We start from the raw sequence: 134,930 nt of genomic DNA on the forward strand, positions 1-134,930 counted from the left end.
GACATGGGCAAGAATTTGGGAGAATTGCCAGCATAAGTTTGTACTGAGAGAAATGCTTAAACTGAATAAGAAAAATAGAGATAGAGATAAAGATGAGGAATGTGAGAGGCAAGTTAAATAAATGGATAAAAATTGAAACACTAAACAGGAGAAGAGATGATGGATAGAAAGAATTGCCTTTAAACATTAAGGGAGCTTGTAAACTGACAGAGGCAGAAATAAAATTAGATAGAGGAAATATTAGAATATATATTTTAATAGAATAAACAAAAATAATAGATAGAAAGATTAGATTTATCTATAACATCTATAAATCTTTATAAAGATTTGTAGATGTTAGGCATTTTTTTTGTTGTTTAAATAATATTATTAGGATCACCTAAGTTTGATAAATGTGACAAAGATTACTAATATTGTTATTGTAATTTGGATTAATATGAATGATGCCCAGAATCAACACTGTCCACATACAATATGGATATTTTTTTTAAAAAAAAATATTTAATAGAGAAGAAAATTGGAGTAACTGCCCTTTGTTTTTTCTAAGAATATCTTGTTTAGGAGTTCTCATGTCACCGCAGAAAAGACAAGGAAATGTAGGAATGTAATCCACTTTTTCTGTTTCTCCTCGTATAAGGTAAAACTTCTGCTTAAAGAGTTGCTTAGCAAATTATTGCACTATAAATCTAATAGCTTCTTCTTGGAGCTTCTTGTAATTTATATACAATCATTCTCATTTTTTTAAATCTGCATTGCTTCTTGTAACAGTTAAGATAAAAAAGAAAAATATGTGCTTCCTAATCTGACATCTACAGAAAAGCAAGGGAGTAGCAGTAGAGTAGAAATAATCTCTCACATGCAAATTGCTTTGGCAAGGGGGTAACTGTCAGTTTTTAAATTACTGACAAGCTATGTCAATAAAATATATTTATCTTTGTTTTAAAATATCCTGGCAGTGGTTCAATCAAATGATAGATAAGGAATGCCAAGATGTATCCTCAGATATTGTATTGCTTACATTCTCTGTAGAGTGAAAAAGTATTAAAATACCCCAAATCTTTGAATTTTGGGGTAGGCCTGAAGAAATAGGAAGCAAGTATTCATGCCAAAGATTCAGTAAAAAGATTCGAGATACAAAGATGGAGCAGGAAGTACCTTGCATTATTGTCATTAAGTTTTAGTCAAGTCACTGTATTAATGTAGACCCTCTAAGACCACCCCCACCAACAGTGACAGAGCAAGTCACTAGACTATACATTGAGAGCAAACCCCATTCCTTACTAGCACTGATGACATTACCTAGTTTGGGTAATGAAATGTCTTCAAGAAAACAATCACCTCAGCACCAAGGACTCCTCATTTCAACCCTGAGCTACAAATATTCTCCTTTATTGGTATCAATCTCTATACTACTTATCTAAATTTTGGGTGAATCTACCACACAGCTTAAAAAGGAAGGAGGCGATCTACTGATCATGGAAAGCTGAGTGGCTACTGGGTTTAGAATGAAAAACTAAGCAAAAAGGAAAAAAAACATTCATCCAAGTTCTGAACAGGGAGCACTCTACACTGCAATATTTGTTGTTTATTTATTTATTTATTTATTATTTATTATTTAGACTTATACGCTGCCCTATCTCCGAAAGGACTCAGGGCGGCTCACAACAATAAAACACACAAAGTTCAATTTTTAAAAAATACCCAATAAAACTATAAAAACCATTAAAATCCCCTCTAAAACCCCTTCAGTCCAAGCCGGCCAGGCGGAATAGCCATGTTTTAAGGCCACGGCGGAAAGAGCGAAGGTCAGGGGCCACCCGGAGCCCCAGGGGGAGCTGATTCCACAGGGTAGGTGGTGGTTGTTGTTGTTACAGTTCCTCCTTATTCTACTCAGAAAAGTAGCAAAATCACAGCCATGATTGGACTAGCTATTAAACTGCTTCTTCAAAGTCTAATCGCCTTTGATTCACTGCCTACAATTTATCTGTGGGTCAATGGCTACACAGTTAAAAAGCTGACCGTGGTCAAGTACTATAGATGGACAGCAATTTTTGATATTCAGCTAAAATACTCTCATATTTATGGCCTAAGCTACTAATAAAATACAGGGAGCAATCAAAAGAGCAAGGTCATAAGTAATCTAGCCTAATAACAGCCAGAAAAATAATAATGACTAACATGTCAGATCTGGACAGGAGCGGCAGAAGGTCTTAGGGATTTACATCCAAAGTCATGACATGCATACGAAAGACCGTGATTTCTATCAATATCTTGGTATTCTGCTGTCATTCTCTTTTGACTGTGATTTGTCAAAGAAGTCTCCCCAGTCCAGGCAATGCACCACGGGCCTTCATCCATGGCTGGTCCTCCACTGGTGATAAACCTGACACCGCCATTACTACTCTGATGCTTTTCTGATGCTACCTAATCGTGAGTGATGTACCGCAACACAAATCTTCAAGCCAATTCCCCCTACAGACTGATTAGCCATGCCTCTGGTGTTTCTGGCTTTTGGCATGCTTCTGGCACGCCTGCCAGCAAGAAATGCAGGGGGCATCAGAGAAGTTCTATATAACGTGAGTAACTGGAACATCCAATATCACTAAGACAAAGCAAAGCCAGGGCTGACCAACAGAGTCAAGAGTTTCCATTAGCAGCACTGTAGCAATGAAGTAGCCAAAGCTTCTGCTTTCAAACTGAGTTGTGCTGCATCTCTACTTACAGTATAACTATAAGATCTCTAATTCTGTAAAGCCTCTGCTCCCAGTGATTGTTGTACCTCATGCTCTGTATTTTTAAGACCCTTCTGGCTTGAAGACCCACTCTTGAAGAACTGTTGATCCTCAGTTTTGAGTATTTTATTTATTTATTTATTTATTTATTTATTTATTTATTTATTTATTTACTTATTTACTTATTTATTTATTTATTTATTTATTTTATTTTTATACCGCCCTTCTCCTGTGGGACTCAGGGCGGTGTGCAGCTGAGATAAAACATAGCATATAAAATTTAAAAACAGTTTAAAAACCAATTAAATAATTTCGGCCCAAAATTTAAAACAACCCAATTAAAACCGAATTCAATTAAAACTGAGAGGATGGGATCAAGCTAGCCCGGCTAGATGGAATAAGTGTGTTTTCAGGGCCCGACGAAAAGTCCGGAGGTCTGATATCATGCGTATCTCAGGGGGTAGGTCATTCCAGAGGGCAGGTCCTGCCAAAGAGAAGGCTCTCCCCCTGGGGGTCGCCAGCCAGCACTGTCTGGCTGACAGCACCCTGAGGAGGCCCTCTCTGTGTGAGCAAACCGGTCGGTGGGAGGCTATTGGCGGCAGAAGGCGGTCTCGCAGATACCTCGGCCCTAAGCCATGGAGCGCTTTAAAGGTAGTCACGAACACCTTGAAGCGTACCCGGAAGACCAAAGGAAGCCAGTGCAGCTCACGCAGGAGAGGTGTCATATGTGAGCGCCCCGTCACTCCCATAATCCCCCGCGCGGCCGCATTCTGGACTAACTGCAGCCTCTGGGTGCACCCCAAGGGGAGCCCCATGTAGAGAGCATTGCAGTAATCCAGGTGGGAAGTGACGAGTGCTTGAGTGACCGTGCGTAGGGAGTCCCGATCCAGAAAGGGGCGCAACTGGTGTATCAGGCGAACCTGATAAAAAGCCCCCCTGGCCACGGCCGTCATATGCTCTTCTAAAGACAGCCGTGCATCCAGGAGGATGCCTAAGTTGCAAGCCCTCTCCATGGGGGCCAGTGATTCACCCCCAATAGCCAGCGATGGCACCAGCTGGCTATATCGGGACGCCGGAAGCCACAGCCACTCGATCTTGGAAAGATTGAGTCGGAGCCTGTTTCTCCCCACCCAGGCCCGCACGGCCTCCAGGCACTGGGACATCACTTCAAGGGCATCATTGGGGTGGCCTGGGGTGGAGATGTACAGCTGAGTGTCGTCAGCGTACTGATGGAACTCCACCCCAAACTCCAGCGGTTTTATATAAATGTTGAACAGAAGGGGCGAGAGGACCGACCCTTGTGGCACCCCACAAGCAAGGTGCCTCAGGGTCGACCGCTGCCCCCTGTCAACACAGATTGCGACTGGTCAGAGAGGTAGGAGAAGAACCACCGCAAAATGGTGCCCCCCACCCCCAGCCCCTTCAACCGGTGCAACATGATACCATGGTCAATGGTATCAAAAGCCACTGAGAGATCTAACAGGACCAGGATAGAGGAACAACCCCTATCCCAAGCCCTCCAGAGATCATCCACCAACGCGACCAATACCGTTTCCGTGCTGTGCCCAGGCCGGAAGCTGGACTGGAGCGGGTCTAGATAGACAGCTTCATCCAGGTACCAGGGAAGCTGCCGTGCCACCACACTCTCAACAACCTTCGCAACGAAGCGAAGGTTGGAGACTGGATGATAGTTAGCCAAAACAGCTGGATCCAGAGAGGGCTTCTTGAGGAGGGGCCTCACCACGCTTCTTTCAAAGCAGCCAGTAGGACCCCCTCACTCAGAGAAGCATTAACAATCCTCTGGAGCCAGCCTCATGAAACCTCCTGGGAAGCCAGTACCAACCAGGAGAGACACGGGTCCAGTAAACATGTGGTCGTATTAAGCCCACCCAGGATCCTGTCCATGTCCTCGGGAGCCACAGGATCAAACTCCTCCCAGATAACACTCTCAAGACCTGCCTCAGTCATCCTATCCGGACTTACCCAGTCAGAGGCCAGGCCTTCCCGAATCTGAGCGATCTTGTCACACAGATACTGCACAAAATCCTCAGCTCAACCCTGCAAGGGATCATCCCGCGCTTCCAGATGGAGGAGGGAGCGGGTCACCCTAAACAGGGCGGCTGGGCAATTATCTGATGATGCGATAAGAGCGGCAAAATAGCTGGATTTCGCTGCTTTTATCGCCACTAGGTAGGTCTTAATATGAGACTTCACCAGTGTTCGGTTGGATTCGGAGCGGCTGGTCCTCCAACTACTCTCCAGGCATCTTTTCCGGCACTTCATCTCCCTCAGGTCCTCGGAGAAACAAGGAGCTAGGTGAGTTTGGTGCTGGGTCAGAGGCCGCAAAGGCAGGACATGGTCCAAAGCCCCAGTGGCCGCACTATCCCAGGCGGCCACCAGGTCTTCAGCCGAGTCATGAGCCAGCATCTCAGGAAATGGCCCAAGCTCCATCTGGAACCTATCAGGATCCATCAGGCGCCTGGGGCGGAACCACCTGGTCAGTCCCACCTCCCTGCAGCGGGGTGCAGCGGTTAGAAAGTCCAGTCGAAGGAGCGAGTAGTCAGACCATGACAGGGGTTCAATGACTATATCCCCTGTATCAAGGCCACTCGACCACTGACCAGAGACAAAAACTAAGTCCAGAGTGTGTCCACCCGTGTGAGTAGGGTCATGAATTAACTGAGTAAGGTCCATGGCTGTCATGGAAGCCATGAACTCTTGAGCCACCTCAGACATTTCACCGATAGATGGCAGGTTGAAATCCCCCATGACTAAAAGTCTGGGGGTATCAACCGCCACCTCGGCTATGATGTTGAGCAGCTCGGGCAGGGCTGTTGCCACGTGGCAGGGAGCCAGGTACGTGATCCACAAGCCCATCTGTACTCCACAGCCCCACTTCACAAAAAGGGACTCACATCCAGCTATCTGTGGAACAGTGGTCTCCCTTGGATCAAGACCTTCCTTTATAATAATCGCCACACACACCCCCGCCCCTGCCCTGAGCTCTCGGCTGATGGAATGCATGGAAGCCTGATGGGCACATATCTACGACGGTAACTCCTCCCTCCTGGCCCAACCAGGTCTCCATGATGCCTGCCAGGTCCGCTCCCCCCTCCTGAATAAGATCGCAAACGAGGGGGACTTTATTTACCACGGACCTGACATTGCACAACAGCAGCTGAAGGCTTGGGCCCTGAGAGTCTGAACAGCCTGGGGTGCGAGAAGGGCTTTGGGGACCGGGGCGCGCCACCGCTCGAAGATAGCGAGTGCGCACCCCCACCACATGATACAGCCCCCTGCTCCCACCATATCTGCCCCTCCCACTCAGCGCATTGATAGAAAAGCCCTCAACAGAATGGACTCTAATGTCCCCTTACCCCCGGAATCCACACCCTCCGTGGCCCTACTGACAGCTGGGCTGGACCCCTCCCCGTGTGGGTTAACCCCCAAACCCACACAACCCTCCCGCCCCTTAAAATCTCTTAAAAATCTATCAAAACGTTTCCCTAAAAAACCCCTCAATCCCCTTTTTGCGACATGCCACCTCTCGGGGTGCCAAAGCCCATCATAAAGGTAGGCCCGTGATAAAGTGGAGGGCCACACCTGCGAGAGGGGGGAGTCTCGCAGAATAAGAAGTTCTGTTGGCAAATACATCTAATCAACTAATTAATTAATTAATCAGGGGGAAATCCACGGCCTGGGGTAATCAAGATAGTCCAAAATCTGGAAAGGGATATTCAATCAATTCCAAGTCAATAAACTCCACTGCTCTCTCACAGCAGTGGATGGAGTCTTAAGCCGCTTCGAGGCCAGATGTTGACACCAGCTGCCCTCTCACGAAAGCTGGGAAGGGCCAGAAACCGCAGTCATCGTCCGGCTCCATGCAAGACTTGAAATCCGGAATATCTCCCTCTACAATTGGGGGGCATTGATGATGACCACCAATCTACAGGTCCGCGGACCAAGTGAAGACTCCGATGGCTCTGGCAGCTGCACCTTAGGCGAATCAGGAGGCAAATCAGGAGGCTATAGATATCCATGGGAGGCAGATATCACATCATATTGTTCAGAGGCACCTCCAGATGATAAGTGGCCTCACAGAGGCTAACAGACTACATGGGGCATAAAAGCCTGGCCCAAGGTCTTTTGCGACCATCAAGAACAGCAATGTTTCTAGCTCACCCCCATCCGCATAAGGGTGGGGAGCCTCTGGAAGGACCAGGGGTGGGCCCCCTCCAGGTGGGCCTCCCATCCATGGCTGTAACAGGCAGTTCCAAGGAACAAACATTGATAGTATAATTCATATCATGGTCAGAGTGCCCCTCGCTCTCCCTATACAGGCTCCTATCCCTTTTTGCCTTCTCTGGTGTCATCCCTCACAGCCGCTCATCCCAGTATTGAAGCGAGTGCCAACCCTGACGATGACAACTCTCCGAAAACACCTCCATCCATTGCTGGGTCTAACAGGAAGCCCCTGCCATCCTCTCGGAGTCCCTGGAGCTCCAGGGAGAGGCTGCATCGCTGACGCCACCACCGCCTGTTCCACCAGTCCGGCAGCCGTGGGGAGACACCGAGGCCGCTCTGCCCGCTCGTAAAGTCGCAGCGCAGCCGCCTCCATCTCCTTCCCGGCCATCGCGTCCTGGAGAGCTACCAGCTCTCAAAAAGATAACAAAGGATCGGTGAGAAGCTCCCCTCGCCAGACATGGGGCAAAATTAGCTGGTCCAGCCCCCGAAACCCCCAAAAAACTGGGGAATATCCCCCAGGTATCGCCACCACTCAGCTGGGAGCGGCCATCTTGGACATGCGCAGAGCCATTGATTTTCTATATCACTTGCTTTTTAGAAAATAGACTCTGCTTACAGTCCCTCCTTTACCTCAGAAAATAACTCCTCCTGAGCCCAAGCATCTTGTGAGCTGAAAAGTCAAACGAAATATGAAATGATTTTGGATTTATGGCATTTTTACATGTATTTATTGCAATCCTTCCTTTCAGGATATCTGTCGTCTCACTGCCTAGAAGGAATAAAAACAAATAATGAATACTGTATTTTTCGGACTATAAGATGCACCGTTGTATGAGACGCACCAAGATGCTTCATTGGGTGAGGGTGTCTTTCCCGCCACCCTGAAAGAGACGGTGGTAAGGCCTCTCCTCAAGAAGCCTTCCCTGGACCCGGCAGTATTGTCTAATTATCGTCCAGTCTCCAACCTTTGCTTCGTTGTGAAGGTTGTTGAGAGTGTGGTTGCGCGACAGCTACCCCAGTACCTGGATGAAGCGTCATATCTAGATCCGTTCCAGTCGGGCTTCAGGCCTGGGTACAGCACGGAAACGGCATTGGTCGCATTGGTTGATGATCTCTGGAGGGCTCGGGACAGGGTTTGTTCCTCTGTCCTGGTCCTGTTAGACCTCTCAGTGGCTTTTGATACCATCGACCATGGTATCATGCTGCACCGGCTGGAAGGGTTGGGGGTGGGAGGCACCGTTTTACGGTGGTTCTCCTCCTTTCTCTCTGACCGGTCGCAGTCGGTGTTGACAGGGGGGCAGAGATTGACCCCGAGGCCCCTTATATGTGGGGTGCTGCAGGGATTGGTTCTCTCGCCCCTTCTGTTCAACATTTATGTAAAGCCGCTGGGCGAGATCATCCGTGGTTTCGGGGTGAAGTACCATCTGTACGCTGACGACACCCAGCTGTATATCTCCACCACAGACCACCCCAACGATGCCCTTGAAGTGATGTCCCAGTGCCTGGAGGCCGTACGGATCTGGATGGGGAGAAACGGGCTCAGGCTCAACCCATCCAAGACTGAGTGGCTGTGGTTTCCGACGTCCCGATATAGTCAGCTGGCGCCATCGCTGGCTATTGGGGGCGAATCATTGGCCCCCATGGAAAGGACTCGTAACTTGGGCGTCCTCCTGGACTCACGGCTGTCTTTAGAAGAGCACTTGATGGCCGTGACCGGGAGGATTTTTCATCAGGTTCGCCTGATTCGCCAGTTGCGTCCCTTTCTAGATCGGGACTCGTTACGCACAGTCACTCATGCCCTCGTCATTTCTCGTCTGGACTATTGTAATGCTCTTTACATGGGGCTCCCCTTGAGGTGCACCCGGAGGCTCCAACTGGCGCAGAGTGCGGCCGCGCGGGTGGTTATGGGAGCAACATGGAGCTCCCATGTAACACCTCTCCTGCGCGAGCTGCACTGGCTCCCGGTGGTCTTCCGGGTGCGCTTCAAGGTTCTGGTTACCACCTTTAAAGCGCTCCATGGCTTAGGACCTGGTTACTTACGGGACCGCCTACTACCATCAACAGCCTCCCACCGACCAGTACGCTCCCACAGAGAGGGGCTCCTCCAGGTGCCGTCAGCCAAACAATGTCGGCTGTTGGCCCCTAGGGGGAGAGCCTTCTCTGTGGGGGCACCGACGATCTGGAATGAGCTCCCCCCAGAGATACGGAGGATTCCGGATCTGCGCACCTTCCACCGCGAGTTGAAGACGCTTTTATTTCATCAAGCTGGCCTCGCCTAAATCTTCTCCCTTTTAAGTGTAAATTTTTAATTTTTAATGTATTTTAAAATTATGGGTATTTTAAATTATGGGTATTAATTCAGCCAAATTTATTTAATTCATTTTATTCAATTTTAAATTTTGTATATCTATGTGTTTTATTTCATGGCTGTGCACCGCCCTGAGTCCTTCGGGAGTAGGGCGGTATAGAAATTCAATAAAATAAAATAAAATAAATAAAAGATTTTGAAGAGGTAAGCAAGAAAAAAGTTTTTACCCTCCATAGCCCCCAGGAGCACTCTGCAGGCCTCCTATAGTCTCTGCGTGCCCTGTTTTTGCGAAAAAGGGCCCCATTGGCAGGGCTTTGGGAGGGCTTTGGCTGTATTTGGTGTATAAGATGCACCCTCTTTTAGGGGGGAAAAAGTGCATCTTATTCTACGAAAAGTATGGTACTTGTTAAAAGGACAATAAATCTAAATAAACACTGAATATTCCAAATCAGGCAAAGCGATTTCTAAAACGATTCCTGCGGATGGCTGTTGTCTCCTCTCCTTTCTTCAGAGCAGCTGGTGGTGGACACTCGGAGGGGACTTATTTCATTAACTGGGACTAACTCACTCTGATACCAGTCTCGATCATTTTTTTCTATGCAGGAAATTCCATTCCATTCTTATATACCGTGCTATATTCTAAACAATCAGGCTTATGATTTGTGTGATAGTCTACAATCTTCTGCACATCCACAGGGAAGAGCAGCAGTCAACTGAACAAAGGAATGAATGGTTTTCTTCTCTGTCATTCACTCTGGGTTTCTATTTTAAATGGCACTTTAAAAGATAATTTCAAAACTTCAGCTTCCCAGGATGTGTAGTGTAGTGGTTTACAGGCTATTGTGCCAATCTTACAAGGTTATCAAAATGGTTTTATAGAGAAATAAAGTAGTACATTTATTTCATGGCATGTTCCCACATTCCCACAAATAAGGAATTCAAACCATAATACAATTCTTCATTGTTCTGATGAATTATCTGAAGTCAGAGCTATGTCATTTGAGATACTTGAGATTCGGACAAATTTCACATGGAAATTGAAAATAAAGAATGCCTGATTTTTCCTGCCTTACATAATCCTACCCACTACTTTTTGCCTACTTCTGGCAATAAAGGCAGCCATGAGAAGGACTGAAAATGAGCAGGCAGAATGAGCCACAGCTGCGTCCTCTATACCACAGGATTTGGAGATTCCAGTCTATGGGAAGGAGGGATGGAAAGCCAGGTACATTTTCTATGTGATTCCTTAAAGGTATCAAATTCTTTCCACTTAATTTCAAAGGAATTTAAGAAAGATTCTCATTGAATGAGAAATGAATTGAAATTTTAATTCTTTGGTTGCATTCAATCATTATTGAATTATTGATTTTTTAAAAATAAATCAATATTTAATTAACAATGAATTTCAAATTAAATATTCATAATACCCACTTATGAATAATTAAAAGACTACATGGAACATAATGGCAAAAATGTGTCCTTTCTCATTTCACATCAAAATATTGATTTCATGCACCCTTTAGCACCAGATGTTTTACCAGGGTAGACAGATCATGAAAGCAACAGCTTTCAGCTTTTCCAGCTTACACGGAATCCAAAAAAGGACATGAATGTTTTACTGAAAAAAAGAGAGAAGGTATCCTTGCACTAAGTCTGCAGTAATTCAACTGAATAGTCTGAAAAGCATGCACAGTTCTAATACTGTATATATTGTATTCATGTTTGAATGCAGCATCTGAAAAATCTTATCAGATAATCCCTCTCAAATTATTCAAACTATAAATATCTTCCTTCTTTTCTTCTTTATCTTTAAAGCTAAACTGTTATGTTCTGGTTTTGAGGGACTAGCCTTTCTAAAATATTTAGAGATAGAGTTGAAAGAGAGGAGGAGGAAAAAGGGAGGAGCCCTTTAAAATGGTTATAAAATATCTGTGCTTTTGATCCTGTCTAACTTGTGCTTTCCTTGCCACAGGCAATGTATAGATTTTCATTTGTCTTTTCTCACAGCACATAGCTTTGTCTGTATCCTATGGGTTGTCTTTAAGGCTACCGTTGCAATCTCCCCAAATGTCTTTCTCTGCTGATAAGACTACCTATCAGAGTTGAGAGGATAAAACTCAGAAAGTGTATCTATCAGAAGCAAGAGAACTTTCCAAGTGTTCTTCCCTGAAGCTTGACAGTGAAAAACAGATGCTGCCTTCTAGATAGTTTGCAAGAAGTTGTAATTCTTGACTGCAGAACTATTATGGAAATCAGCCTGTATCAGGGGTGGGATTCAGCCGGTTCGGACCGGTTCAGGCGAACCATATGTTAATTTTAATCTGGTTCACTGAACCGGTTGCTCCAAGGACTGGCTGACCCCGCCTGTTATGTATGTATCTATTTTGTGCGGGAAATTCAAATGCTCTGTGAATTGTGATTGGTTAACGGTTGCCCCTGAAAAGTATATAAAGAGGGCTGTTGCCTGTGTTCCTTTGCTGAAATCTCACCCTGAATTAAAGAGCTGTTGTCATTAGCCTGCTTGTGCCTCTCGTTATTCCCGCGCTACAACACTGCCCACCCCGCCCTGCCCTTCCAGGAATCTCCACACAGCCCATTTTGGATGCCAGGTAAGTGCAGGGCATGCACGTAGGCTCTGGGAGGGTGAAAAATGGGCCTACTGGAAGTCTGGAAACAGACCAGAGGGTCTCCGGTGCCCGGGGGAGGCCATTTTCGCCCTCCTGGAGGCTCCAGGAAAGTTTCCGAAGCCTGGGGAGGGTGAAAAATGGGCCTACTGGAAGTACTGGAAGTCCGGAAACCCATTTCCGGCCTCCGAAGGGCCTCTGGTGCCCAGGGGAGGCTGTTTCCGCCCTCCTGGAGGCTTGAGGAAAGCCTCTGGAGCCTGGGGAGGGCAAAAACGTCCCCCCCACCATGGTACAGGCTACCCCCACCCAGCAGCTGGGCAGCGAACCAATTACTGAAATTTTTTAATCCCACTCCTGGCCTGTATGTCAGTTTGCGCTAGTTGACATTACTTGCTTAAAGTATTGAAGTCACCTTCACAAGGGAGACTTACTGTTAAGTCTTTAACAGTAATTAAACCTAATATTTCTTTATCTGCAGGGACTTTTTCAGATCATCATGTCATGGAAATATCAATGAATATTGAGATACTGAAAACACTTGCAAGAATTAAAACTTGATATTTGTCCTCATTGTTGAATTATCTTTTTTGGACAATATCAGATATGTGTGTATATAATTTATGCAGTTGATTCTTTTCAACTATAGATGAGGAAGGTAAAAATTGGACTTTACTTGGTATTCCTTTAATCCATAGAGCAAATTAAAACTTGTACAGATAAGACAGTATTCAGTAGAAATAGTCTCTGGTCTAGCCTGCTAGTCTGATCTCACTTTGGTAGGAATTCTAAAGTTTGAGATTGTATGTCACTTATACTATTTAAAACAGGGATCTCCAACGTTAGCAACTTTAAGCCTGGCAGACTTCAACTCCCAGAATCCCAGGGATTCTGGGAGTTGAAGTCCGCCAGGCTTAAAGTTGCCAACATTGGAAACCCCTGATTTAAAAGCTTGTTTAAAAATGGCTCCTCATCCCCCATGCTTGATTTGGGGTGGATGACAAGCTTCTTACAGGTTTATTAGACAATTCTGATCCCTGTGGTCATCCTTTCATAGACATTTCCTTACCAGATTCCTCAATGCCTTTAACACTGGCAAAGCTTTGAATGCACTTGAAAAGTTCTTAAAAATCTATGGAGATATTCAGAAATCTGTCTTGGAAGTAACCCATGTTGAAATGTATAGCACAATCGCCAGCTGTTGACCATAGGAAATGTTTTATGACATTTTATATTATGTCATAAAATGCTATATAATAAAATGTTTCATAAAATTTGTCAAATTTTGGTTTTGCCCTATGATACCCTGCTTCGCTAATTTAATAATTGCAGACCTGAGAGTTTTAGTAGTATATAGATGAAGATAGAATTAGATGCTTTTGTCTTCTGGACATGCAATGTTGTTGTTTTCTTTTGTTATATAGTTTTTATTGCAACAAGATGTGTAGAGTTGTCATGGAATCAGGCAGCTTTACATATCTCATATAAATATATAAACTGCCATTGAAAAAAATCCTTCCTTGTGATCTTAGCCTAACACTCTTGATTTGAGCAGAAGTACCACTTCTGAATATATTAGAGCTTGGAAAAAGATATGCTTTTAAACAGAATAGCATCTTATCATACTGCTTCACACATTACATTTTAGAAACATACACATACACTTGTGTTGTGCCCAGTGAGCAGTTTTTGCAAGAGAGTTACATGATTCATACTATAACCAACTGTAGTAAGTGGTTTAACTAGCCTCCTTCGTAAAGGTGAAGCAATGGGACAGGGGATGGGATGGAGGATAATTTGGGATGGGGTGTGTGGACACAGAATCTTCAGGAATTGTTCAAGATCTCACACAAGAAAGAAAGAGAGAGGGAGGGAGGGAGGGAGGGAGTTTGGGGAAAACAAAATAGAAGGGAAAGAGGGAAAAAGAACATTTGGAGTGAGTGGATCAACATAAACATAAGTCATGAGCAAGAGCTGAAGGAGGGAAAATCTGAAGCCATGGGCAAGGAAGGTCAGAGAACAATTGGCAGTCAATTCAATGGGGTGTGAAGAGCTGAAAGTTCACCTGGAAGGAGATGCTGAGAAGCAATCTGAAGATGAGATCTCAGAATAGAAAGATGTTGGGGCCAGAGGGAGAAGAGGAAAGCGGAGTGAAAATTTATGGCAGCAGTTGTAGGAGGTGTTGGTACAGACAATAAGCTCATTGTAGAAGGGTGCAGAAGGAAAATTGTATTGCTACTTGAGTGTTCATTTATTAATGTAGCATAAAGTTCTTACTGTACCAGTAGATTTACTAAAAGCCGGTGTGATGTAATGTATGGATGACTTTGGGAAATGAACAGAAGAGATGCTGTCTAGGAAACAATCGGACAAAAGAGGACAAGTCCCCAGTGGCTTAACAGTCAGAGAAGGAAACTTACAAAAACCGGCTAAAATGGATGAAGTAGTTAAAAATGGCAGCAGGATGTTTGTACTTTCAGACTTGCAATATTCTGTAAATATAGCCTTACAATGAAGTAAAATTAGTTCATCTAGTTGCGTTTCCGGCCTAGTTTATCTGATTTAAAAAAATCATAATTAGAACTGAGATATTCTCTTTGTCTTACTACCTGGCTTGGTGGGAGAGAAACCTTTTAGGAGAGGGTGGAAGGCAGGCTTGACAAGGATAAATTCTTCAGATCAATGATAGAGATTATTCTTGACAAATCTTTGGAGGATTCATCTCTTGAGTCTAACACTGGTTCCAATGTTACAGCTGGAGCTATGACAACTCTGACTTGGATGGGGATAGGGGAGGAAAACAAGTTAGTGCAAAACAAGTTTGGGAGATTTAATTCAGAGATGAATGAATTCCCCCTTTAATTCCCCCGTCTGGTTAGTATTAGTTGGGTTTATGCAGTTGACTAACTGTTTATGTTCACATACCACATCAAGCACTAAAGTAACCACACTGACTGGGTTCTCACAACATATTGAGCTACAAAGTGTTGAATAGTGGGTGATTGAAGAGATAGATACTGATAGTATTTTGTTTCCCCGAAAATAAGACCCTGTCTTATATTTTTTTGAACCCTGAAATAAGTGCTTTGCCTTATTGCCATGCGCCAAAAGCCCGATTGGACTTATTATCAGGGGATGTCTTATTTTGGGGAAAACAAAATACTATCAGTAAAATGCAAAATCTATAGCTGAAGCAAAACAGTGTTCACAGAGCTTTGCATTGAGGGATAAAAAGTATATTTTTACTTTGAAATAGCACCCTGTGAGGGTAATGCATAAATGACCTAAATGGCCAGAACAAACATTTCCTAGCAGATCTCAACAGTGTTGTGATTCAGTTACAAGCAAATCATCTGTCAGAAGTATCTGAGATGTTACAGTATTTCACAGGAAAGGAGATACTTTGCTGTCACAATAAGCTCATTTTCTTCATGCTTATTTCTTTTGCATGCATCCAACAGGCTCTACATGAGGTGCCAAATAATAATGCTACTTTCAGATTGAATCAAGAAGGAAAACTCAGACTTTAGGAATCAAGTGTCAGAATGACTCAAGCATTCTGGAGGGTGGTCTGGAGATGGATGAAAATTTATTTTTATCTCAGTATGAAATCAAGCATTATTTCCTTCTAGTTTTCTACTTTAAATTCAGTCACCACTTGAGAATCTGTAATAAAATATTTATATAGAAATGGGATGGTTTTTATAGATGTTTTTTGAATGAATCTTCCTCAGTCTTGTCAGTGAACGTTAAATAATACATAACTTCTTCAATACTTACCCTCTGGATTACAAAACAAAGGAAGTGTTTGCCTAATGGAAAGACCACTCAGAGAATGGCTATCAAGACAGGTATATTTATGTAGAAGTTAAGTCTCCAAATTTCCTAAATCCAGTTTCTAATCCAGTAGTGGGTTGCCCCCGGTTCAGACCGGTTCTATAGAACCGGTAGTAAAACCAGCGGGAGGCTCCGCCCACTGACCCAGACATCATGAGAAGCGATCTGCGCATGCGCAGAAGCAAGGTGCCTGCATGAGCAAAGCGAGCACGCACGTGCAATCCCGTTGCGAACCAGTAGTAAAGGTAAGTAGAATCCACCCCTGTTCTAATCTATCCCTTTATATTTGTCCTAAAGCACCATAACTGGAAATTTCCAATGAATGAGACTTCTACCAAATCTTCCAGCCAAACAAGTCTTATTCAGGATTGGTGTTTGTCCAGAACCCCTCCACTTTTAATTGCCACTTTTAACAAAACCTTTTTAAAGATTCTGCAAGCACCAGACTATCAGAATTGAGGAAGCATTTTACATTTCATAAATGAGCTGAAGGTGGATCTGGATCACTCCCATTTGTCATGCTACTGAAAAACAGGCCTCAGGGATGGTTATTAGAAAACTTTTCTAAAGCTCTCTGTTGCTGGTTGGCTGCTGAGCTGGAGATAGACTGGTTAGTTTATGGTCTCTTGCTGTTAAAGAGTTTTAAATCCAGGTTCTGTCAGTGTCTAGGCCCACACAGTATCTTGGGCCATTAATACAATTTAATAGAACTCCATTCCTTGCTCCCTTGTGGAGCCCATTATCTAAAATGTTCCTGTCCCCAAGGAAAGATGTAAATGAATGCAAGACCGAAAACACACCCCAAACTAATCAAAAGGAGAGCAATAGGCATGGATGTCTGCAGGTTGTAGTGAAAGAAAATTAGAATGGTGGCAACAATAATGCAATTATGGTGACTGGCATTTTGAATTGTTTTCCTATACTCTGTGGGTATCCCTGGCTGTAGGAAAGAAAAGCACAAAAACTGAAACAAGGAAAAGGCCTTAGGAATCAGATAAATATACAGCTGCTTTTAGCATCCATTAATCCAACAATTATTAAGACAATGATAATGTGTTTATGTGTGTACGTCTAGTTCTCGGCCCCTATTCTTCAACTTAACAATCATCCTTGTATAATATCTCAGGTGTATCTGTCACTGTGATCTTGTCCAGTGAAATAATATTTTTGTTGCATGATTGTCACACACATATAAAAATATTAACAGTAAGAATAATTTATCACACAGATCTTCAGAGAGTTTCTTGGTTCCTGTAAATGTTAATTAAAATGCAGTTATCCTTGATATTCATCTCTAAAATAGAAGTACAGCATAGTCAACTTGTTTTGAGTTTAAATAATACTGTACTGATAATAGTTTTAAAAACTCAAGTATGAACAGATAAACAGCTTTAACCAGCCTATTCCAATGTAATCATTCATGCCATGTTTGTTTGCCAATTAAAAAGTTCAAAGTGACATAAAAGACTTAGAGGCTTGCATTTATTTATCATGTATTTATAAATGCATTCGTTCAGCAAAATACTATTTTATTTATTTATATTTTTTGAAAAAGTAAATGAAAAGAATACTTGTCCTATTCTCTGAGAAGGAGTTTGGACTAGGTAACCAGTATGGTTCTTTCCAACTCTAATAATTCTACAACGTTCTGAAATATTTAGTTCTAAGACTAAAGTTAAGATGGGAGATGGTCAAAAGTGGGTATTTTGTTATGCCTTTAGATTTTCATGCCCAGAATCTCCACTCTCAGAGTGATCTATTCTGACAAAGTACTGTATGTCCTCCTTTTTAGCAGGTTTCTTATGAATTGGCATGAGAGCACCAGCTATTTAAGTAGCAATTCTCCAATGCCCTCATTATATGCACTATTCTTTGCTTCCTCTTAACCATACAACTGTAAAAGCCACAGAAGCATTAATTTCTAAAATCATTAAATGTTGAAAAGAAAGATATTAGTTCCTAACACCCTGAAACATTTTGATATGCTCTCTTCTCCTTCTCTCTTTGTCTCTCGATTACTTCAGTACCTTCTGTTTGTACTGTTCCTCTGGCAGGAACAGTTTGTTGAGGTTCTGATGATGTCAAAACTCTGCACTTTCAAGCAGCTCTTAAGACATGACCCAGAGATCCAGCACAATGCATTAGGATTACACGTCTATGGCTGATTACTTGGAAGCAGCTGTGGTGGATGGCCTTTTTCATATAATTGTCCACAATGCCTCTGATATGCAGTAAAGCCTTGTAGTGGGAAATTTGGGTTGCTCTCTGCTACTGTAAAACCTATGGTCAGAAACCCACTGGCAGGCACCAAGTGAGTGTTAGAACCTTTTTTAAAAAAAAATATAGTGTTAGAATCTTTTATTTGAGCATTTACACTTTTATCAAGGCTCAGAAACCATGTCTCATTTTGTTTTACTTTGAGATTAGTTGAGTGTCTTAGACTTCATTGTTGCAAAGAACTTGAAAGAAGTTGCAGAAGAAGGTGATGGTGTTCGTATGACATGCTCAACCATGATTAACAAGGGTTTATGCAGTTAACAAAATACTCTGGGTTTGCATGAACCTTAAAATATACTGGCTAAATTTGTATAATAAATACAATTTGTCATGTATTGGTACCTAACTATTTTAGCATAATGTGGTGAGAAGAAGAGGAAGGGGAGGGGGAGGGGGAGGGAAAGGAAAGAAGGGAGGAAGGAAACTGTAAATTGGATGCTAGCTACTTCATATACACTTGGGTTCTTGCTGCTCTTTGAATTATTGTTTTCTTGCAGATACTTCATTATTGTATCAGATTTGGTAATATCATTAGTGAAGGAGGGGCTGCTGGTTTGCCCTGCCAGTCTTGGTAGTGGTACAACCTCCTCCTTGATAATTCCTTGATTAAAGTTTTGTTTCTTCCCTGGTTGTTGATCTGATGCTGTTTTCTACTTTGCTGAGGGTTGGCTGCTGCAGAGGTTGTGTTCTAGGTTGTTTCTTTCCTTTCTGGACTTTTGACTGTATTTTAAAATGGTATGTAAGTAGGATTTATTTCTACAGTGCAATGTTAGAAATGTGTTTTAGGATTAAACCCAAGTAGTTCAGTTGATAAAATATAACTGCAGACATTTGAAAAGGGACACTCTTTATTTTCCTTTCTTGATGTTCTCCTTATCTCTATAGGCTCATACTTTGGTTCATGACACTATTATGGTTCAAACCTCCCCCCCCATCAACTTTAATGATACTGTTAATAAGGACTTGAAAAGATAAAAATGAAAATGTCTTCACAGTAAATAAAAGCAGAGAAATGGAAGCTGCAATATAAGATTGAAAATTTATCTGCAGTAGCCTATGCAAGTGAAGAAAAACAAGAGAGAAAATTTAAACAAGAGGCTTATTGTACTTCCATGGATAAGTAAATTCCATGGAAGGGTTTATAATCCTGCTAAGCAAACCAATATGTTCCAAGGAACATAAACTATATGAGCGGCTGTCCCCTTAATAGCACAACTTTCTTTGTGAGCGGGAAATCTCTCTAAGGCTCGTGCTGAAGGACAAAAAGTCCACTCAACTGTGATTCAGAGTTGTGCAAGCCATAAACTGCTATTAATGTCAGAGGTATGTGATATATTGACATGGAAAATCGTGACCCTTGTGAAATCAGCACATTGTGACTTATGTCACGGCTAAATTGATGGCTGTCCCAGTGATAGAATGGTAAGGGAAATTAGATTATTAAAGGCTTATAGCTCAAATATTGGCAATTGCTTCGCATAAATCTCTGAGCTTAGCACATATATACAGGTATATATAGATATACAGAAAGCATTTCTGAGACTACGCAACCCTCTTTCAACAAGTTTGTATGCATGCTTACTTGGAAACAATACAACTGTGTTCCTTGGGTTTACTTCCATGAAGGCATTCAACCAGTTAATTCAAGAGACCTGAAGCTGAAAAGGATAGTTAAATAGCACTTCCATCTTGTTTCAGATACAGTAGACAACAAGAATGATGGTTAAATTTTCATTCAGCATTGGGCTAACATATTGGCCATATCTGAGGACAAAATAATGTAGGAGATATTAATAGATTAAGTTGCAACCAGGGCCTTTTTATTGCTTGATTTGCTGCCCCATTGTACTGTATCTGCATCCTGACACAAGCATCTCCCTCTGTGTGATGATCAGGCTAACCCTAAATTACTTTTGGGTTAGAATGAGATGTTTGAAACAGTAATAGCATCAGTTTAATTAGTTGAACTGTCTTTTGATTTTTCCCCTTAATAATATTGTCTTTTTGTTTTGTTATTTTCTACTAAACAGCTCCATCTTTATATAGAGGCACATGGAAGAAATTAAAGCAATTGGAAGAGGACTGGACTCATTTAGAAATGTTTGGTTACTACAATGTGCAAAGAAGAAAGGAAAGTGTTCTGGTTTCAATTATATTCACTCACACATAGAGTTGCTGTGGAAATTAGCAGTTTACTCAAGGCCAAGGAGATAACAGTAGACAAGGAATGTAAACCAAAACAGAATTCCAAAGAAGTTTGCTGGAATAATTTTGCTTTTAACAGGGCATGCAGATGAATAATCAAAATCCAGTCCAGAGTTCCAAGAGCCAGTTCAGGGTTCTCAGCCACTCCAGAGGTCAGAATTTTATAAGCAGAACGCATATGATTGTCACCCAAGAGCTGAACATCAGATGATTGTTTCTAAAATGTCAGAGCTACCTCTTAAATCAAGCTAGAGATAGTGTCTTTAATCAAAAATTTTACCCCCTTTTTTGAGAAGGAGCCCCATAGAATGTCTTTGCTCTGCTCCTCAATCTACTGGCTGAGTGTGGGGACCAGGGGCTGTATCATCTGTTCAGGTAGTGACAATGTTTTATCAGCCTCAGGTGATTTTTCTCAAGGCTAAATATCCACAAGTTATGGTGGAGCAGCGTCTTCAAATTCATACTCGGCATCTGAGTCTTGAGTCATAAAAGAAGGACTAAAGAAGATACAGATGTATGGCAAATAGCATAGACTTTTCTTTATTCCTTATTTTCAGCATAACAGGAATAGCCTGACAACTCTAATATCCCCTGTCTCAAGATATGGCCTTGTCATGTGTAGATTATGATTTACATAACTTTATCCCACTGTTTCTACACTGAAAAACAATGCCCAGCTGTGAAACAGAATAGTGTGAAAAAACAAGACAAGTCATCACTATGCTGGCAGTTGTTTTGGTTACTATAAGGGTTCTGTTCTGCTCAGGATTATTACTTAGGAAAGGATAAATAAAGCAGAGACCAGATCCTATTGTTGGGCTTCTGAAAAAACAGTGTGTGCAGGAAATGAAAAGCAGAGAGCAACCGGTGAACCGGTAGTGATGGCGGCGCAAGGCTCCGCCCACCCACCCGGTCGTCGTTACTTCCTGGTTTTAACCAGGAAGTAACCAGTTTTTTTACCCTCTGCGCATACGCAGAAGGGTTTGCGCATGTGACGTATGCGCAGAGTGTCCGTGGCACATACACTTCTGAACCAGTTGGGAAGGTAAGTAGATTTCACCCCTGGAATGATTGAAACTATAAGCAAGCCATTAAACCCAGTTTGGGCTAAATTAGTTTTCCCCTTGTGTTGCTTTATGGAATAAAATAAGGCAGTCTTGCAGTTCTCGTGATATTCTGCCTGATGAGGAGGAATATCCACTTATCTTTTTAATCACATGCAATTGACAATTGGAAGGAAATTGTCAGATACCACATTTGAATTCCTGGGATAAAGAAGTAAGCAGTTACACAATTATTCTGGTCAATATAAGATGGCAATGATTCTGAGATCTTCTGAGGTCTTGTAGGCTGATCCTCACTGATATCAATTATATGCTGAAAAAATGATGCTCACCTACTTGTAAAGCAATTCAAATACATTGTGTCAGTTTATTTACATTAATATGAATTTTATCAGCAGATATTTCTCCCCTTGATTTTTTTTTTATTTTAATATTTTGGAAAGAAATATCTAAGAAAGTATCTATTTTACTTTAAATTTAACTTAGCTGTGGAATCAAGGTTGCTTTTCCAGCTCCATTTACACTGGACAACAAAGATTTTGTTTCTTGAGCACTTTTGGTTACTAACTAACAATTTTGGCTACTAATCATGAAAATAACCTGTAATTTAACCTATCACATATCTTTTGATAGAAATCTTCTGTTTATACACAATGGCAATGTACATCTTTCAGTGCCTGTTGACTATGCTTTACACATTAAAAAAAACACATGAAAACATGGAGCTGTTGGTGAAGCACATCCAGTACATGAAGTAAAACTAGAATATTCGTGAAGCTTTAATAGTGGCTCTGCTCCTGGATATATCATGTACTGTTGTTGTATATCTGAATGGGACAGCTGTGCAAAAGAGTTGCATTACATTAAAAAGAAATGGCCAGTTCAAAAGAATTTGGTTCCAGGACAAGAAAAACATGACACATGAACCACATGTTGCCCTGACAGATATTTTTGCTTCCCTTTCACATAAAACCCGAAGTGATGAAAAATTTGTAAAAGCGATAAACAAGGAAAGTAAAGGTTTTTATTATTTGAGGCATTTTTATTGGTCCATAGATCAGATTAGTCATCAATGACATATTAATTTCATATTTCTCAAGATTCCTATGTGATATAGTCATTCCGAAATTATATTTATGTTCATTTTGAAGGGCTGTATCATAATTACCAAAAGTTATTCTGGAAGCAAACTTTTGAAAAAAAGTTGTTGTTCATTAAACAAGCTCCATAGTACTTCATTTTTCTGGAAAAGGAAATGGAGAAAATTATGTTGATCCTCCCATGATATCTATTATTTTAATTTATGAATTTTAAACCCCCTCCCAGTGGTGAAATCCAATTTTTTTTCCTACCGATTCTGTGGGCGTGGCTTGGTGAGCGTGGTGTAGCTTGGTGGGCGTGGCAGGGGAAGGATACTGCAAAATCTCCATTCCCATCCCACTCTGGGGCCAGCCAGAGGAGGCATTTGCCGGTTCTCCAAACTACTCAAAATTTCTGCTACCGGTTTTCCAGAACCTTCTGGATTTCACTCCTGCCGCCTCCCCACTTTAAACTTCTCACACACAAAGCCACACAATTTTAAAAAAATTTTTATAGAATTTTAACCATATGCTTTGAATGGCCAGCATTCAAATGCTGAAAACAGATGTCTGTTCAGTCTTTGCTTGAAGACATTCAAAAATTATTCTCTAGGGAATTGATTCCATTTCAAGCTTCTCTTCCTATTTTCTATAGGACTATTTTCTATAGTCTGGGAGGATAAGTCATTGCCCACTTCCCTCAAGTTATTTTCACATGACTCAATTCCTGGTCAGAACTATTGCCCTTCTTTAAATCAATTATTTCTCTGAATCCCTCTTACTGTAGTGTAATGCCCAGAATGGGACATCATCCTCAAGGAAGCATCTGACAGAATACAGTACAGTTCTCACATTTCGGTCAGTTCACTTTTCTTTGTGTATAGCCCAAATTTCCATTTGCCTTTTCATATCAGGATGCAGTGGCCAGTGGCTAAGATGCTGAGCTTGTCGATCAAAAGGTCAGCAGTTCAGTGGTTCGAATCCCTAGTGCCGCGTAAAGGGGTGAGCTTCCATTTCTTGTCCCAGCTTCTGCCAAACTAGCAATTCAAAAGCACATTAAAAATTCAAGTAGAAAAATAGGGACCACCTTTGGTGGGAAGACAACAGTGTTCCGTGCACCTTTGGCATTTAGTCATGCTGGCCACATGACCACAGAGACGTCTTCAGACAGTGCTGGGTCTTTGGCTTTGAAACGGAGATGAGCACCGCCCCCTAGAGTCAAGAACGACTAGCACATATGTGCGAGGGGAACCTTTACCTTTACCTTTTCATATCCACTTCATACTGCTAACATATTTAATTTGAAATCAACTATTCTAATAACGTTTTTTACAAGCCAGGAATCTCTCATCCTACATTTGACATCTTCTTCCTAAGTGAAGAGCTTTGCATTTGTCTCCATTACGTGTCGTTCCATTGTTCCTAATAGCTTACTAATCTATAGAACAACAGAACCGACAGAATGTATAAAAGTCAGAAGAGCAGGTTTTTAAAGGCATTTCTGCAGTAAAAGCATTGCCAAAGCAGGCATTAAAATGCAGCAAGAAAGCTTACTTGTTTTTTTCATCAAGCGAATGTAGAAAAGATTCTGTGCCCATCAAATGAATAACAGCCTTATTTAAAGTCTGAAATCAGTTCCTTGAGCACTGAGTGGGTCCAAACGGATGAAGATAGTCCTTTAGAAAACTGACTCCGGGCTTTAAATTACAACATAGGCTTTCTTGGAGCATGAAGTAGTTTGATAATCTTTGGTCCTCTGGCTACTAACATCTGCCTTCCAATTCGCTGGTGTATACTTTTGATTAAAGGAATCACCGGACAAAATCCAAGTAATCAGGGATATTCTTCTCCATGAGGCATTCGCTGTTTCCATTGCATGCAGTACTAACACTTCTACTACAGTTCTGCAATTGCGTTGTAATTCTCAGTATGTACTTCTCAGTGTGTAATTTTAGGATTTATGATCCTGAAAGTTTTTTCAGCTCCCTGGAAAGTTAAGAACTAAATGCCTCTGAGAGGGCATGCAAGATTTCTTTGAATTAGTAATACCCAAAGGACTGTTTATGACAGCTCTAATTAAGGGGCCGGAGGTCATATTTCTATATAATTAGGACAGAACTCCAAAATTACTTTTATTCCATGGAAATAGCTATGAGCTTAATTGAAAGAAATTATTTTTGAACATAAACATTCCAACCGTGTGATATTCAGCAATTCTGTAGCCTAGATGAAGGGTAATCATTCTCCAAATACATTAGCCTTGTAATTTACATATCCTTAAAGCCAAAACAGAGTTCTGTTTTACCTAATGTTCATTGACTCATCTTTCTTCATTGCAGAATGCTGCATTATTACAGCATTTCTTCATTAGGCAAATTCAAAGTCATAACAAGTACGCAACTTTCTGAACTCTTCAAAGCTCTTCATTAGAAGTCTAACTTCTGATTATCTTGCTGAATAGTAAATGTATTTTTATTTTTGATACTTAGCTATGCCTTTCAGTCTCTGAATCAGTTTATAACAAGAATTGAGTTAGCTGTTGCAATTGTTACTATGGACAGCGCTGGTTTTAGAAAGGAAATTGTATGTCATATTCTCACTTAAGTATGAAATTCTTCAGTTAACAAGAATGCAGATCAATAAAATCCTAGAACTTGAGTGCGATTGTGCAAGTTTTAGTCAAGTCTAAGGTGACCAGACGTCCCGCTTTTGGCGGGACAGTCCCGCTTTTGAGCAATTTGTCCCGCGTCCCGCGGCGTTTTAAAAAAGTCCCGATTTTTCATTCTGCCTCCTGAGTCCCGGCTGCCTCCTGAGTCCCCGCTGATGGCTAGAGGGAAAAAACCTGTTTAAACTCTTGCCGCGGGGCTTCAAAGGGCCGCCCTATGTTGATTAGCTCGGCTTTCCCCTCTCAGCTGATTTGCGCAGGGCTCTGCTCTTGCTAAATTGCTCAGCAGTTTTTTTTTTCTCTTTGTGCAAACCAAGCTCAAAACGAAACTGAAAGTAAAACAGGCTGTTGGCTTTGCTGTTTGCTTGCAACATTGGAAAATTAGACAGCAGATTTATTTTCCTTTTCCTCACCAAAAAAGGTAGGTCCAAACAATGGGAAATTATTTAGGGCAAAAGAGGAGAGTTCAAGATTTTAAAACACAAAAGAAAAAATAGCTCTTTTTAACTAGGGAATTGTAATAATTGAGATACTATTAATTGTATACTGTGTTGAAAGCAGAAATGGTTAAGTTGTGGTTTGAAGGAATATATGGGGGAAATTATTTGGTTTATTATTATTGGTAAATATAATTAATTGATTTGTAAGAAATTGGATTGCATGGAAATAATTGGAATATTCATGTTCATATTGATTAATATACAAAAAAGATAGTTATATAACTAATTGATTTATATTAAAATGTTGAATTTGTATTAAACAACTCATATTACATAATTAACCAATGTGAGGATGGATATAAAAATAGATGACAATGGGAAGGGGTATAATATAGAATAGAAGGGAAAAATTGAATTTGATTAAGATTAGAGATGAGGATGAAGGGTAATATTGTTTTTTTAAAAAAATAGATGAGGAATAAATATGGCAAAAAGGAAATATAGAAATTGTAAATTAAATTGAAATGACTAAACACTGTTTAAATTTGTGAACCAGCCAAATATTCTGTTCAAAGAAAATACATTGTATGTTTTTATGTGTGTTTCTAATTATTGCTATTTATTCATATTTGTTCTCTTTTATTCTTTAAAGTTTAACAATTCATTCTTTATCTTAATATCTTTATATTTGTTTGGGGTTGGCTTTCTTCCCTTTCATCTTTTTTATTGTACAGCAATCTTTCTCCTCAAACCTACCACCTCTCTTTTCTTTCCTTCTTACTTTCTCTTCCCCCCACCCTCTTCTTCTCCTCCCTATTTCCTCTTCCTTTCTCCTTCTCCTCTCTTCCTCCCTCTCTTACCGTCACTCCTACTCTAATTTCCCTTCCCTTCCTTCATCCCTCTCTATTACTGTATCCTTTTATGCATATGGACTACTCGGAGGGATGAAAAAGTTATTTTTGACTGGTCCTCGCACTTTTGACCAGTCCTCGAACTTACGACTGTCCTCACATTTTACGTTTTTGCTCTATCTTGTCACCATGGTGAAGAGAAGCAGTTGTGAAATGAGTGACATGGTTGTTAAGAATGCTGCACGGGCATAAATGTGAGGATGGTCATAAGTGTGAGGACCAGTCAAAAGTGTGAGGACCTGTCAGAAATGACTTTTCAGCCCTCTGAGTAGTCTCTATACACATAGCCATGGCCACCCGGTCACATGACCAGCTAGCCACGCCCACACAATAAGCCACGCCCACAATGGTGTCCTTCTTACCAATGTTAAAATCTGTTCACCTTACCCTATACACAGCTAGCCACGCCCACCCGGTCACATGACCAGCTAGCCACGTCCACAATGTCCCTCTTTACCAATGTTAAAATCTGGTCACCTTAGTCAACTCAGAACTGAGTTTGAAAAGGTGATATGTACATATTTCAGAGCTGTATAAATATATTTCCTCTCATTCTAATTTTTGTTATGAAATGTCATGGGAAGAAAATAGGGAAGAAAAAGAGAATATACAGGTTACTTTGAGCTATTTAAGAGAGTTGTGAGATTAGAATATATTTAATAAATGGTACTGCAGACTTGAAAGAAAGTTGAAAGTAAATAATATATAACACTGCATGTTTACTGTAAGGTCATCAAATAAGGTTGAATCATCTTAACATTGTTGACAGCTTGGGAATGTGTACTTCTTTGTTTCAATCACTTATGAAAATGCATAGAGGCATATATCATCTTAGATTGGCTGAGATGTATAGTATATTAAAATACCAGTCAATTGTGAGCACATTCACAAGCACACATAGAGATTCATCCACTGATTTGGAAAACCTTGAAAAGCATTTTTCACAAAGAACTTCAATCCCAGATCTGCCTGTCTTTATTATTTATTTATTTATGTATGTATTTAAAGTTATTAGCTGCCCAATTCTAGTGTACTCTGTAAACTACTTTTTTAAAAAAATCTAATACCAGTCATATGATGTGAGGGAAAATATTTGAAATTACTGAAATTACTCTCTTGGTCAAATTATAAACTGTCCTAGATCATGTTGGGTGGGACTGTTTTATTGTTGCTACAAAAATGGCCTCCTTGGTTCTGAACCCTTTGTAACTGTAGAGCTATTTGGTGTACCAAATAATGCTTCCAAGCATGCTTCCATTAATACCTTTATTTTGCCCTGTACTTTAAAAATTCCCTTATATCTGATTATTGACCCAGCTGTTATTTTCCTTTTTGGTGGCCTAATCACAAAGAGAATGTGCTGTATCATGATTCTAAGAGGTTTTACAAGAAACTGAGCTATCTGGATTCATTTAAATTAATGTTCAGCCCTTGATCTGGAATGAAATATCCATAGTCCCTCTGGTTAATGATCTGAATCAGGAATGTATCCTTGTCAATGATGGTGTACCTTTTGGTAGTTTTGAAGTTATCAAAATGTTAAAAGTTAATAAAACTTTATAAAACATTATCAAAACTATTTTTCTGATTCTTTGGGAGGAATAGATCTGGAGGGACCATCAGATCCTATTTAATATACAATATCATAAGGAGGTTCTGCATGATGCCTGTTCATTGACACACCACATACCATAATATTTTACTGTTATACCTTAGGTTTTTGTTTATTCTTTCTTTAACTTCATAGGGGTCTCTTGGGAGATGGGTGGGTCTTACCAGTTTGGAAATCACATTCAGGTTCATATCCTTGGACTATGGACTGACTGAAATGTTGCTGCTTCTGTGACTCAGGATGGAATTATACTCCCCTGAAGGACATTTTTAATACGTTTCTTGACCCAGTTCTCTTACCTGCTCTCAAGTGACTGCTGTAGCATGGGTAACATTTTTCGAGCAACAAATCATGAATATGGACTCCAGAGAAACACTGATGTACTTCAATTTTTTTCTCTCTCTTTCTCCCTTCTTCTCTATTCTTGGTCCTAGGAGCAATCAGTGGCCCTACCAAGGCTCCAGATGTCCCCCCAACTTTATCACCATGTGGTCCTCAAAGTCCTATCTGGTAAATTGTGGAGGAGAGAGGGACAGCGTAATCAAAGGAAGAGTGAGAAATTTGGTTTCATTTGTCCTATGATACTTTTGTTTGTTTTGTTTGACTGTCCAGGAGTCTGCTCCAATACCAAACTTCAAAAGTGCCAATACTTTCTCCTGCTACTTTGAAGCTGAACTTTTGCTATCATAGAAGGAAAGACCTTGTCTGAAGGAATATGATTTTTTATAGATTAAGGGTGCATTGTAGAACAGGTATATAAACAAGGAGCAAAACTCACACTTGCTTTCTCACATGATGTTAGTTGGGTAATGAAATGTCTGCAAGCAAACAACCAAGTTCAAAAAGCATCAAGGACTCCAGAGTTCATCCTTGAGCCACGGATATTCTCTTCTATTAGAACTATTTATACTGCAGTTTATTTTGCTTTTTTCATATAGATATAAATGGCTTGCCTTCCTAGCTGTAATAAGAGAAAATATTCTTTTCAACTCCATTCAAAAATAACCAGTTATTGAACATCATAAGTCACAATCTTTTTAAAAGTTGTATCTAATAACTTCCTCAGTAGTTTCAGCAGCCCTTGTAGTCCTTTTTTCCAAACAAACCCCCAAGTATTTTAAAAGAATTTTTGAACATTTTCTTGGGTGTATAATAGACCGATAAAATTAATTTTCATGAAGTTGATTGATAATTCTTTGCAAATAGTAGGCTGCTCTGTTTTGTTTAAAGATAATAGAAAAATAAAGTGCTAGCTCTTTTAAATTGACATAAAGCTTCAGAGAGGAAAAAATATCTTTTTTTGAATGCTTTGTCATTATTCTAAATCCTGCTGAGTGTAGTTCTTAACACGCTTCACTTACTTGCAGTCACACTGCAAGGTTTGGAGACTATATTTAGCTTGTTTCAATGATTTCAACAAAAATACTTCAGCTTACATTTTTACCTGTCATTTCTTATGCGTTTACTTTGCAGCCATATTTCTTTTTCTCTCTTGTCTAAGATTTTTAATAATATGGAAAGAAAAGCATATATATTTTTCAAATGTTCAAAGACAAATTTGGTATATATTCTTAGTTTGAACTTTTAATCAATTTATTTAAAGAGAAATATCTTTCAAATCTAATTGCTTTTTATCAGTCTTTAGTCTGGCCTAGCTATTTCAATGAGTTTCAAATTTGAGGCCAATAGAGACATGTGAAATATTAAGGAGGCAAAGACTTAGTTGGAAATACAAGTTATACTTGAGGGAATACTTACTATGTGGCATGTTAGTTTCTCTTCAGCTGCCTAGCTAAACTACAACAATCCAGATATCTACTAGATGCTGCAAAAAAAGTTTGGTAATTCTAAAATTCTCGGGGTTTTTTTTAATTAAGACAATATTTTTTAAAAGATAGAACAGAGCACTTCATAAACATGAAGAAATATGCTGATAGTCATATTGCTGCCTTTTCGGAATTCAGACATTAATGAGGACCATATAGAACAGTGTTGAGTTACCCTAAGATTTTTAAAATGTCTTTTCCATTTTTGATATGACAGTTAACAACCTCTGTTTCAAGAATGGAACATTATTTAATTTCTTTGATACTTTCTGATGTATCATGTTCATTCTGAGCTTAACAGTTCTTTCAGAAGCCCACCACTTAATTCTACTATACATGGTGAATTTCTGATAATTTTCTAAATTAATGCTTAATAAATAAATCTCAATAAATCTATGGAGAAAGGCCACTGCTTTTCCTTTTCTAACTTTATCCTCGATAGTGTGGGGCAGACAAAATTCAGTTAGCGTTTAGTTCCCCCCTTCCTTAGATTCTAGCTGCTTCACTTCTGTATGCCTCCTATTGCATTAATGTGTTCTTATTTATGAAAGATCCACCACAGTAGTCATTTTGCAGTTATATATTCACACAACCAAGACTGCTTGGATTTATGGTCAATTACCTTAGCTAGCAGAAAATAGAGTTGTTGATATAACCATCATTCACTTTTTGGAATCCATCTAGACTATAAATCCCTCTAGACTATATTAGTGCCAAGGTGCTTATATATCCTTTGTTTTGTAATGCATATTAAAAAGGAAGGAAGAAATAGCAAAACAAAAAAAGTCTTTTTATTATGTAAGGTATGCAGTACAGATATTTCTGAGTGAATATATTAGCAACAGATATGTAAACTACAAGCAAAATACATTCCACATCCTTCATTTATACAGAAACAGAAATTCTACATTGCCATCTACTGGTGATTAACTGGAACCAGTAGCATGATGAACTGCATAAATACACTCCTACCTACTCCTTTCTGAATAAAGCAAGCAAAAAAATGAATAAAGTAGGTGAAGATAAAATTTAGTATTACAGATAGTCCTTGACTTGTGACAATTGAGCCCAAAATTTCAGTTGCTAAGCAAGGCAGTTGTTAAGTGAGTTTTGCCCCATTTTATGATCTTTTTTGCCAGTTCTTAAATGAATCATTGCAGTTGTTAAATGCATCATGCAATCGTTAAATGAATATGACTTCCCTATTAACTTTGCTTGTCAGAAGCCGGGTAGGAAGGTTACCATGGTGATCACATGACCCCAGGACAGTTCAACTGTCATAAATACATGCCAGTTACCAAGCTGTAATGGTCATAAGTCGGAAAAAGGGTCATACATCACTTTTTTCAGTGATTTTGAACAATCTCTAAATGAATAGTTGTAGGTCGAGGACTACATGTATAGTATTTACACATATTTCTTCAATATGCAAAAGCAAGTTTGAAGCCTAAGGTTTTTTTTTCCCCCCAGATAAGCTACAGTATTTACTCCCATTATGGTATTTGAGGACCTAGTATGATTAGTCAGAGAATTCAGGACCAATGTTGACCAGTTGTCAATAGACATGCTGTATATTTAAAGCCTTCCAGATTTCAGAGGTAGGTAATTTCATACATTGGATTCCTCAACAATAAAATCTTCCTTCAAATCATTACTAAAATAAGATATATATGAAGAACAAGGTGGCTTGCACAAAACTGAAGGTAATGCCATATCTGAGGATGTTTCCTAAATAATCTGTTCCTTAGCATTTATTTTATTTTATTTTACTTCCAGGACTTATACGGCTGTCTATCTCATATAATAATTCTAGGCAGTTCACAACAGAAAAACATGGATAAAAACAAAAATGCTCTTCTCACCACCCTACCCCAGCCAGGCTCTAGACAAAACTGCCTCGCAGATCCACCCACCCGCACACATACACACACTTTAGTACAATGCTTGATGGAAGAGTAAGATCTTCATGGTCCTTTGGAAGGCTAAAACTGTAAGGATCCCTTTTAGGACTGGGGAGGTATGCCTCCAAAGTCAGGTGGCAACATTTAAGGGAGAGACGTTTGTGTGATTCCTCAGAACAAAACATGAAATTGCTAAAATGTTATTTATTCTGTTGAAGCAAAAACTGAAAATATTTTGGGTTCTGGTCAAAGAAAACAAGGTTATCCCAGGAGCAGTGGCCGATGCCTTGTTTTGCATCCCATGCTTGTAGAATTGATGAGATGGTGGTCCATACTGTTATCAAATATGGCGGCGATTTGGATTTTGTTACAAAATATCTGACTTATTGAAGTGCTCAGACCAATTGGAAGACTCAAGACAGTGCTTCTTGAAACACCAAGATTTTCCCCACATGACTGCAACAAAATTCTCAGTGTTTTGTTTTCACTATGGCTATTTTTCTCTCAGAAAGCTTTGAGGTTGAAATGTTTTGCACATCCCAAGTAAGAATGACTAGTCATCAATTCTTTATAAACTACAAACTTCCAAGATAACTCTGTACCTGAAGGGACCCCATTAACATGTCTTATTCCCACATACCACTGAGAACTGTGGCATTATTTTTGCTTTTTTCTATTATTTTTAAACCAATTTGCCCAATAATGCCTGCTCGGAATGGATACATTGCAGACTATTTCAAAATTGATTGCTTGTTCATTTAATACATAAATAATGTAGTTGTACAAGAGTCATGGCAACATATTAATAACATTCAAGATATAATAAGAGGCAAAATTCTCCCATAGTTTTCTTAAGGCCTATGAAAGTGCTCCATGATATCACTTCACAATAAATGACAAAGTATTAAAGCTGAATTTATTTTAATTGATCAAAACGAATAAAAACCCACAAGTTATTATTTTAAATTATTTTAACCTACATTTTCCACTGCAGAACAAAATACTACAATTTTTTGCATACCAGATATATTTATAGCTTGATTCCATTTACCACACTAAACTATATGGTTATTTTCTATTTGCTTGATGAAATGCTTCAGTAAACCACAATCATTTGCAAAACATGTTTTATGGTTTTATATTATGTTGATTAACAATATTGAAAATAAAACATGGCATAATAATAAAACATAATAATAAAATAATAATAAAACATGGGGCACAGATAAACCCCATGTTTTGGCCTCAAAAACTCTCAAATACAATCCTTCCCCCCATCCTCTCAGAACCTATCCTTCCATTTCCCCCTCCATCATCCAGTCACAACTGCTGATCCCTATTCTTCCATCCCCCCACCATCACAACTGATAAAGCTTCTTGGATGAAAAGCAAAAAGTCTTCTTCCTCCTCCTCAAGGAAAAAACAGTCCCATTGCCTTTTGAAAAAGCATCCTTGAGATGACATGCTGAATGAATATGCTTTCTATGTTCCCTTCACTGTAGAAACATTACAGCACTGTAATGTAGCAATGTACACTGTAGCACTGTTACAGCAATAACAACTAGAATGCCTAGAATCAGAATGTAAGAATGGGAGATCTTCTGGTCTAACTTTCTGACTAGTGAAAGAACCTACAGCATTACCAATGGATGACACTTGTCCTCTATTTAAACAACTCCAGTTACAGAGACAGTCTACTGCTGTCTACTGCTTCTTGTGACAATCTGTCTCATTACTGAACAGCTTTTGGCATTAGGAATATTATTCTGGTGTCCAACCAAAAGCTATTTACCTGTAATTTAAACTCATTGGTTCTTGTTCTATCTTCTGCAACAATTCTGTTCTACCTACTATGTGGCAACCCATCAGATACTTGAAGACAGCTATCACATCTCTAATTATATCCTCTAATTATTTCTCATTTGTAAATGTCCATCCTAAAAATGTTGTATCCAGAACTGAATGTAATATTTGATGTGCAGACTCACCAAGGCAATATAAAAAAGAATCACTACAATCCATTCTACAATTTGTAATATCTTTGGTTTTGGGGTCAAAAATTTCTTCTGCTGCCAAAACGTCTACATCAGTACTTTCTACCAGAAGAGAACATTTTTCCTCACGTCTAAAGTGTTTTGTAGCAATTGCAGTACATTCAGAACTTGTTTTCAAATCTATCACAAGAAACAATCGATTCTTAAGCATCTTAAACATTGTGTGAATCTAAATTACATCTCTATCTTCTTCCCTTCAAGGCTGAATTAATGTTCCCAGGTTTTGTGAGAAGAAGAAAGACGTCAAATCTTCTGCAAGAAGGTGTGTTATCTAGATAGCTTGGTAAGGTTCATAAAAGCAAGTTATTAAATTATTGCACACCTCACAGCTGAGCCCCACATTCATGTTATTTTAAACTGTGCCTGGACAAGCTTATCTATTCAGACAGAATAGGAAGAAAAACCTGGAGGGTGTCTATGAAGGACCAGTCCTTGCAAACATAGGAAAAGTCAGATATCTGACAGATCCATGAACCAGACCTTCCAGACATGCAGTTGGTCCAAGCAAAAGGCAAAATGTGAATTTCTATTTTAGCTCTATAGTGACTGTTTTGAGAATATTGGGATTTAAACATAGCTGTCTGTATAAAAACAGAATATAAGTATTAACGTAATAAATAATAACACTACTTCATTCATTAACACTACTTTGCTTTATTTAATGCTTCTTGTCAAGTTGTGCAAATAAGTACAGAAATGTACATATTTTAAAACTGTGATAAGGACAAAACACTAGTGCAAGTATCTGTATCAGCAGAAAATGTTGTCCAGTTTTAAATAATACTATAAATATTTTGAGCGTTCATCTTTTCAATTGCTGTTGATTAGCTCTTGGATGCTGATGGCTTTCTTATAATCAGCAATTGCTTCTTTAATCAATCCCATTTTGCCACGAATATCAGCTCTGAGTTTATACAGCAAGGCATCATAAGGTTGAATTGAAAGTGCTGTAAAAAGTAACATTTTGATTTCTCAAGAAAATAATAATTATATGCTAACATTTCAACTCAAAATACTGCACACTCAAAAATGCACACATTTCATCTTTGGAATTCTTTAAACATTAATCAATTATATTTCCCTTTGGTTGAATCAGTTCTGTAAGATGTGAATTCCAATGACTAAAAGTCTAAGCAAGAGGCCTAGCATTAGCTCTAAAAAGTATGTTTGGATTTTGTAAATCTCTAAGCAGAAACAGTGAAAAGTGGTAGGGCAGGAAAATAAATCATCCCATGTGCTCTGATCTATAAAGACCTGCACACTGCAATTTGTTGTAGGATGCAAGAATTTCCCATGCTGAACAGATGGCTAGTGCTGAAAGCTTGAGCAGCACTGATGATCTATTTGTCAAAATGATGAAGGAGACCCTCATACTAGCATAATTCACCCATCACTCCCACCAGCCCCAACAAGTGATTCATTATGTTAAACCATCTCCTTCTGGAGTCTTGCAGTACCCGTTTTAAGTGATGAGTGTGTCAGGAGATGTATATATTTCAGTTATTAGTACCTTTTGAAATGTCTTCCTCGGCTTGCTCATATTGCTGTAACATGCTGTAGAGATTTGCCTTGTTAAAATATATTGCTGCAGACAAAGGGGACAAGGAAATTGCCTTCTCAAAATCTGTTTTTGCGTCTTCAAAATTTCTTAAGAGCGTATTTGTAATAGCTCGATTCAAGAAAGCAGATTCATTTTCAGGATCAAGTTTTATGGCCTTGGTATAATAGTCATTTGCCTATAAAATTAAATAAAATGTTTTATTTATTTATTTATTCGTGTTGCTTTGTTAAAACAATATCTTCGATAAGATATAAGTAGAATGCTGTCATCTTAACTTGCTCTTCAACAGATCTCCTATAACAGTACTGCAAACCAGTATTGTTAGCTGTTTTTTCCCCACCAATTACACCATTTGTTCACTGGATATTTGCGGGACCGCCTTCTGCCGCCAATAGCCTCCCACCGACCAGTACGCTCCCACAGAGAGGGACTCCTCAGGGTGCTGTCAGCCAGGCAATGTCGGCTGGCAACCCCCAGGGGGAGGGCCTTCTCTGTGGCAGCTCCTGCCCTCTGGAACGATTTGCCCCTGGAGATACGAAGGATATCGGATCTCCGGGTCTTTCGCCGTGCCCTAAAAACTTTTCTTTTCCATCAAGCAGAGCTGGCGTGAACCCACCCACCCCTTTTCTAGCTTTTTTAGTTTTTTAAATTGTCAATGGGTTTTAGTTTGAATGTTTTAAATTTTGGGGCCAAAGTTATGAAATTCTTTTTAAAAATTTAAATGTTGTATTGGTATGTGTTTTAGTTTTGGCTGTGCATTGCCCTGAGTCCACTAGGAGAAGGACGGTATACAAATTGAATAAAATAAATAAATAAATAAAATTTCTTCTGGAGAATTCAGATAAATGACTGTTGCATCCCCACATTTTTTGATTTCTGTTTTTAAATACATTAATTTCTACTGTGATTGAATTGTAGATGCAGAAAAACTACATTGCTGTAAACAAACCATAGTATTATTATTTCATTTTGGCAAAAGAATTATTAGGCCTATGAACAGGAATGGGCAATTTTTGTCTAATGGAAGCTATCAATAAAGGAGAATAGTTGTAGCTCAGGATTGAAATGAGGGGTCCTTGGTGCTCTCTGAGCTTGGTTGTTTTCTTGCAGATGTTTCATTAACCAAAATAGGTATCATCTTCAGTGTTAGTAAGGAATGGAGTTTGCTCTCAATTTATATTTTAAAGGCTTGCCCTGTCAGTGTTGGTGGGAGTGATCTTGGAGGTTCTTTGGTTGGGCTGTTTACTGTTAGCAGCAAACTGTTAGCAGGAACTGTTGGGAATTCTCTGATTGGGGTAGAGGTTGACAAAGCCTTAGTAATAAAGCCTTAGTAAGACCACACCTAGAATACTGCATCCAGTTTTGGTCACCATACTATAAAAAAGATATTGAGACTTTAGAAAAAGTGCAGAGAAGAGGAACCAGGATGATTAGGGGACTGGAGACTAAAGCATATGAAGAATGACTACACTATTTGGGGCATGGCTAGTCTAGTGAAGAAGAGAAGGATCAGAGGAGAGATGATAGCAGTGTTCCAATATTTGAGGGGCTGCCACAGAGATGAAGGGGTCAAGCTATTTTCCAAGGCACCTGAAGGCCAGACAAGGAATAATGGATGGAAACTGAACAAGGAGAGATTTAACCTGGAAATAAGGAGAAATTTTCTGACAGTGAGAATAATCAACCAATGGAACAGCTTGCCTTGGAAAGTTGTGGGAGCTTCATCACTTGAGACTTTCAAGAAAAGATTGAACTGCCATTTGTCAGAAATGGTGTAGGGTCTCTTGCTTGGGCGGGGGGTTGGACTAGATAACCTACAGTACAAGGTCCCTTCCAATTTTGTTAATCTGTATCTGTATCTAACCTTGTTTTCTGTACTGACATGGGCAGTTAAGGTTTTCATTGTTTGAGACAGATGGTTCCAAGAATGGTGTCAAGATTAAGGAAGGCATTTTTGTTGGACCAAATATCAGATACATCATCAATGACAAGTGGTTTGAAGATCTGTTAGTGGAGTCAGAAAAAAATCATCTGGAAAGCATTCAAGGATGTCACTGAGAATTTTCTTGGCAATTACAGAGCTATAAACTACATCCAGCTGGTTGAGACTTCTTACAGCATAGAAGACCATGAAGTGCAATACGCCACTGAAGATTCATTTTCTGCATTCATACAAAAATGCATGAGGAACTAAACTTGTATTATATTGGTATTGCGCTGTACTATCAATGTTTAAGCAAATGAAGTGTATGCATTACTGACAAATGAATCAAGATAAAAAGAATTATCAATAAGCTAATCTGGGTGTAGCCTTAAAAAGGCTAGTTTTCTCATCTTCTCTCTCACTACAGAAATATTAAATAGAGCATTCTTATATTTTTTCAATGTTAGTACATAGCCCTATGATCAGCTGCCATTTTTAAATTGAAATATTGTATATACTCTTATTTATGTACCAAATTTATATGGCTGCACAAAAAGTTATTTTATGGCATACAACAATTAATAGATCAATACATATGTAAAAACAGTTAATAAAAATATAAAATAATCATTATTAAAATATTAAAAAGGTACAGAAGAGAGTGAATATTAACTACAATGATGCAGATGTCTAAGAATGCTACCAGTCTCCTGGGATAACCCTAGACATGATGACATAGCCAGGCCTTGAGGGGCTCCCGGAATACTAACAGGGATGGAGCTAATGGTTACCTCATTTCAGAGGGGAGGATTTCCAAAAGGCAGGTGCCACACAGCAAAGAAGGCCCGCCTCTTGGGACTCACCAAGTATAGTTCCCTAACAGAAGGTAGCATGCCTTCTCTGCCAGATCTAAATGGATGGAAAGTTGTAATCTGGAAAAGGTGGCTCCTCAGATACTTTTTATCATTTGGAAACTATAGTTATTTTAGTATATCATTTGACATTTTAATATAATGTAATCATTGCTTTTAATGAATCATCCAGTTCTCAGTGTGTAGTATATGAATGTACCTAAGTAGATCCACAACCTTATATATTTTTATTTATTTATCAAATATATATGGCCACCCATCTCACAATAAGTGATTCAGGCTGGTTTTACAACAAGGCTAAAAAAGCCCTGTTACTTAATAAACACTAAACAGTTATTAGGGTTGTTTGCATAGTTAGCCAGATGTTTAGACTGGATTTGGCATTTTTATCCACCTATTGAGTCGTTCCCAAGGACCTTAAATAGATATATGTTATTTAATAATCTTAAACATATCATTGCAAGATGTAAGCTATTGCAAGTAAAGCTGCCTTTTGCTATTATTAACCTTAAAAACTAGAACAAGCAAAACTAAAAGTAAAAAAATATCAGGTGAAATTAATAATAGTGGAGCTACCTCAATAGTTCACCAGTTCCCTGAAGACCCCAGGCCTTATGGCACAACTGTCATTTAGACAGAATGTGAAGAAAGCGTATTTTAAATTTATTGTACTTGACAAGCAATGACTTGTTTGAAACATGTGCAAAAGTAAACTAGCATTCTCTTTACAACCCACTGCACTATTGTGCAAAAAGAAACAGACCTGTCAAACCTTCTCAGGATTATAGATAATGTCTCAGCTGCCAGAAATTAAATTCATTATTGCCCTTCTGAGATTTCTGCAAATTATGCATTCAAAATGTCAACATCTTTGATAGTTTTTCTACATTTGAAAAACCTTACTGCCTGTAATCTATATACGGCACATTGTTAGTCCCTGGTGTGAGATAGACTGAGATAGATCTTAATTTCCTCTGACTGCCCTTTTCTCTAAAAGTAAACTAAAGTTGAAAAAGTAGGCTGTGAGTCATTTGCCACTTTACAAAGAGTAAAGAACTAATGCAAACAATTTATTGTACTGGATATATTTTAAAAGAGGCCAAAGGCCGTGAGGACCCAAAAAAATTCATGTAACTTAGTTAAATTTCCTTGAATTGCTTGGTCTAGGATTATATATTTTCAAGGTATTATTTTCATTTCATTTATTCGCTGAAGATTATTAATAGGTGAATTGACATTCAAGATTGTCAATTCAGCTATTTAATATGTAGAGTATATTTGAATTTTTTATTATTATTCACTAATATTTAATAAAGACAAAAATGACCAATTTGTAGTTATAATTTTTAAAAAGCTTCCCCAAAGGAATTTTTGTTAAAAAAAAAAACACAACCATGCCAGCACTGAACCAATACAAACCTGTGAGAACTGCTTGTTTAAAAAGTAGGCATTTGCTGCATTGAAATAGGCTAAAGCATAGTTGGGGTCTTTGGCAATAGCCTGCTGATAGTCACGCATAGCACAGTTTAAATATCCCATGAACTGATTAATCACACCTCGATTCGTAAGCAATTCTGCATTAGTGGTTATCTGAAATGCAGACAAATAAGGTTTTAGATTAAAATGCATAAAGCATTATAAAATACAGTATATGTATAAAGTATATCTTAAACTGGTAGTTGGTTTTAAGCTATGGCCCCAAATATTCTATGATCTAATGCAGAATATTGTTCTCCCTTCCCCATATCATTTTTTGTTCATGATAATGAATTTAAAACAGCAGTTAATCTGGATTTTTATTCCCATGAGTAGGAGAGGGAGGCATTGGTTAGAAACTAAATAAAACAATGTGGGTTTTATGGGACACTTGAATCTCTTTTTTATAATGGGGTAATAGTGCATGAGAGAAGTATAAAACATGTTTCGGGGGTGCTGCATTTTTAAAAAGATATTTAAAAGTTCCCATCACTGGAAGCATATCCATCAAACTTTATTTATTTATTAGATTTATGTTACTGCCCATCTCATAAAATATGACGCTGGGTGTATACAAACTTATTAACAATTAAAATACATATAAATAAAAAATATTTACAAAAACAATAATGTGGGAGAGAAACGAACATTTAACATCATACAGCCATCTTGTAGGCTTACCAGGGGATCCCCAAGGTTGAAGAAGCCAGGTTTAAAGGTCTCCCAGAAAGCTGATTAGGATGAGGCCAACTTCATTCAGGCCAGAGTTCCCCATGCTGACTGGGAATTGAAGTCCACACATCTTAAAGTTGCCAAGTTTGAAAAACCCAGCTCAAGGGATTAGGGACAGGGAGAAGCACCTATTCCTGTTTCTCTCTTTCACATGCCTGCAATTTCTGAAGATCTGAAAAGGCCTTGTGAATGAGAATAACCCAAACTCCGAGGAAAGGCATTAATTAAAAAGGGCAGAAAAATCTTCAGTCCTGCTCAGTTACAAACAAAACTATTTACCTTTAGTGCAGCATTTGTATCTTGAAAAGCGGCAAAAATGTCCCCCATCTGCAGACAGACTATAGCACGTCCATCGTAAGCATTGTGACAACTAGGATCACAATGAATGGCTGCTGAAAACTGAGTCCACGCTTTCTGAAATTTTCCAAGAGCCTGAAGTAATGTAACAAAAACATTAATAAATAAAGAAAGTGCAGAAGATTGAAGATATTACTGGAATGTTCTTAGAAAAGCTGCAAGTTATTACTGGAGGAAAATCAAAATACCAAGTACTTGTTCCTTTGGTAATTGGGAGTCAAACTCAACTCAGTGGTGCCTAAGTAATCATGAATAAATTGGATATGTAATGGAATACATCATATCTTTAAAGATTTGACTAGGCTTGGGTAATAGAGACCTGGCAGAGTGAAGTAGGAAGGATGTGTGGGACCAGCTACTTCCCACTAGGTATTTTTCAGTAGAGCTAGGCTGAGAAAGTTAGCAGAAATTTCAATTCTGTGACTAGAAATAGCCTGATGATTCTGTTAATACACTACCCATCTCACAGTTTAATGGGATTTCTTACTCATCTCAATGAATTGTTTTCAGAACTGATATTGGAATTCCCCAACCTCATATCCATTTGAGTGTTGCTTTGTTTGGAATGGCTTAGGATCCATAGCAATCATGACAACAATGCTTTATCCAAACTATTCACAAAGTCAACATATGATACATGTGCAATCCTTCATGTCTCCCCACGACTCTGGGCAGACCACCATGTAGATAAGGCTGGATTAGTAGTAACATCTAATTTTTATAAGGGTCATGATCTGTTGAATAGTTTGCCCAAAAGGCAGTTGGATTTATTCAGATTCCAAATGTCCTTTGAAGGGTTTTGGTCAGTCTGATCAGCAACTGTGGATGCTCTGGTTAATAGCTGGAATGATGAACTTACTTGGGGAATTCATATCATAATTCACAAATGTCCTCTCCCATCTGCCTCAAATATGACCCGATATATTGATTAACTGTGGAACTTGAACCTGAAAGGCAGGTTGTTATAAAGCAGATGGCAGGAAGATTTATGGTAACTCAAACCCAGAAAAAAGATATAAAGCCCACTTGATGGGTAAGGATTGATTGATTACTTGGTAATATGCCATCAAGTCATCTTTGATTCCTAGTGACCACATTTCTCCATTATGAACTATCCCTTGGTTGGGTTATACTATGAATATATATGCAGCAAAAATTAGGGTTTTTTTCTACATCTATTGCTTTGCAGCTTGCTGAGTTGTTTCAGATTGGGGTGGGGGGGTGACTTGCACTGCTCCTATCATTCTGCTACAGAACTTTGGGGAATTGTTCTGTTATAATTCAGATTTTTTTGGAAATATTTTATTACATCCTTTTATAGGGATAAGCTAATTGGAATGATAGGTTCTACTACATGTCCACTCAATTTTTACCCAACTTGCTTATAGGTTTTAGTTTATTACAGATAAAAGACAATTCTAAAGGAAGATAAAAGGCAATTTATCTTCATCAAGGTTGAAGGGAGGCAATTAGAAACAACTCTTTTAAAGAAGCCTGAATTAGATCACTCAAAGAAGGGCAATTATAGGCCAAATTAATCTTTCAACGTTGGTTGAAGGGATCAAAATGGTGTAGGCTCTCAGTTGTAGATAGTTCTCATGAAAGCAGATATTTTGGCCCATTTCAAACCGTTTAAAAGCAGACTATGAGATTGAGACTGCCTTTGCTGGTCTAATGGGTGATTTTTTAGATACTTACATATAATTATAAGCATATAATTCTGTAAATTGCTGTTAACTTAGTGTTTTCAATATAATCAATCATGATATATTTATGGATCATCTAGAAAAACTGGGAATGGATGGCACTTCTTTGCAATTTTTCCACTCTATCTATAAACTAAATTCTGAATGACACCACTTGAAGACTGTTGCTCCTTGAAATAAGATTATTCTATGGCATGCCTCTATATTCCACTCTACTACTAATGTTTGAAAAAGCTTTGTAACTGAGTACTATTAATATGCTGACGCCATACAAATATTTCTTTGTAACATCTTCAGCTAATAATCTGATTTATTTCAGCCTTAAATCAAAAAGCCAACATATTACTCAACTTCTTCCCTCTCCAGAGTTTTCCATATATGAAACATAACCAAATGTAACAATTTCAGAAGCAGTAGAAAACTAATTAAATTGGCAATGCTTTTTGAAATGCTGCAAAGTGTTTTTGCAGTCACCTGTTTCAATTCACTGCACTGAAGTGGGTCTCCACTTGAATATGCAAATTGTCCTAATAGAGTTATTTCATCAAAGCTTTTTTTTAATGAAGCATACCCTTCAAGGATTTGCATTGCTTTACTTTGTATTAAGTGTAAAGGATTTCTGCCTGCTTGGGCATCTTCATTAACAGGGCTTAATCCTTGTATTGTTATGCTCTGTTGAGTCATTGCTGACTCCTGGTGACTCTTTGGATAAAAGCTCTCCAAACTGTCCTGCCTTTTGCCACATTATGCAATTCTTGCAGGTGCCATTTCTGTAACTCCAGTACCTCATCTCATCTGCTATCAGCCTGTTATTCTACTTTCATCTATCTTGCCCAGCATGATTATTGTTTCTATCAGCCTTTCATATGTATTCAAAGTATAGAAGAGTTTGCTTCATGATCTTTACTTCTAAAGAATATTTTAGCTTTATTTCTTGTCTTACTGAATAGTTCATTTTCTTGGTTTGTCCAAGGAATGTGATACAAATTTCTTCAACCCTATAGCACAAAGAAGTCAATCTTCTTTATGTCTGTGCAGAATCCATTCCTCACATCCATATATCATAACAGAGAATACACTGAGATGATCTTTCTAAATTTGTCTTACTTGAAACATCTGGGTTTTCTATCAGCTTATCCAGACCTCTCTATGCCTTTTTGCCCTTTGTTAGTCTTCTCTAAATCACTTTTGCACACCTGCCATTTTTATCAATTCTGGAGCCTAGAAAACTGTAATTTCAAGCACTTTTTTCATCTCAACTTAACTCTCAGTATTGTATAAATATGATCTAATTGGATTAAAATGTACTAAGTACTACAGTAATTCAAAATGTTATGTAGAGAGAATCACAATTATGCAAAATGTAATAGCAATATAGCAAAATTATCTGAATGTGAAGGGAAACTATTGGTCTGTCAGTTAATATAAAGTCTGCAGTTGGTGAGTTGTAGTTACCCATCCCTGCCCTGTAATAATGTCCCACAGCTTTACAAAGTTTGCCTGCTTTTTCCTCCTCATTTGCTTTACCTAATCAGCAGAAGAAATGTCTTTTGAAAGCCAGGGAAGAAACGAAGAGGCTATATAGATAGACCTCACTTAGTGGAGGTCAACCAACTCCATTGCTAAGTGACATGGTCACTAAGTGAAATATCATGGGACTGCAATGAACTTACAACATCATTTCCATATGGTTGTTAAAGGAGACATTATATGACCACAACACGGACATTTTAATCAGAAGTCAGCTGTGAACTGCACAAACAACACAATACCATGTGATTCTGTGACAAATATAAATGCCCACTGGTTGCAAAGTACCTCAATTCTTCAATCACATATTTGTGGGGATGTGTCATGGTCATAAATGAGAGAAATACTTATACAATTACTTTTTCAGTATATCATACTGAACAGTTGCTGAAACATGACATTTTTAAGCAAGGTCTACCTGAATGTGGGAATTCTGTTTTTTTCCCCCCATGCTGATAAAAGGTCACACCACTTCTTGTTTCTGAATGAACTTCACATGGAAATAATTCAACTTTTCACTCACATTTATTTCAAACAGCATAGAAAGAGATATAAAGTGAGGAATAAATATTTTCTGTTTACTAGGGATAATTTCCAAGGAAGACATTTTTTCTGAGGTTAAAACTGTTTATGTTCATATTTCATTAAGACCAAAAACAAAAGCATTGACTAATTTATACAGCAGAAGATATCACTTTACTCTCATTAATTAATAGAGATCTGAACAAGGGGTGAAATCCAGCAGGTTCTAACAGGTTCTGGAGAACCGGTAGTGGAAATTTTGAGTAGTTTGGAGAACCGGCAAATACCACCTCTGGCTGGCCCAGAGTGGGGCGGGAATGGAAATTTTGCAATATCAGCCCGCCAATGTGGTCCATTGGAGAACGTGATTTATGACATGTCCAGGGAGGAAGGGAGGAACAGGGTCATAGGGGCCCGAAAATCACGTGGGGGGTTAGAACTGACTCCATTTGAGTAATTGCCAGAATGGTGCTCCCAATAAATGACTGGATTTCTTTTGAAACTTGGATCGAGGCTCATGATTTAATTAGGGCATCTTTCGGAAACTTCACACTTGCCAGGCCCACCAAGTCACGCCCACAGAACCGGTAGGGAAAAATTTTGAATTTCACCCCTGATCTGAACTAACTGAATAAAATAAAGTAATAACCATGGAACTCTTCTAATGAAGTCTAAATTACTGCTTGTCAAACAGCAATTATTATTTTTGCTTTGTTTTGTTTTCAGAAAGACAGTATGATGACACAGAAATAAATATATTACCTGCAAGCTGTATCCTAAGCAAAGTCTAGCCTTTATGCACACTGGATTGATATGTACTGCTGTCAAGAAATCCTTTAGGGCTTGTCTGGTGCCTTTGCTATGACCATATTCCAGGTATGCATTTCCTCGACCAATGTAGGCATCCAAACAAAAGGGGTTGAGTTTAAGAACTTTAGAAAATGATTCCACAGCTTCTTCATATTTCTGAAGTCTGAAATCAATGGTCATTTAAATGTTAATGCTTTAACAGTGATTATGATATTTTGTATATTGAGATGTTGGACCATAAGAAAGGCTGAGCGCTAAAGAATTGAGGCCTTTGAACTTTGGTGCTGGAGAAGACTCCTGTGAGTCCCTTGGACTGCAAGGTGAACAAACCGGTCAGTCCTAGAGGAGATCAACCCTGGCTGCTCTTTAGAAGGTCAGATCCTGAAGATGAAACTCAAATATTTTGGCTACCTAATAAGAAGGAAGGAGTCACTGGAGAAGAGCCTAATGTTGGGGAAAATTGAGGGCAAAAGAAGAAGGGGACGACAGAGAACAAGGTGGCTGGATGGAATCACTGAAGCAGTCGGCATGAGCTTAAATGGACTCCAAAGGATGGTAGAGGACAGGAAGGCCTGGAGGAACGTTGTCCATGGGGTCACAATGGGTTGGACATGACTTTGCAACTAACAACAACAACAATATTGAGATGTGCATATTTGAACAAGGAAACATGCAGGAGTGAAGAAAACAGAAGTTAAATATAATTATAGCCGCTTTCCCCCCTATCCTTGGTTTATTGGTTTATTATCATCAAGCTCCTTTTTTCAGCTCTCATGCATCAGAAGGAGATGAGATCAGTAGCAAAGCTAATCCACAGCCTTCCTGAAAGAGGACACTTCATTAGGTGCCTCCTACTTTAAACTGGAATGTAGCTTGTTTATTATTAGGAAATAATAGTGAATGTTTCCCCTTATAAATATGGTTTTTAAAGACTTTCTCACTTTGCTTCCTAATGTGCATCCTACAAAATGCATATATTTTTATCAAGAGATAGATAGATAGATAGATAGATAGATAGATAGATAGATAGATAGATAGATAGATTTTAAAGATATAACCTCAAATTAACTCTGTCAATGAAATAGTGTGGGTTTTGTTTCCCATATTATCATTTCAATCCAGGCTGTTGGTTTTTGTTTTGTTTTGTTTTTAATTGCTTTTACTGCTTTTTGGCTTTGAACACTCCTCAAAGTCCATTAAAGTTGGGTGGCTATTACAAAAATGAATGAATGAATGAATCTATGAAAGATGATATGATTTTACATGCATTTACTCATTCTATTATATTCTACATGTTCTCTGTAAATCAAACCTCCTCAACCTAGTGTTTTACAGGTGAACTTAAAAATCAGAACATGATTAAAACATAAACCGAACAATTTTCGTAGCAAATGTACTTTTGTTCTTGTTTTTGTAGAAAGAAGATTCACAATAAATGAGATGATGTTATCATTATCAAGTACTGAGAAATACAATAACATAAGTACCTTGGGGAAAAAGTGCACTACTCAATTTCTCAAAATATAGCATAAAAAGATATATAAGAAACATGCTGATTTCCTACTGTACTACCCTTTAGGAATGCTGTTTCCAAATAACTGTTAGAAATTGAACCAAATAGTGAAAATGGATTAAGAAATCACATCTGGCTTCTGGAGAACAGAATAGGCCTTTCTCTTTAATCGGCCTTCCCCGGTCTAGTGACTTCCAGATATTTTTCAATATAACAGCTGTCAATCCCAGATTGCATGCTAACTACTTAGCTAATAGGAGAGATAGAAGTGGTAAATCAATAAAGATAAAGGTTCCCCTCCCACATATGTGATAGTCATTCCCGTCTCTAGGTGGCAGTGCTCATCTTTGTTTCAAAGTCGAAGAGCCAGCACTCCATGATCATGTGACCGACATGACTAAACGCCAAAGGCACAAGGAACGCTGTAACCTTCCCACCAAAGGTGGTCCCTATTTTTCTACTTGCATTTTTTACGTGCTTTTGAACTGCTAGGTTGGCAGAAACTGGGACAAGTAATGGGAGCTCACCCCATTATACAGCCCTAAGGATTCGAACTGCTGAACTGCCGACCTTTCGATCGACAAGATCAGCGTCTTAGCCACTGAGCCACCAGTCAATACAATCAAGCAATAGACTGAAAGTTGCCTCATGTCTGAGGTTGCCCTGTCCTGCAGAGGAGAGAAATTGATGAAAACAGAAATTGAATGTTTGACTGAATTATGCCACATGGTTTTTAGAAATGCTTATTCTATTTCAGAATTGGGGAGTAAGGCATTTGGCTGTTGTTCCAAAAAATAAAATGCCTTGGGTCACCACTGTTGCCTTCCTTTCTCCACATCTGCTACATAGAAATCCTCCATAACACAAGAGAATCAAACACATGTTCCTAAATCTTACGCAGCAGTGTTTAAGATTACCTGTGATAGCAAAGTCCAATAGCATTCAAAAATCCTGCGTTTTTTTGTTCAGTTATTGCCACTTCTGCAAAGTCCTAGAAACCCAGAAAGACACTTTCGTTAAAAAGTGTTACATTAAATATACTGGTTTTCAGAAGTTTAGCCATACTGTTTTTCAGCAAAAACAATAAAATTGATAGCCATCTATGTAGAGTAACCTATACTCTAAAAGCCACTACTGAATAGGTGAGGAAAAAAATGTTAATTTCTTCAAGTAATGATTGCTTTCCTTTTTTTCCTTTTCATTATCTAACTTTTATATTGTGAGCATCCTTAAGATGTAATATGTGAGATACAGTAATATACCTCACAGAGTACAAATCAAGTAATATATACAAAATGGATATTACACATGTGATTTTCTAGTAAATGCATGCACCTACAGGGTCTAAAATTTAACAATAATATCCATTCAATACATTTTGGACAAATTAATTTTAAACATTGATGATAATAGAAGAATTGCATATTTCTTTATTGCAAATTAACTATTTGTTAATAAATTCCTTTGTTATTGTTAGCTACATTTCTAAATGTATATGAACAGTTTAACCATGTCTGTACGCAGTATTGTTTTGTTTCTTTTATCATTTTTCCTACTAGAGATTACAAAATATTTTTCAAACAAATCCAATCTACAATGTAGAAACAAACATATCTATAATATTAGGGAAAATACCTTTAGTGCATATTCATAGTGTTTTGTTTCTATAAAAATTAGAGCACGATTTTTCAGCACTTTCAAGACAATGTCCTTGCTTGGTTCAAGTTGAAGAACAGTCTTATAATCCATCAAACTCTAAAACAAATAAACAGAATCCACAAAGTCATCTGTGAATTGGTGAAATAAAAAGCATAGATAACTTTTGTAAAGTATGAAATTATTTCCTATTTCAAAAAAAAAAGCCAGAATCTTGAGCTGATTAAAATCTGTATTCCTTTCAATGTAATAATAACACTATTTGTGGAAAGAAAGAAAAAAGCAGTTGGAATAAGCCATAGAAGTTTGCACGAGTCAAACCCTGTCGCTAAATCTGCTATAAAATCTGGGCAGGACAGGAAAGCAGGTTTGGAAGTAGACATCCAGTACCAAAACAACTTAATAACAAACCACTGTTTAAGAAGAAACAAACCATACACATTCATAGTCCTTCAAATGTTGGAATGCAATTGCTCTGTTATAATATGCCAAAGTGCACATCTTATCCAATTGTATAGCTTTAGTTAAATCTTCAACAGCATGCTTGTAAGTCTATAAAAAATGACATAATAGTTAGTCATAGCATTATTATTTATTTTACATAGAATAAGGTACATATCTTTGTGAGGGCTGTGTACAAAACAGAAACAATGGGGGTGAACAAGGAAAAGGTGATGGGTTGTGCCCTCACTTCTCTTCTTTAGCACTTTTCTTTTCTTTTCTCAAAATCTTCAGGTGACGTACAGCAGATCCAAGCAGTCTACTTACCCACAGCTCTGATTTTTCCAGCACTTGCCTTTCTCTACCTTCTCTTGGTGTGTATGCATGCTTTTCCATCTAACAACCATCATTGTACAATACAGAAGTCAAGTTTTGTTAAAACTAATTTCATTATTGGTCTATGAATCAAGATTTTGCATTCTTGTGAAAGTGATTAAGATTACACAGCTACTAAGCAGCTCTGATGTTCAAATATTCTTCTGTACTCATAAGACAACTGCAAAGCCTTCACTTATATATCCCAAATTAAGACACTAGTAATGTAAGAATATTTACCCTGTTGTAAAATTTCAGTACTCCTCTGTAAAGATACCCTCTCACACTACGTCGCTCAATTTTGAGGGCTTCAGTGCAATTCATTATTGCTTTCGAGTATCTTCCTTTGCTACCGTAGTAAGCAGCACGACTTAAGTAAGCCTTAACAGAAAAAAACAACAAACTCACTGCAGAACACAAAAGGGAGGAAATGTCGAGACTTCAATGTTGTCTTACATAGGTTTGAAGCTTCAAATATTTATAAATAGGAATAAAACATTCTCTCTCTCTCTCCCTCCCTCCCTCCCTCCCTCCCTCTCTCTCTCTCTCTCTCTCTCTCTCTCTCTCTCTCTCTCTGACACACACACACCCTGAAGACTTTCTCTTTCCCCTTAAATTATGTATTACTTCCAATAAGACTGCTAACTGGAATACAAAAATGTCAAAGCCTACATATAATTATCATTTGTATGCTATCTCTTAATCCATAATAAATACATTACAGGCACTTCTCTCTTGTTCTGAAAGATGGGTCTTTGCCCCTAAATCCCAGAAGAGTCTTCTGACTCTCCATATATCAAGTCTTCATACATCTGCTAGTGTAGATATGCACATTGGTAAAAAAAAAAAATCAATGATAGTTAACAAGGCAGATTCCAAGCATATTTTCCATGAATTGCTTTAATCCTTAGGAATATACAGGATGTACCACTGATCCCAATTTACATTTGATGCCAATTTTTCAAGCAAGCCAGCAAGCAAATTATCATGATAGTTACAAATGGTATATCATGTTACTTGAATATCTAGTTGGGAACAGACAACAGTGAATTTAGGCAAGTGTAGCCTTGTCCTTGGTCATACATGCTTATTTCCAATTTGCTTCTATATCTGCAAATTATAGAGGACAGCAATAGCCTGTTCCTAATTTTTGTATAACCTTCCCTGTTGTGCCTTATTTTGCACATCATATCTGTAATTATAATGGTTATTCTATTGTGTACCCTAAGTAAACTGTTGTGTACTAATGTTCGCTGATTTGGGATCTGGAATTTCACATGCATACAGTATATAAGGAAGAGGGCTTGCATCATGGATCTGTATGTGTCACTTTGCCTGTTTAAAACCCCTTAGTGGATATCTTGACTTTTTTGCCTCCCATTGTGGACATCTTGACAGCATTTAAACAAATGTATTTAGCATTCGAAGTTTAGCTATGTATACAAAAAGAAATGATCTGAATTCTGAACCAAATTAATTGATGCCTGCCCCACTTAATAGATCAGGTGAAGAATCAATTCCACAGGAAGGCCATGACTATTTTTTTTAAGAGTGGCTACAATTAAAAAAATCTTGCAAGTTTGATTGTGCCCCCCTCCCTTCATATAACTTTGTAAATTAAGTTGTCTATCTGAGTCTCTTCTGCGTATTTTCCGTTTGTCCTTGATGTGTTTCATAACATATCCTGCCTATCTTGTCAAGACCATCTTACTCTCAACAGTTGAGCTGGATTTCCAAAAAATTAAATGTTCCATTTTTAGTCAATTAATAAACAGCAAGATTGTTTCAGGTGTATTTTTAAGCCTTTATTTTTAAAACTTTATTATTAAAGATTATTTTTAAATCTTCAGAAATACAAAATCATCTTTCTTACCTGAAAATGCCTTGGTATAATAGCAAGTGTTTTGTTAAAATCTAAGATGCATTTAGCTTGTTGGAGCTGCATTCTACAAAGCCCTCGCTGGTAAAATGCATCTGCATATCGTGGATAAAGTCTGACAGCAGAAGTAAAAGCATCGCAGGCCTAAAATGATTCAACATTAGGTTTAATTGAATCATGCTTCTACAAAATAAATAAAATACGAAAATGTAGAGAAAATTTCCTCTGTTTTTCATATTTCATTTTTATTTCAGTTGTAAAAAACAAATTGGTATTTTAGTTCCAATGCCAATTTTTTAAAAAAAAAATCTTCTGAGAAAACTTAAAAGTATTTTAAAACTGTGATATTATATAAAAAATAATCAATATAACAATGTAAATTTATTACTATAATAATGTATATTACTGTTTGAGTAATATACATTGAGTTGAGAATATATATAGTCCTCACTTAACAACCATCATAAATGCATGCAAGTTGAAATGCGACTGAATGGTTAGGACATGATCATGCTGTGGTGGTTGTAAGTTCAAGAACTGGTCATAAAGCTACTTTTTCAATCCTGTTGTAAGTTCAAACAGTCATTAACTGAGGACTACCCAGAGATATCTAAATAATATAAATGTGTGTTGTGTGTGTGTATATAAAAGAAAAACACTTAAATAAGTGACTTATTGACTTTTTGCAAAATATGTATATCTGTATATCAAAGTCAAATTAAAGATAAATAAAGAAAGGAATAGTTACTGAACTACTAAGATTACATGATTTTCTCTTTCTTTTCCAAATTGAGATTTACATAGCTCATAAACAATTAATTGAATCTAGACTTTATAGAATCAGATTTTTCTGGTCTTGCCTCTCTATTGATATAAAGCTATTACAAAGACTGATAATTGACAATTGATATATTTTATTAAAGCAACTTTAAAATTGAGATTGTAGACGTTCTTCCATGAGTATGTAGGAAGAAATTTTAATTCAGGATTAATTTTATTCCTGCATTGCCTTCTGACATTCCTTTCAATTATTAATATGACTTGCAAGTAAGGAAATCAGAAGAAGCTATGTTACAAACAAAGACAATACAATGTTGTGAAGATTGCATGCTTAACCTCTTTCAACCTAATAATTGACAGGCATATTGAACTTCATAAAGAATAGCAAACAAGACAATTCCTTTAAAGATACAGAGTTTTCCTAAACACACAAATGAAGCACCTATAATTAGCCCATAACCATACACCAAGGGAAAGATCTGTACATTCACAAAGTTAGATCTCCCTACTAGGGCTACATGTCTACCAAAACAAATGCTTTAAAGAGCACATTCACCCAACACTTCACAAAAGATCGCCTTTCCTATAAATATTACCAGCCTCAGCACCCCAAATTGTAGCTACCTCAAGTAGCTCTATGCTATCAGATAAAATAGCTTTCTTTTTAGGGAGCTTGCCCAGTGTATTTCTTTAATTGAATGTTCTTCAATGTTCATTCAATGTCCAGAATGATCTTCTAACAAATAGATAATCACCTAACAGGTTTTTTTCTATAAAATTGGAATATATAAGAAACAAATAAAAGGAATATATAATCATTGTCTCTCACACACAATCAAGCAGATAATCTTTGAAAGGAGATTTGAGAGGAAGTAACAGTGCCAAACTGTGATCCTTTTTTAATAAAATAATAATAATAATGCTGACCTTTCCAGACACGATGCTTAAAGTAACAAATAAACGAATATGCTTAAGGTAGCAAATAATAATGAAGATCTTCTGAAATATGCTGAACTAAAAATCAATGATATATTGTATAATATTTAATAGGAAGTAATAATAGTAACCATGTAGTAAATTAAGAGTAGTATAGCAATTAAATTCTACTCAGGGACAAAACTAAGTTTAAATTGCCAGATCAAAAGCTGGCTTCAAGAGAAGGAAATCTGCCAACTGAAGCAAATTGACAAAAGTGGGGTTAAGTGAGTTTTTTCCAAATCTGAAAAACATCCTTTAAAACACTCCTTCCTTGGTTCATTAGACATTAGAGCAAATAGTGGGAATATCATGTTTGAAAAAACAGTTCTTTAGCCAGCCTGATCTTACTACTTCATGCTGTTAATGATCATAATTGCCAGTTTGTAAATATAGGTAGGGGATTAATTGGACGCCCATGCAATTCTTGGAATGTTCTGATTTTTATTTTGAGCCAGGTTAAAGTCAAAATGCATACCTCTATTAGAAAAACTTGCTCCATGTAGCACTCGCCCATTAAAAAATATAATTCTGCAGCCTCAAAGGTATTAGGAAGATATTTTTCAATGCCACCTAGCAGCACCAAACCTTCATTAAAACTGGAAAGAGCATCCTGTAAAAAAAAGGTAGCATATAGTTAACTGATAGTGCCACCAGCCAAATGGCATTGTCCAGAGCTATACCATTAATCTTTTTTTGCTAGGATGTAAGACAGGAAAAAGCAGCATATGACAAAGAGATTGCAAACAGAAGCCAACATCATTAACAGGATTCCCCAAAGGGGTTAGTATCAATCCCAAAGTGTTGATGGGACTAAGCACCCATGGCGTTGATAGACGGCTGAGCATCAATGGGAGGTCAGTAAATATCTAGGCTTTATAGGTGGTCAATAAATGATGGAAGGTCAGTTCAAATCCATTTATCTTTGGGGTCTCTGTACAGCTCCATGCAAGTCCCTAGTCCTGAAAGTGACAGGGCTAGCAGCGAGTAACCCAGAGTTGGAGTAACCCAAGGCTCCATGCAAGTCCCTAGTCCTGAAAGTGACAGGGCTAGCAGCAAGTAACCCAGAGTAACCCAGCCACCAGCAAGAGTCACCTTGAATGATCTCTATCAGCTGGCCTCATTTATCCATTTGTTTTGTGTTGTGTGTCTGTGTGCCTTCCATTCTCCCCCTTGTCTCTCTCATAGCCTCTCTCCTGGGAAAGATACATGTACATATAGTATTCCTGTTCACCTCCCTTACAGAGCATATTTCCAATCTCCTCATTTTCCAATCAAGCATCAGTGCCCTTGTTGATGCTCAGGTGATGCATCCTTCCCATTAATGAGGCCAACAGTTTCAGTAATAAAGGTATATTAAATCTTATATTTCTATACTTTAAATATTACCTATTTTTATGAAGTCATTATTGTTGTTATTGTTTGTAGTACTATTAGTTAAAGTAGTATTTATTAAATAATTTTCATATAATAAATGTTTGGGAATCTATAGATTGTCTGAAACTTCATGGAGGGGTTGATGAACTGAAGAATTGGGGACCCTTGCTTTTAACCAAATACTTGGGATATCTATTGGGCCAACTTTGTACAGTCAGTCCTCAACTTAAGACCAAAATTGAGCCCAACATTTCTGTTGCTAAGCAAGACATTTGTTACGCGAGTTTTGCCCCATTTTATGATCCTTCTTGCCACATTTGTTAAGTGAATCACTGCAATTGTTAAGTTAGTAACACAATTGTTAAGTGAATCTGGATACTCCATTGACTGCTTGTCAGAAGGTTGCAAAAGGTGATCACATGACCCTGGGATACCACAAGCATCATAGCAATAGCAATAGCATTTAGACTTATATACTGCATTACAGTGCTTTACTGCCCTCTCTAAGCGCTTTACAGAGTCAGCATATTGCCCCCAACAATTTGAGTCCTCATTTTACCCACCTCAGAAGGATGGAAGGATGGTGAACCTTGAGCCTGGTGAGATTTGAACTGCCAAATTGCAGTCAGCAGAAGTAGCCTGCAGTATTGCACTCTAACCATTGTGCCACCATGGCTCATAAAGATGAATCAGTTGCCAAACATCTGAATTTTGATCATGTGACCATGGGGATGCTGCAATAGTTGTAAGTGTGAAAAATGGTCATAAGTCACTTTTTCAGTGCTGTTGTATCTTTGAATGGTCACTAAATGAATTGTTGTAAATTGAGGATTATCTATACTCCTACAGTTGGCTTATGGTCCATCATATAAGATTTAATTATCCTTGGTCTTCCAAATTACTCTGGCCTCTTTCAACAAAAATAATGGCTATAAATATATATATTATGAATAGCAGAAGCCCAAAGTTAGCTCCTTGCCAATGGCCTGTTAGGTTTCTTGCCTCTTTGCTTGTTGCATCATTTCAGATCCCAATACAGAAGATAAATATGGTATACCATGTAACATGTTCATCACTGAAGAGCAATGGGGCACATATATTGTACAAAATGTTAACAAACAATATTGTTCGAATCATCCTCAGGTCGGCTAACAACCATTTGAAATTACAACAGGGTCAGAACAGATGTTTTATGGGCCATAAAGCATTTCTGGCCATTGTAAAATGTTGTGCCACCCCTCCCCCCATATTGACATAATGCATTTTGGGCACCTGACAATTGGCCTGCCTTTACAACTAGTTATAGTGCTCCACAGTCACCTGACTGTGGTTTGCAATTTTTTTACCAGTTTTCAGGCAAAAGTGCTCATACAGAAGAAGGAATTCACACTTAGGTATTTACTTGATGGTCATGGATTTGCCTAATGAGCAACACAAAAAATGTCATAAAATCAGATCCATTGGGAGGAGGGATTCCTCGACTTACAACAATAACAACTTACACTGGAAATTTGGATCCAATTGTGGCCATAAGTTGAGGACTGTCTATAACTCAAATAGTATGTGAAATTTTAATTTCACTTGAGAGACCTTTTTGTAAAACTAGAATGCGATTAGTATAAAATGCTCCTTGAACGTTCTGCTAGATATAAGTTGCCTTATTGTATGTACATTTTACACTCCCTCATGCTCAGTTATAGGAAAAATTATGGCTTTCGTATTAATTTTCCCAAAGTCAGAATGTCCCAGTTCCCATAGAACTTAGTGAGCTATCTCTAGAACACAAGGGTAGCATACAAATTTTATAGTTGAAAAAATGTTCAGTGAAATGGAGCTTTCCAAACTTACAAAGTCATATGTCAGAATTTATAAAGATGATTTATTAGAGAAAGGGTAGAAATAGAAGGTACCAAATCATATCCAAGAAAACAAAAATATAACTTTGGATAAAATCAAAAACCTAATTACATTTTAGACTCTAGGAATATTTCTTTGAAAAAAAAGTGAATGTTGATGCAGAACATTTCTGATTGCCTGATTTGCACAGTTCAAAGAAAGTATGGACTGAATTTTGTCCAAGCCGGATACTGGAGTTGGCATGTTCTAAATCCAAGCTCAAGTTCAAGCTATGCCATTTGGTGGGACTTAGAAAATATGCTTCTTGTTGTGACACCTGCCCAGTGGAAGAGTTTGGCCCCAAATGAATATTATGATCTATTGACCTTTGGTAAGATTCTGAAGACCTGACTGCTATTTGGGCATTGGGCTAAAGTGCTAAATGAGCCCATCTATATAGTATATTGGTTGCTGTCTTCAGCTGCCATCTGTGCTGCTATTTCAATCTGTGTTGTGGGTTTGTATGATTGTTTTTCATTTATTTTTACATTTCCCATACTTACTTTGAGTTAGGCAGCCATGCAAGTTGAAGAAATAAATAAATAAATGTATCAGGAGAGGAAGATAAATGTTTCTTTCCCTTTTCCTGTGACTTCTCACATAGCCAAAGGTGAAATACCACCATGGCTGCAGCAAAAAAAAAGAAGAATAAGAAACTAGCAGAAGGCGATTTAAAGGGGGAATTTTTCTTTTGCTTGGATAGAGTTTGTACATACATCCTTGACTATTCACAGCAACAGAGGAAGAAGGACGGGATAGGTGATTACTTATGTTCCAATAGAGATGATGGGCTCAATTTTTAAACATAATATATAATGAAACCAGAAACTACTCAACAAAAGGGATGTCAGCTTAATTAATAAAGTGCTCTGTGTTACCATCAAAACAGAAAAATAAAATATTTGGAAATAGATAATTAGAGCTGCAGAAAGAAGCAAATATTAATCAAATCCCATTTTAACGAACAGTATTTCTACAACACTCATTCTTTAGGGGTTTGCCTTTTTAAAAGATTTTTGAAAAACTCATGAACATGACTGTTTTCTTAACCTTGAATTTTTTGGCTTTCATCTGGATTTTTCCAAGTAGACAATATATAGCAGGCTCAGGTTGGTTTTTCGTGGCTGCAATTGCACATTCAATAGCCTTGTTATAGTTTTGACAAAACGACTGCACAAGTGCTTCTTGAACAAGTGAACATCCAAGAGATCCTGTAGGAGATTTAAATAATAATAAATACAATAGTCATAGACCAAGTTATTATTACTACAGACTTTGGTATACAGACAATGGAAAGAAAGAGTGTTGGCCTTCATTGAGAAATTATCAAAACAAAAAAGTATGGCATATCAATTATAACACTAACACTATCTTGTATTTTACATAGTATTGTTAAATTGTAAATGATGGATAGAATTTTAAATTGAGTTAATTTTAAATTGATTTTAAATTGGGTTATTTTAACTTACGGCCAATAATATTTAATTATTTTAAATTGTTTTTAAATTTTGTATGTATTGTTTTTTATTCTGGCTGTTCACCGCCCTGAGTCCTATTCTGGAGAAGGGCGGTATAGAAATTTAAATAATAAATAAATAAATAATAAATAAATAAGAATCCAGAGAGCCACAGAACTTGAAGTATGTGTTGTTTATATAGCTGGCCATGGTATCTCAAAAAATTATTATCAATTAAGTGGATCTAGTAAGTCATGGCTGACTGAGGAATTCTGGGAGTTGAAGTCCACAAGTCTTAAAGGTGCCAGGTCTAGAGACTCCTGTACTATACAAAAACAAAAGCAAAAAAACAAACAAACATGCTGAATCTAACCAAAATTGCACAGTACTTTGAAAGAGCTGTACCTTTGTCCATTTCTGCCACTTGGTGTATACAGAAACTTGCAAGTTGAAAATGCTTCATTTGTAGTAAATACTGTCCCCTGTAATAAAATATTTCAACAAATTCCTCACTATATTTGTGAACATATTAAATATATATATTAATATTAGACATTCCAAAATTCAAGTATTCTATTTAATTCATTATTGGTTTTAGTGGGAAGCCTACAGTTTTAAAAAACTAAATCCCAGGCGCTCACCACATTTTTTTCAAGTCCTAACACAAAAGGAGGAAGATTCTATGCTAACCCTATGATCATGGACAGTTATAGCGACATGAAGGCTAGCTGTATCCCTTTCTCCCAGTGGAACTCCTCTATAGAAATAAGAAAACATTTTTAGTATTTCCGAAATTCATTTAAATCACCTTTATGGTATGAAATGCTCTATTAAATATAATTACAAAAAAAACCCAAAACATTCACCTTTTTCCCGAGTCAGACATTTAATGACACATCAAAAATAGTTCATTTACTTAAGATATTTTTTTTTACTTTTTCAGAAGTGGCATATCAATTTAATAAATACTTAATTAATTCTATTGATTTTAATGATCAAATTTAATTTGTTTTTAGCTTACACAGAAATTTATTTACCCAAATTAATTTTTGTCAAACTTTATTTTTTCCCAATTTATACACCCTAAGAACTATTCAACTATACAATTATTATAGTCAACTATTGTGACTGCACAGAGTTTTAGACTCCATTTCAAAGAGATGCTGTCAGACCTGGAGGCCATCTTTTCTTTTGGATCTTCAGGGTTGCCACAATTAGTGCTGTGAGAAAGTGGGAGGGGGGTTGTATTGAGTTGGTAGAGTTATTTAGTCCTAACAACATTCTTTTTTCTTCTTTTTTTAAACATTTTTAAACATTTTTTTACTTTTTTTAAAAAAAAATTAAATAATTTTTTACTGATTTTATTAACATACATAAATCATAATATATAATATATAACAATATACACAATACAAACAATCAACAAGTGCTCCCCCACCCCTCGGGATCATTCCTGCTTCCAAAATCTTAAAGCTTCTTCTGGTGGTGGTATCCCCCTTCCTCCCAAAAACACATATATTAGGAACTGTTTCCAGATTCCATTGAATTCATTTACTTTCATTATGCCCCTCCTTACTTTAATATTACAAATCAGTTTATCATTTATGACAATATCCCATACTTCCTTATACCATTCTTCCAAACAATAATCACCTCGTATCTTCCAGTTCCTAGAAATCATTAACCTTTTTTCTGAGAGTCAAGGACGTTCAGCCTGCACTTGGAGTGGCGTGACTGGGAGACATTTCCAGTTGGGACAGTGGATTGATTGGACAATGTGATGGACATGTGGGTACAGGGGAAGGGACTTTGACTTTCTTTTGGGTGGGGAAAACCTGGGAGCTTTCAGATTCAGGTTTTCCTAGATGTGCCAATATGACATCTCCAATAAAATGGATTTTTGAGGAATTGATTGCCTCAGAGTCTTACTTGGTTGGGGGTGTTACTTAGAACCCTGACAGATGCTTCATGAAATATAAATGCAGATCTTCTCTACAATTCTTTAAAGAAGCTGGGAACACTACCAGCTCCAAACAGCAGTTACATAATCCCAACAAATGTTATAGCTTCTTTAAAGAACTGCACAACAGGTATTGATTTCATGCTCTATCCACTCCAAAACTTCTCATCTAAAAAACACTTAACTTAAATAGCATTCTTAATTCATTATTAATATTTCTATGGCACATAATTATTGAGCACTTTTCTAAGGAGATAATCACTTTTTGAAGACCTACAATCTGTTCATTGACCCTGTAATGTTTGAGCTCCAATCAGGAAACTGCATAAAGATGAGAAAGATGTGAGAGGCAACCTGGTTTTCCATCTTTTGCCTTTGCTATCATACACTGAAAATGTATTTTTATACTGCAAATGAAAAAAAAATCTTGAATTTAAGATTTAATAATATACATTACTACAATTATATGGACATTTAAAAGTGAGAAAAAAAATTAAGCAAGGTGCTCGAGAAATTTGCATTATTTGCATTATTATCACGATAAGTGCTTACCTTGTTAAGAATAAATGTGGTAAGTTGGGATGGAGATGAATGGCTCTATTTATGTCTTTAACTGAATTCTTTAAATCATGAACCTGTTGTTTTTTTTTTAAAAAAAGACATTTTTATTTCTGTCATGGATGCTGAGACATTAAGTGGGACATGAAGTATATTCTGTTTAAAAACAAGTATTTTTTCCTTTTTCAACATTTAGGATCAAACTAGATCACACACACCCTCCTTTTCTTTAGTACTTTCCAGTCAGTCTTGACTCCTGGCAATTGCCTAAACTAGTCCCTGCAGGTTTTTTGGCAATGTTGTAAAAGTCATTAGCCATTGCCTCCTTCCTAGGGCTGAGAGAGAATGGCTGGCCCAAGATCACTCAACTGGTTTCATGCCTAAAGTGGGATTGGATTTCACACTTCCCCTTTCTAATCTTCAGAACTACACTAAACTGGCTTTCTTCAAACTAGATTAAATTTTAAAATCCCTCTTCCCTAAAACTGTGACTGTTCAGTTTCCCATTTTCCCTTAGTATGTAGTTGATTATACCACTGATCTGATACTGCAATACATACAGAATGTATTTTCAAGAAGAGGTTAGTAAAACAGAATATTATCACAAAACCTGGATTACTATGAAGATGGCACAATATTTGAATAATGATGCACAGAGGAGAAAAGAAAAGGTAGAGGATCTAATTTGGATAAGGGCCCACTTTATAGAACAAGTTCCTCAGTTAGGGATGGAGAAAATATTGGCTTGGATTACTTGCAGATACATCATCAGCATCATTGCCTAATAACAAAAATGCCCTTCTCCTCCCTCTCTAGGAAATAGTCTTCTCCAATTATTATTCCTTCTTAATTCTATTTTTGTTTGAACATAATATGTTCATATCAATCTTTTTTGTCAATGGTGTTGGAAATCTTTAGTCAAATTATAAGTTCAGTGTAACCAGGAGGTAGCAATAAAGTTGGCAAAATGAGGAAACTAGTGCAAACTCATAGTGGTTTGCCACAAGAAGCAAGACAATAACTTGGATGCTAGAATTCTGGTCCTCAGGTTTGCAATTAGACAAAGACCAACAGAGAAAGCATAGGCAAACTAGGAGAAATTGTTAAAGAGATCATGGAATATAATTATTGAATAATATTTGGACTCTGTAATAGAAATTGAATGCAGCTGCCTATCTTTTTATGAGAAAACTGAAGGCCTGTTCCATTTCAGTTATATAATTTTAAAACTAGATGAGTTCATAAACAATTCAGAAAGACAAAAACCCTGAATCAAACATCTCTCATTATTCCATGGTAAACAAGCAGACAAATGGCTGTTTTGGAATAAATATTCATAATTCTTAAATACGTAAAATAGATACCTTTTGGTAAGCTTGTGCTCTGCACAAATAAGGTCTAACATCTAATGGATCAACCCGAATGGCTTCAGTGAACCGTAGAATAGCATCAAAATACTGATCCGAATGCAACATCATAATCAATCCAATGTTTATATAAGGTGTTGTAAGACTCCTAATACAAAGACAAAATTGTATAAATATTACATTTTGCAGCAAGTCATTTCATAGAATTTACTGTCTTCAAGCACAGATATGTAAGTTTTACAAAAAGTGTTTATGTCACAAAACCAATGTTACCTCCTTTCATTTTCACCCTTATTCCTGAAGAACAAGAAAAACATTGTGTCTGCTATTGTAAAAAATAAATTTATAGTCAAAGGAGTTTTATTGGAGATAAAACCAACATAACACCATTTGCAATAGAAAATGGCAAAATTTCCTGGGTTAGGCATGTACCTGATAAAATAGAAAAGAATACTAGACTAATTTTATGAGGTTACCATAACAATATTCCTGTAATTTCAAGAATTATAAGTGATACTATATTAGAGGATACTACCTCCTTCTGCACTCCTAAATTTGTAGAAAAAAACTAATGTTTCTGATGGCTGTTTGTGAAAGATATTTAGTGCATTAAATTATTGTGGCATATGTTGTTTTTGCAACTAGTTTGTATGACTAAATGCTACATTAAAAAGTAAGTAATTAAGAAAAGGGAGCAAGCCAGTAAAAAATACCTGTCCAAAGCAATTGCATTTTCAAAATCACAGATAGCCAGGGGCCACTGTTTCAATTCTGCATACAAGATGCCACGATGAAGGTAAGCACCAATATTGTCAAAACTGTGATTGAGAAGGACTGGAAGAGAAGAAGAAGAATATCCTAAATTTTCACCTGTTAAATGTACCTTTAAATTCAGCTTTGTGTGACTATTAGAAAGGTAAAAGAAACCGTCACAGATTTGTAAAAAATGAAATATCCTGAAATACCTGAATGATCGCCACTATGGCAGCAAACTAGGTTTTGGCTTTGTATAAACCAATTTTTCTTGGATATGTTCATGTAAGATAGTTATGTTTGGGGAAAACTGAATTATCAGCTTTTATGTGTGTGGCTTCAAGTAAAGGTTGACTCCTGCCCATTGTCTGGACAAGTCCTTGTGGTTTTCTTAGCAAGATTTCAGAAGTGGTTTCCAGTTGCCTGCTTTGATGGTTTACCATTACCTCTAGGACTGAGAGAGAGAGAGAGAGAGAGACTGGACCAAATCATGCAGCTGGCTTTGTGCCTTAGGCTGAACTAGAACTCACCAAATTGGCCCTCATATCAACGGTTAAAACATCATATTAACTGGCTCTCATATGAAAGTGTATACCAATTCAGTATATATTTCAGACAAACTGCATAAAAAATGATACATGTTAGTATTACTTTCATTTAAATAAATAATATATGGGATCATGTAAAGAAACAGGCAACTATTACGAATAATTAGATAGACAAGATATAGATAATTAGGAGTTCTGTAATTTCAGTTCAGAATTGCATATAAAAGCAAAAATATATTTTTCAAAATGCATACAATATTTTTCTCACAATTATAGAAAACAAATTCATTGAAACATTTTTTTTTCATAAATGCAATTCATATTTTCATGAAAATTAAAGTACTAATACCAGAAACACTTAAGTCCTGTAGAGACTGTTTCGGATCAATTTTCCTCAAAATGCAACCTCTGTAATAGAATGCAATCCAGTTACAGGGATTCAAATGAATTGCAGCAGCTAAATCTTCAGCTGCATTTTTATATTGCTCTTGCTTAATGTATATTCTTGCTCTGTAGGTTCTAGAAAGAAAGTTGCATCATTATTTCCAAGTCATTATACTTACAACTTTAAAAAGACAGCAGTATTTTAACAAGTATCTGATCTGACAAAACAATTATGTATTTCTGCAAGAATTAAATTGTTAAATATATAAATTATATTGTTTATAAATTTATATTTATATTTAGTTATATTTTTAATTAAATATAACTTTTATATATTTTTATTTGTTATATGTATTTGTTAAATTCATTTGCCACCTATCTGGCCGTGAGGTTACTCTAGGCGGCTTACAACAATAAAAAGGAAGAAATGAAAAGAGTGTAAATAGAACAGGAATACAATAATAGAACAATAAAATAAACAATGAAAAAGAACATGAGAATATCTCAATATTATAACAAAAAGATGGATAGATGGAGAACAGAGAGCAAGGAGAATAGGTGGAGTTTGCTATCAATCCAGCAACCAGTGTGGAATTTCCCCATCTGGTCCCCAGGCCACCTGGCACAGCCAGGTCTTCAGGCTCTTGCAGAATGATAGAAAGGTGGGAAGGTAAGATATAACCTAAAAAGCTAGAAGGAACATTTTCACCCAAATGCTTCTTATATAATTAAGGTATAAAAGAAACAACAGCTGTCCCAGTCACTTCCATGAAAGAAATAAAATACATTCATCAAGAATAAAAAGATACAACACTTAGTGATAGTCAAGGTTACTAATGAGATATCAAATCGTACTAGGAATATACTTATAGTTAAAATAAAATAAATAAATAAATAAATAATTTTATTTCTATACCGCCCTTCTCCCGAAGGACTCAGGGCGGTGTACAGCCTATTTAAAAACACAAAAAACACGACAACAATTTAAAATTTAAAATCATTAAATAATTAGGCTCCAATTAAAATCCCAGAAATTTAAAATACCCCAATTTAAAACGTTATGTTAATAGCCCTGCCTGGCGGAACAACAGGGTCTTCAGAGCGCAGCGAAACACCCGGAGGTCGGAAATCTTTCGTATTTCGGGGGGCAGTTCATTCCACAGGGCTGGGGCTCCCACAGAGAAGGCCCTCCCCCTGGGTGTCGCCAGCCGACATAACTTGGCTGATGGCACCCGGAGGAGACCCTCTCTGTGGGAGCGGACTGGTCGGTGGGAGGCTATTGGTGGCAGAAGTCGGTCTCGGAGGTACCCGGGTCCTATGCCATGGAGCGCTTTAAAGGTGGTAACCAACACCTTGAATCGCACCCGGAAGACCCGAAATACACACACACACACACACACACACACACACACACACACACACACAATATGAAATATACTTGTGTGTCCAATGACTGCTGATATAGCTTATACTGATATTTCATATTTCCAAGTCACCAGATAAGTTTAACTTTACAATAATAAGTAATTGTCGGCTCAAACTTTCATTCAAGACATTCTAAAATTTGCCATTCCCATACTCACATGCTCCACAAAATCCTCCTTATTTCATCCACACCTCACCCAAAAACATAGGAAGATCTTTACCATTCAATTTTTATCTGCCCTTTACAGTCCATTGTATTTTTCTTAATAGGCTACTACCATGCCTATTCCATATTCTCATTTGGGAATTGTTAACTTATTTCAAATACTTCAGCAAAGGCATTATTTCTGTTTCACAGAAATTACCAGAAATGGTAAATTTCCTTAGCAAATTACTTAGTAGTGCCATGTTTAGGGGTTGCTAAATTAAGTTTCAACTGTTTTCAGGCTTCTATCTTGTTAAGAATACCTTCATTTTCCTTAAATCAAAGACTTACGAAGTAGTTAGATTATTTTTCCCTCAATTAGGAGTATTCCCAAGGGCTTCTTTTAATGACCAGGAGGAATATTCAATAGATCTTCTTAAGGGTTCATTTTGTAACACAGCTCCTACTCCATTGAATAAAGTAGTACAGGACAAGATTAATTTATTTTGGGAGTCAAAATAGATGAAAAATTCAGAGGATTGAAATAGAATCTTAGATGATTGAGAAGCTTTCTCTGAACTTTCTCATCTCATTTACTTATTTATTTTTCATTAAGAGAGGATGCAAGCTTAGGCAGGGATTTATTAGTAATCCAACATCTTCAATGAAGTCCACAATACTAATTGAGGTTTCTATATATGTTCATAGCTTTAAAAATAGTGAAACGTATCTGCCACAAAATAAACTTCATCTTTGTTTTATATCATTTATACAGGATATAGTGTAAGCCCTTCACTAACCTGCTAGTCAAATAAAAATGTCTTTAAACCTAGTTTACAGGTTCTTAAGCTTGCAGAGATGAAGAGGATGGAGTTAATTGTAGATGCTTACAAATAATGAAATAGGACATTGTATTAGATATCTGTAGATTAGTTTAGAAATAGACTACAATATTTCAAATAAAATACAATTTGTCCTTACCTTGCCTCTGCATGTTTTGGATCTTTTTTAATCACAGTTGTAAAATCATGCATAGCTACATTCCAATTTAATTTGTTGAAATAATATACTCCATGTTTCATACGTGCATCAATTCTTTGGGGATCATAGTAAAGGCACTACATTGATTTTAAAAATACATACAACGCTTGATAAAGTTTAACCTTATTTTAATATTCATCAGAATTCTAAACAATGCAAATAACAGTCATTTTAAAAGGTAATAAATCATTGGATCAGCTTCTAAGTTTTTGATTTGTTTTCTGCCTGAAATAGCAGAGGCGTTGATACTGTTCATATTTTCTTGCCAGCAAATCCCTGTGTGTATTGGGACTTTTTACTTCTGAACATAAACACATAAAATTGCATTATAACAATATTGCAATGCTGACATTTACAGTGCTTTTGAATAATTTACTTTGTTCAGAATATAACAAGTTTGGATAAGCTCCGGCCTCAGCAGTTGCCTGCAGGTGCCGAACTACCCCTTGTGGTCTCCAGCAGGTGATGGCAGCCTATTGATCATTTGATTGTTCAGCAGCTGAGGAACGCTATTGCAAGAACACTCCAAAGCCAATTGATCAAGGAGCTACTTGGGAGAATAGGGAAGAGACTGCCGAGTTCTTGAAAGTTACTAGAAGAAAAGTGGAAGCTACAGTGCTTCCCTCACCACCAGAGGTACCCTCAACTAGCTTTTCACTATCATATAGGAATAGGAACCCAGCCATCTAAAGCAGGTTTGCTAATATGAAGGAAGCTTCATTGCTTCCTCTTTTGTTGTAGGAAAACTGATAAAAGTGGATGGAGGCCTGGGTTTTAGTCATCGGGGTGTGGGTGAATGGCTTCATCTGCCTGTGCAGCTCCTCCCCCAATCTATACATACAGTTATGTGCAAAAGTAAGTACATCCTCTTTGAGTTTTATGTTTCTACGTATCAGAACATAGTAAAAATCTTCTGGTCCTTAGCAGTTCTTAAAAGGAGGTATGATGAACAACAATACATGGCTTCCCCATTTTGGCTTACTTTTTGCAAAAGAAATGATGACACCGTGTAATATATGTCATGAATTGTTTATCTGAGGTGGCATTTACCGACTTTTAAGAACTGCTAAAGACCAGATGATTTTTATAATGTTCTGATACATAAAACCAAATAAGTCAAAGAGGGCATACTTACTTTTGCACATGACTGTACCTGGATGGAGCTCTCAGGGTTTCATATACCAAGGTTTCCCAAAGTGGTTCATGTTGACCCCCAAAAGATTGATACAACTATTATTATTGTTGCTGTTGTTATTTGTAATATTATTAGAGTAGTATTTATTATTTTCATATAATCAATGTTTCGGGATTAAGGAACAATCTGAAACCAATTCTTTATCCATTTGTTTTCTTTATTAAATTTTTAAAACTTGCAGACATAGACACACTGAAAATTATCCAGCTTTGGTTTTGTTTAGAATCATAGAAACCCAATGGCAGAAAAAGACCCAGTGGTCCATTGAGTTGGCCTTTGAATTTTTTGTTTGTTTTAGTATTCATTTTAATTTATTTGTTATTTTTAATTATTTTTATTTTATTACTATTGTAATTTTATAACTATTTATTTATTTCTACTGTTTTCTTTAAACAGCAGACCACCATGCTTTAATACAAATTACTGTATTTTCCGGCGTATAAGACGACTGGGCGTATAAGACGACCCCCTACTTTTCCTGTTAAAATATAGGGTTTGGGCTATACTCGCCGTATAAGACTACCCTTCTTCCAATGCACACCAAATAAAAATTAAAAAACATCAGATTTGATTTCAATATGGTAATTTTAATTCAAATGCTTATGACATGCAGGTACTTAGCAGGAAAACTGTCACTTATAAACATAAGGCTGTTTGTCATCAAACATGTAAACATAAAACAGTGCAATTGGATTAAACTTTTGCTAATTCACTCTAAAGCTGAAAGGAAGGATAAGACAATAAACCCATGGGAACTGCCATGCTGTTTGTTTTCTATGTTGTCGGCGCTCCCGTCGCGTCATCAGTCAGCGCCAGCAACTCAGATTCCGGAAGCTGTGCCGATCTAGTCAAGGCTGCATGCTGCTGAATGCTGGTGGGGCTCGCCATCAGTGGGGGTTCATCAGCAGCATGCAGCCTTGACTAGATCGGCACTGCTTCCCGAATCTGAGTTGCTGGCGCTGATTGATGACGCGACGGGAGCGCCGACAACATTGAGGGGAAGCTGTGCCCCTTCTTACTTCTACGTCCCTTTTCTCCCACAGGCGCTGCTGGGAGTTGTAGTCTAAATGCAATGTTAGGGATGGGCAGGATTGCCAATGAAACTGTACTCCTTCCCCACGAGGTATTGCTCTGCATTTCCCCACTCTTCCAGGCTCGCAGGTGAAGGGTGGGAGTTCGCAGCGCACTTTCCTGGCTTGGTGCTGATCCAGACGGCTGCAGAAGGAACTGGGCACCGGCTGTCATGTCTTTTCTGCTGTGCGGGATTCGGCACCTGGGCGCCCGGGGTTTAAGCCTCCGGGCCAGCCCGCACTGCTCCAGGATGTTCGCTTCGGGCTCCTTGGAATTGCCGCCGGGCGGTTCTTCCCATTGGGGCGATGGTGGGTGGCAGCGATCGGCGTTCGTTTGGACTGCGGGAGCCACGGTGGTGCTGGCCGGACTGGGTCTGGTGCGGCGGACAGAGATGAAGGAGTAGCCTCGGCGGCGGCAGCAACAACAGCAGCAATTACAACCGGAAAAGCCATGGGGAAAGGAGGACGAGGAAGATCTGGCAAGACTGTGCGAGAGCTTCATGGCTCCTCCGGTGAGCGGATTGCAAGAGCTGCACGACCGGCGCGGAGACATGCGAAGTCGCATGGAGCTTCTCATCATGGAGACGCAGAGCCAGGTGTGCAAGGCGCTGGCCCAGGTTGACCGCGGCGCCGCTTTCACCGTGGACCGCTGGGAAAGGAAGGAAGGTGACCCGAATTCCAGGGTAGAGTGGGGAAGCATTCCTTTCTTGGGGGCCGCACACTGCCTGGCACCTCTTATAGGTTGGAACTAATTCGGAGTACAGCTCCCCCTCAATGTTGTCAGTGCTCCCGTAGCATCATCGGTCAGTGCCAGCAACTCAGATTTGGGTACCCGGCGTATAAGACGACCCCCGACTTTTGAGATGATTTTCCTGTGTTAAAAAGTCATCTTATACGCCGGAAAATACGGTAAATTAAAAATTACCTGGGTTTCAGAGTTATTATGACCACTGTTGACTTTTTTAAAAATTGCTCTTTTAATTCTTTTGGTGCATAGATTTAATCATGCAATTATTTAAGAGCTGGTCAATATATAATGAAATTAAAGATAATAATGCATACCTTTGAATAATCTTCCATTGCCAGTATTAACTCACCCTCTTCTTCATGGATTTCACCTCTCTTGTAATATATTTCAGGATCTGTGGGTCTATATCTCAGTGCCAAAGTATAATTTATCATTGCCAAGTGATTTTTTCCCTGTTTTCTATATATCTGAGCTCTCGACAAATAAGCATCTACAAGTTCAAAATAGGAGAAAAATATCTTAAATATTAATAGAATTTAATACCATTCATGTGCACTTTTTAAAATAATTTCAGTTAAATGTAATTAATCTTAAATTTTCATAGGAAATTGGATGATTTATTTATTAGATTTTTAATCCCACCTTTATTATCTTATAAGTAGCTCAAGGCAGTGAACATACCTAATACTTCTTCTTCCTCCTACTTCCCCCACAACAACAATCCTGTGCGGTGTCCTGGGCTGAGAGTGAGTGAGGGGCCACCAACAGTCACTGACGTTAGGGGTAAACTTTGCTTTGTTCATTCTGCCAAATGTATAGACATATAGATATAGATATATCTAAATATCTATATGTCTAATCTATATATCGATATATCGATATATATCTATGTATCTATATCTATCATACACACACACACACACACACACTCTATCCATCCATCCATCCATCCATCCATCCATCCATCCATCTATCTTTAGATGTAGCCCAAGACTATTTTCATTCAGTACACCCAGGGCAAGCCGATAGGTTGGTCACCCATTTTATATGTGTGTGTGTGCGTATATATATTATCCATACACACACACATACACATTTAGATGTAGCCCTAGACAATTCTTCATTCAGTGCAGCCAAGTGGCAAGCCAAAAGGTTGGCCACCCATGATCTAAATTATCACTGTTATCATGATCACATCTAGAAAATAATTCACAAATATTTGACTAACCAAAACGTTAAACAGTAGTCTAACTCACTCAGTAATTATATATGATTCATGTATAGTCAATATCACACTATATGCAACGTATTTTGGTACTGACGACAGGACTTCAAAGACACTTACCTGTATAGGTTACATTGCGTTTAATTATAAAATTCAAATCTTCTAGAGCTGGAAGAGTTTTGTTTTGGTAAACAAATATTAAGTGTCTGTGCCAATAAGCATTAGCCAGAAATGGTTCCAAATGTATCGCCTACAAAGATAATGGCATAATTAATCAGAAAATTTTATTTCTCCACTATTTCTACACTTCAATACTGTAGAAAAAAATATTATAAATACTGACCTAATGAGAAATATTATTTAAATATTATTAGTTCCACAGAGGGGAAAATCAGTTTGTGTTTGTATTCTTATCATATGGTGTCTTTTATATATCTTCATCTAATTGCTCATTATCTTTTCTCATGCAAATTATTACACATTTATTCCATGTCATAAATTCCCTGGCACAGGCTTCAATGTAAATATTCTTAATATAGACACTTTCTTCAAACGTTTCTACCAGTTTATATGCAACTATGATGGAGTGCTTAACATACCCTGGGAAAGTAGAATAGGAAACAGGATCATTGCAAAAGTGATATCACAACCCAGGGAAGTGGGAAAGCAGGAGAAAGAGATTCCAAGCAACTTCAGATTAATTATTCTAGATTTAAACTACCTGAACAGGAAAATTGATATGAGAGATTCTCAAATCCCGCTTTTTCAAGAGGCAACTGAACTTTGTTTTTCTTTGAAGATGTTTCACTTTTCATCCAAGAAGCTTCTTCAGCTCTGGATGAGAGCTAGATGAGAGCTGAAGAGGCTTCTTGGATGAGAAGTGAAATGTCTTCAAAGAAAATCAAGGCCAGTTGCCTCTTGAAAAAGCACCTTTGGACAACCAGTACCTGGATGACTGAGAATCTCCATACACGGAGAGGTTCTCAAAATTAATACCAAGTCATGCAAGGCTGGCCAACTCCTGATACAAGAATCATTTGGATTTCTGAGAAAATATTTATTTCTAGTAGTTTCTAGTAGTTTTCAAGGTATAACATCACCTTGAAAACCTGTCAAAGTAATTCTCCCACTCAACATAATCAAAGGTGTGTGTGCTCTGAGTGTCTTTTTCATGTTTCCCTGCTCCCTTGGGTTGAAGTGTCTCTTTTGCAATGGACTTGTTCCCTCCTCTGCCTGATTTCCCAGGATCTCTGCCAGGTTCTGTGAGACATTACATAACAACAATCTTCAGTACAGTATCCTCCTTTCAAACAATGTTTGCAGCTGGATTTTGCATCAGAGAAACCTCCACATTACCCAGCTTCACTTGCTATTAGCATTTGTGTACTACTGAAATCTGGTAGAAGCTGAAAAGGTACTTGTTTGGAGCAATGCAGATGGAGCAGCCAAAATGCCACAAGAGCTGGTCCCTGAAAACCTGAAAATCATTGAAGAGATTATCTTTATGTTATAGTTTCTAATATAATATACGAGGCCGTAGTCACAGAATTGAGAAAGATTCTGGAATAATTGGTTTTACAGCCCCAGAGAAGAGAGAATATGGAAATAGTTGTGGTAAATAATTATACACTATATCTGCCACACATAAAATACTATCAGTTTAGTTAAATGTAAGGCATATTTCTATAGAAAATGTAACTTATGTCTTCTAACATATGACCTGACTGCACTTTGGTAATTAAAGAATGTTCAAGGCCAATTGAAATATATATTATTAGCAGCCTTATTTCTTATAAAATAATCTCAATAAGTGACTATGAGTCTTCATCAACATAGTGTAGTCTATCCATCTCATCTTTGTTTGGATTATTATTTCAAACTATATTTACAATAAAAATATTTCAAGATACAAATTCTGTACTTGCCTTCTACATTACATGTAGCAGCAATAATACCCATTTATTAATAATCCTCCTTTGCATTACTTACATAGATCAATTCTTCGGGATACTGTGTGTTTCTAAAGGAATTATTTTCATCCTGTTCTACTCTGCTGGTAATAGTCATCTTTATTTATGAAAATATATTAAATAAGGGTCATGGTAATACAGCACATTCTGAAATATTTACCCATATATCTTGTATATATTCTAATCAAGAAATTGTTTAACCAAATGAAATGTGTTATTGTTAAACTGCGTACTGAATTAACAGAATCATATATGCAACTCATGTATACCATCAATACGTAAAAAATACCTCTGATCACCTAGTCAATAGCATCAACAAGCAACCTGTCTTCAGAACATGATAAATTGCTATTTGCAGTCTTTCAACCTTTCTTGAAAAGGCTTTATTTAAAAGACTTCCATTATACCAGAATTTATTGACTCTTAACTCCCCTGAAGTAGACTACCCTTGAGAATTGAGAACATGATCACATCTAGTCAGGATGAAAAAAAAAATCTTTCCTCTTTTCCCTTCTGCTCTAAGAAAGACAATTTCTATGTTCAAGAAATGCTCGTAGTTTCACATTTCTCTTGTTCTCTGCCCATGATGAAGTATCTTCATGATCACTTTGAAAAGTTGTCTTGTTATTATTACCTGGCATTCAAGTTCTCATCTGTTCTATGCTTATTGTATTTTATTTACTTATTTACCATCACCACCCTTTCTCACTTCCTTTGGTCTGAACTTCATAAGGTCTTGATCCAAATTTGAGTGCTGTTGATCTAATATATTTCTATTCAGTACCACCACCAGATATTAATCTGCTGAGGGCAATTGTTATTTATGTTTTGCCTGTATATTGTGCCTGGATCCCATCTTTTTTTGTTTGTGTGTTGGTTTTTATGTTATTTATGAACTACCCAGAGAAATGTGGAGTCAGACAATCCCTAACTTGAATTAAATATTTTTATCATTTATACTAAAATAATTATATGACTGTTCTATGAAAAATTATTATTCCCTTTTGGATTGTCTGAATTTTTTGTATCTTTGCCACAGAATGTTGTAAGAGTTGCATCTGAGTCTCACTGATATATAAAGTAAGTCTAGATTATTAAACCAAAGTGTGATGTAGCAATGTGAAAAGTAATCATCCCCAGCTTAGATTCAATAAATGACTGAATCATTTATAGTTGGAATAACGGCAGCCAAATTCCTACCTCTATTTAACAATTAGCCTCATACACCACTATATAGAAATTCTGGCCCATCCATCCATGGTAAACTGCGTCAACTCAGTAACATATGAAGATTTCCTAGCACAAACTGGTCATTTCAGATTCTAACACCATTTCTCTGACATTCTCTGGACTTTGACATGGTCATTCCAACACAGTTAATTCGTTATTTTTGGAGAATTCACTAATACCCAGCAGTATTCCTTTTTCCTTCATAATAGCAACTTGTCCCAGTCCCGAGGCAACTGAGGAATCCTCAGATCATTACTTTGCTGCATTCATGCTTACAAACTGGCATGAAGTTCTTACTGTGGAGCACAGTGTTTAGATTTTGCCAAATGCAGTAATACTAATGTAGTTTTTTTTAAAAATTACTTTTGACTCATCTATCCATATAACATTCCTCCAAAAGTCTGCATCAACATCTTGGTGCTTTTTGGCAAACTTGAGATGAGCATCATTGTTATGAGCAATATTTTCTTTCTTGTTGCGCTCCTATGTGCTTTTCTGATATGGAATCGTAAAAATTAACTTTAGACAAGATGAGAAAGATCTACAGGTTATTTAGAGAGGGGTAGAAGTGTCGTGGTATGTAGGAAAGATCTTGGAAGAGGGGGCAAAGAGGTGCTGCCTAAGTAATGGTCAGACATAGTTTGCAGCTGGATAGAAGATGGGGCAAGAGGCTCAAAAAGGATCACCCTTAGTTTCTTGACCTGTAAAGGAGATGGCAGCAGAACTGTACTTTCAAACTTGAAAGATTCTGTTAATGAAATATTACAATAAAGCAGAATTAGCTTGTCTGGGTTTTATTTTTTCTACCCAGTAAGGCTGACAGGAGGTACTTCTAGGATGATTTTATGCTATACTCTTGGAGGATTTTTTGACAGGATATCACTCTTGGGAAGATCTGTTGTCTCAAATTATTCATGACTATATCTCCAACTATGAATTGATAAAACTGCAAAGCTTTAGAAATTGTTTTGTAGCATTTTCCAGGGAAATAAGCATCAATGTTTTTTTTAATGGAAGTTTTCAGAAATTTGGGTGAGACATAAGAACATACTTCCAGATTCTATATGATGAGTAGCTACTGTGATAAGTCAAAGTTACTAGGCTGACATAGTTCAGAACTGTTCAAATAAGTCCTGTTTAATTAAGTATTTGCATAATTGGCCCTCACTACTTTAACTTTTAAATTATAGAATGAGGGATGATTGCTGTTTCACACTGGTATATCACATGTTGAATGATGCTGTGAATTAAATACAACAAATCCAAAGTTTGGTACTATATTTGGTATCCCTCAGATATCATTTTTTAAAATATCTGCATGTGAGGCAATATGCTGATACTGTTCAATGACAAAATCTGCAAAAAATCAGAAAATCTTAAAGGGAAACACCTTTTCAGAGCTCTAGATTTGTTTTCTTGCTTATGTCTCGTCAACCTCCCTTTTAATGATTGTATATGTACACATAATATGTGCACATGAAAGCAAATATATGTGGAAACACTATGACATTATCTGCTAAACAGTTTAGAATACAAAAATAGGTAATGTTAAAAACTGGAAGGTTTTCTTTTGAAAAGTGAATACCAGAAGGAAGAGGAAGAGGCACCCTTGGAAATCTTTAGCTATACAATAAATTAAGTAAAATTTATGAACAAAATATTTGTTTTAAACGAACTTTTTCTAAGTCATCCAAAGCTGACTGCATTTTTCCAATCTTTCTGTATATTGCTCCACGACGACAATAGTTAAACGCTGTAGCGCATCCTTTATTTATCTCTTGGGTTATTCTCTCAATCTCATGCTCACACTGTTCAAGTTCTTCTTTTTTTCCATCAAATAGAAAAGGATTCACATAGTTTGGTAGTTCTTTTTCTTTTGCAGCATCCTCCATTTCCTGTGCCAAAACATGTTTGCCTAACATCTGTTTATCTTCAGCAGGTTTGTTAGCGGGAACAAACAGCTCCTCAAACCATTTATTCCACAATAGCCTGGCCCAAAGATAATCAGAATCTTCAGATCCTTTACCCTGTTTTTTGGCAAATGTTTCAAAGTTTAACAAACAAGGGATGCTGGGGCTTCTATAAAGTTTAATTGCTCGAGATATTTGAATAGAGTGTTTATTATGCATCTTAAGCTTCTGAAGAGTCAGAGACACAGACCTAAAAAGGAGAAGCAAAATTACAATCAATGTATAACTGAGGTAATGACAGATTACTGAAATAAATGATATAAACTGCAACATTTAATAGCTTGTTATTTATGTATTTATCACTTTATACTACCTCAACCTTAAAACAGATTTAAGATGCCACAGGACTACCCAGATTAAGTACATAATATTAAAGTTATAGTAAGAAAATTTCTAATGGAAACACAAGTAGAATTGTCCATTAGTATGGAAGTATATAACTTTGTAATTATGTAGAATGGCATACACCTCACAAATAATTGATTTCTGATGGAGATCATACAATCTATTTTGCAAGTTCAAAGGGAAACTTGAAATAGTATCTCTCTCAGGGAACTAGAAGGATGATCCTGTAAAATAAAAGATTCATTTTACCCCTACAAAGGCAATCCCATATAGCTTGAACAGCGCTTTTATTTTTGCACATATATTTTCATTCAAACTTCCCTTTCATAGTAGAAGAGGCCTGAATGCATTTCCTATGCTTAAAGAACTTGTCTGCTGTATATAATGCCAGTTCAGGTGAAGTGACAGAGGCCCCTGAGTCAGGCATTAATGGTGAGGATATCTATTGAGAAAGAAAGCATGAAGGAACTATCTTATTTTTATCAATGGAAGAATTCCTTGAACCAGGGCATAACCAGAGCAAGAACTATCTAGTATACATGTCCATAAACAGACAAGGTAAAATCACATGGGCCAGTGGCAGAGAGGAAATCTTATGTGCAAGCACCTGACATTTACAGAATTGCAGCAGCAGTTAACAATGTACATCCCTAATATCATTGCTCCTACAGACTGGATAAACTGAAAGGAAGAGACGGTCTCGTTCAGAGATCAAGAAACTGTTGGAATAGAAGTCTTGTACTATGTAGCCAGATCAGTCAGTAATAAGTAGTTAAAAGCCAGCTGGCTAGATAAAGCTGGGTATGAAAGGAAATGATAGCTTGGAGGAAAAGGAACAAAACAATATGTAGTGCAGATTTAAAGAAAATTCCCAGGGATGTGGAGAGGCCAACATTTGTGCATGGATCCATCAGTTACAGTATAAAATGAAGAAAAAGTATGAAAGTATAGTATAGATAGCAATAACACTTAGACTTACAGTGTATATACTGCTTCATAGGGTTTTTACAGCCCTCCCTAAGCAGTTTATAGAGTCAACATATTGTCCCCAACAATCTGGGTCCTCATTTTACCCATTGCGGAAGGATGGAAGGCTGAGTCAACCTTGAGCCTGATGAGATTCAAATTGCTGGCAGCCAGCAATCAGAAGTAGACTGCAGTACTGCATTCTAACCACTGCGCTACCAAAACTCATAACTTCAGATATATGAAGTTATCCATTCTACAAATCATCTACAAATTTATAGTTATGAGCTAATCCCTTTCTGCAAGAGGAGAAGAATGGAAATTAATTCTTAAGAATTTTGAAATGAAAATGGTTCAAAAAATTGTTCAGACAACAAAGGTCCAATAGGTCTGGGGCATCATCTTAAGGATGGCAAAGTTCCTCGAAAAGAAGCTGGCGGTCTTCTGGAGGTGTGTTTTCAATCCCCTTTTTTCTAGAAGGAAAGAAACCTATCAATATAACTCCGAAGATTTCTAGAACCAATAACATGGCTTGGTATGGGTTTAACTAAGAATTTTACGAATAGTAACAATAATTATTTACAGAAAGTCAAATCATTAAGTTACGGAAGAGTCCCACACCATAGAACCAGGCCCTGAGTGGCTTATATGGGGGACTATCAAGTTCAAAGGTGCTGCTTGGAGTTTTGAGGCTAATGCCTACAGCTATGCTGTGCTGTGTGTGTTGGTGGTACCAGTGTCTGACTAATGACCCCAAGTATGCTTTTGGTATGCCTTCTGCTTGAAATACAGGGAACAACATCTGAGTGGAATCTTGGACAGGAGGAAGAGGAGATAAAATACAGTTGTGCAGTTCACATTTTTGCATTGCTTTATGACACTTTATTCCTGTTGCTGAATAAACCATTTTCATACAAAAGAAAGTCCTCAGTTCTAGCCTTAATCCTAGTATGAGTCAAATACAGTATAGTAAGGCACAGCAATCCAGAGCAATGAACAACACCATGACTCTGTTTTTGTATTAAGAACTATATTTAATACCTATGCAAATCATGCTGCTTCTCATTGAAAAACAAACTGCTTATCTTTTGACTTCTATCAAATGGGATAATAATTCTTCTCCAAAAGATGCCAATCAATGTGCCATTAATCATTAATTCATGTAGTTACCAAAATATTAAGAGCTATTCTAGCAAAAATATTACGTCTTTTTTTTTTCAGATATTATCCTGATATTAGCTTTCCACAACTTAGACAAGCTTCATATAATATGCGCTTAATCCGCTAACAAATACACAAAATAATTAAAATTGCACAGAATTAATTTCATTATATGATGAGAAGGCCTTTGACAAGTTCATATTATTTTTTTTAAATGGAATTCCCTACATATTTTCTTAGATGGATATCAATATATTATTTTTCAACTACTGCTAGACTTATTAAAAATCACATGATATCTAAGTTAGTTGAATTGCAACGTGGTCCCTGACAAATTGCCTCAGTAGATGCAACCTGATGGAGAGGAAGGAATTTTGAGAAAAGGGACATGCTAGTCTAGAACTAATGTTCTAGGAGGAGAACACTAGGAGAGAAACAGCAGGAGAGAAACAATCCTAAAATAATAATAATAATAAATAAAAAACCTGCCCTGAAGTTAATCCAAAACATGACAGGTGACAGAATTCCAAAACAATATAGAAGGTGAATATATATATAATGGTTTGCCTCATTGTATATTAGAGTGTTCCAAGCAATATGATCCACTGATCAGAACTATGAAAAACTGATGCTGAGAAATCCAATTATTTGTCCTAAAAAGCAGGCCAGCATTGCGTTAGTGGAATTGGAAAAAGACTGCAGACATAGATTGGATATGAGATGACCAAATGCAAATATAATGATCTTGAAATGGCCCAAAAGAAGATCAGAGTTTTTACTATTCCAATGATTCAGATAATTGTTTAATGAGAATTCGCCATGAATTTTCTCTGGCAAGATCATCTATCATACCTCAAGAGGAGCCAGTAAGAACTGGTAAGATAAATAGGAGTGTCCATCTATAGCAAGACTTGCAGTAGCAGAGTTGAAGGTGACCAGCATGGAGAGAAATCTGAAGCTGCCTGAGCCAAAATTGGGAACACTTTTTTTTTCTTTTTCCGTAGTTGCAATCAAGTAGTCAGGTTTTTTGAAATCATACTGGGTTATTTTCCTCAGGGCTGACCCTGGCACAAGCAGAGATGTGACTATTCTCTGCAAACGATGGAGAATCTGACTGATCACTCAAAGAAATGAGTAACTGCCAGAAACATACTAAGGAGACCTGGAGGAATATAAGATGTCTACACATAGTTTAGCATTTTCTCCCAAATGGTGGCTTGTAAAAAAGAGTTATCACAAACCTAGCAATGCTTATAAATATTTAATTCCTTCACTGTGGCAAAATTAAGCTTGGCTTACACCAATAGGAAGGAGATATTTGCTGTTGCAATGCTAGAGCTCGTGAAATGAGGATTATTTGACCAAAAAACTAAAGGCTTTCTGCAACAGAAAGAATAGGTGCCTTTAGAAATAGCTTTAAAAAATGTTTTTTCCTGCTGATTTCACTGTCAGCTTTGTTTTGACTACCACCCCTCACATTGACAAAGCTGAGGATCTGGATCTTGGTTACTTTTGGGTGCACAAACAGAGTTTGCAGCTCCATAGCAATTAATATAATCTTGTGCTAGTCCAGCTATCAGTAGTAATTATTTTCATATAGACAGCCTTCAGACATCTTACCCAATCCAAACATCTTTAACCAACAGATCTGTGCCTTACATCTGTCCTATCCAACTATCTAAATAAATACATAATAAAATTGTTATTAAATTTACAACCTTTTAAGAATCCTTGGAGGTTGATTTAATTTTTCAAATATACTATCCAATACTTTGGGAGTAATACTTTTCCCTACTTTCGTTGATCTTTTTTTTTTCTTTGGGAAAATGATGTACTTAATTCCAGCTTTTCGACATTCATCAGCAAGAGCAGTCTGATCTAGGAGACCTTCAGCAGGCTCTGGTTCAAAAAGATTTCCTTTAGGAATTTTTAGTGTATTTCCCATAACTGTTTCACCAGAATCTTTCTCTGGATCTACAGGTGCTTTTGAAGAGTGAAAATTAATTCCTGAAAGGTTAGCAGCAAAAGTATGCTTTTCTAGAGAAGTTTCAGGTTCTGATACTGCAGCATTAGGTATTGTTAAAGGAACATGCTTGCTCATGATATCAAGCTCTTCCATAAGAGTTTTGAAACTTGAAGAAATCTTTATAAGTGTTTTGTCTCTGTATGAGGACAATTCTGGTGCACTATTTGGCCTTTTAACCAAACGTTTCTGCAAGAAAATAAATGTTACTTTATGGACATCATTTTGAAAACATATTGATATGTAATACAATTTAAATCAAGAAGTACCCTTTAACCAAAGTTCCATGCGAATATTATAGTTGGCCTAGTGAATCTGAGTATTGTGATAATAGCATAGTATATCTAGATATAGTATACATTTGCCTTTGCTGAAAACATTGCAGTGGCCAAATTGAAAAGCCTTAATGATCAACAAACACAACTCAATGTTTATTGATAAAATAATGATGCTGTGTGAGATGAAACATATGACAATTCACATTCCTGAACTAACAGAATTGTGGGAGTTATAGACCCACCCATTTGGAAGGCCTTGTTTTTAAATGTTTCATCTACATAAATTTACTACAGAACTTCCTTGCAGGCTGAATTAGGTCAGGAATGAGTTATTACAGGTAGTCCTCAAGTTACGAATGCAATGGAGCTTGCCCATTCCGTTTGAAACCCGATAATTCATAGGAGGGAATTGCGTAACTTGAACGTGATCACTACTTTTCCCCACGCATTCGCTAATGTGCAGCTCAGTGTGCACATGAGGTATCTCACGGTGGAGAATCCCATGGGGGGCCTAGCGATAGAACAAGCCATCTGCTTCAGACCGCCCAAGACCTCCCCTGACTCACTGAGTTACCCCATTCTCCCTCCCCTCGAAGGGAGGGAGAATGGTCCCCCGCCCCCCCATTCTGCTGCACTGGATCAGTTACCTTGTGAAGATCTGTCTCCTCTCCAGCCTCTATGTTTCTTTGCTGCTCCAAGCGAGTGATGAGAGCAGAGGGAGAGCAGGATGAGCACACCCTGCTTGGCTTCTCTGACTCACCAAGGCTGCCTGCCACTTCTGCCTGCCACTTTTTGTGCACAGACTGGAAGCTTCTGGATGCCCTAATCTTGCAAGACTTCAGGCACCCATTCTCTGCAAGAAGTGGATAGGTGCCTGAAGTCTCAAGAGATCATGACTCACAGAAGCTTTCAGCCTCTGACCAAAAAGTGTTTATGTGCCTATGGGGTGCCACTTCAAAGAACAAAGGGAGCATGCGTCACTCTGGAGCTTTGTTTTCACCAGGAAAGGCCTTTCTTCAAGGCCTCTGTTGAAGAAAACGGAGCCTCCAGAGCAATATGCGGTCCCTCCTGGCCTTCATTCTCAGTAGCAAAGGCTTTTTGCAAGATGGCAAATGGAGGGAAAGCTTCAATGTAACAGGCCTTCCCTCCATTTGCAAAGCCTTTTTCTGCAGATCTCATCCAGGTCTCCATTTGCAGAGAACAGAGGTCTAAAGTACCGTAAGATCACCAGAGATCAGTAGCCTGAGATCACGTGCTACTGATCTCACGTGATCTTGCAGTACTTTAGACCTCCATTCTCTGCATACTCACTGAAGGCCTGAAGCGCCGAAACAGGCCAAGGAAGCCTGTTAGATCTTCACAAGGTGAGTATCCACAGGCCTAGTGCCTATGAAGCCCCAGCAAGAGGTGGGGATTGGCAGGGCGAATGTTGCAGAGCCTCTGCGGTCATTCATAAGGACGAACAACTGCCATGAGCTGCAACATTCATAATTTGGAACTTGTTCATAAACACTAGGGAGCACTTATTGCATAACTTCGAACATTTGCTCTTAACTCTGGGATTACCTGCATTTAGGAGTAATACTATACATTACAATTTTCAATTTCTAACTTTTGTAGAAATATATACTATACCACAGGCCAAAAATTTGTACTTCTAGTATGAATTCAGAATTGCTATAAATTACTTCCAAATAATTTTTGTAAAGAGAATAACTATAAACTAAATAAGTTGGAAATGCTACTCATGTTCTGGTAAGTGTAATTAGATATGGAGTTTCAAAATATGCATCTATTTTCATATTTTTATTTCAAATAATCTGAAATTTTGGCAATAAACTTCATAGAAAATTATTGCACTATTATACATACTAATGTCATGTGAATTGAATAAAACATAGAAATCCATCATACTTATTTGCTAGAGGAGTCACTCTTCTATAGCAGACTACTTACATATCTAATGTCTTCATCCTATAATACAAAATAGTTATCAAAAAACATATAGAGAATAAATATAATTTTAAATAATTAAGCAATTCTGATTTTACAGTCTAAAGATATTGTTTGCTAAGAGATTATTAATAATTCAGAGAAATCTATTTTCATAGTGCAGAAAAGAATAAGACTCTTCAACATGCACAGATAATATTAGTTAACAACAGAGTGGAGCCCTAAATACTTAGGATAAAAAAATTATCATACAACATGTGCGATCACTGTCCCAAGACAATTCTGTGATAATCTGGAATGTCTGACATGGTGGTCATGGACTCCTGGGCCACAGCCAAGGCTGAACCCAGGGATGGCAGGTTGAACTCTCCCAAGTTAATAATCATTAGTATAAATATTAATGTATTGAAATAATATAATGTATAATGTAATTATGTAGGTTTTACAATATAATGTTTTACAAAAATAGAATCTATTAGTTGCTGTCCAAACTAAGCAGAATAGGTAAATTGAAAACTGGAAGACTAATGAAAAACTGCAAAAGAACTATAGCCTTTTAGAGAAATGTAAATTTATGCAATAGTGATACAAGCATATAGCAGAGTGCTCTGATATTGTGAATATTCATTCATAAAATATTCATACTGACATTTGAATTTTATTTAATTACATTTTATTTATTTATTTAGTGCATGATTCAATATATTTACCACTTAACCCAGGAAATATTATATGTGTTATCCATTGCTATGAATTTTTAAACTAAGGAATGACTAGAATCAGAATTATCCAGAGCAGTAGACTCTCACTGGCTGAAGAGGCAAAGAAAATCTTATTCAAAGGGACAAGGGAGTTTTTAGAGCAGAATGGGAGACGGCCCTCGGCCTGGGGAATCTCCAGCCATATACAGTTTGTAAACTCCCACTTCTAGAATATAGCAACCCAAGGGAAAGCTCTCCCCCCTGCCACACACACACACACACACACACACACACACACACACACACTTTGCTTTCCCTGAAGATACTGCTATGAAAGTATGGCCTGGAAGCAGGTGTTTCTTAATTTCTCTTACATGGAGCATGTTTCTCTATGAAAGCACAAGCAGAAAACAATGATCCATATAAAACATATAAAAAATAAGAAAAAGTCAAAGAAACAATCAGTCCACTGTAGAAGATTGTAGAAGATGGCAAGGAAGTGACAAGCAGCAGGGAGAAAGCAGAGCTGCTTTAATTCTTTCTTTACATCTCTCTTTACACAAAAAAGAAAAAAATAGCCCAACCTACCAAAGACAGAACCGTAAAAGGCAGACAAGGAATCCAAATTAAAATAGGCAAGAAAATGGTAAGGGATCCAGGAAACTACAGACCAATTAGTTTGACATTAATACCTGGAGAGACCCTGGAAAAAATAATCAAGCAACAGAACTCCAAACACCTAGAAACAAACGAAGTTATAACCAGAAATCTGATTGATAAATGGCACTCATTATGTAATGCTACATCTATATGGAAAGAAATAAGCAGCGGAGTACTCCAAAGTTCTGTTTTAAGCCCAGTACTCTTCAATATCTTCATAAATGATTTACGTGAGGGGATAGAAGGGGAGCTCATCTAATTTGCAGACAACACCAAGTTGGCAGGAGTAGCCAACAAACACCCCAGAAGATAGGCTTAATATCCAGGGGGATCTTGACAAACTTGAACATTGGGCTCTATCTAACAAAATGAAATTCAATGTAGAGAAAAGTAAAGTTTTGCACCTAGGCAAGAAAAACCAAGTGTACAGGTACAGATTAGGTGAAACTTTGCTCAATAGCAGTAACTGCAAGATGGATCTTGGAAATCTAGTGGACAATCATTTAAATATTCTACAGCAAGGTGCTGCAGCTGCCAGTAAGCCAATGCAATCCTAGGCTGCATTAAGAGGGATAGAATCAAGATCACATGAAGAATTAGTACTGCTTTATAAGGCCTTGGTAAGACCACATTTGGAATACTGCATTTAGTTTTGGTCAGATGTTGAGACTCTGGAAGGAGTGCAGAGGAGAGCACCAAAGATGATTAGGGGGCTGGAGGCGAAAACATATGAAGAACAGTTGCAGAAATTGGGTTTGGCCAGTCTAATGAAAAGAAGGACTAGGGGCGACGTGACAACAGGGTTCCAATATTTGAGGGTCTGCCATAAAGAAGAAGGTGTCAACCTATTTTCCAAAGCACCAGAAGGAAAGACAATAAGCAATGGATGGAAACTAATCAAGGAGAAAAGCAACCTGCAATTAAGGAGAAATTTCCAGACAGTGAGAACAATAAGAGACAGGAATGGGTTGCCTTCAGAAGTTGTGGGTGCTCCATCATTGGAGCCCTTTAAAAAGAAACTGAACAGTCATTGTCTGAAATGGTATAAGGTCTCCTACTTGAACAGGGGGTTGGATTAGAAGACCTCCAAGGTCCCTTCCAACTCTGTTATTCTGTCCCTGTCTCTTTCTGCTTGGAGAAAGGCATTTTACACTGGAAGCTCATTGTCTAAAATGAGGAGCTTCCCTCCCTTATAGACCTGCCTTCCAGTATCATCAGACATAGAGGTAAGAAATCATCCATCATCTAGCCCTGACCTGAATGTAATACTAACGAAAAAACAAAGAGTTTTAAAGCAAACCATATGGCCTTTCAATCTGTTCTGAAACAACAAATAGATGTTATACTATTATCCTTCATTGGGAAAAATAAACTGCCTCCTTTTGAATAATCTGTTAAGTGTAATTGTTCTCTTTATTCCATTTTATTCTGTGAGTGTTTCAACTTTAAACATCATAGTCACATCAGCATCATCTCATGATTGGGAATAGTATATCAATTTCTGATAATTACTATATTGGTCAGGTTTTTCTTCTTTGAATATAACTACTAAATAATAGTATCTTTTAACAAATCAACTTTCCAATATGTACAGTTACCAAAAAGGAAATCATATTTTAACTATGATTATTCTTACTTGATCACAATGCGGCAAATTAATTTTTAATATAGTTTCCTATTAAGAGTATATAATCAAACCACAGATAAAATCATATCATGAAACATACTTCTAATTTTAAAATTACAATACCTTTACTGTAGTTTTGGGAAACACAAGTTCTGAAAAGGAACCACGTCTTCCATATGCACTAATATTCTACAATAAAAACAAAATTGATATTTTTACAATAATAAGATTTTTAAAAGCCTAGTATAGTTCTTATCTGAAAAATGGTTTTAGATTCTGATCCTGTAAGCAATCTATATGAATTTTATGATGATCTTGGTTAATTACAATTATTTAAATCAGGAAAATTGGTGTTAATATTTATTATTAAAATTAACAAATATTGATGGAAGAAATTAAAGCACATACTTTTTAATAACTTAGATGAAGTATTTCCAACAATTGGTTATCCAAGAGGAATTACTAGTCCACATCAACCTAACTATCCTTCAAGAAACAAAGGCTGTAAAAGATAGGACAATTTAGGACTTTTTTCTTTTTACTACCATAATAGTAGCCTTCCATAAATGAAGATGAGATACATCCTTCTGGAATGAGTTATTTTTTTATAGTGGCATATCAAAAATAAATATATTAAAAATCCAAGACTCAATATGGATAGTTTGATTTGTAGCAGATAAAAGTTGGATATTGTCCCATGATTAGATATTATATTATATAAAATACTTTATATGTGACAACACACAGGAAGAGTTTGAAATATGTGGTTGCCTAGCATCCTTATTACACTAAACTAAATCTACTTGTATCCTCAATTAGAACAACAGTGCAAACTTGCTAATGACAACGTCTTTGTTCATGGATGTTTGTGCCTACAGATGAACATTTTCTGTCCTCGTGTGTCCCACAAGATGCAAGCACACTAGAACAGGGCTGTCAAACTCCTGGCCCGCAGCCTGGATGCATCATGTGCTGGCCACACCCACACCCAGTTTAGCGGAGAGGAAAGAAGTCCCAATACATCATGTGACGCTGCCATGACACTCCTGCACGAGAAGCAGCAAAGCCTATAGGTTGCCTGACTTTGTTCAGGAGTTGACAGACACCCTACTCATCACTAGGGGGAGCTATGCAACAGTGAATTGTTAAAGAGTAGGGTGGAATTAACCAGCTCAGACTGAACTAAAAAAAAATATTTGCAAAGTAAACCCTGAAGGAATCATGAAGCCATCAAGGGCAGCTGGCCGAGTCACCAGATTTGATCACAAAAGCTAAAGCAAAGAGAAAAGCTCCTGAGGTAAAGCTTCCTCTCCTCTCAGACAGGTGTTTCTCTGTGCATTGCAGCAACCCATAGTTCAAAGGACTTATAACAGCTGTAGCTACAATAAAGCTCACGCAGAAATAAAACAATAGCATGAATTAAGTTATTCTTAACATCAGTAACTGGGTAGGTTACATTTGGCTCCAGTAAAAAAACTACATTATTTTTATAGGTTTACAGAATGTCAGCCCTCCCACATGTTCCTATTAAGACAGGTAATGTTGTGCCATAACCTTCACACATTATATAGTGTTGCTGATTGCCATTAATTGATACTATTATTTTGTAGCTCTTCCTATAACTATAATACATACAGAAAATAAATAGTCAAAATCATCTTCGCCTTCTGCTTTTTCTTTCTCTTGAAGATCAATGGAAAAATCTTCATAAATAACCCCATGAACCAAATTGCTCTGGAAAAAAATTAAGGAGAATGTGTTTTTCTATGATATAAAATACTATGTAGCTATAAACAGTAATCCAGGACTATAAAAACTAAACTTAAATTCAAGAAAACAATTGAATTGCCAATTTCAGCCATAATATACAAGCTTTCAATTTTGTTTAGGTGAGAGTGATGAGAGAAAGAAGGCTCAGTGGGTAAACCACCATTATATGTAGGGTAAGAAACCCTATTGAGAAAGATTATTCATTTTTGGCTTAAGAATTTAGTTGTGGTTATATTAGCATCCCACATTCCATGGATTAAACAAACTTTCAAGGTTTTCTTTTTTCAAAACTATAAAAATTCTAGAATAAAAGCTGAAACAATGAATATTGTAGGCAATCTTACTTTGGCTTTATGCTTCACCATAAACAAGGAAACAAACACATAAATAAATAGAACTGGAAAATCTAGCTGTGTATACTTCTCAAGATGTCACCGTTAATTTTTAAGTTATACAAATACTGAAAACCTAGAAAGTAAAATATTTAGGAGCATAGTACTCATAGAAAATATGTCTACGATTATGGCAAGATGCATATAATTATTAAAAGGAAATTTTGTAATAAATTCTGTATTATTGCAGAACAATTTATCATTTTTTTGAATTAAAGTAAATATTTAATTGTTGTGTAATTTACATACTTAATATACAGTAGATCCTGATACAGAAAAGGCTATGCTTTCTCTGCATAGCTGCATATTTAGGAAAACACAAACCTGATGCTAAATTTCACGTGGTCTTCAAATATGTTCAGAAAGTTTACCTCATACTTGGAAAACAAGATTTCCTTCATAACAGAAAGAGGAGCAGAAAATTTATGGGGAGCTGGAGTCCAAAACATTTTAAGAGATCCAGGCTGAAGTTTCATCTTCAAAAAATAATTTGAAAACTAATTTAATATGATATATTATTAAGCATTCATTCTAAACACGTTGCTTAAATGAACAGCAGATATATTGTATGTTATGCACATTTTGCTGTCTTCAAATAATGCAGTGTGCTACTACAGACTGCTGGAGGGCATAAAAAAACCCTTCCATTCAAAGTGTTGATATCACCTTCCCACAGGTAACTTTGAGTGTGAACTCAAGACTGTCTATCCCTTTCAGGGAACTTTTAGAAGAGTGCTGTGTTTGATGTTTCAAATGTTTGATTTAAACTAAAGTAAACCCTTATATTTTTAATACAGTAAAAGTCATTGGCTTCTTTAAAACTGCATGTTTCCCAATGTATCTGTTAAGTGGCAATAGCCACATATTGTTATTTGTCACAAGTTGGGAATTTTATCAAAGACAAACCTCTTATTTTCAATTAACTTAATCCTAGAATACTGACAAAAAAGAAAGAATATAGAGGTCTATCTGGTGATAAACTCACATATTTTTACAAGCAACTTTGTATGTTTCTTTTGCAAGATTTAAAGAAAACCAATCTCGGTTACTCTTCAGAAATGGGATTTCTTAAAAATATCTAAAAGCTTTCTTATGAATTACTACAAGTATGAATGAAGCCATACCTTTTTTCCTAATAATTTCAGCTGAGGCTTTTCGACATAGAATTCAGCTATTCTTTGCCACTCAGGCATACTTCTTGGTGACCTTGGAGGTAAAACTTGAATTCCATCTTCTTGACTGCTTTGGTATACCTCAGAAATGGAAAGTCCTTCATTATAAATCCTGAAATAAAATATATTTTGCAGAAGCTGTTGGGTTATTTATAATGCCCACCATACAACATTCATTCAGGATCCCTCTTCCCCAGCCAAATTAGAGCATGTACATTAGCGGATATAAGTAAAGATTTGTACAACTTTTCTTCTAAATGAGAGTTAATGAGTAACACTGAGAAATGAAACTTCTGTCAGTATAAGGCAAAACTTCAGCCATTGACCAAAGCTGTACTATATAGAATACACCAGCTATGTTATTAATTTATTCCTTTTGCATAACTCAATTTCAGGAATAAAATCAAGCAAACAATATCTTAGCTGGAGTTACCACAACTGTGATTTTAGAACAGTTTGACAAATATAAAGATGAGAGAGTCAACTATCACATAAATCTGAAGCTCCTATAGCTGTTAGATGCTTTAGATGAAAATATGCATAGTTGCATAATTCATTCCTACCTGCTAAGCAGCCCAGAATCAAATTCTAAACTCACAATTGGAGTTATATTAGATAATGCTAAAGCTTGAAGATATATGCATAATTCTACTCAGTGGTGGGATTCAAGTAATTTAACAACTGGTTCTCTGCCCTAATGATTTCTTCCAATAACCAGTTGGCCAAACTGCTCAGAAAGTTAACAACCGGTTCTCCCGAAGTGGTGTGAACTGGCTGAATCCCACCACTGGTTCTACTTTAAATTGTTGAAGTTTACTAATTGCTTTTGCAAAGGAAGCAAATCCTTACTGTAGGACAAATACAGTCCTGGTGAAATAAACAACATCCAGTGGTTGCTTCACCACCATTTTCAGAAGTTTATGTTTATCTTTGTAGCAAGACACACTGACTGATTCATATAGGAATGCCTTTGAATATCATTCTAAGTCAAAAACCACATACATGGCTTAATGAGATTACTAAAATGAGTTACTAGAGCTGGCAGCAGAAAGTACTGTATATAATCCTGTTTCTTCTTCTGGATGAAATAAAGGCACACTTATCAATAGATAAAACCTGGAGAGTTTGGTGCTGTCTTAAACAGCTTTACTAAATCCTTATGAATACATACAATTTGACCTACAGCTAGTTGAATGAATGTAAGTATGAATATTGGATGTAGTATAAACTCAAGTGAAACACTTTGTTTTCATACAATAATTTCTTAACAGCCTTTGATACTTTCTACTGTGCCATGACTACATCATCAATTTTCTGTTTTATCGTGAACATTCACACAGTGCAATTTTATTTTTATTTTACATCTTTCTTATTGAATTATTATAATCTACTACTGTTTGTCTAATTGAAATGAGAGAATATGTAAATACAGAATTATATTAAAAAGGACAATCCCATGAATGAAATTAGAAATTGGAGGTATGAAAACCTCCAACTGATGGGTGATTATCAATATTGAATATTACCTCAGCAACTATTACCAAGTCTGTGCTGATTTTTCTTGTCTTCCTTCCCATCCTTCCCAATCCCCTTCCATATGTCAGCTGGCAACCCAGAGACCAGGAATTCCCTCATTTGTACACAGTATTTCTGACAGAGAAATATAAAAACTGTACACCAAAAGATATTTACAATGCTAAAGGCAAACTGTTAAGACAGATTCATTCACAGCTCCAGCTATCCATCTAGGACACAGAGTATTGAGATCAGCCCTTTGCTCTAAAAAATATGCACAATTTGTTCATTAGATGTTATAAACTCAAGCTCAGCTTATGGTAACAGCAGGGATAAATGGAGCCTCAATCTTTCTCTGACAATAGTGCATACTTCTTCCATCTACACCACTGTAATCTCTTTGTATTTGCCATCCATCTTCTCCATTGCCTTTCTCTTCTACTTCTCTTTAACTACACCAAATGTAATATTTATTTCCAGTTTATCATCTGCTTATGTCACATGGCCAAAGCATGCGAGTTTCTGCTTGTTGGTCATCACTTCAAGGGAACAGTTTTTGTTTGACTCAATATTGACTAGTTCTTACAATCGATGTTTTTCTTAATTCAAAGGTTTTTCTCTCACACTCTTTCACTCCACCTATTACCACTGGAAAGAAATATCCTTATTCTTCTTCAGTTTGTCCAGGTTTGTCCTTGTGTTCCTCCCCTCAAGAAAATAAAACAATTAACACCTTCATTTTTTCACCATTAACATCACTGAGTATGCTAGCTGACATTGCCTTTTATTAATATTTAACATTAACTCGGATTTTTTTCATTTTTGTTTTCATAAAATACATCTTCTAAGTCTTCATTTCCAATTAATAAAGTGTTGTCTTCTGCATAGCTCATATTGATAATATTTTAGCCTATGTTTAGATTCTAGATATCATCATTTTCAATTTTGCTGTTGTTACAATATTATTTGATAAGTGAATCACTGCAGTTGTTAAGTGAATCTGGCTTCCCCATTGACTTTGTCAGAAGGCCACAAAAGCTGATCACATGACCCAGGGACACTGCAACTGTCATAAATATGAACCAGTTTGCCAAATTTCTGAATTTTGATCACGTGAGCTTGGGAATGCTGCAAGATGAAAATTGGTCATAGGTCACTTTTTTCAGTGCCATTGTAACTTCAAACAGTCACTAAATGAACTGTTGTAAATCGAGGACTACCTGTACAGACATAGTGGAAAGGGGGATGTTTTGCAAGAATAGTAAAGTATCATAAAATATTATATAAAATAGATTTAGTTAGATTTGGTTTTTTTATTTAGCTTACATTTAATTTATTTTGCTCATTATTTCTCATCCCTTTCCTCTGCCTTATATAATATTTAACTTGATGACTTCCTTGGCATGCATATATTATTCTCACCTCATTTGGACATTACAACAGTGACCTCTACTGGTAATTCATTAGCTCTGTTACCAAAGAAAGGATGATAAAACCCCCTATTTCTGTAACTAAACAATAATAGCACAGCAAAATAGAATTCTTCCACAAGATGGTTATACTCAGTTCAATTCAGAGTATGTCAGTAATCCCTAGTATTATTGTTTACTAATAACTGCAATTAGCATTTCCCCAGAAAAGAAGATTCAAAAGCCTATTCAGTGTTTCTCAACCTTGGCGGCCTGTGTGGATTTCAGCTCCCAGAATTCCCCAGCCAGCAAAGCTTTATACATTCCATGCATGCAATATCAGGCATATGATAGTAAGTAAACTAACAAACTGCTCTGCTAGTAAGATGTTGAAAAACTATAGAATAATAGAGTTGGAAGGAGCCATTTACCTATAGAGTCTATCCCAGAGTAGTGCAGGACGCAAATGAAATGGCCATCTACTGCAGCCTCCATCTGAACATGTTTGATGAAAGGAAGCTCGCCACTTCACTGCATAATTGATTCCACTTTTACAAAGTTTTATTCTAACATTCAGTATGAATTGGCTTTCCTACAATTTATTCTACAGGTAGTCATCCCTTAATAACTGCCCATTTATAAATGTCTGATTTTTTAAAATTATTCTTTAACCCTTTCAAAAATAAGTCTCAGGGGCAGCTTGCTGTTGATCTGTGTTTCAAAACAAAAATCCTTCAGAACTTTAACAGATTTCTTGTGTATCAATAAAAAAGTTATTTTTTGTTTATTGCTTCTAAAAAAGTCCTTCGAAATCTTAGAAGAAATAAGAGATTTTCTTAGAAGAAAAAAATATCCAGATCAATTTCCTGGTTTAATATTTGTTCATCTCTCCTTAGAAAATGAGTCATCCATCAGTTCCATTTGTGTTACATTTAAGTCGCTTTGAATTTGATTTTATTTATTTATTTTATTTATTTAATTAAATTTCTATACCGCCCTTCTCCAATAGGACTCAGGGCGGTGCACAGCCTAAGTAAAAACATTTTATAGGCATTATTGCAGCTCATTCTTGTTTTACAATCACAATACAACATGTTCTACCAATTTAATCAAGGATTTGATCCACTCTGTCCCGAAACTTGGCTGAAAGGTATTCAAAAATTTACACTAGGGATTTCTGCTCCATTTTCTTTATTTTCTAGCTCTATCTTCCTATTCCACACCACTCAGACAGAACTGAAGAAGCTTCTTGAATAAGAAGTTTTCAAGAAAAAAAACAAGAAAGTCCAGTTGCCTTTTGAAAAGCACCTTTAAGATTCTGGCTCTACTTTTCAGTCTTCAGAATCTCCTTATCATTTAAAAAAAAAAAATGTGAACGCAATCTACATTTCCCCATGAGAAAAGACATTCCAAAAAATTCAAACCTATAATTCCAAATCCCTCTTCCCCCTTAATTTGTTTTTAACTTTCTAAAATCCTTATATTAAGCAATCTTTCACTGCATAGTCCAAAAAATAATATATTTTTAAAACTTTTGAAATAAAATATATATCATCTTTTATGGAGGCAGAAACTCACCCGATGAACAAGAAAACCTGGCCAGTTTGAAGAGTCTTAATCTCTCCAATATGAAAAAATCGAAAAAGTAATTAAGATATAAGCCTTTATAAGTGTGAACTTGATGCATACCTACTCTCAGCCACCCTACTCATAAGCTGACCATAAAAAGAGAAGTTTCTACAGTCTACTCATGAGGAGTCACTGTTTGGAGTCACATGGATAACCTCAATGATCTCTCCTTTGTTCTGGAGTGATTATGCCTGCTTCAATCCAGCATCAAGAGATAATTTCCTTCGCAAAATCTATCCTGCTAGCCAACAAAAGTCAGCAAGATATCAGCTCACCATCAGGCTTACAGGAATGTCCTAAAACTGTTACATCCAATGATTTGAAAACTAGATTTCTGATGATGCCGTCTAAAATTGGATTTGCCTTTTTACATACACATCTATTTAAAAAAATGAGTCAATTCAGTGCTGACTCATTTATTCAGTTTGTAATCAACTACTCTTTTTCACAAATACCCAGCCAGATATCTTACGTTGTATCTCTACACTTAATCTTTTGCTTCTTACAATTTTTGTACTATTGTACTTTGTACTCCACTGTGTTAAATTTCATTCTGTTCCTTTCAGTCCATTTCTATAATTTTAAAGATTTATTTGGATTTTATTTTGATTTAATTCTGTGTAAACCTTCCAAGTATCTATTTGAAAATCTTCACCTCATGACACAATTAAATATTAATGGAAGAATATGTAATATTGCCTACAGCAAATAATTACCTGGCTACACTACCAATTTGTGTGGGCAGCAATCTACCATAATAGAACAGCCTGACCTTGAGAAGTGATTTAAAAATCTGTCCTTTCTTTTCATAGATTAAATTTGGGATTCCCAATTATTTCTTTCTGCCTATGTATACATTTCTAAAAAGCTGAAATACAGGAAGCCATTCAAATCTTCAAAGAGTGGATGATATCATAGATTGAATAAAGAAAATAAATTAATGTTTAAACCTGATGAGAAAGGTGTTCCTGGTCAAATAGCAGAACAAAATTCACTAGATGTCTAGACAGTATTTTTGGAGAATAAAAAGATATAAACCTGATAAATATATTCTTTCCTAATTTACTTCAGTTGTATAATGCCACTTGGTCTATCTTGCCACCACCCCAGTCTCTGCTCTGTAAGTAACACATTAGATTCTCAGGAATTTCTCAGGAATACTAAAGTATTTGGGGGGCAGGGCAGGGCAGGGGAAAAGGAAAGGAAAGGCAGTAACAATGATGTGCATTGTAACATCATGATCCAAAACTTGTGATCTAACTACATGCACCTGATATAAAGATGGATGTACAAAACTCAGGAGTTTGAATCATGACTCAATGCATATTTTCTCACATTTCCCCCCAACATTGTAGTTGTAATGGACATTTTTGAGTCTGCTGCAAGCAAAAGAAGAAAGTGCAACTTGTGGTCTTGTTTAACACTTACAAACGTACTACAAATACTACAAATCCACCCAGCATGTCAATTCCAAAATATTGATTCCCTTAAAGAAAAGCAGGCAAATATGACAATATTAAGACTAGCATAAATTAGTTTTAGTCACCATCCTACTGTTTGCAAAATGGCCATAAACAATGATAGACTTCAGCAGTATACATATCAACTGGATTACTGCCTGTATTGTATATAAATACAGATCAGTGGTGAAATCTAAAAATTTTCACCACCGGTTCTGTGGGCATGGCTTGGTGGGCGTGGCTTGGTGGTCATGTGACCGGGTGGCCATGGCCAAAATGACGCCACTCACGTCACTCTTTCTTTCTTCTCTCTCTCTCTCCCTTCCTCTTTCTTTCTTCCTCTTTCTTTCTCTTTCTTTCTTTCTCTCTCTCTCTGTCTTGTCTCTGTCTGTCTCTGTCTCTGTCTCTGTCTCTCTCTCACACTCACTCACACACACACATACACTGGCCTGAGCAGCGGCTGTTGCAGGAGAAGGAAAAAAGTGCTCCAGGAGGGCAGGCAACCCGGCCCGGAAGTCGCACATACCTCATCATGGGTTGGAGGCAGGCAGTGGTGAAGGCAAGTGGGCGGCAGTCGCCCAAAGGCCATGTGGAAGCCGAGCACACCAGATCCAAAGGTGAGCGAGCCTCACCATGTTCCCCCGAGGCAGCTCTTCTGCCAAGCGCAGTGAGCCTCCCTTCCCCACCGCCAGTGTCAGCCTTACATCTGCCCACCCTCCTGGGGCTGCCCATGCACACCCCAGCAGAGCAGCAGTCTCGGCTCCAGCTGCTGCTGCAGGAGAAGGAAGAAAGTGCTCCGGGAGGGCAGGCTGCCCAGCCTGGAAGTGGCACGTCCCCCGTCATGGGATGGATGCAGGCAGCGGGATCCAAGATAGGGGATAAGGCAAGCGGGCAGAGTCGTCCAAAGGCCCCGCAGAAGCCAAGCATTCCAGGCCCAAAAGGCGAGAGAGCTTCGCCATGTCCCTCTAAGGAGGTAAGCGCAGTGGGTCTCCCTCCTGTGCCCCGCCCCTGCCATCAGCATCAGCCTTACCCTCTAGATCCTCCACCGGTGTATTCAGCATGCCCATCATCCCAATGGAGCCACCATGTTGGTAAGGCTGACAGCAGGTGGCTGTTAGTGGAGATGCAGCTGCTGCTCCGGGGCTGAGAGGGGCAGTGCTGCTGCGGCGGTGCTCCAGGAGGGCAAGCTGATATCCTGGATGGTGTTGCACATGCAATGCCCTCCTGAAGCACCGTCGCCACTGTTCGCTTTTATTTCACGGCAGGAGAAGGAAGAAAGCGAATGGCAGTGGCACAATGGTGCTCCAGGAGGGCAGGTGGACATCTGCAGCCAGGCGTGGAGGGAGGGAGGCCCCTTCCAAGCACAGCGCATCAAGGTGGCGGGCAAGGAAGTCCCGGCACGCCTGTTGCTGGGGAGGCACAGCTTGGCCACGGCAGCCTCAGCGGGGGCTACATCGGCCTCTCTGCCTGCGCCATGTCCTGCTCCACCCGGCTGCACAACTACAAGTACGGCCACCTGGTCTTCGCCAAGATGAAGGGCTACCCGTACTGGCCTGCCCAGGTAAGCGCTGCCTCCCAGGCCAAAGGGAAAGCGCTGCGGGCACCAGGGATTATTGCTACCGGTTTGGCGAACCAATGGCAATAATCTCTACCGGTTCGCCCAAACCAGTAGCATTTCACACCTGATATAGATGTGTAAAAGTATTAAAAACTCCAACTCCAAACTCATGACATCGTTTGCACAGAAACTACCACAAAACTATCCCAGTCAGAGCTGTAACAAAAGTCTGAATTGCTGAATTATTTACATAATACAACACTCATTTCTTCTGTGTGTCATACGTTACTAAGACTGTTCATTCATTTGCTCCCAAAAATGAAAGGCAAAAGATTGTGACAAAATCAGAGAAAAAAATTACTGTATTTTTTCTCATATTTTAGAAACTCTTAAGATACAAACTCTTTTTAATGGAAGTTGGAAATCTGGGATTCCAGTTGATCCAGGTAATGACAATATTATTTTGCTCTTTGTTGTGGATACCCATGAGTCCACCTTGATTTAAAATAATTCAGAATTGCTGGAAAATTAACAAAAATGTTGACTTCACACTGAACATACTAATTTCTCATGGGCAAGGAAGGCTTGCCCATGAGAAAGCAGCTCTGCCACCATTTAGAAAGGTTTCTTGCATTGGTACCCTTTATGCCTGGGAATAAAGTAGCACCCCTGAAAGCCAGATGCTACAGATCAGCAATTTACATCAATAGGCAGCAGGATGTTTATTGCAGATTAAAGGAGCAGTGATGGCCCATCCATTTTTCCCAAAAGCCATTAAATTTCTGCCATTTAAAAAAAATTGGGAATTGCATTTTAAGCTGTAGAGAGAGGGAGAGGGAAAGGGAAGAGGGAGAGGAGGAGAGAGAAGAAGAGAGAGGCTAGATACTAACGCATTATAAGATGCCCTGAGTCTCCGGAGAAGGACGGCATATAAATCTAATTTAAAAAAAAATACTATAAATAGATAAATTGGGAAAAGGAATAGAGTTTCATCAGAAACTGAAATCCTCAAAACATCTTTTCCAAAAGTCTGGGCTAGCAATCCTGTAAAGACCCTAACCAAATGATGAATGATGAAATGCAATGATTATTGTTCCAAATTTCCAAAGGCACCTCAAGTGGTGAAACTGGAAAGGAAACAATTCCATTGCATCCTGAAGAGATTATTTAGCACAGATTTCCCAACTGGATAAATGTGTTTTCAGATAACTAAGTGGATTTTATGAAACAGATCTCCTATGGCAAGTTAATAAGATTCTTTGAGGATAAAAGCCCTACATTTATGTAAACTTGAATACTACCATTAGTATAAATGTCTATGGAGATTCTCAATCATCCAGGTCCTGGTTTTCCCAAAGTTGCTTTTTCAACTAGACTTGTTTTTCTTCCACTTCTTGGATGGGAAGTAAAGACATTTCACTTTTCATCCAAGAAACTTCTTCAGCTCTGACAGGATGGTGGGGAGTGGAAGGATTTATACTCCTTGCGGACAGCTGGTCATTTGCATTCTTTTTACAGAGTCATCAAGGCCGCTTGGAGGTTTATCTGTGTCCTCAGGGTCACCTTAGTAGTGCAAACCCCATTTGGATGGATGGATGGGCAGATAGACATTTCCACATATTACTTCACAGGAGTCATATTAAATAAGATTAAATATTAAAATAAGAGATACTATACAATTGTATATTTCATTATGCAATTGTTGAAATTAATGATAGTTTGGTCAATTCTGATTTCATTCACCCTTTATATAGGTGAATGAAATCAGAACTATAAGGATACAAGATATAGCGGGAGAATCACTTATTATGTAGCTGTATTATAGTATTCTGATAAATATAAGCATTTCACAATGTACTAGATGCTTACCTTTCTCTGAAGATTTGTTTCTCAATGGCAGCAGTTACTGGGAATAGGTCTTCAGAATTGTGGCAGTCAAAATTAATAGGTGGTAATGAAATATCATGACCATGTTTGTCTAGAGTATGATGTACTCTAGAAACTAGCTGCAGATTAGTGGGCAACACAAATCCAGGAGAGGTGGTACATAGAAGATGAATAAGTGGGTAATCCACATCTCTGGGGGGGAGGGAATAAAGATCATATCAACACCTTATGCAAGTATATACCGACTATAAAGCAACTCTTCAATTAAACATCTTAAATATATTTACTTAAAAGAAAGTCTCTTAAGACTCACTCAAGCATACATCAGAAAGCAACCATAATTATACTATTCATTAGTATATATGTACTAATATATATAGTATTTACTATATATAGTAAATACGTATTTTATATACCCACAAATTCCCAACAGTTCCACTAGATTAACAATCAATCCAACACACAATGTATCTTCATAAATAGCAGACCAATATGCATATAATATAGTATACTAGCCATATATAATGAACTGCTTCAATATTTCTTGGGTCACATCCATCAATTTTAAAGAATAAAATTAAATTTTATTTATAAAGTGTGCTTCTTTCTCTCCTCCTCCCTCCCGTTGTATACATATACATATACACAGTATAAGCCTCATTGCAGCTCTGTATAAATCTTTGTCATAACAAAACAAAACAGAATCTGGCATGTTTTGGGAACAAAGGTGACTAGCTTTCTTATTCTAAAAAGATAATCACATTTGGGTTTGTTATGACAAGACTGAAAACCTCCTGATATATCACAATAAATGTGGGTAGTGAAAAAAGATAAAGATTGCTAAATAATAGATGAGTTTTCTTAATTGAGAAACTATTCAAAGTGCTTGATGAACTATGAAACAAAGTCTATGAATCACAATAAAACCAGCTTTACTTTCCTCACACACATTCCATTTTTTTCTGAATTCTAATCTTTTATGTTTTGTCTTAACCTGAGAATTGCTCCATACTTTTACAAAATATTTGTACAAGTGAATGGAATAAACATTAACATTAATGTCCAACACATTTTGTTAGTATTTTTACGTTTGTCTAACTAGTTTCAGTGTCCAACATGATCTCCAAAAGCAGATTAATTTAGCAAACAAAATAGAAATACTCGTAGCAAAAACTAAAATATTTAAAGCACATTATAGGCAAAGGTGTGTGTTTTTACAACACATACTCTCCTTAAGCAGTCTATTTATCATCCTTTGAAAGAAGAGACAAGAAAAACAATACTATGTGTGTGGCCTATATTAACCTCACTCAATAGGTCTTTTTTTCCACAAATTCATGCTTTTTCTGCACTGCTGATAATTTGACAGTGACTTTTTATTAAAGTAAAATACTCATTGTCTGCTGTCATTATTTGTTTTAATATATAATCTTGCCAACCGAATGCATTTAAAGCAATGCAGATAAGCAGTGGCATGCACAAGGTCACCCAAATGCCATTTGACTGTTTCATAAACTTTGGCATTCTTTTTCTCCAAGTCTACCCTCTGTTATTTAACTGAAAGTCATACCCATTTACGAACTTCAGGCCTGCTATAAAAATCCTCTCTTCCATGTCCAAGAAATTTTTCAGAGGTTGAAGCACTACAAAAGCTAATTATGAAAGCCTTTTTTTTGTATTATATGCATATTTTCTGCATATTATTATATGCCAAAAAAGTGGAGAGTAAAACTAATGAAAAGCTCATGATCAGGCAAAACATATCAGTTTAATATCAAATCATGTTTAGTAAGATGCATTCTTTATATTGAAAAAGAACTTATTTCCAAGCAACTATGTTGTATCTTAGCCAACATTTCTGTCAGAGCTATTATGAGTACATTACCTTGCCTTGGTCAAACTCGTGTTAACAGAACAACAGAGTTGGAAGGGACCTTGGAGGTCTTCTAATCCAACCCCCTTCTCAGGCAGGAAACCCTATACCACTTCAGATAAATGAATATCCAATATCTTCTTTAAAACTTCCAGTGTTGGAGCATTCACAACTTCTGCAGGCAAGTTCTTCCACTGGTTAATTGTTCTAACTGTCAGGAAATTTCTCCTTAGTTCTAGTTGCTTCTCTCCTTGATTAGTTTCCACCCATTGCTTCTTGTCCTACCCTCAGGTGCTTTGGAGAATAGCTTGACTCCCTCTTCTTTGTGGCAGCCCCTGAGATATTGGAACACTGATATCTTGTCTCCTCTAGTCCTTCTTTTCATTAAACTAAACATACCCAGTTCCTGCAACAGTTCTTCATATGGTTTAGCCTCCAGTCTCCTAATCATCTTTATTGCTTTTCTCTGCACTCTTTCTAGAGTCTCAACATCTTTTTTACATCGTGGCAATCAAAACTGAATGCAGTATTCCAAGTGTGGCCTTACCAAGGCATTATAAAGTGGTATTAACACTTCATGTGATCTTGATTCTATCCCTCTGTTTATACAGCCTAGAACTGTGTTAGCTTTTCTGGCAGCTGCTGCACATTGCTGGTTCATATTTAAATGGTTGTCCACTAGGACTCCAAGATCCCTCTCAAAGTTACTACTATTGAGCGAGGTACCACATATACTGTACCTGTGCATTTTGTTTTTCTTGCCTAAATTTCTTACTTTTTTCACCTTTGAATTTCATTTTGTTAGCTAGTGCCCAATGTTCAAGATCCTTCTGTATCTTAAGCCTATCTTTTTTTTTTTTGTTCTTTTAAAACACCATTGTAGATCTATAATCAGCCATACATTTTTGTTCAAATTACATGTATAAGTGATTTTTCTCAACCTGAAGCTAATGTAAATGTAAAATCATATTATTAATTAGTAACATTACATAAAGAAATCTTAAGCTTACTTGATCTTCGTAGTCCATGTAGAAAGGAGAGATACTGGTTGTTGATACTGAAGGTCTTCTACCTTCTTCTGAGTTTCAACTGGTCTAGCCTTTGGAAATGCTTTTCCTTGTATTATCAAGTCCTTGCCTGAAGATGCAAAGTCCTATCAGAAGATCAAGTTGTTTAGGAATGTGATAAAAATCTTGATTAAAATAAATTCCAAAGATTTTCATCTGGAGTTGCTGGGTCTGCCTTTTTGTAGACTAAAAATAGTAAGAACTGGTTTATAGACACACAAAGATGGATTTCAAATTGAAGCAGGGAAGATTAGACAAGACTAATCTTCCCTGCTTTAATTTAACCATAGACATACAAACTAAGATTTTATATTTCACCTTGGAAAATTAATTATTCACTAGGAATAAACATAATAACATTAACAATTATATCATTTAATTATACAATTAGAATAATTGAACATTAAGCATTCAGAGGATCAGAGACTTGGAACGTACATTGAAGCTACTGATTCCAACATCTTGCTTTATGAAAAAGAACCACATTAGAGCATCTGTCCTCTGCTTGAAGATATTTAGTGAAGATATTTGGTAGATAAGCGGTTCTACCATTGAACTGTTCTTAATATTAAGGGAAAAAAATTATCTAAAAAACCAGCTGGTCTTCTGCGCCTTCTGATTGGTCTATACCCGTGTTGGCAAACCTATGGCACACGTGCCAGAGTTGGCACACAGAGCCCTCTCTGTGGGCATGTGGGCAATCGCCAGCTGCTCTTTCAGGTTCCAGTGTGCACATGCATGGCAGCCAGCTGGTCTAGCATGCGCATGCTGGAACCCGGAAGAGAGCAGCTGGATGGTGCGCATGCACACTGGACCAGCTGTCCGGCACACATGTATGCGATGGAACCCAGAAGAGCAGCTGGCCGCCACACACATGCACACCGACCAGCTGCTCTCTTCCAAGTTCTGGCGCTCTGGCACGCGTGCATGCATGCGCACATACACGTTCCAGTTTCAGCACTCTGTGCTGAAAAGATTAGCCATCACTGGCCTATACAATCAGGCCATGCTCCAGGTCTCATTCAGGTCCCAGTGTCACCTGATGGGACATGAGCCATGATGGTGCAGTGATTAGAGTGCAGTACTGCAAGCTACTTCTGCTGACTGCCAGCTATGCAATTTGGCAGTTCAAATCTCACCAGGCTCAAGGTTAACTCAGCCTTCCATCCTTCCGATGCGTAAAATGAGGAGCCAAATTGTTGGGGGCAATATGCTGACTCTGTAAACTGCTTAGAGAGGGCTGTAAAGCACTGTAAAGCAGTATATAAGTCTAAGTGCTATTGCTACTGCTATTCTCTATCACCTGGAACACCATCCCCCTGTCTAGTCCCTACTCTGTACAAGAACTTTGAAAGCATGGCTTTCCCCAGGCTGTGAACTGAGTAAGTGGTAGGTCTTCATGTCTCATTATCTTTAATGATTGCTTTCTTCTGGAATTTGGGTTTTTTAATTGTATGATTATTGTTATTGTTGTACATGCTCAGAGTTGTTGTAGAGTTGGGCAACCTATACATTTCTAAAATAAAAATAACTAATTTCCTAACGTTCAGCTAGAATCTGCCTTCCTATAACATAAACCCATGATTTCATCCCATCTTCTCTAGGGGGTTAAAGAACATCTCAATTGTCCGTGTGTTATCCTTTCAGCTATTAAAAAGACTATTATATGACCCTCAGTCCTTTCTTCTCAAGGTTAGATATGTCTAATTCCTTTAAGCCCTCTTCAAAGCTTCATTACTAATCTGTTGATCAGCCTCAGAAACTCTGAATCTGACTTTCTTTGAATCCTTCTAAGTAAAAGCCCCAGAAATGCACACAGTACTTGAGATTGAATCTATCAGGCAGTATATAATAGATGCTTCTGTTGATATGGCCTAAAATGGCTTTTGCCTTTTTACAACCATATCACCTTCCTAACTCATAATGTTCAATCAGGAAGAAACATCTTGAATTCTGCACACTTTACCAGCTTTTAAGAGCCATTTATAATTTCAACAGTATATAATTGTGTTTTCTAGCTATATATTTCATTTTTTTACCAACTCCTTCATTAAAGGCTCCTAAATAATAGGATAAGAGACTAGCTCTTCTAAGAGAAAAAGGAAACTGAATTTAGAAACTATTCCAGAGCCTCCCTATGCTCCTTTTAGTTTGCTAGCATCTTTTTTGTAGTCTCTGTCCGTCCATCTATCCATCCGTCCGTCCGTCCATCTATCTATCTATCTATCTATCTATCTATCTATCTATCTATCTATCTATCTATGTATCATCTATCTATCTATCTATCTATCTATCTATCTATCTATCTGTCTATCTATCTGCACAGGAGAGAGAGGTTTAAGAGACACCATGGGTGCCTTAACGATTATCTTTTTATCTTTAAAATTCCTGAACTTCCTTCCTCTGAAGATAGCGCCTTTCTCCTCTCCCCCCACATGCCTTACCATTTGTATATATATTATGCCCACTATTTTGCTTCATAGTATTCCTGGGAAATCCTTATATCTCTTTGGTGATTATATTCCAGGATCTGAGAAGTCCAGTTCTCTTGCCTTCTAGAAAGGCAAAGCCATGGGAAGATGAAAATATTTCACATACTGCTAGTAAGCACTCACAATGTTTGCTATGCACCAAAATTCCCCGTGAATCGACTATTCTTCCCTTCACTGAGGGACATAGTTGGATGCTTACTCAGACTTTCTGAATCATTTTTGGTCCTCAGTGTCATACTGTAGCCCTAATGTATGGACCTTCAATGATCCAATAGGAAAGAAAAATGACTGTTCTTACTTCTAATGTTTCTTCAGTAGGGACAAGCAGCAATTTTTTAGACTTTTCAGCAATTGATTCTAATGTCACTTCAGCCTCTGAAGATAAATAATCTTCACTTTCATGTATGCTTTGTTGCTCTGGTGAAACTATTTTAAAGGCAGAATCTGATTCTTCTGTAGCTGTTTGAATTACTACATCTGGAACCTGAGGGAGAATGTTAGTCAAGATATTAGTTTTATTCCACTGAAATTTACAAACTGTTTTTAATTGAGCTACTTTTTTTAATAATCCAAATGTAACTCTACAATGAAGTCAATTAATAAGAACTATAAAGATATGCCTTAAAATTGGAACAGTTTATGCCTTTCAGATAAATTCTTTTCAAAAGTTAAATTATGGTACTCTTGTAACTTGTGTTGGGAAAACTTAGACCTGGTACTATCATCTGAAATCCAACCATGGCAATCGGTCATAAGATAATTGTAGTTTAATGGTAACATAAGTGTAATTCCAATCAGTGTTTATACCAACTGCTGTCTTTTATCTATTGAGCAATTAAATCATGCCATCAAGATGCCTCTATTGGTTATTAATGTCACCACACCCATGGTTCCTCTAGACAGGCACATGCTTTGCAGTCATTTTCTAAAAACAATTTTTGATCCCCATTTGAAATTTATACAATATTTCCTGCTTAAATTCCTAGATCTTGTTCAATATCTTGCTCATTATCTTGTAGGTATTTATAATTTTGAAGTTGTTTCCTCTATTAGTAATCTTTTGCACCTCAGTCAAAATAATGCTAGAGTTCCTAATCAGGCTTCACTCTCTTCCGTACGTTGTTGCCCCCCCACCCCAGTTTTTTAAGAATAAAACTTTTAATTTGTGAAATTATGAGTTGTTAAAGAAAGAAAAGTTTAAAGAACATTCAAAGAGAATTTCTTCATAGAAATAATTGTGTTTCAACCAAATAATATAATACTGATCCTGCAGCACCTAGGCAGCTTGGCTAATTTTGGAAAGCTAAGTAGGCTAGACTTGATTGAGATAGGAAACAAGCAGGAAATCCTACTCTGTAGGCTAGACAGAAAAGTCAAGAAAAATATTGGGGAAGAAAACAGGGACAAACAACTCCCATATTGTTGTCCAGAAAAGTGTATTTGCAAGTCCATGAAATTGCCAGGATTCAAGCCCAACTCGAAGAAGAACTTCCCTTATTGCAGTTTGTTTGTTTTTTTATCATATTTTGATCAATTAAAGAAAATGTGTATGGAGAATTACATAGTGGGAGAAAATATTTTGTGAGGTTTGGGAAAAACTAAAAACAATTTATTTGAGAAACTGCTAGCATGTAAGCAATGGCATATACTTTCCATATAACAGTACTAAATGGGAGTCCTGATTTACACTGGATCATCCATAGGGACTAAATCTTAAAAGCGCTCATGGTGTGGAATTCATACACTCACTAAAAATGCAGGCAAATCGAGGCAGTATGAATAATGGCATATCTACTTTGGTCCACTATTCCACAATTGTGTCACATCTATTGATTGGAAAGACGAAGCGATGGACAATTTCTAAAAATACAAGGACAGAAACCTGGGGCTGCCAAAGTGACTATTTGAAGACTATCTCATTATTTACAAGCTATTGAAGTGCTGGTAGCAAGCCCCATATTTCCTCTTTCTGTTCCAAAATTACCATAGTCCTGGTTGCCATAACATTTACCCCCTCCTTCAATGTTAAGTTAGTATGAATTTCCTGTGTCTATTGAAGAAAAATGCCGGCTACTGGAAAAAAACCTGAAATCACATGAAGGGAAAACACTTATGGTATAAAGTAAGTTATCCAACAAAGCAGCTTGAAAGAAAAAAACCATCAACAGCAAAATGAGAATAAATAGGATGAATTAACCTCAATTCCAGCAATGTATTCTCTCACTTCAGATGATTGCCGCTGTGCACTGAAGGAAATGGACCTTGACTGGGAGCTTTCAGGTATTGACTGAAAAATATATAATACAGGACAAAACTATCTTTTTACAAGAAATAAACCATCACAAGACAATCCAATATCCAATAAATCAAAACTGAGAGACTCTACATATTCTTGATGATTAACTGAAGCATTGAATCCTAAATAAATTCAAAGCCGTTACAGAAGAAAGCAGCAATGAATTATGGATAAACTCTGAACAATATTTATTTCCTGTCTCTGATGCATTTCGAGAATTCCAAGAAACAGATGAAACTCGACAATGTGTGTGTGTGTATAAAAATACATGTTTACCAGAGATGTTCAATGTTCAGCTGTGATTACTGTGTGGTGATTATATAATTAAAATAATTAGATTAAATAATTAAGATAATTAGATTAAAATTGTGGTTAATTTGATGTCTGATGTTTTAATTCATAATCACAACTATTTAAGGTTAAGATGTTATTATTTTCAAAACAAAAGAAAAACTCAAACTCTTTTTCAGTTCAGAAGTGAAGATAAGATAAGAAAAGGAAAAGGAGCATGAGAACTGCTATGATTTGTTCCTTTTGCCATGTATGACTGACAACTGCTAGCATATTAATGACTGTTTCTGGTACATGTACACCTGTCAGATCCATTTGACAGTAGGTTCTCAGATTGTGAGTGGTTGCCTGTTGCCCATCTCTGAAGAACATGGAAGAAACTTTTTAAAAGACTTTAAAAAAACATTGTTGTTTCAATCACCCCAATAGTTTTGCAAGGACTGTTAACCTTGGAGTGGCTACTTCTCTCACATACACATACTTACACACACACACACATCAACAATTGTTAAGAGTTAGCCAAATTCAGATAGATCTCCTTCCTAACCTCAAAACAGCATTATGCCTGCCAGACAGTAACCAAGGATATTTGAGACTTGCCCAGGAATGAGGTAACTTCCAAATACTCCATTCATGGGTGTTAGATCTTTCTAGTATGTGGACTGAGAAAGAGCATTCCTATGTTGGTCATTTGACCAGTCATATATCTTAGCTACTAGGAACAAGCTTTAACATCTGACTATCACAATGTTTGGCAAAAGTAGGGATAGAGAAACAACAGGGAGCCTCTGGCAGCCTCTGGCAGAAATCAAGGAGCACCTACCCCACACACACACACGACATCCATTCACCCTTCTATTCTAGGAATACTGAAAATGGGAACATCCTCTTCTCAAAGAAGCAGTTGCTGTTTTGGCCACTAGATCCAATTAGTCTGAGTAAAGCACGGATGGTTTATAATTTATGAATAGCTTCTCAGCATCCTTTTTGCAATCCCAGAAATCTTCTGTGACTGTGCTAGCAAACAGTCCACTGAATAACAGCAGTGTAATGTGGCCTTTTCCTTCAATGTATTTAATGTACCTATTTTACTGAAAAATAAAAGTAATTCAAAAATGCTTATTGTACCATGTCATTATGCTACTGTTAACTTTCCCATGGTCCTCAGCCATCCTAAAATAAAAATGTGGGGCTCTGAAATAGAGGAATTGCCAATTAGCATTTGCTGAGTAGTTCTATCATCTCATTGACTGCTTATTGCACTTAATCAGCAATAGCTGCCAAAATAGGCTATGGAATTGTGGATAGAGCTGTGGGATTTCCTTTATTTTAGGGACATTATTTATTATAGGGATTCTCAAATTGGGTCCACAGACCGTTTGGGGATTTGTGGCTAGATTTCAGCTGATCTGTGAACTTGGATGGGGAGAAAAAATAGAATTCTATTTTCATTCAGTTGGCCTGTTGAACTTGGACAAAAATATAATTTCTACTTTCATTTATCTCTAACTGAAATTTACCTTGCCACTCAGTAATGAATGTAGACAAGTAATTTAGTCTAGAAGCCCTAAAGGGGGGGTACAAAAAGATTAAGAACCCCTGCTCTCTGTAAAGAGAATATACTCCTTCTCCAAAAGATCTTAGTTAGTAGAATACAACCTTAGGGGCCAATTTTTTTAAAATTTGATTTATATGTCGCCCTTCTCCGGAGACTCAGGGTGGCTTACAATGCGTTAAGCAATAGCCTTCATACTTTTGTATATATATACAAAGTCAGCTTATTGCCCCCACAAACTGGGTCCTCATTTTACCTACCTTAGAAAGGATGGAAGGCTGAGTCAACCTTGAGCCTGGTGAGATTTGAACTTGCAGTAATTGCAGGCAGCTGATGTTAATAACAGTGCTTTAGTCTGCTGCGCTACCAGAGCTCTTTTACCCATTGGACTCTATCCGCTGGGCAACAAATGAATGCAGGGGGACATAACTGCTGAGGGCAGAGAAATACAGAGAGGTGCAGAAGTTTTCCCAGAGGGAAAGTTGAAGTTTCCATCTCTGATGTGCCTCAGTAACCATTGAATGAGAAAGATGTGAGCGGCACCCATGGCACACACTGGATTAATAGTTTGTCTTCATTCTCCAGAAAGTTGAAGAAATGAATGTGTAAGGTTTTGAAGATCCTTCCTATCTAGGGTAGTTCCTTTAATGCTGGGTGGTTCCTCATGCTGCTGCTCATTTTAGAGAAGGTCCAGGCTGAAAGCAGCTTTCCAATCTGACATTCTCCAGAAATATTAACTGGGAATCTTTGAAGTCCAAACATTTTTGGAGAAAAGTGGATTGGAGTAAGATTACCCTGAATTATATTTTAGATAGCTAACAGCTTAAGAATTACTTTCACGCTATGTTCAGGAGCAATCAATATCTTATTCTTCACTAGAAGGCGGCTTAGTCATTGGAACTTTCTGGCCCAAAAGACATAATACAGATTTGATATGATAAAATAATTGGAAGTTTCTTCCAGCCTGAAAAGGTATGGTTTTCTGCTATTTGTTTCAACAAACTATTCTGAGAGGTATAATATTGCTCTACTGAAAAAAGCAAAGGAGTTGACAATTTTCCAATATTCCACCTGTCCTATAGCAAGATTTTCTCTTCTGCAGTTTCTGAGGTTTGTCTTTCATATTTTCTAAGGAAAATACTTGCCCTTTTTGGGGTTCATAGTAGTTTATCCTGGGAGAAATAATAAAGGACAGTAACAATGCTGCATACTACACAAATATCAACATGCTGAATCCCATTCTCGCCTTCATATAAAAAGTAAACAATAAAATGCCCTTATAAACAGCCGTATATACTTCTTTTAGAAAAAAAAAATCTTTATCTGCAATACACCATGAACTATGCCAGAAGTGGCACGCAGCGATCTGATGGCATGCAAGCCATTGCCCCAGTTCAGCTGCACTTTGCACACACATGCGCCTCCCACCGACTAGCTGGTCTTCTGGTCTCTGCTGTGCATGCATGGGGGGAGGGTGCGTGCAGGGGGCCGTGCGTGCATGTGCAGGGGGTGGGGCATATGCAGGGGACCACACACTTTGAACTAATGTGCTGAAGCTGTCCAGGCTAAGGATGCTAGCCAGATGAATATCTGGTAGGCAGATTTTTTTTCCCTATTTTCCTCCCCAAAAACTATGGTGCGTCTTATACTCCAGTGCGTCTTATACTCCAAAAACTATGGTAATTAGATAATGAAAGAATATATTTTAATATAAGCATGTGTATTAAAAGTAGAATCACATGGATTGGATGAATGGAAGGAATATGAATAGATCTACCCTAAATATTTAAATGATTTTAAATATTTAAATGATAAAATCATTTTATCACTTAATAAATATTTAAGTGATATTAATAAATCACTTAAATAAATAAATATAAATCACTTAATAAATATTAAGTGATAAGAATAAAAATTTAAGTGATTTATATTAGAATTGTATATTGAAACACTGAACAATGAAAGAATGAAAGATGAAACTTTAATATATATAGATGTGAAGAGTTAAATAAGGGAAATATGAATAATAAAGCAGGTGAAAGATAGAAGACAGAAAAGAAACATCTTTGAATACAACGGTGATATGAATAAAAGTTAGAATAGAAATAGAAATAAGAGGGAAACAACAATATATATATTTTAGCAAAACAAGATATATATAATAATAATAAGGAGGTTTAGAAATTGAGTGGCGGTAGTATTAGATATGTTTAAACAATATGAAATGAAAATGAAATGTAATAACTATGAGTAATAATATTATGTTTATGTGTACTAAAATGTATGATACCCATGTATCACACTGTTCATGCATTAATATGTATAAGCAATATAAAATAAAAAACTTGATAAAAAAAGAAAGAAAATGGACCAATTTCCTATTCATATATAATTTTTATATAAAAAATATTCCAGTCAGGTAGGATACCATGGAAGACATCAGAAGATACATTGATGCCTTTGGAGACTGAATGACCTACCTTCAGAGTAGAGTACAGAATCAGAATTTAAGAAATAAGTTTTCTTTGAAAGGAGCTCAAATATACCTACTTGCTCTGAATCTTCTGGTATCAGTTGTATACCTTGATATGCAGATTGAGATACAAATCGATCCTTTCTAATTTGAGATGGCTTCTTCAAATTAAAAAAATAAAAATAAATTAATATTAGTATAAGTATCTTACATTTCAATGATACGTTTTAATCCTATAACAGGGATTTATGTATTATTTATTTCATGTACACCCTGCCACAATGCTGCAAGGTTCTCAGCAGTTTTCAGGAACAGAAAAACCTCTACAACATTTACAGTCAGATTAAAATAATAAAACATATGAAAGAACTCTGTTTTCAGTTTCTTCCAGAAAGCATCCGAGTCCATTCCTGCTGCAGAAAAATAGCACCTCTGAGCTCTCAGAAGTGAGGAAAACCATGAGCAGTTTCTCCTAACAAGATCAAATAGATCAGGTGAATTACAATAAGCAAATGCAATCCAGAAAAGAACTTGATGCCAACATTAAAGTTTTTATCAATTAATACCAGCATTTTAAATCTCCTTGAAAGTTTATAGGAAGCCAATTAAAGACTTGTAGCATAGATGATGTACATTCCCATTGGCAAGTGCCAAATATTTTGAATCATTTAAATTTTGGAGTGGTCTTTAAAAACCACTCCATGTAGCATGCATTGCTGTAGTCTAAATGGGTTGTGACAAAGGTGCGAGTCACTGCAGCTAAGTGATACACCACCTGAAGTTGTGCAAAGGCCCCCTGCCCCACCTCCCACCAGAAACCATAACTGTGAATCTGTATCTTCAGTGACAGTATACTGAATCCCCCTGACTCTTATTTATAGCTGCCCAAATTCAAATACAAAAGTTCTGTCCACTAGCTAAAGCACCAGCAATCACATACAAGACACTAGCATCACAGGATATCCCTCTCCAACCACATCTAATTATTTGAGACTCCACAATACAAAGTCTTGAATTATTTGGTCCCAGGCCGCTTGCAAATTTCAAGATACTGGAAAGTCCCATGATCTGATCCCTATTCATAGGCAGCTCTCACTCCTGACCTTCCCACCTTCTGCCTGCTCACTGAGAAATGTCAGTCAAGCCATTGTGGCATCCTCCATCACAGAGGAGGATCTCAAGTCCCTTGAGAAGCACACATAATAAATGTAAGAATGTAATATTTTATTTTAGTTACATGCATTTAGAAGTACCAACCCTGGTCAGAAATGAATATAATCACTCACTTTATAGAATTGCAGTTCTATACTATGGCACTTATACTTCAAAAGTCTCTGAAACTTCCAGAAAAGTCAATGAACTGCAAATTGGGCAGAAGGAATTGATCTTACCATTCCATGTTGAATTTTTTATTTATTTATTTATTTTTTGGCTTCAATTTATATGCCACCCTTCTCCGGAGACTCAAGGCAGCTTACAATGCGTTAAGCAATAGCCTTCATACTTTTGTATATTTATACAAAGTCATCTTATTGCCCCACAATCTGGGTCGTCATTTCACCTACCTTTGAAAGGATGGAAGGCTGAGTCAACTTTGAGCCTGGTGAGATTTGAACTTGCAGTAATTGCAAGCAGCAGATGTTAATAACAGTGCTTTAGTCCACTGTACTACAGGCTCTTGTAGTACAGTGAAATGAGCCAGAGGTGGCACACAGCACCCTCTGTGATGGCACGCGAGCCGTCACCCCAGTTCAGCTCTGCCGCGCATGCACACGTGCCTCCCACCCGCCAGCTGGTCTTTGGGTCTCTGCCGTGCATTTGTAGGGGGCAGGGTGCGTGCAGAGGAACTTGCGTGCGCATGTGGGGGGGCTCATGCGGGGGCTCGCATGTGCATTCTTGGGGGTGGAGGGCATGCAGGGGGTTGCGCACACATGCATGGGGCACATGCGTGGGGTTGCGCATATTGCATTTTGGGGAGTTGGGTGCACGTGCGCGCTTGCACGCACATGCTATAGGCACTCCAATTGAAAAAAGTTAGCCATCACTGTTCTACACTGATAGAAAATGATAAATGTACTAATGCAGGTTCTATTAGGGCAGTCCTTATTTCACTGTCAGAGGAAAACTTATAATCTTTCTACAATATCATGTTGAACCTTACCAATTTCATACTGTCACTTTCCACTGGTGCCATTCGTATAGCTGGTAATTCCAGTTCACTTGGCTGCATTTCTTTTTTGATAGTTGACTGCTTTATTTGAAAAGAAAATAATACAAATATTAGAAAGCACAAATCCATATAATATATTTAAACTGCATTTGAGGCAGTTGCTAATATAAATATTATGAAATATTTATAGAAAATATATAGAAAACATTCATTAAACTGCAGGATTTCTTTAATTGCCAATGTATATGTAAGCAAATACTAACTAAATAAATAACTCAGATTATTTTCTTTATAGCTAATGATCTTAGAGAAAAACAAAAATCTGTTGAAATTTTATTCACACCATTAAAGATATCTATTCAAGAATTGGCTATACAATCTGTCCATAACTCTTAGAAAGTATATAGCATTAAAAATGCTAGGATATAATTCAGTAAAGTTTGGACATGTACTTAGCAGAATATGAAATGAAAAACTCCTACACTCTCAAAGAGGGCTACCATGGAGTAATACTGTAGATCTCTTTCTCTGCCACGAGACGGATTCTGCAGTGATTCACAATCCTGTAACAGCATTCTGTTGCCATCACTGCACCAATCACAGTAGACAATTAAATGAGACCTAGTATTTGCAGGCTTATTATTCTCCTATTTTCATAGAAGGAAAACATATCTCCATACATATATTACCCGAAACAAATGAGAAATAAAAGAAAAAGATGTCCAAGCAAAATAGCCAGTATGAGACAACCTGGCCAACATAAGCAATAGGGGCCTTAGAAACGAAGTCATTCACACAAGTTTTTCTTCCTAAATACTAATTTTCTCGGTCTTTCATCACCATCAAAGCAATATGGGCACTTAAGTAGACATAAATCATGAATTTGAAAAATAAGCTCTTAGTAAGTACCAAGCAATTGTTATTTCTATCCTCATATTTTTTGTTAACATCTGTTTTCTCCTTGTTTAATTTTAAATCAAGCAATGTACCAAATTCCTTCAACTTTTCCATTAATATATCTATTTTTTTTTTCTATTGGATTTTCCAGAATTAAAATATATTATCCACAAATGTCCTTAATTAATATACTGATTTAAGTTTCACCATAGCTCTTCTTTCATCTTGTGTTATGTTTCTATTCAAAACTTCAATAACCAAAATTTACAGTAGTGGCAAAACTGGGCATCCTTGACATATCCCTTTTTTTGTATTCCACAGGGTTTTGCCAATTTTCCATTAACTATTATTTGTGCTGTTTGTAATGTATGTTTCGATTTTATTCCTTTTCTTATGACTACCTAACTTTTCTTTAAATATTACTTAGCCAACATTCTTTGGTTTTTCATGAGCTTTCCTACTTAGAACCAGTCTTGCTTGCCCAACAATGAATGTGATCCAGTAGAAGATGTTATTAGAAGTCATGAATAGATTGGTGGGAATTAGAGAAATGAGTTTAGAAAAAGTGATTGAATTATTTGGAAACTCAAGAATGACTGAGAAAAACTGGTTTTCAGAATAAAAAAGTAAAATACTTGGATACTTATAACAACAAATATAAAATGTATATCATTTTAAAATAATTATGTCAAGGTATGAAATGAAATTAAACACTTTCTAAGATGAGAAAAGTTACAATTATCATAGTTTGTATTTCCGTAGTGAAAATAAATATACTGTCAAGAATGGATTTTTAAATAATATCTATTTTGAAAAATGATGCATTTTTAAACAATGGCAAAAAAGATACATCTAGATTTATATAGCTGGAGAGAAACCAATGGCTAAGTATAAAATTCAGCAAGGTGCAAAGAAAAGAGGAAGATTAGGATTGCTAGATTTCAAACTGCATTTTGTAGCCTGTTTGAATGAAAGAGTGGATGGTGTTGAGAAACAATGGAACATTAGAGTTAGAAAAACAAACCTGAATTTTGGTAGGCATGGCTTTTATGGTACAATAAAGTTAAAGTTAATATAGATTTTAAAAATCATTATATGCAAAATTCCATATTAAGAATATGGAATCAATAGAATCCCCAAAATGTCTTTACTAATTTGGTTTCAGCACAAAAAGCATTTTACAGAAAAGAAACAATGAGGAAAGAGAAAGAGTGAACATATCAAGATTTATTAATACTGTACAGAAAAATAGACAACTTAAGATTGGTACAATGGGATGATATAGTGACCAGTTTTACAACTGTCATGACTTACAGTATGACTGTAATTGCAGGACTCAATTATGGTCATCACCCAAGGACTATCTGTATATCATTGATATGTGACTTCAGAGAAATTATTTAAGATACATAAAGATATTTCTAGTCAATGTTGGAAATGTACATAACATGAAAGAACATTTTACCATGCATGATGGATTTGTGAAAAAGAAAAAAAAACAGATGGATACAAATACATATGTTGATACAAAGAATTTTAAATATAGATATTGTGGTGGTAGAACTTATTGAGACTTATGGATAATCATTTTATATATGATAACTGCAGCATGATTATTATATGCACAATGATGGAGAAATATTGAAATATCAACAATGGAGGAATGAGTTAAAAGATAACAAAATCAGAAGAAATGGACAAACCTGTTTGATGAGGAAGAAAACAATCAGTACTTTTATAAGAGATTGGAAATCCTTTACGGATTTTTTTGCTAAAAACTGAAATAAATGAAATTGTGATCTGTGGATTTGTTGATTGGAAAAGGAGTTGAATATGGGACACAAGGGTAATATGTAGTGTAATTTGAATGAGGGAGGAGAATAATAACTTTATTTATAACTGCTGCAAAGATTAGAAGTCAATAAGTTGAATTATGGTAAGAATCATATTGATCAGTTTTGCCACATTTTGCCCATATTACAAGAGCTACCAAAACCCAGTTATATCCCAAGCATGTTATACAAGGCTCTCTAAAGTAGAGATTTGCAAGCCAACATACTTGTCCATATTCCCTCCACTATGAGGACATGCTACTGGCACATCAAATATAAATAAATACAAATATCTTTATTGCAGTCTTTGATTACATTTTATAGAAAAAAAAAGAGTTTGACCAAAATCATTATTGAAAAAGGGAAAACAACATATCTAATTAAAAGTTTTGCAGAGTTGTATAACTTGAAGACATTTGGCTACCTGATATGTGAGTGTGGGATTAGCGTCCCTTAAAAAATATAAAATGTATTGGAGTGGAGTTCACTTTGGGAAATGATTGGAGCAGTGGTGAAATCTAAAATTTGTTACTACAGGTTCTGTGGGCGTGGCTTGGTGGGGGGGTAATGTGACTGGGTGGGCGTGGCCAGTTTTTTTTTTTTAACTTTTAAAACCTCTTCAGCAAAGAGGTTGTAAAAAAATGCTTTCAAAAGGCTCTGACGATTCCAGCTGAGTTGCCTGATCGGCAGAGGCTTTTTTTCTTTTAAATGTCTCTGACGATCAGGCAACTCAGCTTGGATCGTCAGAGGCTTTTAAAAAAAAAAAAGCCTCTTCCGATCAGGCAACTCAGCTTGGATCGTCAAAAAAGGCTTTTTTTCTTTTAAATGCCTCTGACGATCCAATCTGAAGAGGTTGTAGAAAAAATGCTTTTAAAAGCCTTTGAGGATCCCAGCTGAGCCGCGTGATCATCAGAGGCTTATTTTTTTTACTTTTAAAAGCATTTTTTCGGCCAAAGAGTTGTAGGAAAAATGCTTTTAAAAGTAAAAACAAAGCCTCTGCTGATTGTGCTGCTCAGTTGGGTATGGGGGGGGCAGGGATTTTTGCTACCGGTTCTCCGAACCACCCGCCTCCATCGCTACCGGATCAGGTGATCCGGTCCGAACCGGGAGCATTTCACCCCTGGATTGGAACACTCAGAGCACATCTTGGGACATCATAAAAAGGATACCATATGAGGACATGAGTGAGTTTCTACCTTCCTGGATCCACAAGACCAAAATCTCTGCACATAGGGACTCCCATGAGGTAGCCAGTAGAGCTGATGGCAGGGTATCAAAGTGGGCTCTGGAAAGCCTGTCCATATTTATACACTCAAATATATTCAGCACTATTTAATGAAAGACAATATATGACTCTGTGCATTTACTGAATATAAATCAATTTCCTATTAGTACCAGCAACAACAACAATAAACCTTAACAATTAATTTCACAAGATCAAGTTCACACATATGCCAGGAGCTCACATCTCTAAGGAAGCAGCCTGAAGTGTTACAATCAAACAGCTCTTTCTGAAAAAAGCAGACACTGTCATATTACAGTTTACTTGCAAGGTACTGTAAGATTGTTGAATTACAATTCCAAACACTGAATTGCCACAAAATGTGGCAACAAGCATGTTAGTAAAAGCAAGTTATCTCATCTCTTCTCAGTCCTGCATCATCTATATTGGCTAGAAATAGTGACTAGTTGGCTAGAAAAGCTAACTAGTTAAAAAAAATGGCATCAATCTTGGAATTTTAAACAATTTAGGATCAAATTATTTAGAACAGCTGTACCAGTATCAATCCACCCAAAATATAAAACCAATTTCAGATATCAGTCTTAGAAGTAACAAAGTCAGAGTATTTGCAGCAGTATCTCTGTATTTGTATAGTTCCTTCTTCCAATACAATAATAACAGGTAGTCCTCGACCTTTGACCACAATTGAGCACCAAAGTTTTGTGGCTAAGTGAAACATTTGTTAAGTGAATTTTGCCCCATTTTACAACTTTCCGTGCCACAGTTGTTAAATGAATCACTGCAGTTGTTAGTGACATGATTGTTAAATGAATCTGTCTTCTCCATTGACTTTGCCTGTAAGGTCACAAAAGGTGATCACATGACCCTTGGACACTGTAATCGTCATACTTATGAGTCAGTTGCCAAGCATCTGACTTTCGATCACGTGACTATGGGGATGCTGCAACAGTCGTAAGTGTGAAAAAGAGTCATAAGTCACTATTTTCAGTGTCGTCGTAACTTTGTAACTTTGAAGTCACTAAATTTCTGATGCTCATTGCTACAAGGAAATCCAATGCAGAAGCTGACAGAAAGATTGAAGTTGCTCCCATACCCACTAATTTTTTGCCCACCAGTAGTCATTCAGTTTCTCTTTTTAGATAAGGAAATCTCTGAAACTATGACCCAAAGGGCCATGGGTTGTCTAATTTTTATCACACTATGTGATAATCAGCTCAACAATGCAAGAACATCTCTATTAAAAATGGATTGGCCATTGTCAATAGTCACCATCTTTATTTTCTGCTGTTCATTCTTTTCTGACCTCACCGTCTACAATTCTCCTATACAGCTAAGTGGGAATAGACACCCAGATAAATAAGAAAGATCTCCATGAATCTAAGGAAATGAAAACACATCTCAAAGCTTAAACCATAATATATTTGTTAGATTATAAAACGCAACCAAAAAATTGTAATTTTTAAAACTGCTGATTTGATTGATCACAGAGAAAATTCAATGAAGTTACTTATTTACATTGGTTGTGTTCATACATCACACAGAACTATAATTTGATTTGGTTTTAACTTAGCATTCATTATCTTTTGTTTGTATTTATTTTAGTATATCTTGACTTTAAAAAAATAATACTTTAAATACATAGATCACCAACCTATACATATATCTCTTTAATTTAAGAATCCTTACAAAGGAAAATCCATTTAAATGTGGTCAATGTTACTTTTAACCAACAACTACCAGAAAGGAAGTAATAGCAAATGTTATTAAATATATTATATTTTTCAAAATGTTATAATATATTATTTTTGAAGTCTCAAAAGTGCTTTTTGCAAAAAAAAAAAAAAAAGGAGGACCTTTTTTCTTGGTTTTTTCTTTGAAAATTTCAAAAAAAATCAAGGAAATCCAGTTGACTTTTGGAAAAAAGCACCTTTGGGACAACAGACAGTATTTTTAAAGGCAATTTTAGTAAAAGAGAATCTTACAAATCCAAGCTTCTTTAACTCATTCTAGTTTACCTACTTGAATTTTTAGGAGATAATCCTGACCAAGAATACTCTCCAAGAGTTCTTTGATCTTTAAGTCTGATGCAGTGGGAACAGTAGACTTTAGAGATTCGATTATTTCATCAATAGATCGTGAAACAATTCCAGAAGGCATCTTTGAAATGGAATGAGATAGGTGTGACTTGCTGTATGAAGATTTCAAACGTGATTTTGAAAAACCTACTCTAATTTCAGATATGGTTTCTTCCAGATATGTTGGAGCAAATTTAATACTAGATGAAGCACTGCTTTTTGTACTGTAAGATCTTTCTAAGCGACTGGGTTCAGTTGATTCTGAGGTTTCTTTAGGAATGCTCATAGATTTTTCACTTACACTGGAAATTACAGAACAGGAATCATCAAAGTCTGCAGTGCTGGTCCCTGCTGAGGGAAGAATTATATGCTGTGATAATATTTTTTGTTCAAGTTGTTTAACATTAGCAATGCTATCTTTTGACTGATCTTTAAACCGTAATTTTGCACAAGGCACCTTTGGAGATTTTGGTTTCAGTGGTTCTGGTTTTTTCAATATGGTCATCTGCTTGGTGGTTCCTACAAAAGAGGCTATTAATACTGGCATTTTTTCGCCTTCATCTCCTGGGCTCTCACTTTTATGTTCTAGGGTGGCTTTTCCAGAATGAAAGGCCTTTTTTTTACCGTCAGTATGGTTCTGCTTCTTAGAAGATTTCTTTGGCTGACTTGCAGCATCTTCAATCTTGATTATTATTTCTTCTTCATCACAAGAAACCCTTACTTTTTTCTGGATTGCAGAAGTATCCCACTCAGAAGAAAGTTGTTTGATTTCAGAACTTAGAAAGGGACTTCTAGTTTTAGACTGTATCTGAAGTGACTGACCTGATGGTGTAAGTTCCTGTAAAGCTTTGTTTACATTTCCATGGTCAGAAACATATTCTTGTTTAAATTTCAAAAATTCCTGCCTAGTTTCTTTGCATATATTTTCACGCTCCTTAACTATATTCAATTCTTCCAAATAGCTTAATCCAAAATGTTCATGTTTTCTAGCCATTCTTAAAGTCTGTGGAAATAAACATAAAATTTTGCTAATAGAAAATTGAACAGGAATATCTAAACAATGTGGAAAGGTTCTACTTTAACTTAATAAATTAAGATATTTGTGTGAATTTATTAGCCTCTCTACAAATGACTGTAGACATCTTGGATACCATACTAAGATGCAAACCAAATAATCAGAAATGTAATGATGACATATATATGACATTATGTCATTCAATTTTTTCCTTCCCAAATGTTATATCTGGCATACATATGTCAAGTAAACTATATAATTGACTAATAGGTGCATAAAATATTTAATCCAAATCTATATACAGGTAGTCCTCTATTTACGACCACAACTGAGCCGAAAATTTCTGTTGCTAAGGGACACAGTTGTTAAATAAATTTTGCCCCATTTTACGATCTTTCTTGCCACCATTGTTAAGTGAATCACTGCAGTAAGTATTAAGTTAGTAACTTAATAACTGGGGATGCTACAATGGTTGTAAGTGTGAAAAATGACCATAAATCACCTTTTTCGGAGCCATTGTCACTTTACATTGTCACTAAATGAGCTGTTGTAAGTTGAGGACTACCTGTATATATTTATTAGTCGCATTTCTATGCCGCCCAACTCCCTAGGGACTCTAGGGACATATATATATATGATCATTTGCAGGCTTCCCCTTCCATTCAGAGAAAATTTGCTACCAACCTCATTGGACCAAATAGATGTCATTAGGTTAGTTAGTGAAAGCAGATCTGCAGTTCAATCCTACACTTTTCTGCTCAGCAGATGGTCCACACAGCTCAGCAGATCTCATCCTAGGTACGCTCCTCTAGATCTGCAGCTTTAGCAGCATCTGCTTTTCAATTTGAATAACAGGAAATAACAATATTACAAATAAACATAATATCCCTCCCTAAGAATATATTTTGTTCCTCCGGAAAGTTCCTAGGAGCTCACTGCAGCTTTTACAAATACTTGTATCAAAAAAGAACATTTCTACCTTTTAAAGTCTGCTGCCCAATTAACAGGGAGCAACTTCATTTTACTCCAGCTATCCTTCAAACAGTTCCAAACTGTTCAAGGGTTATTTAAACAAGGCAGTTCTAAATCACATTATAATATCCCTCCCCCCAAAAGCTGCGTATTTGGCTTTTTCAGGCAGAAAAATATCCAGTTGGTTGTTGTTGTTTTTTAATGGAGAGAACAGAGGGATTCGTGATGGGGTGAGGATGCGACCGACCACACACACGGGGGTGGAGGGGGAGACAGACAGACACACACAAACAGACACACACACACACACACACACACACACACACACACGGGGATGGAGGGGGAGACAGACAGACAGACAGACACACAGACACACACACACACACACACACACACAACTGCTTCGTCTCTCAAGGCAAAGGCGCTCACCTCCCCGGTAGAGGCGGCCGCTCAGCCACCGCGCGACGGAGACGCAGCCGGAGCGGTTTCTGCGGGGCTCGTGCCGCTCTACGCACTTCGCGCAGGCAACCGCGGCGCCTGGAACCCGGCCTTCAGGCAGGGGAGGAGGGACGCGCGCGGTCCCTTAGCAACGGCCTCAGCCACGGGATCCGGAGGAGAAGAGGGATTGGCAGCACCTAAAATGAACCTTGCCCATCTCCGAAGCTAAGCAAAATTGGTCTGGGTTAAAAGCTGGAGGGGAGACGGTTGGAAAAATCTGGGCGGGGGGGCGTTGTCGTCATCCTCTCGGAAGAAAGCAATAGCAAACGACTTTTTCAACACTTGCAAGAAACTGCATGGGTGCAATTTCCTCTCCTACCAGTACAGCTCAGCTTGCAGGCTTCTTTAACTTTACATTGGGTATGATGAGATAAACTCACCCACAACTAGAACAAGGGATGGGGGTGGGGGAGAGAGAAAAGGCCTCCATTGGCAGTTTATGCATCTGGGGCTAGAGACTGGTGGAGTGAGTGGGACTACATCTTTGGAATGCACAAGCACTAATGGCAGCTGCAGAAGAGAGAACCCAGAGAGCTTCAATTTAGCCAACCTATGATGCTGGTTTTTCTGTTTTAATGATCTGAAGTAGTAGATTTGCTGGATAGGCCTTGTCCTCTCACTTACCCCCATAAAACAGATTGTGAAAAAAATGCAGTCTGGTATGCACAAAATTAATTTTTCTTGTCCTATATTCCCTACGTAACCAGAACATATATACGTAATCTTCGACTAACAACCTTTTGTTTAATGACCATTCAAAGTTACAACAACACTATAAAAAGTGACTTTTCACACTTACCACCCTTGCAGCATCTCTATGGTCACGTGATCAAAATCTGGACGCTTGGCAACTGGCAGGTATTTATGACAGTTGCAGTGTCCCTGGGGTCATGTGATCACCTTTTGCGACCTTCTGACAAGCAAAGTCAATGGGGAAGCCAGATTGACTTAACCGTGTTACTAATTGGTAACAACTGCAGTGATTCATTTAACAACTGTGGCAAGGAAGGTCATAAAATGGGGCAAAAGTCTCTTAACAGCTGTCTAGCTTAGCAACTGAAAATATGGGCTCAATTGTTGTTTTAAGTGGAGGACTATCAGTATCATGTTATAAACTGAGAAAGAGGAATGTGTCAAAAAGTATTTCTGGTGTTATTATTTATTATGACAATTAGTGAAGGAGGATACAACAATGATAACAGATTCTGAAAGATTACTAACTTACTAACTAATGAATGTTAGATAGGTTCTATGATGCAAGAAAGAGTATAAATCTGAACATCAAAGCTTCAAAGACTGAACCCTTGGTTTTGATAGGGAAAATACAGCAAATGATTGCAAGTTATGCATAAATAGGGGGAAAATAGAGTATGGAAATGAATTTGATACTAAAAATAGGAAAATGGAAATCAAAATGTTAAGTTGCACAAAGACTGGAAACACAGGTTTGTTTTGTTTTGTTTGTTTTATTAGATTTATATACCACCCTACTCCCGAAGGACTCAGGGCGGTGAACAGGCACAAAATAAAATACATAGATACAAAAGTTAAAAAACAGGTAATACATGATAGCATGTGCCAGTATGTGGAAGAACTCTTTGTCAAAAGAAGTAAAAAGGTGTATATAAGAATGTGTTTCTGAATTTGTTTTAGGAAAATGAAAGCCAGATATGTCAGAACAAAAACAGAAATAAGATGAATTATGTAAAACCTACCCATAGCGTGTGATGAAAATCTAATTAAAGTCTTAGATGCACTAAAGAAAATACTTGCTGCCCAATATGCTCTTCACAGGGCCTAATGATGATGATGATGATGAACTCAAGAACAGAAATGCTTTATTGACCCTCTGGTACCATAATCATGTTGAATAGACTGGAAATCATTATCATCATCATCATTATCACTAATATCAATAAGCTACTAAAAATATATATTGAAAATGGTGCAGAAAATTAAATGAATTACCGTATGTAGAAAATCTTGCCTCTAAGCATTACCAAAAAATCTTTACCCAGCTCTTTCAGACTTTCGTTGCTTTGATTTTGCTTTTGCATTTTTTAAAGAAAGCATCCAGTTTAAATCTAATTCACCACCACAGTAAAAACTACATTCATCATGGAAAAGCAAAAACAGAAGCCAATCCAGTTATGCAGAACCAAATTACTTTTTTAAACCATTTGTCATGTTAAAATCTTTTTCATTATCAGCCCTACCACGAGTCCAGAAACAATGCTAACACGTTTTTGATGCAGCTATAAAGAAAATCAATTAAATCAACTTGCCTTTTCCAAATGACATTATTGCTTCATTTAATTCTTCTTAGATTTGCTGTAATCTTTGGCTACTCTATGTAATTTTGAAAGTGCCCATCTTGTTGGAAAAGCAAAAACTAGAAAGTTGTAAAATTAAGAGTCAATATGAAATCTGTTTGATTATATGTCTATTCTGCCCCATCTGAAAGTAGAATCATAAAAGTTAGAAAGGACAAATAGTTTTCATTTAATTTAATATGTTTTTCCCTTTTATCTCTAGGAAACTTTAATATCAGAGACCAACATATAGAACCATATTTCCAAACAGTAATTAGACTTGGAATTTGAAAAAAAATAGAGACTAAGAGAAATTACTAAAAAAGGATAGAGGAATTGTCCATTTCCATATTGCCATTGCAAATGCCCAAAATGTAAACAAAAACTGGATGCCTTAAATACACCAGCTCAGTATTCAAAACAGAGAAAGTATTATAGTTATCTCCCTGGACAACTTTCTTAAGCTATATGCAGCTGTATAAAATACTGCATTTCTAATATATTTGTATTCTTAATTCAAATTGAAACCACTTATTCTGCCATCAAGTACTGCCCTCTACAGTTCAACAGTTTATTTTGTACTTATTTTCAATTTCCTGCAAAAGTACACTTTTATTAAGGCTAGTTGTGTGCTGCAAACCTTTATAAATCCTCCTCCTCCTCCTCCTCCTCCTCCTCCTCCTCCTCCTCCTGCATTTTTAGCTGCTTTCTGCTTTCTATCCTTCTCATGGGTGTCACTGGGAGAAAGGCTGATAGTAATTAAGGTAACAGTGGGATAAGAATCATACATACCAATGGGATTTTTAGGGAGCAAATTAATCCACAACTAATAGTAAACAGGGCAGCAATTACCATTTTAGTCTAGCAGGACACCTTCCAGGAAGAATCACAGCAGGAGCTGGATGACATGGCAATGAATGTCAAGAGGTTTTAGCATCAGGAAAGCTCAGGAAGAAGGTGGTGAATGGATCATATTTGCATCAGGATGCCAAAGAAAGCTCACAGTAGGCCAGCAGGCAGGCAGATGGCTAGCCATATTAGTCTCTGTCACAATAGCTTCTTCCTAGGTTGGGATTCTGATAAGAGTGGTGGAGAAAGTTTCAGAGAAATTGGCATTATCTGTTTTTCTTGCAAGAATTGTGAATTCAAAGCCATTCATGGGCACAACAGGAAGGGTTTGACCCTAATTACTTTGAAATTAATAGGAATACTGTTTTTAACCTCAGTAGGAATAGATTTGCACTCCACCATGAAAATCTTCCTTCCTGTTTGGGTTCCATGAGTCCTTGATCTGAACCTCAAAACCATCAGATTGAAAAGAAAATCTTGATTTACTGTAGGTAAATTATTTTTAAAAATCTTATGCAATCAGATATTTATCAGAAATATTGTACAGTATCTCTGTGTGAATGCGCGCGCGCACACACATACCTATGTACACAGAGATAATTTTGCATCCTAATTATTATGTAATATTTAGTATTTGATTAAAATAAAAAATCCAGAGTAACTATAAATCTACATAGGTACGAAATATTTTACTTTTTGCTATTTTCTCATGAACAATGAGCCACATGTAAGTAAATAATTAAGACCAGTATGATGTGATAGCACCTTTAATTATACAGTTTGTTGGTAACTGTGTATGTTACACTACAGGCTGAATTATATGACCATCTTCTACTTGAAGCAGAGGGTAATCTGCTAAAGAGAATATGACTGATTCATTGCTAGATTTCTATGATTATGTGATTTCAGAAATATCCTGTAGAACTTGTTCCTCTTCATAACATCTTTTACACACATTTTAGAACTATTTTTTCAGTTAGGATTGTTCTTTATGCCATCTGTGCAAAGTGATTTAGTGAAAAGAGGAAAGACCCACTTTGTTTGAACACTAATCCCCCTATGATTTTGCTCATCCAATTTTGTTAGGAATTTCTTGGGTTTTTTTTCTTCTTCAATTTTTTAAGCTTTACGCTTATGATTTTAAAACCAGGACAATTTTTTTTCTCTTCTCAGATATTTTCACCCTATTTGCTGTGAATCAATGAGTCACAGTAAATAATTTTAATTACATCAGTTCCTATTATTGTCATATAGCAACAATTCTGCAAAATTATATTTAACACTTGCGCAGATATGCTGGTGTACAGAGTGCACCTCTACTGCTTTTCTAGATATAACTTTAATAAGCTGATATTCACACAACTCAATCACTCAGTACTTTCCTATCAGATCATTGTCTTGCTTCTGAAATATTACCAGTTTCCAGAAATCTGAGTTTCCTGAGAAACAAGGAAAGATTATCAGAATTTCAGGGAACTACCAATGACGACCTGACAAGCTAGATACTCTGAAGAAGCAGAGACAGTATTATGACTCAAATTGGAAGACAGACTATGATTCTCGCTAGCAAAATCTCTCTGCAGAAAGAAAAAATTGTGGGATCATGCACATGTATTCCAGATAGCTACTCCTCACAAACAGAGTGTAGGAACCAGGATTTTCGTGATCAATTGTTGAGAGAAGTGGCTGGGAAGAGAGGGATTCCAACTATGCCCACAGTCATAATGTAGACTATATGTAATCATTTCTTAATCATCTTCAGAGTTACTTATTCACTGCTTTTCAAATACTAAGAACCTTTGGAATGGCAAGTTCGATGGCATCCATTCCATGAATTTCCTTCAATCCTCAGTGAAAGAAGTCTTTAAAGAAATTTAAGGACTTAGCAATTTTAACAAGTGGCAGTGGAAAAAGGGTCTAAATGGCCAAAGGCTGATTAAAGTATTGTTTTTGAAAAGTTTTGGAAAGTCATAAACAGACTAAGAGTCTAAATGGATCTCAAAATTAATTGAAAGAAATCTTCCCTTGGGAAATGGTTGGTGCTGGTGTTTTAATTCCAGGGGGGGAAATGATAAATGTAATTTTGAAGGCTGGACACTAGGGGAGAAGGAATTATAAAGATTATAATTAAAGGATAAGAGCATCTATTTGACCTGTTAACTCAGGATGGAGAAAATACCTACACATTGAATGTATTGAAGAGTATTTGTGAACAATGGATTCAATAATTAATATTAAAAATGTCTGTCATTATAGATTGACTATATGTGAATGATGATGTTACAAACAGGAACAGATTTTACCATATAAGATGAAAATAGATTTGAACATGGATTTTAAAATGACTGGCTATAAGAACAATCTGGAAAAAGATGAAATACTGGCTATATTTCATTCATTTCATTTTCATTTTATTTAATTTGTATACCGCCCTACTCCCGAAGGACTCAGGGCGGTGAACAGGCACAGAATAAAACAGGTAAAATACAAAAATTAAGAACAAAAGTAAAATCGAATTAAATCAATTTAGCCCAAGACAAATTTAAAACCCCAGGTTAAGAGCAAATTAAAATTTACATTAAAATTTACATGAAAAAAGAATGGGAAAGGTTAGGCCAGACCAGCCTGGTGAAATAAAAAGGTTTTAAGAGCGTGGCGGAAGGTGTGTAGATCCGGGATCCTCTGTATCTCCGGGGGGAGCTCGTTCCAGATAGTAGGTGCCCCCACAGAGAAGGCTCTCCCCCTGGGGGCCGCCAGCCGACATTGTTTGGCCAACGGCACCCAGAGGAGTCCCTCTCTGTGAGAGCGTACCGGCCGGTGGGAGGCCGTTTGCGGCAGCAGGCGGTCCCGTAAATAACCAGGCCCTAAGCCATGGAGCGCTCTAAAGGTGGTAACCAAAACCTTGAAGCGCACCCGGAAGACCACTGGGAGCCAGTGCAGTTCGCGCAGGAGAGGTGTTACATGGGAGCGCCACGTCTCTCCCATAACCACCCGCACGGCCGCACTCTGCACCAGTTGGCGCCTCCGGGTGCTCCTCAAGGGGAGCCCCATGTAGAGAGCATTGCAGTAGTCCAGGCGGGAAGTGATGAGGGCATGAGTGACCGTGTTTAAGGAGTCCCGATCCAGAAAGGGACACAACTGGCAGATCAGGCGAACCTGATAGAAAATCCTCCTGGTCACGGCCGTCAAGTGCTCTTCTAAAGACAGCCGTGAATCCAGGAGGATGCCCAAGTTGCGAGCCCTCTCCGTGGGGGCCAGCGATTCGCCCCTGATAGTCAGCGATGGTGTCAACTGACTATATCAGGATGTCGGAAACCACAGCCACTCGGTCTTGGACGGGTTGAGCCTGAGCCTGTTCCTTCCCATCCAGATCCGCACGGCCTCCAGGCACCGGGACATCACTTCAAGGGCATCGTTGGGGTGGTCCGGGGTGGAGATATACAGCTGAGTATCATCAGCGTACTGATGGTACTTCACCCCGAAACCACGGATGATCTCACCCAGTGGCTTTACATAAATGTTAAACAGAAGGGGCGAGAGGACCGACCCTTGTAGCACCCCACATATAAGGCGCCTCGGAGTCGACCTCTGCCCCCCTGCCAACACAGACTGCGACTGGTCGGAGAGAAAGGAGGAAAACCACCGCAACACGGTGCCTCCCACCCCCAACTCTTCCAACCGGTGCAGCATGATACCATGGTCGATGGTATCAAAAGCCGCTGAGAGATCTAACAGGACCAGGACAGAGGAGCAACCCCTGTCCCGAGCCCTCCAGAGATCATCCACCAACGCGACCAATGCCGTTTCCGTGCTGTACCCAGGCCTGAAGCCCGACTGGAATGGATCCAGATACGCCATTTCATCCAGGTGCTGGGGGAGCTGTCACGCAACCACACTCTCAACAACCTTCGCAACAAAGCGAAGGTTGGAGACCTGACGATAATTCGACAACACTGCCGGGTCCAGGGAAGGCTTCTTGAGGAGAGGCCTCACCACCGCCTCTTTCAAGGCAGTGGGGAAGTCACCCTCACCCAGTGAAGCATTTATAATCCCCTGGAGCCAGCCTCGCGTCATATATAAATGAAACCCGATGTTGTTTTAATAATTAAAGGGGACATACAAAGAATAAACCAGGAGAATGATTTGGATAGCTTTCCTATATTAGATTTACAAAAAGATACCTGCTAAAATTTTCAAAGACTTGGTGAGAAGGACAAAGAAAAAGAAAAGAAGTCAAGTTCTAAGACAATGTTTGAAGGGATTAAAGACCAAGATTGTTAAAAAATAGAGGGAAGAAAGATAAAGTTGATTTATTTGATCAAGTTTAAAATACACATGTTATCACTGGTAATCCTTAATGGACTTTTGTTGACTAAGACTGAACAACATAGTTTTAAGGATTTGTCAATAGATAAGATATGTGCTGTGGTATGAAGACAGCATTTGTACTATTTTGAGAGAATGTGTTACAGAGTTGCAGGAAGGAGAGGGTCTTTCCCAAAAATCTAAGAATTATATTAGCCTGAAATCTTTGGTATGCAAGAAAAAAGTCAGAGTGGATTCCCCACCCCACCCCACACACCCCCACTCTTCACAGGGTATATCTAATAGTTAAGCAGAGTTATGTTTTAGTCTGACAAGATTCCTGTCTACAGGCAAGCAACAATTTTTTAAAAATCTACTCTGAGTAACTCTTCATGCCATTTTTGGTTCCTTGCATCTGACAGAAAGTAACAAGTTGTTAAAATTGTTTATAACTGTTTTGGCAAAGGGAGAAGTTACTTCTTTATATTTTCTTGTCTTTCTTTGTTATATTCTTTTACATTCTTATTGTTTCTTTTTTTCCCCTATTCTTTCTTTTATGTTATTCTTTTATTTCTGCACTTGCTATCTTTTATTTCTTTTTTATTTTTTGTAGTTTGTGTCAGCTTTCATCCATATAATTGTAATGCTCAATAAAATTATTTTTTAAAAAAGGTCAGATTTTATACTCACATCGTGTATTTTATAAGTTTTTTTCAATCTTGGCATCCTCTAACATCTGGTGCCTAGGCCTAGTACCAACTCTGCCAAATGTAGAATGAGAGGAGAGGCAGGCAAGCTAGCGTAAGGAACCTAGCAGAGCCCTAAACTCTGACCCAACCCATTCCTGCTGCCCTCATTGAAGTATATTTTTCCTGTTGTCTAGTGGCCAGCTAAAAGGGCATGGCAGCAGAGCTAAGAGGGAAAACCAGCTAGTTTGCCTGTAATGAATGGCACCCTCATAAATCAGGACAATCCAACTTGACAGTGACTTAGAACAGATGTAATTGAAGCATTAAGAATTGTTAATGGAGAGCAAATATTGTGCCAACTCAAGAACTGGGGAAAAGCCCAAAGAACTTCTGTAGAATGTTTAATGTTGTGAAGATTTTGCCCTGGTTCAATCTATTAGTTTGTCTATCTTTTGCAATAGTTAAAAGCTAGAGAACCCAAAACAAGACAAAAAATCTTTGCAATAACTCACATGAGGCAAGGCTGTCCCTTCCACATATAAACTCAAAGATTTATAATAGCTTGAAAAAGGCCAAAAATTTTACCTAGGGACAGCTTGAAATAAATGCTTTCACATTGGGCCTTTTCTGCTCCTTTGCCAATTTTAGACTCATACAAATAGTTTTGTAGTCAAATGTCTTTTCCTTCTAAGTCCCTAACATTTGCTTTATTTCTTTGCCAATTTAAACACAGACATTTCCTTAACAGCCCAAACTAAAACATTTATTTAAAGTCAATAAAACCATTCGTGATTTTGATGTCTTGATCAACATATTTTCCAGCATTTTACAGGGGAAATTTTGCTCAGCTTATTAAACAAAAAGTTACCATTGATTTTCTTGTGGTATGTTATAAATGTATTTGCCAAGATCCAGATAGATTTTCCTAATATCACAAGACCTAGGCATAATATATTTATTTAATTTGCTGTTCAATTTAATCACAGAACTGGTTATGTCATGAAATTCAAGATAGCATCTGGTTTGGTTTGTGGATGAGTAGATCTTGTTATTGCAGTTGTTGTTGGCAGAAGAATGGGGCTTCTCTTCGTTTTAACTTTTTCTGCACAAATGTTCAAGATGGAATGAACATTAATGCTATATGTTACACAACATATGAACAGGTTTGTTGCAATTGTTACTGGTTGAAAGTGACTGTTTTAATTTTTTAGTTTTATATACTATGGAAGTTGCTGAATGTTATTTGATTGCAACAGAGCAGAAATTTGATTAATAAATAAGCAAACATTCCATCTTTCAATAAATGCTTCCTTCTTCTTTTTTTTTTTTTAATTTGATTTATATGCCGCCCTTCTCCGGAGACTCAGGACGGCTTACAATGTGCTCAGCAATAGCCTTCATCCTTTTGTATATTTATACAAAGTCAGCTTATTGCCCCCACAACTGGGTCCTCAATTTACCTACCTTAGAAAGGATGGAAGGCTGAGTCAACCTTGAGCCTGGCAAGATTCGAACCTGCAGTAATTGCAGGCAGCTGGTCTTAATAACCAGCTTAATAACAGGGTGCCTTAGACCACTGTTCTACCAAGGCTTCTTATTCCTTAATTTTTTGCAATTAATTTTATTAAAAGAGACCATAAGAGAAACACCAAAACCATAAGGCAGCCAGTTGTAGCAAAGCAAGAAAAATTTGGTACAACTGTGTAGTGATAACTTTTCTGGAAGTTTTCTTTAAGTGTCATTTCTCATCTTATTGCAGTCTGCTCTTCAACATGCATGCATTTTTAGTAAAGAGTTCCCTGCTGATTCAGGTCACGGACCATCTAATCCAATCTGATCCAATACTATGTTGTTTCACTAGAGGTACTCAGAGGCAATAGGACTCAGAGCAAATAGGACAATTGTTCTCTTCCACAGAAAGTCCCTAGCATCTTATATTTGACTGCTTGCTGTAGTTTGATTTGTGGGTGGCATTAGTTTTGAAATTGAAATAAAACGCCTTCTTTAATTCAAACTCTGTTTCTGATATCTTCATAGTTATGTCCATGTAACTGGCCACTGTGGTTTTCCAAGTGGTTTCTTGATTTTGTAGTATAGCTCAGTGGTTCTCAACCACGGAGCCCTCAGGGTGCATGATGTCATCACAGGAGGTCCGTGAAGGCTTGAAGAAATATTATTTAAATCTTGAGTTAAGTCTTTGGGCCCATGGCCATGGTCCATAGCCACAAAAGTTATTTAAATGGTATCTTTGGGCCCATGGGGTCCATGGCGAAGAAAAGGTTGAGAATCACTGATCTAGCTTACTGGCCTGGCATTTCCCACAGGTCTTGCATCCAAAAACAAATCAGTTCTGACTCTACTTAGCTTGTAAGCTGAAGCAATAGAATACAGCTGTCAAGCTGAATAGCAGTCAATAGCCCTGTCCTCAATGGGAGAGGTCTAACTTCTTTTAATAAAGTATCTAAATCTGTGGCTATCACTGCCTCTGAAGGAGAAAGCCAATTGTTTACGTTCTAAGTAAACTGATTATTCATACATATCGCACTTCAATAGATGAAAACTGTGTTCACCTGATTTTATAAATCTCCATATCCTCTTTTAGTAGCTGTTGTCTATCCTTAAAAGTATACTATCTTACCATTGGGTGCTTTTGCACATTGATAATTTTGGTGGTCTTTTTTTTAGAAAAGTGAAAATCTTACTGTGTTTTGTGAGATGAATTCATACCGAAGGGTTTACAGTATCGTAGCTAAAATCTATCCCAATGGATTGAGAAATAAATCTAGTTTATTTGAGCAGGACTTGTTCCTAAGCAAAATGCATAGGAGATTCATGGTGTAATATTACATATCTGGTATTCTTAAACTTGTTCCTCAGTAAGTATGTTTACTACATGCATAGGAGCTGTTTGTAAGCCATTCTGACCATATGGGATTTAAACTTTCAGTAAAACATGCAAAGGATTATACTAACAATCATTATATTTCTAATATTCTGTGTTTCCCATACCAAAACATCTACCTAGGAGGAAACAGTTATTTCTGCTGGTTTGTTTTTCATTCGGTATATCTGAATTAAGGAGGGATTCAAAAATATTTTACTTACATGTGAGTTTTGTATATAATGTTGCCTTTGGTGATGGTGTCATTCCACAAATTTACAGTCAAATTTTGACAAACTAAGTCTTGTAGACTTAGAACCTAAATACAGTTTTCCTTATTCTTGAGTTCCTTAAAATCTTCTAGACTGCTGCTTTTAACATCCCTCTTCAAAATGTTCACAAATATTTAATATGTGTGATTTATTTTCAATTTAATGTTACCTATGAAACAATGTTGAATACATATGGATCACATTATTAGTGTTCAGAAAATAGGAGTGATCCTAAGGGTAAAACCAAAGTAAATGTGCCATGCGATCCAGAGATTGGTGGGTCTTTGTGGGAACCATAAAATTTTCATCATACTACCTGGTCCTCCATAGTGAATCTCTGGGGGATAATAATTCACTTATCTACCATACTAGCAAAAGGAAAGGAGGCTAATTATTCATTTCACATAACACAAGTTCTGGAATTCCTGAAGTCACAGCCCAAAATAAATGCTGACCATGGGTTTATTAAGTTAAGCGCAAGCTTATTGCAAGGGGGTATGCAAAGTTTTCCTATCCTTATTTATAGGAATATTAGTCTCAAGGAATCTTCAAGCAATCTTCTCCATTCTTGTGCATTCAGCTAGGCCCAGTTGGTGCTGCATTCAAAAACTTTTAGTTACAGTCTTCAAAAGCTGATTGTGAACCATTTATTTACTCTTTGTGTATTCTGTGTCACAAGTTTGTTAGAAAATACAAATACAAATACAAAATGGGAGAGCCACAAATACTTGGTAGAAATGATAGATAGAGAGCTCTATCTATCTACGGGACCTACAATAGAGACTTTACAATATTTACTACTAAAACTCTTGTGTCTGTAGCCTTTAACTGGGTAAACTGGGGCATCATAGGGCAAAGCCTTTTCAACCAAGGCTGCCATGCCACTGTGTTGCCATGTCACACAATCTCCATTTATAACTTTCCCAGACATCTTCCTACAAGTCAGTGGAGAGGCCTAGGAAGCTTCCAGGGAGAAAATTACTATGGATCACAACACTGTGCCTGACAGCGAAGCAAGGCAGCAGATTTGAACTTTTCATTCTCTATTTAGCTAAGGAAATATATCTGAAAGGATGACGCAGTGGGTCGCAGATTGTCTAGTAGAGTGAGATAGAAAGATGTAGAGAGATGACTATAGATATAGATTTTTTACCTGCTTGAGATTTGAATGAAGAGCTCTAAATAACACCTATCAATGCCAAACTATTAAATCATGAATTTGTGAGAGATTCACAAATAACTTCAGTTAGGTATGTTCCAATTTAGAGATCTATTTATTTAATTTATTTATTAATCCAATTTATATGGCCATTGTCTACCCAAGAAACTTTGGCAGCAAATAAGATAAAAGCAAAGAATGTTATTAAAACTGTAAAAGCACAAAACCACTGATCACTTACACCCTTGGCACAGCATTCCTATCCCAACACCTGGAGAGGAGCCAGATCTTCTTGGCTTTGGAGAAGATCACTAGACTACAATGCAGTGTGTGTGTGAGAGAGAGAGAGAGAGAGAGGGAGAGGGAGAGAGAGACCTAAATTTTTAGGAAGATTTCCATAAATAATAGATTAATTGATTTGGAAAGCATCACCTGGAGAAATGGTGATGGAGAAGACCTAGGGCTGCCTTAGAGTGTTGGTTCCACCTTCTCTTGCAATGTTGTTTGCAACTGGACTGGATTGGAGATTGGATTTTAAGTCAGGTCAGGGATTATTCCTTAAATCTGCTGAGGCTAAGGTCCTCTACCTTTGCGCTTACAGTACTGCATTCCCTAAACAGAGGGGCTCAGCTGCCACAATCTTGGCCTCTACCCCACCAGCATTTTCCTTTCATGGGCAAAGGGATCAGTGGCGACACTGGCACAATATCTCTCAGGAGATCTTTCCCAGACTGGACCACTCATCGTGTTTGTGCAGCATCACTTGGATAGCCAGCTGTGTGTGCAGGTCAACCCATACCTGCAGCAGGTAGCTGAAACAGGAAGACCATTGCCAAGAGCTCCGTCTAAACTGCTCTGAGGCTACCTGCTTTGTATTTGTCCTTCTTTTCTTCTCTTTAAGTAGCCTCGCTAGCAAAGGTTCCGATGTGCTTCCAGTTTCAAAGAGGGAATCAAGGCCAGGGGGAAGCTTGATTTAGCTGCGTAACACCATCCTTCCGATGTCCCAAAGTGTTTTTTCAAGAGAACAATTGGCCTGGTGGCTCAGCAAACTGATAGCATTGTGATTAACACCAGCTGTCTGCAATTACTGTAAGTTCGAATCTCACCAGGCTGAAGGTTGACTCAGCCTTCCATCCTTTCTAAGGTAGGTAAATGAGGACCCAGTTTGTGGGGGCAATAAACTGACTTTGTATAAATATACAAAAATATGAAGGCTATTGCTTAATGCATTGTAAGCTGCCCTGAGTCTCCGGAGAAGGGCGGCATATAAATCAAATTAAAAAAAAAAAAAACTTTCTGGTTTTTCTTTGAAGACCTTTCGCTTCTCACCCAAGAAGTTTCTTTAGCTCTGGCTGGATGGTAAAGAATGGAAGGATTTTGACTTTTCCTTGAGTGTAAATCCTTCCGTTCCTTACCATCCAGCCAGAGCTGAAGAAGCTTCTTGAATGAGAAGTGAAAAGTCTTCAAAGAAAAACCAGAAAGCCCAGCTGCCTCTTGAAAAAGCACCTTTGGGGACAACCATGACCTGGATGACTGAGAACCTAGACATCCTTCAGACGGCAGCAACTTGTGGGGAAAAGGGTAAGAAGTTTGGCATCAGGATGAAGAGGATTTAGGTCTAGGGAAACTGTTGACTGCCCCTCCCACCCCCCTGTTAACGCACTCTGATAAAATTTCCCCAATCCAGGTCCCTCTAAAAGCATTCCGGAGTTGTAGCCCCTCCAAAAGTTGGGGAAAGCGCCACCCTAACACGTCCCAGGCCCATTAAGAAGAAGAATTTGGGCAGAAAAGTAACCTACTCAGATTTTAAACAGCAGAAACAACGAGTGGCGCTTCCCAGCAATGTGCGGGACTTCAGGATGTCCTGTTCAGCCCGGCTTCTGCCTGTTCGGGCCTCACCTGTCTTAGCTGAGATTGCTAGAAAAACTGCCGATCACCGGATTCCTGTGCATGTGTCCTAACCGCTGTACCAGGCGCTGCTCCGGGATTTATAAGAGGCACCA

At 37.4% G+C, this 134,930-nt stretch overlaps 1 protein-coding gene across 4 annotated transcripts; it reads right to left on the reverse strand.

The window, feature by feature from the left end:
• Positions 1-34,411: 34,411 nt before the first annotated feature.
• Positions 34,412-120,962, reverse strand: TTC6 (tetratricopeptide repeat domain 6). Of its 4 annotated transcripts, none has more exons than XM_087874597.1 (36): positions 120,392-120,962; positions 119,675-119,822; positions 117,920-118,978; positions 111,920-112,009; positions 109,836-109,919; positions 105,341-105,430; positions 103,442-103,627; positions 100,595-100,737; positions 97,694-97,903; positions 88,206-88,365; positions 87,453-87,557; positions 86,555-86,653; positions 85,043-85,108; positions 81,935-81,952; positions 79,396-79,889; positions 74,912-75,395; positions 70,156-70,285; positions 69,125-69,300; positions 65,738-65,874; positions 63,152-63,321; positions 62,215-62,335; positions 61,499-61,649; positions 60,129-60,211; positions 58,022-58,098; positions 57,210-57,370; positions 53,365-53,499; positions 51,126-51,275; positions 49,493-49,633; positions 48,875-48,988; positions 48,416-48,535; positions 47,698-47,771; positions 45,220-45,430; positions 40,622-40,774; positions 39,554-39,724; positions 35,288-35,513; positions 34,412-34,724 (listed from the first exon to the last, which is right to left on the reverse strand). In XM_087874597.1, exons 2-36 carry the CDS (start codon positions 119,696-119,698, stop codon positions 34,588-34,590), a joined length of 6,150 nt encoding a protein of 2,049 aa, XP_087730723.1. In that variant the 5' UTR covers positions 119,699-119,822; positions 120,392-120,962; the 3' UTR covers positions 34,412-34,587. The 4 variants fall into 4 exon arrangements, with proteins under 4 accessions (XP_087730723.1, XP_087730728.1, XP_034273941.1 ...); XM_087874602.1 differs by having other exon boundaries at positions 119,970-120,399; XM_034418050.3 differs by lacking the exon at positions 119,675-119,822 and having other exon boundaries at positions 120,392-120,951.
• Positions 120,963-134,930: the final 13,968 nt, after the last annotated feature.

The sequence above is a fragment of the Pantherophis guttatus genome, chromosome 1, assembly GCF_059756535.1.
Source record: "Pantherophis guttatus breed Tessera chromosome 1, ASM5975653v1, whole genome shotgun sequence".
Lineage (NCBI taxonomy): Eukaryota > Metazoa > Chordata > Lepidosauria > Squamata > Colubridae > Pantherophis > Pantherophis guttatus.

Bases quoted from the DNA above. Each gene is read 5' to 3' on its own strand.
- TTC6 (XM_087874597.1), bottom strand. From the start codon at position 119,698: ATGACATCTATTTGGTCCAATGAG. The intron at 112,010-117,919 runs GTAGGTAAACTA...TTTCAAATAAAG, and splicing joins ATTATCTCCTAAAAATTCAA to CAGTCAACTATCAAAAAAGA. The intron at 88,366-97,693 runs GTAAGCATCTAG...ATTTTATTTCAG, and splicing joins AAACAAATCTTCAGAGAAAG to GATTTATAATGAAGGACTTT.